Here is a 142,747-nt window from a genome sequence, read left to right as displayed (position 1 = left end):
TCAGTTCTGCCCAAGGCACCATATAAGTTTAATGCAATCCTGATACAATTACCCTTACCTTTCTTCAAAGAAATGGAAAAACCGATTACCAACTACAAATGGAGAAGGAAGAAGCCCAGAATTAGCAGAGAACTCCTCAAGAAGAAGGACACAGTGGGAGGGCTTGCTTTACCTGACTTTAGCACATATTATACAGCCACAGTTGTCAAAACCACATGGTATTGGTACAATGACAGATACTCAGGCCAATGGAAAAGAACTGAAAACTCAGAAATAAAATCACCAGCATACAAACAACTGATCTTTGATAAGGGCCCCAAAAAATATCCAACGGGAAGCAGATGCCCTCTTTAAAAAGTGGTGCTGGAAAAAATGGATATTTACCTACAGAAAAATGAAGCAAGACCTCTATCTCACTCCATGCACAAGAATAAACTCAAGGTAGAACACAGACCTTGAAGTTAAACCCCAAACTATTAGGTCCATCAATGAGGAAATTGGGACCAAATTGAGGACTTTGGCACAGGAAATACATAGGTTGTCAGAAATAGGGAAGGACACAAACACAGAGGAATCAAAAATTGACTAATGGGATATACTGAAGATAAAATACCTGTGTACATAGAAAGAATTCACCAAGAAAGTATAAGAGAGTCCATGGGCTGGGAAAACATCTTTAGCAATGACACATCAGACAAAGGCCTTATTACTAAAATCTACAATACTCTGCTAGTTTCCAAAAAGAAAAAAACTAATTGCACACTGAGGAGGTGGGCAAAGGACCTAAACAGAAGTTTCACAGGGGCAGAAATCAGAATGGCCAATAAACATATGAGGGTATGTTCCCGACCTTTAGCCATAAAAGAAATGCAAATTAAAACAACAATGAGGTACCACCTAACACCCTCAAAGATAGCACAATTAAAAAAATCAGAAAGCAACAAGTATTGGAGTGGCTGTGGGGAGACAGGAACTCCCATCCACTACTGGTGGACCTGTAAGTATGAGCCCCTACGGAAATCAATCTGGCGATACCTAAAACAGATGGACATTGAGCTACCATATGACCCAGCAATCCCCCTATTGGGCATATACCCAGAAGGGGCAAGAAACAAACCACGGCCAGACATCTGTGCTCCAGTGTTCATTGTGGCACAGTTCAGTTCACAATTGCAAGGAGTTGGAAACAACCCAAATTTCCATCAACTGACAAGTGGATTAAAAAACTGTGGTACATACATATACAATGGAGTACTACACATTGCTAAAAAGCAGTGATGAACGTATGAAGCACATCGCTGCATGGGAAGAACTGGAGGAAATCATGCTAAGCTAAGTAAGACAAGCACAAAAGGACAAGTACAACATGAGTCTGCTGAGGTAAGCTTTAAAAAAAAGCATAAAGGGCATAGGGGAAAAGCTACTGTATACAAACATTCCTGGGATGAGAACCAGGTAGTATGGCAGGGGCCAGACCAAATCCAGGGATACATTTGGTAGACAGAACTAAGAAGGAGTGGGTGGGGGGAAAGAAAAGAAAAGAAATGGGTAGTGGGGGCACAGGGAACTAACCCACCCAATGGGAGGATATTGTTTATATCTCCACAGGGAAAGAGGGACCAGACTTCAACCCAGTGCTCCAAGATGTGAATGCAACATGCCGGCGTGAGTAGGGAACCAGTGGAGAGGTCTGAGGGTCCGGCTCCAATCCCAACTACATGGACAGCTGCCCCTGCCTCCAGACAAATTTATTTCAGAGGACAGCACTGAAGCTGCAGCTCAGGGAAAGGGACATGTCTGATCAGAGCACACGGGAGCAAATGAAGGGGGAGGAAGAGAGAGTGGAGCACATCCTAGCCCATCAAGCTTTGAAGACGATGTTCTCGCTCAGAGCAGCCAATCCACAGAGAGGACCATATGGCCGGCCCCACTATGAGACACAACATCCCTCACTGACCCATAGCCCTACAGGGGAAAACACTGGAGACACAATGTGGGAACTGTGCTCAATCTGATCCCACCACACCGAGGCAAAACACTAAGGGTGTGCAACAGAACAGCAAGGGAAGAGAGCAACGAAGACCCCAGGAAATACCAAAAATAGACTTTGGGACCAGGGCTTGGGGCCGCTTCAGTCTTGACCAGAAAACACTCCTAAAAGCCAACAAACAGTTCTTGAACTAACTACAAGCTTTTCTTTCTTGTTGTGTTTTTTTGTCATTGGCTTCTTGTTGTTTTATTTTGTTGCTTGGTTTTGCTCTGTCTTGTTTTTGTGCATGTTATTATATCCACAGGTCTGTCTAAATACGATAGGCTGGATGAACATTCTGGAGGAGAAAACAATGGGACCGACAGTTCCGGGGGGACATGGAAGAGGGGAGGTGGAGAGAAAGGAAGTGGTGTTAGCAAACCCAGGGACAAGGGAATAATACGTGATCCAAATTGATGGTGAGGAAGGTGTAGGAGGCCTGGTAGGCCATGACCAAGGGTAATGTAACCGAGAGGAATTACTGAAACCCAAATGAAGACTGAGCATGATAGTGGGACAAGAGGAAAGTAAAAGGAAATAGAGGAAAGAGCTAGGAGGCAAAGGGCATATGTAGATGTCTAAATAAAGGCATGTACATATGTACATATATTTATATATGAGGATGGGGAAATAGATCTATGTGCATATATGTATAGGTTTAGTAATAAGGTAGCAGGTGGACATTGGGCCTCCACTCAAGTACTCCCTCAATGTAAGAATACTTTCTTCTATTAAACTGGCATTCTATGATGCTCACCTTCCTGACACAGCCGCTGAAGACAAAGCGGGTACATAAGCAAATGTGATGAAGAAAGCTGCTGGTGCCTGGCTATCAAAAGGTATAGCCTGGGGTCTTAAAGGCTTGAAGGTAAACAAGCAGTCATCTAGCTGGGAAGCAACAAAGCCCACATGAAAGAAGCACACCAGCCTGTGTGATCATGAGGTGTCAAAGGGATCAGGTTATCAGGCATCAAAAACAAAAAAAAAATCATATCATTGTGAATGAGGGGGAGTGCGGAGTGGGGACCCAAAGCCCATCTGTAGGCAACTGGACATCCCCTTATGGAAGGGTCACGGGGAGGAGACGAGCCATTCAGGGTGCAGGGTAGCAACGAGGAAACATACAACTTTCCTCTAGTTCTTAAATGCATCCTCCCCACCCCACCCCACCCACTATCAGGATCCCAATTCTACCTTACAAATCTGGCTAGACCAGAGGATGTACCCTGGTACAGATAGGATCTGGAAACACAGGGAATCCAGGACGGATGATCCCTTCAGGGCCAGTGGTGAGAGTGGCAATACTGGAAGGATGGAGAGAGGGTGGGGTAGAGAGGGGGAATTGATTACAAGGATCTACATATAATCTCCTCCCTGGGGGACAGACAATAGAAAAGTGGGTTAAGGGAGACATTGGACTGTGTAAGATATGACAAAATAATAATTTATAAATTAACAAGGGTTCATGAGGTAGCGGGGAGGGAGGGGGGAAAATGAGGAGCTGATGCCAGGGGCTTATGTGGAGAGCAAATGATTTGAGAATGATGAGGGCAACGAATGTACAAGTGTGCTTTACACAATTGATGTGTGTATGGATTGTGATAAGAATTGCATGTGCCCCTAATAAAATGACTTGAAAAACAAAAAGGAAAGAAAAGAACAGACACAAGGGGATAGAGGGACTACACGGTGAAGGGTAGGGAAGGAGAGGGGATTTGGGGAGTAACTGATGAAGACGGGCTGGGGAGGGAGCACTGGACAGGCTGTGATTACATAAATCATCAGAAAGGCGATTGAACCATGGGCGGGGGGGGGATACTCTAAAATTGATCCTGAGTGATTACACAATTCTCCGTGATATGACTGCATGATTGAACTATTGCATAAGACGATATGTAAATTACTTTCCAAAGAAACTTTTTTTTGGGGGGGGGGGTTAAAAAGAAGAAGATCCCGAATAGAATTGGAGAAAAACAGAGCACAGAAGTCCGATTTGTAAATGAGAGCAGCTGAAGGGTCAGAAGGAGGCTGGCGGGACCTCCAGGTTATGGCCCTAAGTCATCCTGCAGGTCTGGGACTCAGTCCCACCCTGCCTGCGGCAGAATAACCAGCCATTTGAAGAGCCAACGGGCAATCTTGACTCAAGGACAACGTTCTGAGTGTTGGGAGGGCTGGAGGCCCGGGAGCAGGAAGCACGGGAGGAAGGGGGTCCGTGCTGGCCTGCTAAGCAGAATGTGCAGCAATTGTTGAAGTAACAGTATGCTCTGTAAACCTTCCCCTAGCTCACAATGAAAAGCTCACGGATAAAAATACAGAAAGGCGCTCCTTCCTTATCTCTGTGTGCTGCTTCTCTGGGTCCTGAGGACGGGGATGGGGGCAGGTTCTGGCCCTTTCTGCCAGTGTAGCGACTCAGAGGTAAGTGCAAGTTTCTCTCCCGGGGTTTCCAGCAAGGGTCTCAAGGAAAGTTCTCATGGGTCCATCCAGAAGGAGCAGACTATCCCTGAACCAATCACTGTAGCCAGGGGTTCAGTTGGCTCCGCCCAGACCACATGGAGAAAGAAGGGCAGGACTAGGTGGGGGCAGATTTCCCCACACAAGGAGAGCACCTTGATAGAGAGGCCCACAGAGTAGCCCAAGATCTCTGTCTGGATCCATTGGGTGGTTGGTTACAAGCTAAAAGATCAACCACAACCACCTGCAAAGCCAATTGGGAGCCTGGGAACAATCCTCCAACCATTTTCCCCACCAAATGCCACCTTCCATCCACCTGGGACCTCCTACTGGCTGGTTCTAGCTGGATGCCAGAGGGCCCCGAGGGTAGGCTCTGATGCAGTCCACGCAGGTCGGCCACGGACCGGACGCAGTGTGGCCTGGCAAGACAATCAGAAGGAATCTATTGTACACACACAGCCGATGTCACAACCTACAGGAACAAGTGAGTCTGACGAGGGTTTCCAGTAGGCAGCTCACCCAGTCCACTCATTTCTTCAGGGATACATCGAGGACCTACTGGGTGCCCCCCATGGTACCAGGAGCTAGGAGGAGCATGGAACTGAACTGAGCACGGTCCCTGCCCGGGGAGAATGCTGCAGGCGCAGGTCCCTCCCACCTCCGCTGCCAGCCCGTCCCGTCACGCCTCCCACGGATCTCATCTCCTTGTCACCCACAAGAACTCCGCCGTGATTTAAGCCTTCATTAAAGTTTAACTACATTAAAGATTCCGTCACAAATCACAGCGTGATCGTGTGAGGAACCGGGGGTGCGGGGCTGCGCCAACCAGATCTGGCTGGGATTAAGGACAAGATGAATTTGAACCTCGGGTGCCGCGTGCCCCCGTGATAACACGCCCACGTCCACCCGCCGCGCATATAGATGGATGTTGGCGAGTACTTGGTGAGGGCTTCTTCTGGGCTGCAAACAAAACCCGGGCCCTCCCCAGGGCCCCCCTCCCACCACGCCAGCCTTTCATAAAATGTCTGTCTCCGAGCTCAATCGCCAATAACAAACATGATGAAGAATCTGATGCCGACGCGGATAATTGCTCTGGCTTCCTCCCGTGAATTTAAATAGCTTCCTTGAATCACGGCTTTTGACGCGATCGATAAAATTGAGCTATTGCTGTCTCAGGCCTTTTGGTAAATATACAGCGAGCGGGGCTCCGGGGTGGGGGTGGGGGGCTGACAGATGGCCATGGCCTCCGCTCTGCTGGGGGCCCGGGGGTGTCGAGGGCAGGGCTGCGGCAGGCTGGCCAACAAGCCCACACAGGAAGAGATTCTGCCTCTTGGCGGGGAGGAGTTGGGGCCCTCTGCCCTTGCTGGCGGGAAGGGCGCATGCACTGTGGGCGAGATGGAACCTGGTTGAGCAGAGAATGACTGACCCAGCAATCCCTCCTCTGGGAATTTACAGTTGTCCCTCTGCATCTGGGGACTCAACCAAGCACAGATGGAGAATATTCGGGGGAAACACATAAGCCGAGCCTCTGCCAACAGGTAAAACCATCCTTCCAAAGGTTAAGGGTGAGGGAATAGTAAGAGAGCACTTCATGCACATTCCGTCTTCCGCGTCACCCAGGAACGATTTGAAGCGTGCGGGAGGAAGTGTGCAGGTCACATGCAAATGCAAGGCCATCTTCTAGATGAGGCTTCAGCATCCGCACCCAGAGTGGTGTTCCAGATGGGGCCCTGGGACCCATCCTGGTGGCTCCTGAGGGATGGATGACAGTGTCCCTGACAGAAGTGAGACGAGGGACACAGATATGTGTCGGCGACATTCAGGTGTACAGCATTATACACAATCACTGAAAGACAGGCAGCCCAGTGTGCAGCATCAGAAGGATGGACGGACCGACGGACGTGTGGTCGCCGGGTGATTTTATGTCAACCAGACACTCCTGGCTAGGGGTGGCCTTCTCATGAGGCGGACCCTCTCTCCCTTGTCACTCTCCTGCTGGCTGGCCACCCTAAGAGCTGCCGGAACCCGGCCGTGTTTCCACTGACCTTGGATCCACCGACTTTGCACCCACCGGCCTGCAATCTCCCTGCATTTCTGCATCAGGACATGACGAGGGACTTACGGACTAGGACTGGACCTGTGGACTCCAGTTGGGCTGGGATGCTTTCGTGATAGCTGACTTCTCAATATCAAGCTGTTTCTTATACATACACTTCTGCCACCAGATTTATTTCTCTAGTCATCCCGGCCCAACACAGAAGGATACGGAACACGTGGGAGGATCCTTACACGGGCATTGTAGCCCCTCACAAGAAGGATTGAAGTCCTTCCTGGTTTGTGCTACGGCCCAGATGGACCCTGAAGCCTGATGCTGAGTGAAATCAGCCAGACTAAAAAGGACAAGCTATCTATCACCTCACCCCACTTTCAGGCGATGCCCTGCATAACAAGCGTGCAGAGACCCAGGTGTACGGGTGTCTGCTGTGGGACTGAGTTTGTCCCTATCACTAGCTGCCACTGGGTCGCCCCCCCCTTCTATCCCATCCTTGTCTAGAAGCTTCGCATCACCGTGACACACCAGCCCCCAGTGACAGACAGGTGGCCGTGGCAGGTCACGAGCAGTGGCATGGGACCCAGGTCCCCTGCGTGGGAGTCGAGGGCCCTGCCCGTCAGCCCAGCTCAGCTGTGGTGAGCCATCAAGCCAACTCTGCCTCACAGTGACCGCAGAGGGTGTCCTAAGCTCTGACCTTGATGCAACAGGGGCCCACTGGCAGAGTGGTCACACGCTGGGCTGCGATCCACAAGGTCAGCAGCTTGAAACCACCCGCTGCTCGGGGGAGGAAGCTCTTTGCTCCCATCAAGAGCTGCAGCCTCGGAACCCCCCAGGGGCAGTCCTACCCTGTCCTGCGGGGTCACTGTGAGTCGGCCCGATGGATGTGAGCTTGCTTTGGGGGGCTTGACTCTTGAGATCAGAGGGCCAGGCCCCCCTCCCTTGGGGCTGCTTCGGAGAAGCCCTTCGGAAGCAGCTCCCGCCTTCACCACGGGGGTGTGTGCGTGCATGGCAGGAAGCTGGGGTGAGGCTGCTGTGAGTCCTCATCCCCCCTCTTCCGAAAAGAAGCAGACCTCGGAGAGATGGCTGGTCCAGCTGCAGAACAGTGGCGTCCAGTGACCGTCACCATCAAGCAAGTCCCTCGCGTTGCCCGGCTTCCCAGGGCCCAGAAAAGCCACGTCCACACTCAGCGGCGGCCCAGGACATGCACAGCACGGCGTGGTGACAAGTGTGAGGTGACCCACAGGGGTTGCGGACGGAGCCTTGAGTGGGGGAAAAACAATCGTGCGGAGAGACCTGCTTGAGGAGGGTTGGTCACACACCTTCCGCTCCTAAGAGGGAAGCAGAGCCGCTCGACTAAGCCGGGTGCAGGATCAGGCAGGGGAGCAGGCCCCTGGCAGTCAGGCTGGTGACTCAGGCCTTTGGCCAGGCTCCTTGGGGCCCACGTGTGCGGCTGCGTCATCGCCCACCCCCCACTGGGGGTCTCCGCGGGCATGACCGCTATTGCAGAGGGCCTGGCCTCCTGGGTTGCCAAGGCCCAAGCGAACCAACCCCGCTCCGGCTTGTTTGCTCATCTCCCTCCTGACCACAGGACAATCACCCCATTGAGGAGCCCGCGGGGAGCCCGCCCTGGTTTCAGATTCAGCCTTGAGTTAATCCTTCTAGCGTGGGTTTCAGGGGAGGGATGTGTGTGCGCCCGCATTTCCTCCTGAAAGTCATTTTCTTCCTCCGGGTTCCTGGCTGCGCGCTTTCAGCACGTTACTCGGAGAGGCCGTTCCATGTGATGCAGGCTGACACATCCCCCCAGGGGGGGCCTCGTCGGTGGTGGCGGCTGGTTTCCAGCACCAGGATCTTTCTGGAAGGATGAGGATGGCCCCTTTCCAAGAAGCCTGTCTCCCAGGGGTGACTTGGAAAGGCTTAGCTGAGCATCTTATGAGAGGCTCTCACGTCCCCACCCATCTGTTTACTGGGGGTGGGGGGGGGGACTCCCAGACTGCCAGTAAAGGGGCTCCAGTTACAGGCTGGGAAAGAGAGCGCTTGTGCGGGGGGCGGGGGGGCAGGGTTTATTTCTTGGCTGGTGCCAGACAGGCCCAGGGTCTGCTCTTGGCCTGGTCCTTCTCAGCCTGGAGTCTAAGGTTCCCCCAGGAGGGGCAGGAATCTGGGATTCCAGTCAGCATGTGCTGTCCTCCCGCCATTCAACAACTCATGCTGAGCATGGAGCCTGTGTCACCCCCTGGGGAGTGGGTTGGCAGCAAGCAAAGAGACAGGCATGTGTCCCCAGGGTGCTGACCCCTGAGGAGAGGCTTGGAGGCTCGGTGGTCAGATTCACAGTCATTTCTGAGGTTTAGCGGTTCCTTGGGTTTTGCGTGGTTCTGGTGGGTGGGCCTGACCCTCTCCACTCACACACTCAGATGAGGGATCCCAGCCCTGACCCCCTGCAACTGAGAAAGTGGCCTGATACAGAAACAGGGGTTCTGTCCGTGTCTGGGGTCCCATTCACGACGACCAAACTCTGTCATCCCTGTTGCTGCTTATCCTTGTATTGACTTTCACTCATGCCCGCCCCCACCCCCCATGTGCAGAAGAGAGCCTCCGCCTCTGAAAGCAGATCACGGGCCTGTCTTTGGAGGGCCGCTGATAAGGTAGGTAAAATGTCAAAGCACTCCCTGCCACCAAGTTGATGTCAACCCATCGTGACCCTGCAGGACAGAGTAGAGCTGCCACCGTGGGTTTCTGGGGCTGTAAATCTCCACAGGGGCAGACAGCCTCCTCTTTCTCCTGAGGAGTGGCTGGTAGGTTTGAACCACTGACCTGGTAGTTAACCATAATCCAACGCTTACCCTATGGGGCCACCAGGGGCTCCTGTTGTAACCTCATACAGGTGAGGCTATACAGCACATGGGATGATGACATCAGATCACAGAGTGAAGGATCACTTCATAACACTGAGAATCACGACCCAGCCAAGTGGGTATATATTTAGGGAGGGGCTATGATTCAATCCAGACTATTCTACCTTTTGCCCCCCCTACCCACCCCCGGAAATTCATGTCTTTGGCATGTGTAAAACACATTGTACCCCATTACATCATCCTGAAACTCTCAGATCAACTCCAAGACCCAATCCCTCCAGGGATAAGATTCCTGTCCGGTCGGGAATCTAGACAGACGTCACGGGGCTTCCCAAGCACAAGGGGAGGGACAGGCGTGAGGACGACATGTCCACTCCACGGGGGCAGAGGGATAAGAAAACCAGGTCAAGGGAAAACTAGGCAGAGCCACAGGCAGGTCCAGATGCCACCTCCCCGGGACCCCTCCCGCCCCATCTGCCATGCTGGGCCCAGGCCGAGCAGACAGGGTGGCTGTGATCTTGAGAGACATGCCTACTCTCTCGGCACCCCCATTTCCTGGTTTTGAAAATGAGAAGGCATGTCCCCACCAGGTGGCTGTAAGGAATGACTGACTGAAAAGGGTCTCCAGTGGCCCAGGCACAACGAGGGGGCTGGGCCACATAGTCAAACTGGACAGAGGTTTGAAAACTCAAATGCCCGGGGGTCAGGCAGGCAATGGGGAGTGGGGCCACGTGCACCCAAGAGGCCTCATTCTGCTTTCAGGGCCAATTCCAGCCAGTTCTTGTTGGGGAGACGTGCTGAGAGCCTCCATCACCTCTTTGCGGAGATGGGATTCAGGGTGCTCCGTGCAGGGGCAGCCCACTCGTGGGCGGTCGCCCTTATCCTGCTGACAGGAGGTGATTGTAACAACGAAGTCGCTGGTCTTGCAGAATGCTGTCCCGTGGCCTCTGGCATCGGCTCAGTCACCAAGGCCACCTTTCCCAACCACTGGCTGTCTGTCTCTAGGAGGAGCCGCAGACCTGATGTGAACTGCCCTCACCTTAAGGGGAGGCCAAAGGATTGTTTGTTCTCCATGGAATTTCTACGCAAGGTCACCCCAACTCGTTGGGGCAGCAGGAGACGCCTGTGGGGCAGACACGCGGGTCCTTAGTCGGGGCACGAACGTCACCATTCCCTCTGTCCGACCTCCCGAGGGCCCCTCTGAGAGGCAGACACTTCACTGAGAGGAGGGGCAGTGACTACCTCCCCCTCCCCCACCCCACCCATCCCCATGACAGCCAGAGAACCCTCTAGAGCAGTGGTTCCCAGCCTTCGTCATGCCGAGACCCTTTAATGCAGGTCCTCATGTGGTGGTGACCCCCCAAACCATAAGATTTTTAAAAATCATTTTAATGGGGGTTCATACAACTCTTGTTACAATCCACACATCCATCCACTGTGTCAAGCACATTTGTTACATATGTTGCCCTCATCATTCTCAAAACATTTGCTTTCTACTTGAGCCCTTGGTATCAGCTCATTTTTCCCCTCCCTCCCTCCCTCCCTGCTCCCCCCCATAAAATTATTTTCGTTGCTACTTCATCACTGTCATTTTGTTACTGTTATGAATCAGGCAGCCCCTGTGAAAGGGTCGTTGGACCCCCAAAGGAGTCACGACCCTCAAGTTGAGAACAGCTGCTCTAGAGAGTTCTACATGGCAGGAGACCCCCCCAACCTGAAGGCTGGGGAGGGGAGGGCTCATCCATCCACTCAGCACACCCTCCTCCTCTGGAATGGGCTGAAAGTCGGGGCTGGGGGACCCCGTGGGGCCTCTCTGGGCCTGACTTCCTCCCACTCCCACCACAGCCTCTAGGCTCTGTCCCAAATGACTCTTTCCTGGAGGGGAGAAACCTGGACACACACTTGGGATTCCTCTGTGATGATGTGTTGCTTGGGGCAAGGCCTGGAACATTCCAGACGGGCGGCTGGAATGAGGTTAGTTAGCAGGCTGGGGGGGTGAGGAAAGCAGAATAATCTCAGGCGGGAGGGAGGAGGGCCAGTGGGCATGAAACCCTCCTACTGACTGTCCACTGCTCTCCGCATACCCGAGGCCGGCTCTGATCGCCCCTGACCATCCCCCACCCCCTGACAGTCTGCTGCAGCCACGGGGACGCAGAGCAGAGCTGTCCTGCACAGGGCCCCACGGCTAGGTCTGCTTAGAACAGGGGTTCTTGACCCTTTCATGCAGTTCCTCCTGTGGTGGTGACCCCCTGACCATAACATTATGCTCGTTGCTACCTCATCACTGTCATTTTGCTCCTGTTAGGAATTGGGTGAGCCCGGTAAAAGGGTTGTTTGACCCCCCCCAAAGGGGTCTCGGCCCACAGGTTGGGAACTGCCGGCTTAGAGGATGACTGCGAGGCCTATCTCTGGGGGCGCCTCTGCGTGGGGTGTATGACGCCGCTGGATGCTGAGCTCACTGCTGGCTCACACGCCCCGCACCTGGCTTCCTTCCCCGCCCGTCTCCCTGCCTCTGTCCTCCCAGTGACCTCTGGGACATCTTCCCAAACACTTGCGGCCGGCGGGCCGGACTTCTTTTTCCCGTCTGGCCAGTTCTCTGCCCTGGACAGGATGCAATCTCGACACTTTGCTTTCACCCTCTGGGTGGACAATACTGGCCTTTCCCGCCTCTGACAGGAGGGTCCCGTCCCCCCCCCCACACACACACACAGAGGTTCTGGATGGAGCAGGTTGGACTGCCCAGTTCTTACAGGCTCCTCTCCACGGAAGCCCGCCCCAAGACATCCCTGTCAGCCCCTTGGTCACCGTGGCTCTAAGTTTCGTTCCCCTCCACAAGCTCACAAGCTCCTGCCCACAGCACCCTCAGAAGTCCACACAGGGCTGGCCACGCGGTCAGTGCCTCATCAACATGCATCCAGACGTGTCACCTGGTCTGAAGAGAGGCCAGTAGGCTGCCCTCTGAGGCCACAGCGCCAGGAGGGACCTACAGACGCCTCTCCCCTCTCCCCAGCGATGGCGTTCATGCGCTCAGCCCTAATCAAATCTGGATGATTTTACTAGAAACCTTTCCATAATTTCATCAGCCTTAAAGGATTACAATAGCAACAAATTAAACCAACAGGCATGAATTCAGCTGCTCGAGAGGAAAGTGTAGCTCGATTTAGAAACGGATGTTACAGTTTATTAACCAATCCAAATTAATTTGATTTTGAACCACTGTTAAATATACATTAGGATATATCGCCCAATAGTATAGCTGCCAGGGGAGGAGAAGGGAAAGGCAGAGGCCAGTGAGTGGGACTGGGGGGCAGGGCTCAGAGCAGTGGGGTGCCAGGAGCCCTGGTGGTGTAGTGGGTTACAACCACCAGCCGCTCCACCGTTTGCAACCACCAGCCGCTCCATGGGAGAATGAGGAGGCTTTCTGCTCTGTAAAGACTGACAGTCTCAGAAGCCCACAGGGGCAGTCCTGCCTTGTCCTATAGAATCACGGTGTGTCGGAATTAGCTCCCGGCAGCAAACTTGGTTTGTGGGTTCACAGCTGGAGAAGGCGGTACCTGCCGAGACACCTGGTAGCAAGAATGACAAGCCCCCTTCCCGGTTTGCTGGGCAGCTCTTCAGAGGGGATTTCAAAGCTTGGGTTTGGGAAAGTTCAGGATATAACCAGCTTCAGGGATGGCTGGATCCAGGTGCTCAATGTCAATTTCCTCTGTCTAGACTCCACTCTGAAGCAGTCTGCCGCCCTACTGGCATGTGTTTGCTCTGCTGGCTTAGCTACTTCTTCACCACGGGTGCCCCCAACCCCCAGTTCAAGTCAGTTTCTCATTGCCCGGCCGGTGTGATGCACCCCACTGACGGGTATGATGGGCAGACACCTTCATGCGGTGAAGAACCTGGGCTGCCGAGCCTGTCAAGCTTTATGGAAGCAAGTGGTCTCATTATGCTTCCAAGGTGTGCCTGGTGGGATTCAGCCGATGCCCTCGCAGGTGACGGCCCCAGGCTACTAGGGCTCACTGGAAAAGTGAGGCTGAGTGGGAGGGACGGCCAGACATGGGAGACCACCCACAGTCCACTTACATAAGTGTCCACACAGCTAAGGCTCACACAGAACGCAGACTGGTGGTGGCCGGGGTCTCGGGGGGAGGTGGACGAGGAGGGGCTGCTAACGGCCGCAAGGTTTTCTGTTGGGAAGATGGGAATGCTGCAGAAGCACATTCTTACTTCCTCTTATGTCATGTGCATTGCACCTCAGTCAGATACAGACGGGATTGACCATCACTGTCGGTGCCGGGCATCTGGCTGCCACCCCCACAGGCATCTCCCCAGCGCTGTGAACCAGGAGGCCAGTCCTACAAAGGGCATCCCCCAGGACCCTTCAAAACCAGGCAAATCGAAACCACGGTGAGATACCGGGACACGCACTGGGATGGCTACAATCGCAGAACAAACAAACAAACAAACAAACAAGAGAAAAGACCGCAGCCTTCACAAGCAAAGACGTTACTTTGAGGGCTAAGGTGTGCCTGACCTGAGCCGCGGAATGTTCAACCGCTGTGGATGCTGATGCCGGCCAGAAATACCGACTGCACCGTGGCGGGTTGTAAGAGCGAACAAGTGTGTCCTGGATGAATGCACCCAGAACGCTCCTTGGAAGCAAGGACGCCGAGACCTTGTCTCCCGCACTTGGGACATGCCACCGGGAGGAACGGGTCCCCAGAGAAGGTGTGCAAAGAAAACGACAACCGACAGGAAGCACGGAGACAGTGGCTGCGGCAACAGGCTCACACACAGGGAAGGCGGTGAGGGAGGGAGGGTCAGTCCCAGCTAGGACGGACTCCAGGGCAGTGAACCACAATGACCAGTGTTGGCGAGGACGGGGGGGGGGGGGTGGACTGGAACCTCAAACACTGCCCACAGGGGTGTGAAATGCCACGGTCCCCGAGGCACGGCTTGGCCGTTCCTCAGGCAGAATAGAATGAGCATGTGGCCCAGAAACTCCACTCCTGAGCACGTCCCCCTCACAACTGCAAACGATGACTCAAACGGACGTGAGCACGCGGAGGTGCCCCCTAGGAGCATTACTTATGATAGCCTGTTTACACTGAATGGACAGACTGCAGGCTAGACATACAATAAGGGTCTCTGGTGACTGAGTGGTTCAGCACTCGGCCGCTCTGCAGACCGGCTTGCTGTCTGTCCGTCCGTCTGTCTGTTACTGTAAAGGTGACAGCGCTAGAAACCTTAGGGGCCAGTTCTGCTCCTTCTACCCTCCTGCAAAGGGTCACACATGAGGAGTCAGAATCAACTTAATGGCCATGGGTTTCCAGAAGGGGGTGTGGCAGCGACATCAGCTGTCAACTTGCGAAGGGGTGGAGTCCAGTCTGTCCATCAGGTCACAGCTTGAGGACCTCACTGGAGGCTCCAAGGAGATAAATAACTCACTCTGTTTCGTCTTCCTGCTGACAAGACACATGGAGCTACACTGATGGCAGCCAGAGCCCTGGAGCTGGAGGGGCCATGGGGAGACACCTGCCACCACTGAGATGCTTACAAAGCCACTGGATCCACAAGACTTCCCACCCACTGGCCTGTGATCTTCCTGCATTCGGTGTCATTGCATGTGTTACATGAGTCTGAAGAGGAATTTATAGATTGCTATAGGACTCATGGGCTAATATCGGACTTACGGACTTGATCTGGACTGGGATGTTTTCTCAGTATTCAATTGTTCTTGTCTTTAAAGCTCTTTCTTGTACACACATACATCTCCCTGGATTTGTTTTCCTAGTCTACCTGGGTAACACAGGACCCTTAAAAATGGTCAGAAAGTCAAGTTTCTTTAAACTGGCAGGTTTCTCGTTGTGGACCTTGCACTGTAGGAAGAAGGGCCGTGGGAGGGGCCGCTGACCGGAACACTGCCTGAAGGAAATGATCAGTGGCGAGGAGGCGTGAGGCCGGGCAGTGTGTCGGGTCTGACTCCTTGTCCCCAACAACGGGAATTTCTCTTTCTGCTCGGCCCCCGGGCTCTGCTTGCGGGGGACCTGAAGTCGGGGGCTGGAGGGCGAAGTCAATCTAGGACAGCCTCCCTGAGATGGTGAAGCCTGAACACAAGCCCCATCCGGTCCATCCCTGACAACACGGAGCGGCGCGCGCTGCCCTGTTGTCAGAAGCTGGTTAGCACCTTGGTGACACAGCAGCTTCCCCAGACACATGCGAGGGTCGCCTGCGGTGCCCTGGCTAGGAAAGGAGCCTAGGCAGAAGGCATGGATCCCCATGAATCTGACACTTCCCGACACAAGCCCTGGCTGAGGCTGAACTTGCCCATGTCAGGGACGAGAGACTAGGAGGAGGGAGATCTCTTGGGCGAGGGAGGGTCCAGGGCTCACAGGGACACAGAGATGAACCTCACCTCCCAGAACCTTTCTTCCTATGCCAGTCCTGGAGGCTGGCGTGAGAAGGTGGCACACAATTGCCTGCCCGCAGCTGGTAGAAGCCCTGCAGAAGCCAGTGGGAAAACCAGCCTGAGAGCTTGTGGCCAGGGCTCCTGGGGAATGCCCACCCCAGAGGCCTTCCTTCCCCTTGCTGGCCACGTCTTAAGACTTGCTGGTCAGCAGTGAGCCTCGTCTTATTAAACCACCCATCACCCCTGCCTGCCCAGGGCCCTTGCCCTCTCAGAGGCAGCCGCTGTGACCTGGGGCACAGGAGAGAGGAGACACGAGGGCTCCGTGTCCGCCCGAGTCTCAGAAATGATCGGTGGGCAGGGACACACAGCTCGGGCACCCAGAGAGTGCTCACCATGGCTTCTCAAAGGACGGTGGCAGGCCTGCAGCACAGAAATAGTGACAGCCTCTGCGTGTGACAGGGGGTGGGAGGGGAGGCGGGGGGAGGTCCTATTTGATTATTTATAGTAAATAGCAGGAGCTCTGTTGGATAAAGAGAAAACTCGTTTCTTACATAGGAGGAGGGCGGCCACCCTGGGATGGTACATATGTAGGCAGAGGCTTCCCAGTCTCCTCACTGCCTGGGGACAAGACTCCCAGTCAGAACAGAGTGGGCCATTTGACCAAGGGCTGGAGGCTGCCTTTGAGGGGGTCTGTCAGCATGGGCATGTGTGGGCAGGGCGCAGGTTGCCCTTGCCGCTGAGTAGGTGGTAACCTGTATTGATCCCCGTGTGCAGAACAGAACCATGCTCCAAAGGGTTCTCCATTGGAAGCGGATCACCAGGACTTGCTTGCCATGTGCCTGCGGATGGGTGTGAAGGGCCGAGCTCCGAGTGAGTTGTGTGCTGCAAACCACTTATGCTGTCTGTGATAGGTAGGTTTATTGTGCCCACCTGGCTAATAGGAACATGTGGGATTAACCAGATCACAGTTTGATTGGAGGGCAAAGAGATAAGAGGTTCGGCAAGGCCCATTCCCCTCGCTCCCCTCTCTTGCTCTCTGGTGATCGGACCAGTGTGTAGCTGCTTTAGCTAGTTCTCTGCCTCAACTTGTGAGCTGCACTACCTGTGGGACAGCCAAGCCATGGATTGTGGCACTAGATCTTGAGGTTCCTTCGAGACCTGCTGGTGTATACATCCACTTGAGCCCGAGGCTGGTGGATCCTGTCGTCTTGCACTGCTTGAGTTTGATATCCCGTCTGGGCCTGCCTCACTAAGCTCCTGACTGTTGGTGACCCGCCCAGCTATTTGCTGCCTGTGCCTCTGCCTGCCTTGCCTGAGGGAAGACTCAACTCTGTGCTTCCTTGACCTTGGACCCGGCAGCCCAAGTGGGTTGAAGGACTTCCAGTACATTAACTGTTCCACGGAAGTGAGTTGAACGGAGCCCTCTGTACTGCTGTGTGGACTAATCAGCTGTTACATTCCTTCTTGATGTATAAGCCTACCCCCTAACATACATCTCATCATAAGTGTCCTGGTTGTGTTTCTCTGGAGAACCCTGCCCGACACTGTCATCGTTGCTATAGTCGGAGGCCACCAAGTTGGCTGGGACTCACTGTGGCACTGTGTATAGCAGGACACCCTGCCTGGCCCGGCACCAGCCTCACCATCCCTGCCATCCTGTAGCCCATTTTTTGCAGCCATGGAGCCAGTCCCATCTCCTTAAGGGTCTCCCTCTTTTCTGCTGACTCTCTACTTAACCAGGCAGGATGTCCCAGTCTGGGGGTTGGTCCCTCCTGATAACACGTCAATAAGGTATGTGAGATCCAGTCTCGCCATCCTGGCTCCGAAGGAGCCCTCTGGCTGCATCTCTTCGAGGACAGATTTTATTCATTACCCGTTTTCCCGACAGTCCACCGCTGCTCCTTGGGAGAGAGATGAGTCAGCCTGCTTCCATAAAGATCAATCTTGGGAGCCCTACGGCACAGTTCACTCTTTCAACAAGCAGGGATGTGTCATCTGCCTATTGAATGTTGTTAATAAGCCTTCCTCCAACTCTGCTGCCACATCCTTCTTCCCTACAGTGCAGCTTCTTGGGGTAATTGCTCTGCGTACAGACAGAACACATAGGGGGTAAGGACGCATCCCTGAAGCACCTCCGTCCCAACCTTAAACCAGGCACGATTCCCTTGTTCTGTTCACACAACTGTCTCTTGGTCCACACACAGGGACATGGCTATTCTTTAAAACGGTACCCACAGTTTGTGATGGTCCACAGTCAAATGCTTTTGCACAGTCGATTAAACACAAGTACGTCCCTTGTGCGACGTACACCCTCTTCTGCATCCAGCTTGATTCTGGCCGCTCCTGCCGCGACCGTTGTGGAATAACCGTCAGCAGAGTTTTAGTCGTTGGTCATACAAATGACTCACTCACTGCCATTGAGTCCACACTGGCTCCTTGCGAGCCCCCGTGGCTTCGCCAAGACAGTAACTGTCTACAGGAGGAGAGAGCCCAGTCTTACTCCCGCAGCTCTCGATGATAGCGGTTGATAACGTCTGTACTTCGTCACGGCAGCGTTCCTTAGAACGGACCCCAGGGTGCATCTCTTCCAGTCAGTTGGAGAGGTGGCGCTCTTGCAAATTTCCTGCCGTAGGCAAATGAGTGCTTCCAGTGCTGAAACCCCTCCGTCGATATGCTGTCAATTCCAGGCGCCTTTGTTTAGTGCCAATGTCTTCGGTGGGAGTGGAACTCCTTTCAGGATCGTATTGATCATACTCTACCGCTTGCAGGGATGGAATGCTGCCGGTGGGACTCACCAAACTCACAGCCACCGAGTCTTCTCCAGCTGCCCTTTGGATTTTCGATTCGCCGTTTGTCCCATTTGCTGTAGCTGCGGTACAGCCAGAGGCTCTTCTGAGACTCGCCCTGACCTGTTCTTTCCTGGGTTTACATCGCCCTTTGCTCTCTTTCAGAGCCCTGGTGGGGTAGTGGGTATGCATTCAGCTGCTACGCACCAGCCCAGCCCTTCAAAACCACCGTGTGCTCCGAGGGAGAAAGACCAGGCTTCCTACTCCCATAGAGTGACTGTCTCGGCGCCCCCGGGGCAGGTGTAGCCTGTGACTCGTGGGTCAGAATCGACTGTGGTTCTGCTTTCTTCACGGATGGTGTTCTTGACTCGCCCCACAGCTCTTCCGGGGTCATGGAGCTTGACGAGTCGAATCTACCCTTTGGATGCCCTCAGATTTCAGGTGGGAAATCCTCAGAGCGATCTCTTGGCTCTTGTGAACACGTTTCCATCTTCTTCATCTTCAACTTGAGCTCACACAGGAGCACTGAGGGCCTGTTCCACGGCCGTCCCCACCCTGCGCGCCTGGCTGTGGCTGACTGGCCTCTCCCACATCTGATTCCGAGGCATGCCGCCTCGCCAGGTTCACACTCACACTTGACCTTTTTCGCTGCTGAAAAAAATGTGTTTGCAATCCAGAAGTTGTTGGTGACGCACATTTCCACTCGCCATCGCTAGCTTCGTTTCCACGGCCAAGGCCATGTTTCCCCACTAATCTTTCCTCGTTGTTTCCGACTTTGGCATTCCTATAACAAATAATCATCAACCTTGAGGGCATGGTTGATCCAGGTCAGAAGGAAGGTAGTGACGGGATTCTTCACTGCCATCTTCCGTGACGGGTGTGTAAACCGGAGCAGTAGCCCTGTGCCCTGGAACTCCTCGTGGGCATCCAGGAAGGGTGGGGCTGCTGAGGGCAGGGCTGTGGGTGCACTGTGGAGGAGGCCTGGCAGAGAAGCCTCAGGGAGCAAGTGTGCTCACCTGGGTGAAGAGGGCAGCCAGTGCAGAGGTCAGGATTGGCACATGGCGGCCAATGTGGGGACATCAAGGAGGCCAGTGGGACGGGCACTGGGCGGCAGATGGGTCCGTGAGGGCGGCGTGGAGATGGGGGCCAGGGCATGTGGGACTTCACGGCACAGCGGGGAGGCTGACTCTCATTCTGAGGCTTTAGAGCAGAGGTGGGACCTGCTCTGCCTTGGATCTCAGTGGCTCCCTTGGGCATCTGTGTGAGGACCAGGCTGGAAAGCAGGAGACCAGGGAGGAGGGGGTCGTAAGTGTCCAGGCCCGTGGTGACGGCGGTGGAGGGTCTCGGAGCATGGAGACGATGTCATGCCGTCAGAAGTGGCAGCTATCTTGAACAGTCAAGCCAGAGGCTGGCCCCAGGCACTGGAAGTGGTGGAGTCGGTGAGCCGAGGCTACGGTCATGGAAAGGGAATGGGCAAGAGGAGCAGGTCTGGGTTGGACTGGGGACACTGAGGTGGAGAGGGCGAAGGCTCCGGGACCCAGAGAAGGGACAGCAGCTTGCTCAAGGCTGGGCAATCCTCCTTCCTCCAGCATGCCTCATCAGGCAGGGGCTGGAACAAGTCAGCTGGAGCCGGCTTGCCGGCTCTCCTGAGCAGGCCAGCCTCCAACTGGGTCGGGCTGGGTCCGTCTGCAGGGAGGCATAAATCAGCCTGATGGAGCCAGGCCTGGAGGAGGTCTCCCAGCGGGCGGCGGGCGGCGGCGGCTCAGCCAGCAGAGTGGGCTGCGGATGAGCTCTCAACTCATTTGTCATAAGTGAGAGCACAGAAACAGGAAGTCACAGGCAGAGCTGCTGAAGGAAGCAGGGGAGGGGCCTCACAGCCTTTACAGGCAAGGCATTACCCGGTGTGCAGCTGCTGGGGGGGCTGTGAGAGAGCCTGCGCATGTGGGTCAGGATGCGTGAGTGTGTCAGTGTGAAACATAGAGGGAGGAGGGGGCACGTCTGAGTGTGTGTGTGACTGCGCCTAAGCACGCTGACATGTACATGTGAGCGAGAAATCCCGAAACTGTGTGTATGACAGTTTGCATGTGTGTGTATGCAGGCATGTGTGTTTATGACTGTGCATGTGTATGACAGTGTGTATGAATGTGTGCATGACTGTGCGTGTGTGCAATGCATGTTTGTATGTGACAGCGTGCATGTCTGTGTATGAACACTATAGGGCAGTGTGCACGTGTGTATGTGAAAGTGTGCATGTCTGTGTGAATGCATGTGTGTGACAGTGTGCATGTATGTATGGACGCATGTGTTTGTGTGACCGTGTACATGTTTGTATAATGCATGTGTGTGACAGTGCATGTGCGTGTGTGAAAGGCAGTGTGCATGTGTGTATGATGCATGTGTGTGACAGTGCATGCGTGTGTGATGCATGTTTGTATGCAACACTGTGCATGTCTGCGTGTGAATGCATGTGTGTGTGACCATGTGCGTGTGTATGGATGCATGTGTGTGTATGAGAGCGTGCATGAGAGTGTTTGCATATTGTTGTGCAGTGCCATGAAGTGGATTCTCCATAGACAACCGAGCACAACCCTCCCCGGTCCGGCACAGTCTCACAACGGTGCCAGGTCAGAGCTTCTGGTCGCAGTCACCGTGTCAGCCCATCTCCTTGAGAACCTTCCTGTTTGGGCGCTGATGCTCCACTTTACCGAGTATGATAGCCTTTCCCGGGCTGGTTCCTCCTGGTAACGCGCCCAAAGTATGTGAGACGGAGCCTCGCCGTCCTCGCCTCTAAGGAACATTCTCGCTGTGTTTCTGCCGAGACAGATTTGCTTGTTCTTTTGGCAGCCCGTAGGACTTTACATATTCTTCAGCAGGACCACAACTTAAAGGCGCTCACTCATCCCGTCTTCCTTGATTCATTCTCCAACTCTCACATCGTGAGGCAATTGAAGACACCAGGACTTGGGCCAAGCCGAGACCTCACAGTGACACCGTTGCTTTCAAGAGGCCTTGGGCAGCAGATCCGGCTCATGTCCCACGTCATCCGATTTCTTGGCCGTTCCCTCCACGAACGCAAACTGCAGATCCAGGCAAAATGAAATCCCCGACAGCTCCATTGATGGTGCTGTTGTCTATGGGCCCAGGCATAAGGATTGCGGGCTTGTTTTTTACATTGAGTTGTAATCCACATAGAAGGCTGCAGTCTTTTCTTCTCATCAGCTAAGTCCTCCTCCCCGCTCTCCGCCGCGTACAGCCGTGCAGGCAATGCGGGCGGTTTGTACGCATGCCCGGATTCTGATGCCACCGTCTTTCTCTGAGCGCAGCGTCTCCGTTTGTTGTCAGCACACACGTGCCATCCGGGTGGTGAAAGGACACAACCTCGGTGCATCTCTTTCCTGCCTTTAACCCATGCCGTGCCCCCTTCCTCTGTCTGAGCATGGACAGGGTCTCCTAAGCATAACGAAGTGCGTGGGGATTCCAAATCTTCTCAACATTCTCCATAACTTGTCATGATCCAAGCAGCCGAATGTTTTTGCATAGCCAATAAAATGCAAATGCATATCTTTCTGGTGTCCTCTGTTCTTGGCCATGGTCCCCATGATGCCCACAATGCCAGCCCTTGTCTCACATCCTCTCCTGAATCGATCTTGACTTTCTAGCAGCTCCTGCTGACTGACCCTCAGCCAAATGTCACCCACATCTGATAGGAACAACGCTGTGTGACAGTGGACCCGGCACGGAGTGCTTAAAGGCTGGGCACCCTTGGGCACGCGCTAACTTCCCTCCTTGGGCCTTGCTCGGTTTCCTCATCTGAAAAGTGGCTTCAGCACTGCTTCCCACTTCACGACAGATGGGGGAGAGAGGCAGCAGCGGGGGTGCTGCCCTGAACTATCTGCTGCCTCAACCCCTTGTGTCACCCACAGGAAGTCGGTCCCCTCTGGACTTCGGGTCAGGGACACGCAGGTGGAAGGGGCATGTGCTGTGTGCTTTCATTGCTGATCACAACTGCTCTGAGCCTGAAACAGACACACACACACACACACACCATGCCACCCTGAAACACACCTTTAACAGATGGGGGGCTGTTTGTTTCTGCAGCCAGGCTTCTCCTGACTGATGCAAAGCCAGAGAGGATGGTGCAGGAAGTCCTTCGAGCGCTGCCAGGTGCACAGTGAGCCCCTCACAGTGTCCAAGCCCGCAGAGGAGTTCTCCCTGCACCCACCTCCTGTGATGTCTCCTCCCCTCTGCTAAGCAGACAGCTATCCTGCTGGCTGTAACTCAGAGCCACCCTGGGGGGTGGGGGAGAGGGGTCACCTCCCCTCCATTCCAGCTTGTCACCAAGGGATCATCACCAAGGGTCACAGGGGAGAGGGCTGAGGGGCTGGCCAAGCTTCTCCGTGAAGGGCCACCTTCCCATTCACTGCCATCAAGTCTAACTCACAGTGACCCTCGGCACGGAGGAGAACTATCCCACAGGGGCTTCCAAGCCAGTAGCTAAAGCACTTGCTGCACCGAAACGTTTGCTATTTGAACTCACAGGCCGCCATTCTGAAGGAGAAAGGTGAGTCATCTGCTGCCCTAGCCCCACCCCAAACCACTCCGTAAAAGATTGCCAGCCTTGGAAACTGTCGGGTGGAAGTCCTGCTCCAAGGGAGTCAGAGTGGACTCAGATTCGGGAGTTAATCTTTTCAAAAAGCTAACGGGCACACCCTGTCCCCTCGGAGTGGCTGGCGGGCTCAAGTCCTTGGCTGCAGGCTAGCAGACAAGCGCTTAACCACTGCACCACCAGGGCTCAGGTCTTTAGGCTTTCCCAGTCATGTGGGTTCTGCCACAAGGTCCAACTGCCCCCTGGAACTGGAGAGCAGCTGACCAGCAATATGTAAATGAAGCCATGGCCCTGTGTGTCAATAAAACTTTAATGACCAAATGGTGGGTGGGGGTGGGGGAGTGAGGAATTTGACAAGCCATTTGCTCAGCCCTGGCAGGGGTGGTCATATACAGAAGGCTGTTGTGGGAGTGACATCATCTGGTGTCAATTTGGAACTTGAGAGGATTAAGAGTGAAGGGGCGGAGTCTAGTGTGTCAATAGGGTCAATGAGGCCTCTGTGTGAGTGTGGCCTTCTTCTGAGGATTCTGAGAACTCTGCTATTTTTCCTCCTTGGAGGTAGAAGACACTTCTCTCTCTCGGCTCACTCCCTGTGAGATGCTCTACTGACAAGACACTTGGAGCTATGCCCTGGGAGCTGGAGAAGCCACATGGACCTACCCACGTAGAGACCCCTGCCAGCACTGAGAAACTTACAATATCACTGGATCCACAAGACTTCCAACCCAATGGCCTGTGATCCTCCTGCATTCTGTTTCATTGCATGTATTTCATGAGTCTGAAGAAGGCTTTATAGATTGGTATAGGACATATGGGCTAATATTGGACTTATGGACTTGATCTGGACTGGCTGGGACGTTTTCTCAATAATCAATTGCTCTTGTATATAAAGCTCTTTCTTATTCACTTGTGAATATCTATGAATTTGTTTCTCTAGTACAGCTGTGTTAGCTGTCACAAGCCACTCTGACCCTGCCATCCCTGGGGTCCGAGGGGAGCTGTGCCATGGGGTTATCAAGGCAGTGGTCTTTGGGAAGTAGCTCTCCTTTTTCCAAGGCACCTCTGGGTGGGGTTGAACCACTAATCTTTGGATCAGCACATCCCCTGGAGTGACTCCTACCAGCTGGGGCTCCAAGGGCTTTCAGGACCTTTCTCAGGGCTAACATTGGGAACGGGCAGACCAGGAGGAAATGGGCACACTCACTGCTATGCAAACTCCATCGGCACCAACTGGACCAAATGGCCATACCTACGAGCCAGGGGTCTACAACTCACGCCCGTGGGCACTGCAGTTAAGACATAAAGGGCATTTACAGAGGTCTAAATACATGCATGTACATATGTAAATATATTTTTATATAACGATAGGGAAATAGATCTGTGTGCATACATTTCTATGTTAAGTATTAAGGTAGCAAAGAGACATTGGGCCTCTACTCCAGTACTCCCTCAACACAAGAACACTTTGTTCTGGTAACCCTGTATTCTGTGATGCTCACCTTCCTGACATGATTGCTGAAGACAACGTGGGTGCATAAGCAAATGTAGTGAAGAAAGCTGATGGTGTCCAGCTATCAAAAGAGAGAGTGGGGGGGGGGAGCATCTGGGGTGTTAAAGACTTGAAGATAAATAAGTGACCATCTAGCTGAAAAGCAACAAAGTCCACATGGAAGAAGCATATCAGCCTGTGTGATGATGAGGTGTCGAAGGGATCAGGTTTCAGGTATCAAAGATCCAGAACAAAAACTAATATCAATATGAATGAGGGGGAGTGTCGAATAGAGACCCAAAGCCCATCTGTAAACAATTGGACATCCCCTTTCAGAAAGGTCACAAGGAAGAGATGAGCCAGTGAGGGTGCAGTACAGCACCGATGAAACATGTAACTTCCCTCTAGTTCTTTAATGCTTCCCTTCCCCCCTATCATGATCCAATGCTACCTTACAAATCCGGTTAGACCAGAGCATGTACACTGGTACAGATAGGAACTGGAAACACAGGGAGTTCAGGACAGGTAAACCCCTCAGGACCAATAATAAGAGTAGCGATACCAGGAGGGAAAGGGGAAGGGGGGAAGGGGGAACCGATCACAATGATGTACATATAACCACCTGGGGGAGGGACAGATAACAGAAAAGTGGGTGAAGGGAGACAGCGGTGGTTGTAAAACATGGGGGGGGGAAGATAAATTACCAAGGGTCTATGAGGGAGGGAGGGAGGGATGGGGGTGATACCAAGGGCTCAAGTAGAAAGAAAATGTTTGGATGATGGCAACATATGTACAAATGTGCTTGAAACAATGGATGGATGGATGGATTGTGATAAGAGCTGTAGGAGCCCCCAATAAAATGATTTTAAAAAGAAAAAAAAAGACATACTGCATTGGAACTCGGCTGACCTTGAAAGGGTTAGAGAGCAAAGGAGTCTCTGAAGAATGAGGTGCCTCTGGACGCAAGCCTTGGCGTTTCCGCCACTTCCGAGGCCTGTGAAAGCGGCACAGTGAATAAGGAAGACGGGAGGAAGCTGGAGCACCCGGAGTAGGGTGTTTCCAGAGAACACCGAGAGCGCCGTGGGTGCCGTTTGCCCTGGGGGGTAGGGGGGTGGGAGGGGGAGCAGCCAGGATGTTCCTGAGAAAGCAGAACGGAGACTTCTCTCACGTCCTTGGCCTCTGTTCAGCAGGAGAGACCAATTCAGATCAACTAAACTCACCGCCACTGACTTCTAATAAAGCCCACCCACCCCACAGGGACCCTTGATGGGGTATGCGAGGCCGGCCACCTCGACGGGACAGATGGCCTCAACGTGTCCCTCAGAGCAGCTGGCGGGTTTGAACCACGAACGTCTTGGCTAGCAACCCAACGCTCACTTAACAGTGCCACCAGGGGTCCTCAGCAGAAGAGGCCGGTCCATCCCGTTTGGTAAAGCAGAGGGTCAGCCAAAAAGAGCGAGAGCGTCAGAGATGTGGGTCCACCCAGTGGCTGCCACGATGGGCCCACGGCAGTTGTCAGGATGGCACGGGCCGGGCAGCGTCCCACCCTGTGGTACAAGGGTCACTATGAGTCACAGCCATCTCAATGGCACAACCACGTCAGCAGGGAGGCTGGGGGAAGGGGTCTGAGACTGCATGGCGGGAAGGAAGAGGCCACGGGCTTGACCCAGCTTTGGTCCAAAGGCTTCCGGGTTGGGCTGCCGGCTGTGGGGTCGGTGGTCACAACCACTCGGTGCACCAAGGCAGAGAGAGGCTGTGGTCTGCTCATGTGAAGACGGTCACACGCTGACCGATGGACACGCTGCGGGCAGTACGACTCTGCCTCAGGGTCGCTGGAGTCACAACTGACCCCGTGGCATTGGTTGTAGCAAGAGGGACGCTCTCGGGGTCGCAGAACTGATCCGAGAGAGCCTGAGCCCGGCAATGTTCTAAGGGCTTGGCCTAAGCCATCAATTGACCCCACAATGCTCCGGGGGAAGAAATGGTACCGTGCCCACTTTCTGCCACTTCTGTGGTGAAGTCCGCTCCTCTGCTCCACTCTCTCCCCAGGGTGCCCCACAGCCAGGCGAGGTGCACTCTCTCTGCCCCACCCCGAGAGTCCAAGCCACAGATGCAGGCTCCTGCGGGCACCCCGCAGTCCAACAGCAGCAGAGTGGACGTCCGGCTGACTCTGGAGCCAGTGTGCTCAGCGTGGCCTGCTCCCTGCGGTTCCCCCCACCCCCGGGGTGTGTGACCCAGGCCAGAGGCAGACCAACAAGACCCCGGCAGCCCCTCCCTTCCCGGCTGCGGAGAGACCGCTGACCCAAGGGGTCATAGGCAGAAGATGTCTCTGCGCTCCACCATCTGCTGCTGCCTCTGCACTCCCGCCGAGCTTCAAACACGGCCGAAATGCTGCCGCTTGCTCAAAATGAATGAAAAAAAGGAAACGTTCACGTCAGGGATCTTTCTTGCAAGCCAGGGCAAATCAAACTGGCATGAGCAAAGAGGGACCTTGATTGGCAGGGGAGTAACTATGTTTCCAGGAATGGGGTCAGCTTCAGGCACAGCTGGATCATGGTGCTGAGGAAGGATCCCGTCAGACCTGGGTCTCCTCCCTTCTACCCCTCTGGTCAACCCGCTCCTCCAGGTTGAATTCATTCGCAGATGTCACATGGAGTTTTCTGCTGGACCCACTGGGGCCAGGACCTTCTGGGTCCCCGTGCCTGGGACTCCAGGATCCACCCAGCCTTCCCCACACTAGAGGTCCATCACCTCTTCCAGTCCCTGCCCTCCAGGGGCCTGAGAAGCAAGCCAGCCCCCGGGGTAAGGGACATACCATGGGACTCTCCGTACATCACAGGGCTGCTGAACCACTGAGAGAAACCGGGGACCGAGGCCTGGCCTGGACTGGTCTGGGTCCACCGTGAAACGCTGGTGTGAGGGACCGCACTTCTAGAACAGAAATTTCTAGAACAGGCTGAAGCAGAGACCGAAGGAGACCCTGGTTACTGGATGCTGGCGGGCAATGAGGAGCTGCTGAGCAGACAGGAGGGGTGCTGAGCACTCTGCTGGGGGTGAGAGAAGACAGACGGTGGGGGAGGCAGGCCAGGAGGATGAATAAAACCAGTGTCAGCAATCACGGCAGATCAAGGGCCAGTCTCGGTCATGGCCACCAGCCCCTAAGCCCCACTTCCTTCCACTCCGACCAGGCACAGGCTGAGTTCCCACCAGTGGGCCTGAGCTGTGGGGGTCAACAGGGAGGGGGGCCCGCCCAGCACCCCGCCTGGGGAGGCAGAGACCGGGGGCCGGGGGAGCCAACGCCCGAGTTCCTCTTTGTACCACAGGAACTGAATCAGCCTACTGGCTCTGCCAACGGTCCCCGCTGCTCCCTCCCTCAGCCGGAATGGCTTGCGTTTGAGGCCAGCTTCCCGGGCCAGGAGACTCTGGGGCAGAGGGCACACGGGATGCCTACTTCTGGAGGTGGACACCAAGACAGACGCCAAGCACATCCAGCACCTGTCTGGGAGGCTGAGGCCAGGGTGAGTGGGTGGGAGGGGACACTCACAACACACAGTGCTAGTGCAATTTAAAATGCCCCGTGGTCACATGAAAGACGGGCAAAAGGGAAAGAAAACAACACAGATAGAATTGACTTCGATGGTACATTTCTCAAACTCACTTGCACCAAAAGATCATTCTCTCACTATTTAACCAACATTAAAAGATTTGTGAGATATTGACCTTTTTAAGACTCTGACATTCACTGTGTGGCTTTTGGGGAGCCCTTGTGGTGCAGTGGTTATCTGTTGGGCTGCTTGCTAATCAGAAGGTCACTAGTTCGAAACCGCCAACTGCTCCTCAGGAGAAAGGCAGGGTTTTCTACTCCTGTAAGCAGTCTTGAAAAGCGATGGGCAGCCCTGCCTTGGCCCATAGCAGTGGTTCTCCACCTGCCTCATGCTGTGACCCTTTCAGACAGCTCCTCATGTTGTCGTGACCCCTCCAACCATAGAATTATTTTCGTTGCTACTTCATCACTGTCATTTTGCTACTGTGATGAATCATCATGTAAACATCTGATAGGCAGGATATATTTTCATTGTTATAAACTGAACATCAAGAAAGCCTATTGATGAATCACAAAAACAATATGTAATTATATGTTGTGAAATATTGATTTCTAATGACAAGGCAATGAAACTTTGTCTTGAAGCATGGTGTAGCAAGGGTAACAGTCTTCACGCCGGTCCTCGGAGGTGGGCGGCTCTGCATGTGGGCGGACCCGCCTGGAGCCAGATAAAGGAGCGGCGTCTGGATCGGAAATATGTGTTTTCCGATGGTCTTAGGCGACTCCTGTGAAAGAGTCATTTGACCTCCAAAGGGGTCACGACTCACAGCCGGAGAACCGTGAGTCAGAATTCACTGGAAGGCAGTGAGCTGAGTGCATTCGACACTGATGGTGCATCACCGTTCAGACACACCAGTGGTCAGCGGAAACCCACGAGCAGCACTTCAAGTTGGGAGAATTTTTACGTGAAAAGGTAGCTTTCCCCACCCACGCCGTCCTCCCTGAACGAATCACGTGCCCTTCGTATCTGCAGTCACACGGCTCCGTTTCTCCAACTATAAAACTTAAATCAGACGGACAATAGGAGAGTGGGTGAAGGGAGACATCAGTCAGTGTGAGACATGAAAAAATAATAACAATTGATAAATCATCAAGGGTTCATGAGGGAGGGAGCGTGGGAGAGGCAGGGGGGAAATGAGAAGCTGATACCAAGGGCTCAAGTAGAAAGAAAATGTTTTGGAATGACGATGGTAACAAATGTACAAATGTGCTTGATACGGTGGATGGATTGTGATAAGAATTGTACAAGCCTCCAATGATTTAAAAAACAATAGAAAAACTTTAAATCAATAGTAAATAAGCTTCAAACTGGGTTCCTTTGCCTCACTAGCCATGTTTCAAGTGCTTGGAAGTAGCTACACCTGGATCAATTCGCTCTTTGCTATCAAGTCAATTCCGACTCATAATGACCCTATTGGAGAGAGAAGAATTTCCCCGGTGGGTTTCCAAGACTGTAACTTGTTTCCCCCACTGCAAAGTACATTTTCCTGAATCTATCATTAGCCACGAATTTCCGTCATCACGTGAATGCTGCTTAGTGCGGTTGCCCAAACACTGACCACGGACATTCACACTCACTTCTATAATAACAAACAGGATCTATGTGATCTACCTCCGTGGAGATGTAACCCAAGGACGCCATTGAACACCTGTGAAGGCTGAGGATGTGGAGACAGGCAGCCAGGTAGGAGAGATGAATTTTTAATCACCTTTCATCCGAGCGACCGTATGTAAAAATAAATAAACCAATCACGGAGATATTACGAGTCTTCAAAGTTTTCGGGTGCAGAGACGCGTTGCAAAGGTTCCGGGAAACAAGATTTTTTTGTGTGTGTAAATAATTTTATTGGGGGCTTGTACAACTCCTATCACAATCCATACATCCACCCATTGTGTCGAGCACATTTGTACATTTGTTGCCCTCGTCATTCTCAAAACATTTACTTTCTACTTGAGCGCTTGGTATCAGCTCGTTTTCCCCCCTCCCTCTCTGCGCCCCTCCCTGGAATCAAGATGTTTTAAGAACACCTTCCACATCACAGCCGCTTGTCATTTCTGTACCATTCTGCCCCCCCCAGCTGCTTCCGTGGCCTGCAGGAGGTGCCTGGAGGAGATGAATGTTTCCCTTAACTTCTTTGATGTCCTGAACTTCCTGCGGCCCTTTGTTCCGTCTCTAACCTGCTCTTTAGGAATGTGGCTTGATCTCTTCAACCTCCTTCACCGCCTCAGTGGTTATATTCCATACCTCTCACTGGTACTTGACAGGTTCACGGTTTTTTCAAATTCAGATGAATTAGCCACTGTGAGCTCTTTGCAGTGGTTTCTGGAACACCTTGGTCCGTCCGACCTTGTGAGGATTTCACTTCTTTGGGATGCTTTTGAGACATTTGGATTTACAAACCCTGGAATGCCTTGCAATAGCTGAGCACGGACATCGTGCCATGGCCAGGGTCGATGGGCCCGGGACAGAAAGAACACTTCTCTGTGTGCATGGACCCTGCGTGGATGCCCACCGGCCCCAAGACTGCAACTCTTTACGGGAGGGGAAAGGCTCGTCTTTCTCCCCCAGTTTGGCTGATGGCTTCAAACTGCCGACAGTGCGGTTACCAGAGCGACTGGGAACCATCATACCATGGGGGTGACTAGCTCCTCGTGGCTAGTGGCTATTATTTTGGACAATGCTGTTTGGAGAGAGACTATTTTAAGACATGTAAATGAGATCACGCAGCAAGGGCTAGCATCTTCCGGCGGCATCTTCCACTCAGGGTAATTATTTGGAGCTGCATGCGTGATTGGTGCGTTTCAGCAGTTAACTCCTTGTGGTAGTTACGTGACCTAGTGTCAGTTTGAGGATTGAGCGTGTAGGGGTGGGGTCTAGCCTGTCAATCTGGAGATAGCCAATGAGGCCTCTGTGTGGGCCTGGCCTTTTCCTGATGATTCTGGGAACTCCAGTATTCCTCCTTGGAGGTGGGAGACTCTCTCTGCTCACTCCCTGTGATTCATCCCTGAGGAGAAGCCACCATGGAGCTACCCTGATACAGCCAGAGCCCCGGGAGCTGGAGAAGCCACATGGAGACCCTGCCAGCTCTAAGATGCTAACAACCCCACTGGATCCACAGGACTCCCCACTCACTGGCCGTGATCTTCCTGCAGTCGGTGTCATTGCATGTGTTTGTAAGTCTGAAGAGGACTTAATAGATTGGTTTTGGACATACGGTCTAATATCAGACTTATGGACTTGATCTGGGCTGTTTTCTCAATAGGCAATTGCTCTTGTCTATGAAGCTCTTTCCTACACATAAGAGTCTCCCTGGGTATGTTTCTCTAGTCTACCCGGACGAACACACTCCGCTTTGCTGTTCAATAGTATTCCGCTGTTGAGGGGCCTGGTGGTACAATGGTTAAGCACGTGGCTGCTGCTCGAGCATCTGCCCACGCCCCACTGGGAAAGAGCAGCGGGGCGCTATCAAGATGGGCCTCCGCCACAGTGACCCCGTGAGAAGCAGCCTCACAATCGTTCTCATCTTTGGGCCCGTGGTTGCTGCAGTCACTGTGGTCCATCCATCTTGTCAGGAGTCGTCCTCTCTTCTGCTGCCCCTCGTCCTTCTCCAGGGGCTGGTCTCTCCCGGTGACACATCCAAAGTCCATCGGTGCGTGTCTCCCCCTTCTCACTTCTAAGGAGCATGTTGGCCGTATTCTTCCAAGACAGATTGGTTCTCCTGGCCATTCGTGGTACCTCCACCATCCTTCCCAAGCACCATAATTCAAAATGCATTGATTCTTCTGTGGACTTCCTCATTAAGGGTCCGACTTTCATAGTCATGGGAGGCCGTTGAAAACACCATGGCTTGGGACAAGCACACCTTAGCCTTCAAAGTCACATCCTTGTTTTTCGACACTTTAAAGTGGCCTTGTGTGGCAATGCCACGGGAGGTTTCATTTCCTGGCTGCTGCTTCCATGAGCATGGATGGTGGATCTGAGCAAGAAAAGTCTCTGCCAACTTCAGTCTTTGCTCTATTGATCGTGATGTGGTCCGCTTCTAAGGGTTTGGGTTTTCTTTACCTTGAGCTGGGACCCATACCGAAGGCTGTCATCCGTGAGCGTCCTCAGCACGTTAGTCCAGCTCACTTGGAGCAACGTTGTGTCGCCTGCAGATAGCCGCTTGTCCATGAGTCTCCCTCCCATTGTTTGGTGCTACATGCTCTTCGTCTAGTCCAGGTTCTCATGCGACCTGTGCAGCCTACAGGTGGCACAGGTAGAGTGAAAGGACACGGCGCCGACACACATTGTTCCTGACTGCAGACCACGCTGTAGGCCCTCGTCACACCTATTCACACCAGTGCCTCGAGCCATTTACAGGTTCTGCCCGAGCACCAGGAAGTGCTCTGGAATTCCGTTTCTCCCCAAGATGATCCAGGGTTAGTGATGATCCACACAGCGGAATGCCTGCGCAGAGTCAAAAACACAGGCAAGTATCTTGATGGCGGTCTCTGCTTCCAGCCAAGGTCCATCGGACATCCACAGTGATATTCCTTGTCCCGTATCCTCTTCTGAAGCCGGCCTGAATTTCCAGAAGCTCCGACGTTCTTCACGAGCATCAGAACTCAAATGGACTACTGCAACCGTCGTTGGATGAGCTTCGGCAACACGTGATTGGCATGTGCCATTCATGATATCCTCCGGGAACTGCCGCAGTCTGGTAGGTCGCCTTTCTTTAGAATGGGCACAAGGATGGATCCCTTCCGGCACGTTGACCGGGTGGCTGTCTTCCAGATTGCTTGGCGTAGTTCACTGGGTGTCCCGTCAATTCCCAGAGCCTTCCTCCCTAACAAAGCCCTGCCCCACCCCTGCTTTGCTACTGCACTCCCTTGCTGGTACCAAAAAGCCAAACTCCCTGCCATCAAGTGGATGCCGACTCATAGAGCCCCATCGCGACAGGGCGGACCTGCGCCTGTCAGTTTCCAAGAGGCAGCACGTCACTGGAGTAGAAAGCCTCTCTTTTTCCTGAGGAGCAGAGGGTGGTTTCGAGCTGCCGACCATGGGATCACAACCCCGTGCAAGGCCACTACGTCACCGGAGTTCCTCCACTTGCTTGTTGGCAGGTTTGCTTGTTGTTCACAGTCTGGGGTTATGGAAAAGAAAGCTGTGTTTTAAGGTTTGAAAGAGACCCTGATCTCATACGACTTAAGGAGAACATCGGTTAAGTCTTAAAGGGGATACCGACACCGACTCATGCCCGCAACGAGGGAGGCCACTAGCAGGAGGTCAAACCAGTGTCTGAGGAATCAAGCCAGGACTCCGGACAGGCAACACAGGGAACTGTCACCACTGATGGGGTGTGGTGCATCGGCACATCAGTTTCAGGAGGCACGGCAGAAGCCAGGACCATGATTGGGACACGTTCCTCGTTAGCACCTACAGAACATACAACCTTCCTCTAGTTCTTTAACGCTTCCTCCCCCCACTATCATGACCCCAATCCTGCCTTATCCAGCTAGACCAGAGCCTGCACACAGGCACAGATCAGAGCTGGAAACACAGGGAATCCAGGACAGATAAACCCCTCAGGACCAATATTGAGAGTAGCAATACCAGGAGGGGAAGGGGAAGGCAGCGGGGAGAAAGGGGGAACCAATCGCAATGATCGACATATAACCCCCTCCCAGGGGGGTGAACAACAGAAAAGTTGGTAAAGGGAGACAGAGGTCGGTGTAAGACATTTTTTTTAAAGTTCATAAATCATCCAGACTTCACGAGGGAGGAAGGAAGAGAGGGGTGGGGGGAAAACAAGGGCTCAAGTAGAAAGCAAATGTTTTGAGAATGATGATGGCAACAAATGCACAAATGTGCTAGACACAGTGGATGGATGTGTGGGTTGTGATAAGAGCTGTACGAGCCCCCAGTAAAATGATTTTTAAAACAAGGAAGAAAGAAACAAGGGCTTACAAGATTGGTTCTGGGCTTCTGACCATGGTAGGTAGGGTGAAGCTGACAGAAAGTGACTCATTCAGCCTTCTGCAGTGTCCAGTGTGGTGACCTCCGCCAAGGCCACACCCCGGCAAGGCCCTAACAGAGCATGCTCCTCCCTGGGCTGGCTGGAGGGGGGTCCAGGTCCTCCAGGGAGCAAGGCACTCTGCCTGAGGGCTAATGATTGGAAAGAATTCCACGGAGGCCCCGTCTATTCGGGGACTCAGCAGGTGGATTTGGGGCTGTCGTGTCATCCAAAGCCCGCTGCAAACTGGGGTGCAGCTGCTACGAGTATCTGTGCACAGCCTGTGTGTCGCCATCAGCGTTCGTTTCTCTTGGATACATAATTAGGAGTGATGCTGCCGGGTCATGTGCCAACACGGAGATGAGCTGAAACGTCCAACCTCTTTCTGAGAGTGGCTGCACCCGTGTACATTCCCACCGGCTGTGTGTGAGAGTCCCGGTGCCTCCACGGTCCCGTCAACACCGGACGCTGTCTGTTTGCCAGCTTGAGCCGTTCTCGGCGTGCGGTGGCGGCGGCATCTCACTGCGATGTTTGGGCGAGATTGCTACGGTCCAGCGTGTTTAGGCACGCGCCCACACATTTGCTGTGTACCCACAAAGTGCTGGGTGGCAGCTATGACAAAACACAACCCAGTGGCCTCTTCTAGGGAGCACCAGTGTGATGGGCAAGGTCATATTCGTCAGCCCGACGTTGAACTACAGGGAAAAGGCATGTGGTGCCAGCCGACTGTGAGACAGGGACGCAGAGTCTGGGTTTTTTTGGAGGGGGGAGGGTGGCGGGGGGAATGATAAAGTGCCTTTGGGCTGAGCTCTACATAATGAGCTCGACAGGGAGGGAGTGGAGAAGATGCGTTGGAGGCCAGTGGATGAGTTAGGCATGCGTTGGGTGGCAAGAAACAGCTGCAAGAAAATGCAGGGGAAGGGGCTGTGTCAGGGGCCTTCAGCCCCACAACTGCATTAAATAAAAACCTACGTGCTTCTGACTTCGTGCTGGACAGCCTCGGTGAGTCAGCATGCCTGGCCGCGTCCTGTAAGGGGACTGCCGTGGCTCCTGCCAACACACCCTCACAAAACCACGAGCCGCCCAGGCAGGAAGGGCGGGCGAGACAGCAAAAGGAGCTCTCTTCTGCACTGCCTCGCGCTTCTTGGGGGCGTGATCTATTCCCAGGAGCGTTCTAACACTTCGGTGGCTCTCATGCCCACCCCAGACCACGGAGAAATAGGATTTCCTGCCCCCTGCCCCCATGATTGATGCTCAGGACAAGAAAGCTCAACCCCATTGTCACCACCCCAATCCTGACCCCAAATAACATCTAGGTCCTATTAAAATGGCAGCTGGGGAACGAGAGGAAGGTTGTTAGCTAGATAACCCCCCACCCCCCACACACACTGGGAGCCGCCTGGCAGGTGGGCTTGAAGAGGCATCCCCAGTGAATTCACCGGAGGCGTCCATGGCAGAAGCTGAGGCAAGGCCCAGAGGTCTCCCCTGGGTTCTCAAATGTCCCTAGGTTGTGATCAATCAAAGAAGTCAGACAGACGCAGCCAAGAGAGTCCAGCGGGGGCCCCAGCTCCCCTGAGAACCCCAGCCTCACCCCCACGGAGCTATCTGGAGCAGCGCCAGGAGGGGGCCTGCACTTGGCATCCGGCCCAGCCCTGTGGCCTCTGGTATTTGCTCTTTCTCTTGCAAAACGGTTTCCACTTCCCTGTGGGAAACACCTCAGCAATCCCAGGATGCAGCTCTGCACGGGAAGGTCAGCCTGCAAAGAGAACAGAGCCCTGGCCCTGCCAGGAGGCAGGCTGCGTGGGCGCGAAGGTCTGTGTCTTGCTGGTGTGCGTGTGGGGAGGGAGTGGGGCACATTCGCCATGGGCATGGAGAGAATGGGAGAGGCCTGAGCTAAGTCCCTACCAAGACGGGTTTAGTGCGTCTCTGAATCCTAAGAAAAACATTCGTGGGCTCTCTCTCTCTCTCTCTCTCTCTCTCTCTCTCTCTCTGAGACTATGAAGAAGAGAACAGGTCAGGTAATGCTAGAGAAGGCTTCATGGATCATGGAAATCAAGCCTCAGGGTTGATTCTTCAACCTAGCCAGGAGGTCAGCGCTGGTCGGCCTTCCTGACTGACTTTGGAGTGAGAGCTGGGTAGGAAGGGAGCAGCAGCTGATGGGAAGCCCAGGACACACAGTCGGGGGAAGAACAGCAGGTGCAAGGAGCCTGTGACCACGGTGGGCAGGAACCCGAGGCGGGCAGTGGGCTGGGTTTCCATGCCAGGGTTGTGGACGCAGGCTGTGTGAGCGGAGAGGTGTTAGATCGGGCGTTCTCGTCCACAAAAGATGGCTCCGTCGGGAGGGTGCCGGGAGCTGTAAGAGGCTCTCTAGCCGATGAGGCGGCAAGGCCAGGCTTCACCTGACAAGCCTTCAATGCCTGCTTTGTGGAGAAAAGATTTTCCCTGGCAGCTTGGGGGCTGGCTGAAGTCTCAGGAGCCTGTCTGCTTTGGGGATGTGTTCGTCTGGGTGGACCAGAGAGACAAATTCATAGACACTCCTGTGTGTAAGCAAGAGCTTTATAGACAAGAACAGGTGTCTCGCAGGGAGTGAGTGTGTGTCCAGCCCCAGCGAGCCATTTATCTCCTTAGTGCCCCCAAATGAGGTCATCAAACTATGACCTGATGGACAGGCTAGACCCCACCCCTCACTCTGAATCCTCATATTGACACCAGATTATGCAACTCCCACAGGGGGTGGCTCAGAGGCCGCACGTGACAAGGAGGGGAGTCTGGTTTGAAAACCGGGTTCCCAAGAGTTCAGTCGGCATGGTGTCTTCAGGACAGCGCCCACCAAACACGTGTGCAGGAAACGGGTGGGCAGCACTTGAACTCTGCTCTGTCTTGACATTGGTCACGGTGTGGGTGTTTACACCAAGGAAACTGGCGAACGCTGTACATCAGGACGCCCCACCTCGGCTCTCTGTAGTTTGTGATGGCCACTTTCACACACACACACACACACACACACACACACACACACACACACACACACACACACACACACACACACACCGCTTTTTCTCCCCCTGAAATCTTATTTTGTCATTGTCCAGGGTTCACACAGAAGGGCACTTACCAATCCAACAGTTTACAAAGTACAATTCAGCAATGACACTGCCCACTCTTGGAGTCATGCAAACCTCCCCGCCCCCATGTTCCCTTGTTAACATAAAGGCACTGCCCCTAAGCCTCCTCTCTGAGGGAGTTCTTCAAAGAGCTCGGGGCAGAAGCTCCTTGTCAGTTAAGTTAAACTGATCACTGGTTCTAAGAGGCCTTCAGGGGATATCTGGGGGCTTAAGGTTTAAAGGTTGTTGCGGGAAAGCCGTGTCAGGGGCTAGACAGAAAGGGGCTAGACAGAAAGTCTGGAGTCCAAGAAAACTTGAGATTCTGTTCTTCGTCCTCCCCCTTTGCTCCGTGACCTCTTCCATGGGATCCTCGGTCAACATGTGGAGAAACGGGAGCCAGGTACCTTCCTGTTCTTTCCGTCTTGGAGCTGAGGAGGCGGCTATCTGCCCCCACATTCCATGTCCTCCTGTTCCTGACACTCCTTCTTCGGCTTTCTGGGTGAAGAGACACGTGGCCGGGTCCTGGGTGGCCCCCTCCGAAGCACTGTGCTAACCTCAGAGTGCTCGGCAGGTAGTGCTGTTGCGTTTAAGCCTTGGGCTGTGGATCCCGAGGTCAGTGGTTCGAGCCCAGCAGCTGTCGGAGGGAGAAAAATACTGGGTGTGGACTGCTCCCATGAAGATTTACTGCCTCTGGAACCCTGTGGGGAAGTTCTACCCTGTCCTCCACAGGGCTGATCTGAGTCAGAGATCAACCTCCTCATGGCAGGGGCTGGGAGAGACATCCAGCACACAGTAGGCGCCTGGAGGGAGGGCCGTGTGGCATAGAGGACAATGCTGGTTATTTCCTTCAGCTTCGGTCCGTTCCCCTTTGCCAGGGACTGGCCTAAACGTAGCCAGGTGATCTAGTCTGGCCAGTGAGACAGGAAGGGAAGCCCGCTGGGAAGTCAGGTCCAGGAGCACACCCAGAAGCCCCCGTCTTCCTGCTTGTGTTCCGTGTGCTCCTGCTTCCGTGTGGAGGTAATGTGTGCAGAAGGGGTGTGCTTGGAGCACCGCAGCCACACGGGGAGCCTGAAGCAGAAGGACAGAGAGCCGCACAGCTCAGTCACTGAGTTGCGGAGCTTAGTGGGACAACCACACCCCCCCACCCCTGGCTTCAGCCACAGGAACTCCGTGTACTTGCAGGTCACTTTGATAAGGCCTTTCTTGCCACCGTCCTGTAAGTCCCACCAAGAGACTGCCTGGAACTGTGCTTGGGGCTTACCCGGGGCTGGGCAACTTGCTCAATGCAGCCGTGGCCCTCTTGTTGGGTGGGGCAGTGCACATACAGCGTATGGGACCCTGCCGAGGGGGTGGCCAGCCTTGCCATCCCACTAGGCTTAAGATGAGCCATCCTCGAGGTGGAAAGGGGGTCCCTCACTACCACCGAGGAGAGCAAACCGGAACAGAGTACATCCTTTGAGGTCAAGGTCTCTGTGCTTGGACCCTTCCAGACCCGGGAGGCAGAGAGAGCTGTCGCACAGAGATGGCCCACGACGAGAAGCAGCAGCAGAGAGATGGCGGCCTTAGAACCAACTCAAGGCAACTCACGGAGCAAGAGAGCTGGCACCTTCAGGGAGGAGGCTTCCTAGCAGAGTGGGGTGCCCGCTGGCCTTTGCTGGCAGAGCTTTGTAATATCCGTCAGAGAAGGCAAAGGCCAGGCTGAGGGGCCAACGACCAGAGGGAGACCTGCCTGTGGGCTGGGCGGAGAGGCTGTGACCCAGGAACTGTATCCCCAGTTGTTCCTGATCTTGACAGATCCCATCACGGTTAGCATGGCCTGTGGGTTCTGGGCGGCCGGGCCAACAAATTCCCAAACCCAGCCGAGAAGCCAAGTGCTAGGGAGGAGGTGAGAAAGTTGGAGGGAGGAGGTCTGGGTGGCCTCTGCCTCCCGGGAACCAGCTTTAGGATGTCGAGGCTGATGGCGATGGTCCTCCCTCCGTGTAAGGCTGTCCAAGGTGCCCGATCCTGCCGCCCAGCCCTGCCCCTTCCACAGGCGGGGCTCACGAAACAGCCCAGCTCCGTCCTCTTCCATCTTCCGAGCTCAGCGCTGGGCCGAGCCCCTGGACGGCCCCACCCAGCACTCTCACACCACGATTCTCCTCCCACACCCTCTCCACCACTGTGACCCAACTGCGCAAGAACCGGGGACACATTCCGAAGCCCTGAGTTAGACCAAGCGGGAGGAAATCACATCTTCCCGGTGCCTGAATCTGAGTCAGAAGCCGGGGCTGGAGCGAGGCCGGGCCCGTGGTGTGGATGCAGTCCAGAGATGACAGAGGCCGCGGTCACCGCCAGGTCAGCGGTAACTCCAGGAAGCCAAACTCCATTGGGGTTAACAGCCAAGGCCGCGGCACCAGGCAGGCCCTGCCCCTTCCAGGCCCTATACCCTTGGGGAAGTGACTTCACCTCTCGGAGCCTCACCTTCCCCATCTGTACAATGGGAACAGTGATGTCTTGGAGACTGGTGAGGCTTACGCGGGCTAATGTAGGGACACACCTGGTGTAGAGTTAGAGTTAGCTTGAGGGCGTGGGGGGAACAGATAATACCCCACTCCTAAGACACACAGAAACAAGGCTGTCTGGTAACCAACGTGCAGCCAGAGACATCTTGCAAACTCCATTCTAGATTTCTTGTCCACAAGATGTTTCTAAATAAATAAGTAAAATAGATTTAAAAATAAATATTTTTTTAAAGTTTCAGAGTGCTATCAGAAACTCTTTCCTGGCTGCCCTCATTACCCACCACCCAACACAACACACTCCCACACACACACCCCTATGTCCACCTTACATATCCCATACCCACACCTTATGCCACACGTACCCCACACTAACCACACACCTGCACATCACACAGCCCAGATACACGCCATCCCACCCACCACACACATGCACACACACACACACACACACATCAAAGAGGGCTGGCACTGGTGCCTGCAGGAGAAATAGACCAGGACAGAGGCCATGGGACCTCACACAGAAGGAGGGGACCCAGATGGCTTATCCTAGAGCAGTGGTTCTCAACCTGTGGGTCATGACCCTTTCACAGGGGTCACCCAATTCACAACAGCAGCAAAATGACAGTGATGCAGTAGCAACGGAAATAATTTTATGGTTGGGGCGTCACCACCCCATGAGGAACTGTATGAAGGGGTCAAGGCATTAGTAAGGTGGAGAACCGCTGTTCCTGAGGATCACATATCTGCGGTGAAGTCAGTCACCAGATGCAGTGGTCTGACGGAGCAAACCCCCACCAACAAGGCAGGGGCCCCCTGTGGGGGGGGGCATGGCCCTGCTCCTGTACTTTGTGCTCTCTCTAGAGGCCAGCAGATGCCCAGCTGCTGCCACAGGATAACCCTGGTGTGGCAAGTCAGCAAGACAGTGGCCGCCGGTGAGGACACAAGCCAGAGCGGGGACCTCGCCAACCCAGCTTTAAGGACCCTGCGATTACATTCTCCCATGGCCACCCAGGAGTCTTCTCACGTCAGGATCCTAACTCAGTCACATCCTTGACCCCATGTCAGGCTGCATCTTCACAGGTCTCCTGAGAGGGAGCCACGGGTATCTTTGGGGACCACTCTCCTGCCAACCACAACACTAGACCACGGAAGGCAGAGGGCAGATGTGGAGGCGGTGGATCCTGGCCAATGTCTTCAGCCCTTGGATCGGACGGTGCAGGAAGCTACAAACACGTTTCAGTTACACGATGCCCATTCTTTTTGCCTCAGCTTGCTGGACAGCTGTTATTGGCTTTGTGGGTGATTGCTTTCATTTCTGACCACCTGCAAATTTGTGGCCACACAAATTTCCAAGCCACCAGAGATTCACAGTGAGTGGCCATCAGCTCAGTGGCCTTGGGGACAGAGCTCTCATCTACCAAGCCGGTGGCCCAGGGGTCTCCAGCACAGCCAGCCCCCATCCCTTCTTGGAGCTTCCAGATCAAGTACAATGCAGAAGAAAGGCCTGGCAATCAACTTCCAAAACCCAGTTGGTGAAAACGCTGTGGATCCCTGCCTTCTGACCCATGACTGATGGCAAGGGTGGCATGGGGCCTTTTGTCCCATTACAAGTGGGGTCACCTGACCTGACAGCAGCTGGCAGCAATTACTGGCAGGTTTGTGTCTCTTCAAGGGGAGACGAGAATTCTTCACGGGGAAGAAGACCTTCTTTATTTAAAAAAAATAATAATTATATTGGGGGCTCGTACAATTCTTATCACAATCCATCCATATATCCATTGTGTCAAGAACACATGTACATATGTTGCCATCATCATTCTCAAAACATTTGCCCTCCACTTGAGCCCTTAATATCTGCTGCTCATTTCCCCCTCCCTCCCCACTCCCCCCACCCTGTGAACCCTTCATCATCCATATATTATTATTTTGTCATATATTACACTGTCTGATGTCTCCCCCTGCCCTCTTCTCTGCTGCCCCCCACCCAGGGATGAGGCTATGTGTAGATTCCTGTAATCAGTTCCCCCTTTCTACCCCACATTCTCTCCACCCTCCAGGCATCGCCACTCTCATCACTGGTTCTGGAGGAGTCATCTGTCCTGGATTCCCTTTGTTTCCAGTTGCTATCTCTACCAGTGTACATGCTGTGGTCGAGCCAGACTTGCAAGGTAGCATTGGAATCATGATGGTGGTGGGGAGGAAGCTTTCAAGAACTAGAGGAAAGTTATATGTTTCATCGTTGCTACCCTGAACCCTGACTGGTTCATCTCCCCACAACCCCTCAGCAAGGGGTGTTCGGTTGGCTACCCTTGGGCTTTGAGTCTCCACTCTGCACTCACCCACATTTTCAATGATATGATTTTATGTTCCTTGATGCAGAAGACCTTCTTTAATCCTACACCACTAACGCCTGGCCCAGTGCCTGGCACATGGGAGGAGAGGAGTCAACATCTGAAGGCTGCATAACCGTTTTCTCACTGAACAGGGAAGGGACGCCCTCTGGTGCCCTCCCTCGGCAGCCAGCGTGGGGACAGGGGGGGCCCAGGAAACCTCAGTCAGTGTTTTAGCAGCAGATTGCAGGCCCGCTGTCTGCACTGGGGGGTGGGGGTGGGGCAGCTTTCTCCAAGAGCTGCTCAGGGCGACCAGACCCAAGGCGCAGGAAGGGCGACCTTCTCCGGCAGCCAGCACTTCCAAATTAATCCCCAGTGGCAGCTGCTGCCTCTGCCGACTGATTTATCTGAGTCATTTCTAGCCGGAAGCGCCTGGCTCTGGAGCACAGTCTCAACGGACAGCCCCTGCATACAGGAGGATGCTTCTCCCCAGCCCTGTGTGAGGAGGCCTGGCCTTCAGCTGTCACTTAAATCCTTGTGGTACTTGCTCCCACAGCCCCTACAGCAAGCCCACTGCCTCAGACAGAATCAATGCCGACTCACAGCTATCCCCACCCGCCCGCCGGGGTCCCGAGGCTGTAACGGGATGGACAGCCTCAGCTTTCTCTCCTGGAGCAGCCAGTGGGTTTTGAACTGCCCGCTGGCAGGTGAGCAGCCCAATGCCTATTCAGAAATGAGCTCCAGGAGGGGCTGACATTCCTCTCCACCTGGGCACACCGGCCTGTTCTTTCCCTGCCTCCAGAGGAAGAAGGGGCTATCACAGGGCAGAGCACAGCTCGGCCAGGTCTGCGAGGGGCCCTGTGTTCGCAGCTCTGTGCATCTGAATCCAGTGAGAATGCACCCCTTGGCACTGCTGTTCCTTATGCCTGGACACTGTTCCCTGCACCTCGTCAACTCTGCTCAGGTCTGTCTTCTACCGAGGAGTGGAGGCTGAGCTGGAATTCCACTCAACATATCTATCGAGTATTCACTGGGGAGCAATAACAATTGTTCTTGGGGCCCGCTCTTGTCTGTTCCATCGTGGATCATGGGGCATCTGGTCTTACTTCGCCTTCGCCTAAGCGAGGTGCGTGCGTGTGTAAGTGCAGAAGTCAGTGAGGGTGCCACCCAGTCGCACTGCCTTGGAAACTTAACCTTTTGGAGCCTCAGTTTCTCATTTGTGAAATGGGGATAATATGGTTCCCACCTTGATAGGGACATGCCTGCCTGAACCCCCTCCTCTATATGGGGACTCAGATACAGGATCTAAGACAGGGTGGCAGGGGAGAGGGAAGGAGTCAGGTGAGGTTATAAATACAACTGCAATCATCGTCATGAGAACAGAAGTCAGCCACAGAGGCGGGACAGTGGTCCTGATGGGGATCCAGGTCCTTGTGGACCTGGAACCTGTGGAGGGTGTGGTGCTGCCACCAGGCACTCAGGCTGACAAGCTGTGTTAGTCTGGGTAAACTAGGGAAACAAATCCACAGAAATGCAAATGTATATATGAGAGTTTTATATGAAGGATAAGTGTACATTAAGAAAGCATCCCAACCCAGTGCTGCCCAAGCCCACAAGTCCAACATTAACCCATTAACCCATATGCCCGACACCAATCCACAAAGCCCCCTCCATCTCACAAAACACACACTGTGACACCGACTACAGGAGGAAAGCTGAATCAGTGAGTGTGTAAGCATCTCAGCACTGGCAGGGGTCTCCACATGGCTGCTCCAGCACCCAGGGCAGCATCAGCGTAGGTCCATGTGGTTTCTCCTCAGGGATATCTCACAGGAAGTGAGCCTTTCCAGCTGAAGCAGGGAACTGGCTATGGAAGCTGCACCCTGGTCCAACCATCACAAAAGCAAGAGACCCGAGAATAGAAAAGTGAGGCTCACCTGAGCCATTTATCTCTCCACCCTTCAATTAGCCCCCCCATGTGTTTACTGGCCAGGTTGGCACAATAAGCCTTCACTATCTCACAAGCCCACACCTGCCCTGTGGGGGAGCCGAGGTGAGTGAGTCATGGGACTGCTTGCAGATCACAGGCAAGGTGGCCAAGCCTGGAGCCCCCAGTAGAGGGAACAAGTCCCAGCCCCAAACCCACGGGGACCCTGACACCTGTCAGGACCCGGCCTGGCCAATGTTGGCTCTTCAAGCCTGGGAATACCCCGGACTTGGGCAATAGGTAGGCAGATGGGCCATTTACAGACGAAGAATCCTGAAAGGACCACGGACAGCCGGAAGAACAAACAGAAGAAGTATAGCCAGAGTGTTCGTTAGAGACCAGGATGGAGAGACTTCTCCCCTACTTTGGCCGTATTCCTCAGGAGAGATCAGTCCCTGGAGAAGGACGCCACGCTTGGAAAAGAGGAAGACCTTGAACAAGATGGGCTCAGACACAGCAACGGTGAGGACGCCCAGGACTGGGCGGTGGGTCCTCCTGTTGTGCTCAGGTCGCCAGGAGTTTGAACTCAGGACCTGAGCCACCGAACAAGAAGAGATTCAAGCTCAGAACCAGCGTCTCCGGGCCACTGCCTAAGCAGCAGAAGTAAGAAGAGGAGGTGGCTTCAAAGCCCACGAGAGCTCAGGTTATCAGCCATCTAGACTCTAGATTCTAGAGCAACCAGACTCTAGTCTTCCCACCCTGGCTGGGACTCACTCCCTTCTGATAGGACAGTGGATTGTTGCCCTGAGGGAGAGCCCAAAGACTAAGGTCAAGCCAACTCAGGGAGGACCGAGGTTGGGCTGCCCTCAACTTCAGAGTCTGCCCGTCTTGACACATGCTTGCCCCTAGTGTGGGTACACCCCTAGTGCGTCCCCCTCTTGTTTCGCATATGCCTATTGGACAATCCCTTCCTGTTACGATGTAACTAGGGGGTGGCTTGCACGCCTCGATTGAACATATATTGGCTCTCTCTGTGCGGACCTGGCTGCTGAGATCAGGGCTGTCCCAGAGGTGAGCATTCGCATGCTTTCTCTTGTCTGAGATCTCTTTTAATTTTACCCCTCAATGACACCACCACCCCTTGGACCCACTGGGTCTGGTCCCCACAGAAGGGAGGGGCGGGGGAGCCAGAAAGGAGGAATATGGACGGAGAAGAGGGGAGCATTTGAAAGTCTGCCTTGCAGTTGGCAGCCTTCAGAGTGCTGTTGCCTCCGTGACACCAGGAAACCTCTGTCCCGGGTACCTGTTAAATTCCACACAGAGACAGGGTGACCTGGGGCTCGGGGCTGACAGAAGGTGGTACAGATTGTCCTTTCTGAGCCTGCCCCTTCTAAGAAATACAAACCATTGTGACTGGTCTCCCCTTTCTCCCCCTACCTTTCCCTTACCCTCCTGGTAACACTACACTCATTATTGGTCCTGAGGGGTTTATCTGTCCTGGATTCCCTGTGTTTCCAGCTCTTATCTGTACCAGTGTACATGCTCTGGTCTAGCCGGATTTGTAAGGTAGAATTGGGGTCATGATATTGGGGAGTAGGGGTGGAGCATTGAAGGACTGGAGGAAAATGGTATGCTTCAAATTATCAAGGGTTTGGAAGGGAAGGGGAAAAGCTAGGAGCTGATACCAAGGGCTCAAGTAGAAAGAAAATCTTTTAAGAATGATGGCAACAAATGTACAAATGGGATTGACATAATGGATGGATGGATGGATTGTGATAGTTGTATGGGCCTCCAATAAAATGATTTTTAAAAAAGAACAAAAAAAGAATTCAAACCGAACCGGCCAACATGAGTCAGCCAACTCACAACACCCCTCTAGGATGGAGTGGGTTTCCCAGGCGGCCAGTGTCTGTGGGAATCGATGGTGTCATCATGGTGGGTTTGAACCGCCAATCTTGGGGTGGGCAGCCCAGCACTTAACTCATGGCACCACCGTGGCTCTCACAGGTAAGGTCTGTTAGGAAAGGTGAACAAGGAATGGCTCATCCCCACTCCTGTCATCTAACTCAGGGACTAACTCAGGCCACAGCTGTTGAGTGCAAGCTGCCTCATAGTGACTGAGAACCTGTGCAGAAGGCCACTGCCTCATCTGCCTTCCTCGGAGCGGCTGCAGGCTTAGACCCGTGGACCTCGTGGCTAGCAGTGTAGTGCTTACCAAACAGCGCCTAGAGGGCTGGTCGTGGCCAAGTCCGGCCCCCGGCCTGCACTGACGCAGCCAGTGAGCCAAGAATGCTTTCGACAGTTTTAAAGGGTTTGGGGTCACGGAAGAAAGGCTACCCATGGGCTTTGCTCTGTTCTTGGCCCAGGGCCAGCTGTGACACACAGGAAGAAGGACTGACCAGAATGTCCCCTTTCTGCTGGTGGGAGAGGCCAAGCCTCGTCTGGTCTGCAATGAGCCTCTGACGGCAGAGCCCTGCTCAGTGAGCAGAGCGAGGTTGCTGGAGGTCACCCAGAGCTCTCAGTTGCAAACTTAGTTCACAGTGAAGGCAGCATTCCAGGCGTAACCTGAGTCTGACGGTTCTTAACACTGCTACCCACGCCGAATGACACCTCCCTCCAAGAGCACGGGGTGCACTCAGTCCCTTGCAGGCAGTGGTGCTCAACAGAGCTGCTGCCCACGGCCTGCTTCCCACTGGGCACCTTCACTGCACTGACACACGGTAGGGACCGCCCAGACCCTCGAAGGGGGAATCCGCCTCTCTTAAACGCATACACACAGTAGGTGCTCAACAAAACGGTGGCGAGTGCCTGCATGGATCTCACTGGAAGCAGCTCCGTGGCTGCTTACACATCCCCACGGCGCCAAGGGCGGAGCTAGCGGCACCGGCACGGCACCACCAGGCTGCGAGGGCCCCGGTGATGCGAGCCACGCGATCTGTGGGCTCCCAGCACCTGTTCACGCTGAGCTGAGACCCTGGCGCAGTGGGACATGTGTGGGCCGCCGGCCCACCGCAGGGCCAGCAGTTTGCAGCCGCTACTCCCGTATGGAGGTCACTAAGCGTTGGCACTGACTTGGTGGCCGTGGGTGGGTTTTCATTTGGGGAGGGTCGGTGAAGTGTGCAGGAGCTTGGGGACAAAGCTTGAAATGTGGCGGGACCACTCGGACGAGACACTGAGGCTCCAAGTGAGCCCATGCGCTTGGAGAACGGGCGCCAACACTGCCCACTGCAGGGTGGACACAGGCCTTCCCTTGGTCCGAAGCACAGCGTCTGTGACGTGCAGGGCTGTGAAGCTCAATGGATGGAGGAAGAGTGGGCGGCAGGTGAATGGGGCCCTTTCCAGAGGCTGCAGCCTCAGAGGTCCAAGGGTCCTAGTCTGTCAGAGGGAGGTGAGCCATGGCCCCTTCTGCAGAGGAGGGGGGTGGTCCTGGGCCCCGAGAGGCATGGGGGTGGGAGGGCAGGCTGCAAAGGATAGGAGGAAGCTAGTGAGGCCTGACCACAGGGGGATTGGGGCGGGGGTGGGGTGGGCGAGCAGGGATGTGGTGCCCTGCAGAGGCCACGCCCCCTGACCTTGCTGGCTGCACAGGGCACATCCATTGTAAGTGTGTAATTGGGTTCCGGTGCATCCTTCCCCCACCCAGGGGTTGCAAGCAAAGGGAAATGCGGTCTGTTCTCTATTTGTCACGGCTGCCAAGAACACCACTCCTTTCCCCGCCCCCACCCCCGCCCCCGCCAGCCTGCTGGGCCACCGCTCTGGCGACCTCGGGCCTCGGTCTGGGGCTGGCTCATCCTGGGGAAGGGGGCCCTTACCTCCCCTGGAAGAAGACACCCCCAGCCCCCCGCCACAGGACAGAGGAGAGGGCTGCCCCGGCCTCACAGAAGCAGGCTGCAGGGCTTTCTCCTGTTGGTTCTAATGCCAACCGCTCGCTTAACAGCCAAGGTGACAGGTGCCCGGGTGCCCCCGTGGGTGAAGAGCTCAAAAGAAGTCAAAGATGTAAACTCCCGGGGAAGATTATCAGCCAATGGGCTGGGCTGGGAAGGCACATTCTGGGAGAGCTGAGTGGGTACAGTCAGTCAGCAGGGTGGGCTTCCTGGAGGTGGCTGGCCCATTTGAATCCTGCCTTGGCTGTGGGTTTTCCTCTCTGCGCTGGGAGACCCTGTCTTTCTGCCCCTGCATCATGGGCAAGGCCAGCCCGGCACAGGCTTGGGCTGGTTCAAGAATAAGCCCTGACTCCAGCTTTGTGGCAGGGAATCCCATCCACTCTCTGACTATTGGCCTGGTAATCAGAGCAACTCAGCCCCACAGGCTTCTCGACGGCTGACATGGCTGGGATCTGCTCCCAGGCCTTTCTTCCATGACGCCTTGCGGGAAACTACACACACACACACACACACACACACACACACACACGACCCATCACCCACCACCACCACCACCACCACCACACCAAGGGGCCGAACTATTTTCCTTCCAGAAGCTTCCTGAAGTGACTTCAGCTCTCTTCCAAACACTTCGTTCTGTCTGGGAGAAACAGAAATCAAGAATGCACCGAGGGCTGCCGTACTGACTTAGGGGTCAAAACGCTGAGGCAGCCCCTTCACCATGACAGGGAGTCCGGGTGTGTGTCAGGCACAGTTCTGGGTGCCGAGGGCACTGTGGGAGGGGGAGACCACCTCCCAGTCCTCTCTGGGGTTGGCTTGGCTCCTGTGTGTGGAGACAGGCAGGGTTCTTTGACTGTCGGGACGGATACGGAGGTCATAGGAGATGGGGCAGGACTAGGAGTCAGGGGCTCTGGAGTGCCGTGGAGGCAAAGAGGCAGCCCCTGACTGCTGGGTGGGCCCAGCAGCCTCACTGTCCCTAGTAGTTAAAACCGTGCTTCCTCACCCGGCAGGGCTCTCCCTCTGCCCCCTGTGGCCCTGGGAGTGGGACGGCCAGGTGAGTGGGCTGGAACAAGAACTCATTGCTTCCGAGAAGCAGCTTTAAACCACCCCCCTCCCTTCCGCTCCTGAAGGCATCCCATATAATGCATCCCTGAGGACCTAGAACAAGGCGACTTGAAGCAGGTCCCCAGGCCACCCCCAGGTGGGCATAAGCGCCACCCCCAGGGGACACTTGTCTTAAGCTCCTGGGAGGCATGTGTTTCCACCAGCTGGCTGAGCCTGCCCCGGCTGACTTGGCTCCAGTACAGCAAGGAGGGCCGGGCCTGGGGGAAGGCCCAGCTTGCTCAGAGCAGGCAGGGGCAGAGGCACAGAGGAGGCACAGAGGGACTGCGGGTGGCAGCGACCTTCTGGGGGGTGGGAGTGTCTTCCGTTCTGAGCAAAGTGGCCAAGCCCCTCACTGCTAACCCCTTCAATTACAGCCCATTTCAAGGTCTCCTGGTTTCTAAATGAACAGCCCTGATGGTGTTCGTTAAGGGCCCTGTCTGCTCGGGCTGCTCGCTTTATCAGGAGCCGCCAACAAGATGAATGGCCCTGTGACTTAGTGTTCCGCTGCAAAGCACCTCCCAGCGAGTGGCGGCGCAGACGCCAGGAATAAATCACCGCCAGTCCTCCAAGAGCCGGGCAGGGTGGCAGGGCTGCTCCGGAACGCCAGCAGAGCTTGGGGGGGGGGGCCTGAAACGACCAGGGGGAGGGGGGCAGGAACCTCACCCAGGACCACAGAGTTGCTGGGGAGTGGGGGTAGGGGTGTCTTTCCTCCAGGTCAGGGCTGAGCGGGTTTCTCTGTCCTGCCTCTGTCATCCCTTCTTAAGGGTGCCCGTGGCTATTAGCTGCCACCAAGCTGGCCAGGTTCACGGTGGCCCCGTGTGCAAGGGAACCAAATGCAGCTTCACCCGGCGCCATCTGGTGAAGGCCAGCACCCTGGACTGCCTTCATGCGCAGGTTTAGCCGGCCGGTATTTGGGTGGGGGTCTGCCAAACCTTTCTTCCTAGTCTGTCTCTGTCGGAAAGACCTGGGTTCTTCAAGGGCTACCACCCTGTCTGACGGTGGAAGTTTGCCTGCTGCTGCGACCCATCCTGACTGAGACCCTCAAAAGCAAGGTCGCCAGCTAACAAGCCAGACTTCAGACCCCCAGGGTGGGCGAATGGGCAGGTGTGTGAGGGTCCTTACACCTGAAGGCAGGCCACCGGCCTTGACCACGAGAGCGCCTGCTCTCCTTTCTGACATTCCAGCCACGTGGTCCTGCCCATCCCGCCCCAGGCAGCCCCCAGGGGCTCAGGAAGCTGCAGCCAGCCAGCTACCTAGAAGGAAGTGGGCCACAGGCCTGGGTCTGGGCTCATCGCCTTCCTCCTCTCCTCCCTGTGTGGTCTCTCTGGTGTCCTAACACAACTGCCTGCCTTTCTGCAGAAAACAGCAAGTCATGCAGGCCCCCAGGCCCCTTCCTCTTCCCCTGGGGGAGCCCCCCCCCACCCCGAATCCATCTGGACCCAGCAAAGACATTTCCTCCCGCCCCCACAGCACCCCCAGCAGAGCACAAGAAAGCATGGGCAGCCCCCCTGCTACAGCCTGCAGCACAAAACCCTTCCTCCGCCCTCCCCAGGCTGGCCCCAAAGAACCCCATGTTCCTCTATTTTGCAAGCTTCTCTTCCCGCGAAGCTGCTCTCTTGCGGGAGGTGGGAGGAGGCAGCTGCCGCCTGGAGTCAGGAGCGAACATCTGCACCACCAAGAGGGGGGCAATGAGCCACCCACCCCCCTTCGCCTGCCAACAGAGACCCACAGGGCCTGAGCTGCTGTGGGGGATGGGGGGGTGGGGGAGTCCCACCCACCCCACCCCCGGCAGGGAAAGCCAGGTACATGCCCTGCCCTCCCAGTCATGGTCTCAGCTCTCAGGGACCCTTTCATCTTCATCACCATGGTCACCCGGGCACTCCCTAGGGATCCATCCCTAGGGATCCTGCGCGCTGCTGTAAGGACCTGCCATGGGCTCATTAAATTCTCGGGTGGGCTGAAACGTGGGTCCCAAGTCTACTCCCCACTCTCAGACCCCCACATCCTCTGAGAGTCTTTTGTTGAGAAGTATGAGAGCCACTTCCCCTCCCCGCCGCATCTGAACTGGGCTTCCAACTGCCTGTGGCCCATGAGATGCCGCACAAGTGACAACACGCCAGGCCAGTTTTCCGTGCATGTCTCTGCTTGTTGCCTTGTCTGGGCTGGCCTGCTGGCACGGGGTCCTGTGGGACCCAGCTGACCTGGCCTGGTGGCCCTGACTAAGGCCAGCCTCCTCCAAGACATGCCAGAAAGGAGTGAAAAGACTGCCTGTCAAGCCTGGCCTGAACCGCCGATGTGTGTGGGCTTGCTGTTGCCAATTACTGATGCTGGGGTGACAATACCTGGTATTGTCTTGTCCAGAGAAGCGGTCTCCCTCCGTTCACCTGCTCATCACCCAGAGACGCACTGAACATTGACTGTCTCCAGGGAGACAAGTGTCCACGGGCCAGAGGGGAGCAAACGTGCTCCGAGCGAGTGCTTACACTGGGGGCCCTGTGCTGTGGAGAGCCTGAGGGCAGGGACCGTGGGAGGAGGCCTTGGGGAGGTCAGGAAGGAGTTGGAAGAGGAGGTGTTCTGCACCTGGGCTGTGTGTTGGGGGGAGTAGGTCCGGAAGCATCACAGGGAGGGAACAAGGCTGGTGGGCGCAGCTGTGAGGAGGCTGGGAAGGTTCTGCCGAAGTCCAGCCCCCTCTGGGGGCTGGGACTCGAGCCGAGGGCCTGGGGATTTCGGCCGAGCTCCCACTCAGAGGGCACTTGGGAAGGTCACTCCGGGCCAGCATGCTGGCACACTGAGCCAGGAGGGGCCTGGGCCAGACTGCAGTGCGGCTGGCTCATCCCTGGGAGCCGTGGGGCCAGCTGTCTCAGCTGCCCTTGCAGATGCTGCTGCCTCCCAGGCAGCGATGCAGAAAGCCAGGTTGTCCAAGGGCATGCCACTCCATCATCAGCACCACTCTGGGGACCAGGTGGCAAAGAAAGCAGGCTGCCTGCCAATCGTCCACCCTCTCCCCTCCCAATTGGCAGGCAGCCACTGGTGACAGAAGCCTCCTGGCCCAATCAGAGGCCAGGCCTCCCCCAAAGGCCAGGGTCGGTGCATCCATGCAGAGTGATAGTGCTGACCCGGGGTGCCTGTCTCAGGTAGCCTGCAGCCTCCTGCCAAGCCCATCAAAGCATCGCCACCTGGCCCCGCTCGGCCTCTTCCAGCCACTGAGGCCCACGGCCATGGCTGGCAGCTGTCTTCACGGGGGTGGGGGAGTGGCGGCAGTGAGGGTGACGAGGCTGTCGGGTGGAGGCCCCAGGATGGATGTCCTCGCTGAAAAAACAAACGCCACGTCTTCCCGCCAACATTTATTTTTGATAAATGCTGTGACTTTGCCTTGACATTTCGGGAGCAGCAGGAGACCATTACCCAGTGACAATGTTCTATTCCATTGACATTATCTCTTAATTATAATATGCAAGTAATGCTGGGGAAAGGGGGGAAAGGCCCATAAATAGCTCATTTGGAGCTCCCGCATTCTGCCCCAGTGGGGAAGGGGGGGCGTTTCATTTGGTGCTTGCAAAGGAAGGGGGACCACTGGCTACCTGGGGCCTGCGTGTGCCCTGTCCCCTCAATTACACAGCCGGGGGCGGGCAGCCGGGACTGCTCCCACCATCACCTCCACGCCCCCAGCCAGAGGCCAGCGCACCACCACCCCATGAGCAGCCTGCCAGCTCACGGCCTGCAGGGCGGGTTAATGCCGAGAGCAGAGCCATGGCACCGATTTCCCCTCTTCAGGAAATCAGTTCCGCTACGGGGGGCAGGGAGGTCACCCACAGGCAGGTGGCAGGCAATCCCATATTGTATCCCCCCCCCTGGGGCTCCCTGGGTGATCCAAACTGCTAGCATATCCACCCACTGGCTGACAGGTCGCAGGTTCAAGTCCACCTGGGAGCACCTCGGAAGAAAGGCGGAGGTGTGTTCTATTTGCAAGCGGTCAGTCCTAAAAACCCCACGGAGGCTCTGACACACAGGGGTCGCTGGAAGTTACGACTGAGTGGACAGCCACTGGCTACTGGGCCCTGGCGAGTAGAAGAAACACACGTGGACAACACAACAGATGATCAAACCACAGCGTGGGCCGTGGACTGGAAGAGGACTTCAGATGGCCACCAGGCACGCAAAGATGCTCAGCATCATTAGCTGCCGGAGAGGCCAGCAGGCTCGCAAGGACAGACCACTGTGCTCCCACTGCAACAGCTAAGAGAAGGGGAGACGGCTGGACCCCGACCCTTTGCTGCAGGGAATGCGACATGGTACGACTGCTGTGGGTGACCGTGCGGGTGGGCGTATCCCTCAGAAAACTGAAAACACACCGCCGTTTGACCCAGCAATCCCACTCTGCCTGAGGCGGCTCCCCAGAGGCTTGACCACCGAGACTCAAGAGAGATCTGCTCGCCAATGTTCAGTGCACGCCGCTGCTGTCCACAACAGCCGGGAGGTGACAGCCCCTGAGCACCCATCCCCAGGCAGAGGGATGACTGACCAGAGCTGGGCGCGGCATGCCAGGAGCAGCAGGAGACATGCAGGCTGGGGGGCCTGCTCCAGGAAGGGTGGCGCTGGGGGGAGTCAGGCAGGTACAAAAGGACAGACTATTCACCCTCTCAGATATAGAAAGGCAAGGCAAACGAGTAGAGGCGAGCTGCTAGCGGTGAGTGGGAGCAGGAGGGGCAGGGGACAAGAAGGTTAAGGGGGGGGAGAGAAAAATCTCACGTGGTGCTGCATGGGCAATTCCTGCAATGGCTATCAATAAGCTGTCCACCCAGAGAGCTGGACTGGCCAAAGGTACCTGACAGATACGTTGACAACAACAAAAGCAAACAGCCCAAGCGAGGAGCTGCCGAGGCTGCTTAGACACACACCCCAACACTCACTGGTGTGGAGGTTGGGGGTAAAGGTTTCGGAAGACGTCCGAGCCAATTGACTAACAGTGCGTGTGGTGCCTCTGTCCCACCTCTTGGTTTGCTGAGGCTGAGTGGTACCTGGGGCATCGATAGGACACCTGCCGGGGACGCTCCTGGGACAAAAGGAGAGGAGGCAGTCAGGGACAGGAGGAGGCCATGGAGCGGGTGGCCAGTCTCCTCCATGAACAACTGCCTCCACAGAGGAACTGGACGGTTGGTGCTTGACTATCGTTACCAAACATGTTCATGGAAGATCCCATAGGATAATCCTCATCAAAGGAGGTGGGGGGAGATAAAAAACAAATTGAAATTCTTATTGATGGGGAGGGAGGGGAAAAAGGAGGAGCTGATACCAAGGGCTCAAGTAGAAAGAAAATGGGGAATGATGATGGCAACACATGTACAAATGTGCTCCATACGATTGATGCATGGATTGTTATAAGAGCTGTAAGAGCCCCCAATAAAATGATTTATTAAAAAAAAATCTCATGGCTGGAATATCCCTCCTCATAAGCAACCCCCAAATTTGAACTATAAAAAGTTTGAAGTTTCTTTGTCCCGGATCGAGCAGTTTTCCAGGTGCTAGCCTACTCTCCGTCCAGCTGTTTAATAACGGCCTTAATTAATTTAAAAATAATAATTAATTCAAATTAATAAATAACAGAGTTAAGACTCAAAAGAAAAAGAAAATTCACACTACCCCCCACCCGACTTCGGGGAGCTGCAAAAGTGGGACTCGCCCCTGAAACTACTGCCCTGACATCACCTATCAACCTAAGTCAAAAATATCTGACGCTGAAGTCTTCTGAGAACGAAAGTCCTTTAGCGTAACCAGTAAACAAACATCTGTAAACAACCATCTGCCTCTAGCACCACGCTCCTTTAAAGAGCTACCTCTGGGAAGGAGCTGACCACGGGGCGGGGGGGGGGGGGGGGGGGTGTGGCTCTGGAGAGCAGGCGGGACCCTAGAGGGCACTGGGTTTGCGTCTGTGAGGGAGGAGCCACTCAGAAACAGCGGGCGAGCCTGCTTGTGTAACTCGCACGATGTCACCCACGGCAGGCTGCTGGATGGGTGTCTGTCTCCAGATGACAAGGGAGAGACAGTCAAAGAGCCTCTTCCCAAGGTCCCAGCACGGGGTTCTGGAGGGCGCTGCAGGAACCGGCACACAGAGGCTTTGGGCATGTTTTAGGGAAGAACCAGAAAGGCGGGCTCTTCCATGACTGACCTTTGCGGAAACGTGACACTTGGGGGGCAAGTGCTTGTGCAGTTTCGGAAACTCCTGCTCCCAAGAAAACCCAACCCCAACCCGAGGTTCCCAGTTGGGGGCGTTGGGGCCCCAATGGGGAAGGGAGGGTTTCTCCCATTAGCAAGTGGTGATTAGGCCTGGGCTGCAGCATGCCCACCACCAGCCGCTCTGCAGAAAGACGGGGCGCCTCGGACACCTCCAGGACAGTTCAGCCCCACCCTGCCAGGTCACCAGAAGTTGAACCTGCCCCATGGCAGTGGCTTTACCAGGGTTTTCCTACTGGCACTTGGTGGGCAGAGGCTAGGCCTGCTGCTGCTTCGTGGCTGAGCACAGGACAGGACCCCAAAGAGTCGCCCTTTCTCCACGGGCTGAGGCTGTTGATGGGGAATGGGGGGGGGCACTCTGGGGGCCAGGCAGATGCTCCAGGCTTTGATGTGGTTGAGAGGAGGCTAGAAGCACCACACAGCTGTCCAACTGTGATGAAACACACACGTGTGTGGCCTAAACACAAGCAACGTCCCCGTGGACCAACGGGATCTCCAGATTGGCAGGAAGGGGGCAGACGGTTGTGTGAGAACCCACCCGTCTCTCTGTGGGCTGTCATGCCCACCCAGGGCTGAGGAGGGGGGAAATCTTCCCAGCGGCCCTGAAGTGCTCACCTCTCTGCTTCCCCATACAGCAAGAAAGTCCTGGGCCTGGAAGTGCAGCGGCAGGGGGATCGGGCTGCCTTTGGACCCTGCTCCACTGCCCTGTCTAGGCCCTGGTTTCCAGGTCTGTGACTCCTGGGTCTCCAAGCTCCAGGGTTGCTGAAAGGGCCGGCTGATGGCCATGTGCATCAGGCAGGCACTGGAATCCAGGCCCCTGGGCTCTGGAGACTATCAGATGGGCGCTGTGGCCAAAGACGCATCCGTGTCCGGCAGAAGGGCCAGCCACTCCTCACAGCCCTGCTGCCCTACAGACGGGCCCTCCCTTTCCTCTCTCCCTGCTCCCGGTGGTCGCTCGGCACCCTCAGCATGCCCCGGCCTGGAGCTCCAGCCTCTGCCTCTGTCTCCATAGAGGTATGGGCAGATTGGATGAGGACTTTCACCGCTCCGGTGCGACCTCCTGAGTGCTTCACTGAGGACAGTTAGAGCAGTGGTTCTCAGCCTGCCCCACGCCGAGACCCTTTCACACAGCTCCTCATGTGGTGGGGACCCCCAACCACAACATTATTTATGCTGCTACTTCATCACTGTCATTTTGCTACTGTGATGAATCGGGCGACCCTGTGAAAGGGTCGGTCAACCCCCCCAAAGGGGTCACTACCCACAGGTTGAGAACGGCTGGTATAGAGGCTGTGTTTCTAAACAAGAGATCATACTCACTGTAGTGTGTGTAAGGGTTCTGGAGGACTTTCTGGGGGACACAGCAGTATCCACTGATCCACTGGGGGTGGGGCGGGGGGGAGCCTTTCTTTGGAAGTCACCCATATCTGTTAGCTGGGGGCCTGTTTCTACCATCCCGGCTCCCCCTGTGCCACTGGCCCTCCTGCCTCCCTTGTACAGGGGCCCGTGATGACACCGGACCCACTGCACCGTCAAGGTCTTCTCGTCCAGCACCTGAGCCAGTGCCACTGGGGTGCCTGTGGAGGTCGCTGCTCAGCTGATGGCAGCCACCACCGTCATCAAGACTGGGGCTCCCCACGCTCTGCCTGGGCCCCACCATGTCTCAGGACCCACGAGACTGCTCCCGAGCGGTGGCCACGTGGCCAGAGGGTTTTCCAGTCTGGGGCTTTCAGAGGGGCCCGTGTACTCTGAGGGCTGTGTCCCTGAGCGGCCAGGGCTCTCCGAGGTGTCCATTCAAAGGTCAGCCCAGGCTCACCAGCTAAGCTGCCCCAGGCTGCCCTAGCATTTAGTACTCTCCGCTGGCCTGTGTGGGGACAGGGAGGACGGTGTGCAGGGAGGGACCCGAGCTGCTACGCAAGACGTGGAGGTGCCGACTAAGATAAGAGACACCATGGCTTTTTAAACACCCCTTTCCCTTGAGTCAAATCTGACTGTCTCTATCCATGGCTTCCAAGAACACACAATCGAAACAGTCAGCCACGTTTCTCCCTCGTGGACCGTTTGAACTGCTGCCCTTTCACTTGGCGGCCAAGCGCTTTAGCCTCTGAGCCACTGGGGTTCTTTGATTGTTTTTAAATAACAGCCACTGATATGCAACCCCAGCCCCACCCCGGCATGAAAGGCTGCCTGGGCAAAGAAAACGCACCTGCAGGCCCCTAGCTTTCTCCTCTGCGTGGCCCATGGCCAGCTGCTTCCCAGGGGTGGTGCCACACAAGCCTGCACGGGCCGAGGTCACTGGCCACAGGTACCACACGGCTGCTCTCTGCCAGCTGGCCGCCGGGGTAAGGAAGGGTAATTGGGCCACAGGTGGATGCCCCCAGACCAGGGTGGGCCCATGTCGATTTCACAGCACCACCCATACCAGCTGACCGACCACCTGGCTACTTACTGGCTCCGTCCCGCTGGGCCTCAGTCACCTCACCTGGGAAATGGGAATAAGGATCAAGCCCACTTCTACACAGGAAGGAGAGGAGGGGGAGGAGGAGATGCGGGGGAGGAGGAAGGTTGGCTGGGGGCGGCTGGGGCTCCCCAGAAAAGCGCCTACAGCAGCACTATGGGCTTGGCGGCCCTTCTTTCTCTCGCTCCCCGGCCTGTCACAAGGCCACAGTAGGGACACACTCAGGATGCGATGCCCAAACAGGGCTGGGCTTGATTCCCAGCGGGCTTTGCTACCTGGCTGCGTAGCCTTCAGCAGACGCTCGGCCTCTTTGGGCCTCCTTTCTTCCCTGTCCCATGCGGTCAGTTAACTCCTCCACACGGACGTGTGCAGGCACTTCAGAATTCTAGGGTTGCTCTCTCACCCCGGGCTGAATGCGAAACTGCACACCTGGCAAGAAAGACCTGTTGTTCCCCAGGTGTGTATTGACTTCCTCCTCCCCATTTCCAAGGGGCTCCTTTCGATAGGGTCCCCGGGCAGAATGGACCTGCTCGCTGCCCAGCACCCAGATTCCAGACGGGGCTCCTGGGTGGCTGGGGCACTCTCAGTCCATGGGGCTGGCAGTGTACCTCTTAAAGGACTGAGCGGGTGCGACTTTGGGGGGACAAAGCACCAGCTGCCCCCAGTTCGTGTGCTCTCCAACCAGGCTTATGGGCAGGGGGCTGACCCTGCTCTGCTGAGCCCAGTGTCGTTGCCCCAGGGCTGCAGAAAAGTGGTCCTGCCTCTGCTGATCACACCCGGCCCTCCACTCCTGGACTCACAGGGGCTGGAAAGCCCATGCTGTGTCCGACAACGGCACCCGCTGGTGGCACACGGTACTGCAGCCTAGCTTGATAGGTACCATCGCGTGGGCCCTGCTAGCACAGTGGACCAGCCCACACACCGGGTTTCCAAAGCTCTAAACTTTACAAAAGTGAATTGCCTCCTTTCCTCCCACAGAGGAGCAGGAGGGTTCAAACCAGTGGCCTTTGGGCCAGCAGCCCAGTGCTTAACCGAGTGAGCCACTCAGCTTCTTTTAGCTTGTCCAGATGGTTCTGACCCACGCTGCCCCTGCACACGGGAATGAAACCGGCCTTGTCCTGCGTCGGCTCACAGTCGTTACACCTGAGACCACAGGTGCAGCCACTGGGCCGGGCCCTCTACTGCACGGGCCCTCAATCCCGCTCTCTGAGCACCCTGAGGCACAGACGGAACCGGAATTCCTGTGATCCGACTGAGGTGGGCGCGGGCACAGAGGAGGCACTCCCACACGCAGCGCCCACTTCTAAAACTTGCTGCTGCTGCCGCCGCCGCCACCTCAGCACCAAGGCTGACTGACGTCTGTCCCGGTGTAGGCCAGGAGACCAACGTCTCATCTGGGAATTTCCACCCCGTGGGGATGGAAAGGATTCTTGTGGCTTGGAACAGATGGAAGGACATCAGGGGCCAGACAAACTGCCCCAGGCCTGGTCACTGGTGTAATGGGTTCCACACCACCACGGCTTCCCCTCCTTCTGCATAGATGCTTCCCCGGGGGCGGGGGACGGGTGGACAGGGGGAGGGGACGGGACTGGGAGTTCCATTTCAGAGTGCCCGTCGTGGAGGGAGCTGAGGTGAAGGAGCGCACTCCATGCCCAAGGTCGCTCCGCCATCTGCTCCTGGGAGCCGAAGACAAATAGCCTGGGCCCAGGACTGCTAGGCGCGGCTACGCTGGACACGGCCAAGGCTCTACGGCAGATGGGACAGGAAACCAGGAAACAATCCTCATGCCAGGCTCTAGAGACCGGCACGCTGAGTTTCAACTGAGTGTTCCTCTGACGAACGGAAGGTCTGTGGACAGCCCGTGCCCAGCAAGTCTGTCAGCTCCCTTCTGCCAACAGGCTGAGGTCACCCCGTGTCTCTGGGCTCTGGCTGGCCATTCTCCCCGTACTGCAAACGGTCTCCTGGCCCCGGAGCACACTTCACACCGGGAGTACTCATGGAGCTGCTCTCTGTGCTGGGGCCCCAGGATGGGAAGTAGCTCTGTGATGGGGCCTGCTGACCATGCTCAGCAGTCCAGCCTGTGGGGTCATCTGCTCGAGTCCCGTGCTCAGGACGGACACCTTGAACCTGTCTCCCAGGACCAGAGGACTCTGCCAAAGCTCCCGCTGCTTCTGCCTCCCACTTTGTGCTGTGGGCATAGGGGAACCAGGCACTGTTAACAGCCATAGAAGCTCTGATTCACCTCCTTGCTGGCCCGTTCTCGGCCTCCCTGAACAAGCCTGCACATGTCACTGCTGGGTGCCCTTCTGGAGCAAGGTGCTAGGCTGCTCATGACACACCAGGCAGTGGAGCCTCTGCCCAGGGGACCCCGGGTGTGGGCTCCCCCTGCCCCTCCTCAGTGCCTAGCCCTCTCTCTCCACGCCACCCCCTGTGTGCTCCTGGCAGTGATGCCCCGAGGGTGGGCTCCCCAGGCTTGGTCTCGGGAGGCTTTCCCTGCTGCCTGCAGCGGTGAGTGGTGACTGGCCGGGCAGGGAGGACTCATCAATGGTGCATGCCTGTGCCCTGGGCCAGGCTATCAAGGTGGCAAACCAGACGCAGACACTTACCCACCTTAAGTCCTTGGACTCTATTATGTCACGTGTCTGTGCCTCAGTTTCCTGGTCAGTAAATATTGGGGTTACCATGAGGATAAACTCAGGCTCACAGGTTCAAACAGGGGGGCACACGGTAAACACTAACAATGCCCCCCCCCAGGGATATTTCCGATGAGGGAGCCGAGGCCTCGGGGCCCAGCACTGCCTGCCTGGCAGTGGCCAGCACCTCCATGCTCCTGTGTACTGGGCATCTGCTATTAACCAGCACTGGACCCATCCCTGGGGCCCTGAGCTCCACAGAGAACTAGGAAGTAGCCTTTGGGACTAATCGGTGGGAGAGGTTGCCTGTCCCAACCAGGAGCCCCCCTGCCCTGCCCAGTCCCCTTACCAGATCCTGCTTCCAGACACTGAGAATGGACGTCCTGACAAACCCCCTGACTGAGCCCAAGTCTGCTGCTGGGCGTTTGTGGGTGTGGAAACGGCTCTCTTGTTAAATGCAGTCTGGGCAGCGCTGGCTCCTCGGCTGTATTTATTTTCCTTTTAGTCCAGCTGACAACCGAAGAAGTCCACGCACGCCCCAAGTCCCTCTGGTCACCCGTGACTCTGGGGTGGCACCAGGCCGTTCCGCCCGGCTCCTGGTGGGGTGGTGGTTACACGCTGGGCTGCTCACCGCAAGGTCAGGTTCGAGACCACAAGTCACTACTGGGGAGAAAGAGGAGGCTGTCCACTCGGCTTCAGAACTGGCCAGATGGCAGAGTTTAGTTGCCGCCAGCTGCCTGCAGCGGCGAGCCCACAGTGCCCCCTGGTGGCCTGCCAGCAGAACGCAGCGGGGTCTCCCACCAGCCTCCCACATATGACCATCCAACAATTCTTTATCTGCACACACCCCAATCCCCCAGATAGAGCCCCAACTCCTGGATACCTCCCCCTCCCCCACACCCAGCAGAAATAAAGATGAGATCAGATCTCATCCACTTGGCCCCTGGGGGCGAGGCACTTACTTCCTCCTGGCCCCCGGTTTATGGCACTGGGCACCCCACCCCCACTCATCTCTGTTCTGTGCACAGCACCCTCAGCGCTCTGCACATGTAGCTCCCCATCTGGAAAGGCTTTCTTTTGTAACTTTAGATGAAACTTCTGGAAGCACTCTCCTATCGAGGTAGCCTCTCTTGAAAGTCACATGTCATTTCAGTCTGCTCTCTCTCCTGGCCTGTCTCTCTGTGGCTACTCTCACGGATTCTGGTCTCTCCCCGGTCACCACGCTGGAGTGTGCAGGCCTGAGGGCAGGGACCTCTCTCGCCCGGCCACTGTCCCCTTTCTGAAGCAACAATGTGGCTGTGCGCAGGGTCCCCATCCGCCTTCTTTCACTGCTGCCGTGTCCCCCACTCCCTGGGCCCCATTTGGGTGTGGAAACCCCAACACTTGGGTTTTGCATGTGGGACAGCATGGATATTGGGGGGACCAAAAGGTGGGACTTTATGAATCAAATTGTATCTCCCCCCCAAACAAAATACAGTGTCTAAAATCCTACCTGGTGTCAGGTGATAATCCCATTTAGGAAGGGCTTATCTCTGGCACGTGAGTGAGGCAGGCCATGTCCCGAGTCTACCTCTTTGGGGCTATAAAAGGAGCAACTTCAGCATGCAGAGGTGGGGGGCCGGGAGGGGCCAGGCCACTGCAGAGATCACCAGGGAGCCAAGGAACACACAGGGCTGAAAGGAGACAGGGTGCTTGCCTGGCAAAGAGAGAAACTTCCAGCCTCCCATCTGGGAGACCATCCACTTCTGTTTGCTAAGGCCGCCCACTGTGGTACTTCTGTTACAGCAGCGCTAGATCACTAAGACTGACGACCAGCTTACTCAGGTGGAGTTTGTAGTTGATACTGCAGCATCCCCCACGCAGTCGGGCCTGACTGATTCTATCCTCGGCCCTCCCCCCATTCCACCTGGTAGCCCTTCCCCCTGGGGAAGCCACCCAGGACATCTCCCCACACATCTGCAGTCTGATGCAGTGTGGGCTCCAAACACCACTGGTAGGGTGGATGATGGATGGATGGACGGACAGTACCACTTCAGACCCTGACAGGTGCTCAGCAGACAACAAGTGTGTTAGTCTGGGTACATTAGAGACACAAATCCACAGAAACTCATATGTATAAGAGAGAGTTTTACATAAAGGGTAAGTGCACATCAAGAAAACATCCCAAACCAGTGCTGCCCAAGCCCACAAGTCCAACATTAACCCATATGTCCGACACCGATCCACAAAGTCCTCCTTCATCTCACAAAACACAAACAATGACGCCGACTGCAGGAGGAAAGCCGAATCAGTGAGTGTGTTAGCATCTCAGTGTTGGCAGGAGTCTCCACACGGCTGCTCCAGCACCCAGGAATGCATCAGGGTAGGTCCACGTGGCTTTTCCTTGCCAACTAAAGCAGGAAACTGGCTAAGGCAGCTGCACCCTGGTCCGACCATCACAAAGCAAGAGACCCAAGAACTAGAAAGGCGAGGCTCACCAAGTCACTTATCTCTCAGCCCTTCAATTAACCCATGTGTTTATCAGCCAGGTTGGCACAATCAACATGAACTATTTCAACAAGTGTGGGTGTCAGGGAGGGCTCAGGCCCTTAGGGGGCGTCATCATCTGTGATCTCTGTGGAAGTCCCAGCTCCTCTTTCTTCCTCACCCTCACAGGAAATCGCGGGGTCCAGGAACCTGCACTTCATGTCAAGTGTGACACGTGGGTTTACTGTGCCAACCTGGCCAACAGGAACGTGTGGGATCAATCAGGAGGGCAAAGAGATAAATGGCTCGGCAAGACCTGCCCCTCTTACTCTTCCTTTCTGGTGATCGGGTCAGTGTGTAGCTGCTTTAGCAGATTCTCTGCCTCAATCTGTGAGCTACATGACCGGTGGGACAGCCAACCTGTGGTTGTGTGGCTAGAGTTTGAGGTTCCTTCGAGACCTGCTTCGCCACGCTGCTGGTATGCACATCCTTGAGCTTGAGACCGGTGGATCCTGTCGTCTTGCATTGCTTGGGTTCCAGATCCCATCTGGGCTGCTTTGATAAGCTCCTGAGCTTGACTGTTGGTGACCTGCCCTGCTGTCTGCTGCCTGTCTTTGGACTCTGCCTGTATCATTGCCCCAGGGAAGACTCAGCTGTCTGCTTCCTTGACCTTCGACCTGGCAGCCCTCCTGAGTTGAAGGACTTCCAGTACATTAACTGTTCCACGGAAGTGAGTTGAACTGAGCCCTCAAAGTGTCAGGGGCCCCTTTGAAAGTCTGACACCGAAGGAAGCATTTCACAGAAAAAGAGAGATAGCCTTTTCGGGACCGGGGTCCGGTGCGGAGTGCCCCTCGTCCCGGGAAACGGGGCACGGCCAGAAAGGCGGCCGCCCCCTCGCCCATCACGCACCGCACATTCGTGGGGAGGCTGGTGCTAAACCATTCGTAGACGACCTGCTTCTGGGTCGGGGTTTCGTACGTAGCAGAGCAGCTCCCTCGCTGCGATCTATTGAAAGTCAGCCCTCGACACAAGGGTTTGTCATTAAAAAAAGAAAAAGAGAGAGAGCTTCTCGGGGTGGCAGCTTCCTGAAGCCAGGATGCTAACTTCCCCAATTGACAACTGAGTCACTAGACACAGGAGGGGTGAACCCCCAAACACAAACCTACTGCTGTTGAGTTGATTCTGGCCCACAAGCACCATCTTTCTCCCAAGGAGCATCTGGGAATTGGGGAGGGGGTGTTGAACCACTGATCTTGAGGTTAGCGGCTCAAGACCTACCCCATGCAAACCAGGCCCTCTTCTTTGAACCCAGCCCACCGTCATGAAAGGGAGCGTACTGGTTACGCGCTGAGCTGCAGTCCACAAAGACCAGGCGCTTTTCCTGCTTCCGTAACCATTTCTAGTGTGGACACTCACAGGGGCAGTTCTACCAGGTCCTGTGGGGGCACTGTAAGTGGCATCGCTGGATGGCGGTGAATTTGATTTGGTTTCTATTGCCAGGAAATCAATTCACTCATAGCAACCCCGCACAGGGTCTCTATGGCTACACATCTCTACAGGAGCGGACAGCCTCTTGCTTCTTCAAGGAGCCGCCCCTGGGTTTGAACCTGCACGCCTGATCCCAGGTCTCTTTAAGTCCCACAATTGCGTGCACAGCTCGCCCCCCGGTGGCCACAACAGGAACTGTCGCGTGCGCTTAGGAGGGGAGGGATTTTCCAGGGGCTGGCAGAGTGTGGAGAATGGTCTGCCTGGGTCACATGGCCCCATCCGCGAGCACGTGCAGGGGGGCCACCAAGCCTGCTGAGGTCCCTCTGACTCGTCCCTCCCCCGGGGGTCAGAATGTTCCTATCTTCGTAGATGTTCCTTTGAAGATTGTTCCAATCTTTCCACAAATGTGGAAAACCGGCCCGACTACCTTCCATCAGACTCTCTCAGCATATACACCACTGCCCACGGGGGGCTGTTTGCACCTAGTAAGGCCCCTATATAGACTTTCCAAAGCTAGAAAATCTTGTGGGTTTGAAAAAAAATCACTTTACTGGGGCTCTTACTACTCATAACATTCCATTCATCAATTGTATCAAGCACATTTGTACATATGCTGCCATCATTTTCCAAACATTTAGTTTCTATTTGAGCCCTTGGTATCAGCTCCTCTTGGCTCCTTCCCTCTCCTCCCTCCCCCTGCCCCCATGACCCCTTGATAAATTATAGATTATTATTGTTTTCATATCTTACACCCACAGTTGTCTCCCTTCACACGTGTTTGTTGTTCATCCCCCTTGGGGGGGGGAGCAGATTATGAGTCAATCATTGCGATCGGTTCTCCCTTCCTTCCCTCCTCCCCTCCTCTTCCCCCTACCTTCCTAGGACCGCTACTCCCGTTTCTGTTCCTGAGGGCTTTATCTGACGTGATTCCATGTGTCACAAGCTCTTATCTATAGCAGTGCACATGCTCTGGTCTAGCCAGAACTGAAAGGCAAGACTGGGGTCATGATAGCGGGGGTGGGGTGCTGGTGGTGGTGGAGGTGGTGGTGGTGGTGGAGGTGGTGGAGGTGGTGGTGGTGGTGGAGGTGATGGTGGTGGTGGTGGTGGTGATGGAGGTGATGGTGGTGGTGGAGGTGGTGGAGGTGGTGGTGGTGGTGGAGGTGGTGGTGGTGGTGGAGGTGGTGGAGGTGGTGGTGGTGGTGAGGAAGCCTCAAAGAACCAGAGGAATGTTGTGTGTTTCATTAGTGCTATATGCACCCTGGCTGACTCATCCTTTTCTTGTGACCCTGCTGTGAGGGGAATGTTCTATTGTCCACAGATGGGTTTGGGGTCTCTGCTCCCACCCCTCTCATTCTCAACAATCTGTTGTTTGGGGTCTTCTGGTGCCTGCTGATCCTGTCACCTGATCCTGTCAACACCTCATGACCCCATAGCCTGGTGTGCTTCTTCCAATATGGGCTTGTTCTCTGCTGGATGGCCGCTTGTTGAACTTCAAGCTTTTAAGACCCCAGATGCTATATCTTTTGATAGCTGGGTACCATTAGCTTTCTTTACCACTTGCTTGGGCCCCGATTTTGTCTTCAGCAATCGTGTCAGGAGGGTGAGCATCACAGAATTCCAGGTTGTTAAAACAAAGTGTTCTTGCGTTGCTTAAGCAGAGACCCCAAATCCGTCCGCTTTTTCAATGTATTGTCAAGTGAATATATGTACATAGGCCAATACCTCTATTTCTGTGAATTAATATATTTACATAAGTGCATACCTCTATCCATTTTATACCTCTAGCCACTGCTTTGGTCCCTAGATCTTTCCTCTCTTTGCCCAACCATTATGCTCACCCTTTTGTGTCTTAGTAATTCCTCTCAGCTAGATTGCTGTTGATTCGGCATCACCAGGGTCTCTAGGTCCTGCTCATTGTTGATTTAATTCTCTAGTTGTTCCCCCGTCTGTGGCGTTGTTTCTCACCACTCCTTTCCCGCAACTCCTCCTCCCCCCAGGTCTCTCCGGAACCATCGGTCCCGTTGCTTTCTCCTCCGACTTGCTTCCCATGCCTAGCTTATATAGGCAGGCGCAAAGCTAGACATTTTTATGAGAGCGGACAGCCTCAACTTCTACCCAAGGGGCAAGTTGGTGGGTTTGAATCACCCACCTTGTGGTTAGCAGTCCAACACAAGAGGCTCCCGGGGTTGCCACGTGGAGGGCAAGTTCACCTCCCACCTCTGCTGCGTTCTGAAGCGCCCACGGACAAAGACGGCAAGTGCCCATGGTGCGGCTGTGACTCGGGCAGCCCAAAGGTCTCATTCAAACCCACTGACATGCTTCACACCAGCCAGCGTGAAAACAACCCACATGCCCATCAACTGACGAACGAAAAAACAAACAAACACGAAATCCGCTGCCATCAAATCTATTCCAAATCACGTGGGAGTCCAAGCACAGGGCTACCAGCCCCTGTGGATGCAGACCGCCCGTCTTTCTCCCTCCCGGCGGCTGGGGGGTACAAAGAAGCACCGGTTAGCTTTTCAGCTGGTAGCCGAGGGCCTTGCCACTGTGCCCCCAAGCACTAGCAGCAGTGACTAGAGAGAAGGTTAGAGAACACTGGGTCTGGCTTTTCAAGGGGAACAGGCACTGGGGGCTTTAGGGGAACCCCATTTCAGAACCCTGACTCAGGCAGGGACATTGGTCTTGGGGCTCCCCCTAGAGCAGGCCCGAGACAAAGGGGCCATGTCCCCAGCTCTTCTAGAGACCCTTCACCCACTCCACAGGCAGCCAAGCCCTCCCTGGCCTGCCGGCACCCCCCAGAGGGGCTGTCCCAAACACTGGTTTCGAGAACGCATCGACAGATTGGGTAACAGATCCTTCTCCCAAGTTGGACGGTTGCCACTTCACTGCTACCAATCTGAGGAGAGGCCCACTGGACGTGTCAGCTGAGAAGCACTTAACAGATCACCGCGTGATTTTTGTCTGTCACACAGACAGTGGTCACAGAATGGAGGCCCCTGCACCTGCGCCAGGGCACCCCTCCCACTCCCGGCTGTTTCTCCATGCCTGCATGGCTCTGTACCAAAGGCAAAGAGTCGAGGGTAACACAACCTCACAACAGGCAGATCTTGGAGAGACCACAGCCTCGGGCTCAGCCTGCCGCAATCAGACAAATCTGGACCCCCAAAAGGGAAGCCACAGGCATCAGTGAGCTCCCTCCATGTCCCTTTTTCAAACAACTCAACTCCTTTAGAAGGAAAAGTCCCAGGGGGCCGATGGGTATGCAAAGCCAACAGAGGGCTCTTTGGCTGCCGCAGGGCGAGCCAGATGGCACAATGCTGAGGACAGTTGGGTAGTTCCTCCTGAAGTTAAGCCTGTAGTTACCATCTGACTCAGCAATCCTGCCTCTAGGTACGCCCCCAGGAGAAATGAAACCCATGTTCACAAAAGCCCGCACACACCTTCAGAGCACCATTTCTCATGCCTAGCCAAAGTGGAAATAATCCCGGTCAAGTGAACCAAACCCACGGCTACCCAGCCATGCCAAACTCGTGACTGCCCAGCAGGGCAGCACAGGACTGTCCCCAAGGGCGTCAAAGGATGTAAACCTCCACGGAAGTCAACGGTCCCAGCTTTGGCTCGAATGGCCAACTTTTCTGATCGCAGCTGAGCACATGACCACCGTGTCACCAGGAGTGCTACGCCGACAGGTGCCTGAGACAAAATGTGAGATGTCCTCACGTGGCTGGGAGAAGGAATGAAGTCAAGGTAACGCTAGGCATCTCCAAGACACGAAGAGAGAAAGAAACCAGAGCCAAGCGGCACTGTGATTCCATTCACAGAACACTGTAGAGAGGCAAAACGGCAGACCACGGTGAACCAGAGAGTATGACGTGCCAAGGACCGAACCAGGGCTGACTAGAGCCTGGGGGGCAGGGTGGGGGTGTGAGGAAATCTGGGGGATGGAGGACTTGTTCTGGGTCCTAATGGTGGTGATGGTTGCTTGAATCTGTACATGAGCTCACACATGACTGTGCCTGCGTGCGTGCGTGCACACACACATACACACACACATTTTACGCTGCCAATGAAAACATACAAGGGGGCTTCAAAAAGTTCATGGACAGATGGGATTAAAGAGATAATGTATCTTCCTACAAACTTTGTGAAGCTCTGCCCCACCTGTGTGTTCGTGTGGGTGTGCATACACGCATGCACACCTATGAAGGGACTTCAGAAAAGTTAGTGGGAAACAGAAAAGATAGTGGCAACTTTCGAAGCCCTGTCGGGAGTTAATGATACACGCAACAATGTGATGCCTCTCACCACAAATGTGATTTTTTAAAACCATGCTGCATTTGTTCTCATCAATCAGGTACTCACTGAGCAGTAATCCTGACCAGGAAACGCCAACCCTCTAGTCACAATAAAAGATAAGAATGAGCCATGCGGCTTGCCGAGGCGTCGCTTCTTGTGTGGTGTTTTGCTTCACTGAATCTTGGGGCAGCTTCTCAAGTCTTTAGCAAACTGGGCGTCTTTGCGAACCCTCCCAGAGCATCCCTCGACCAAGCCTCCCGGTGCCCTTTCTCCAAGGGCACGTCTCTGAGCCTCACTTTGGTTATTACGTAATGACATCCCGTAACCCATTTTAAGGAAAGGAGAAAGAAAAGGGGGGAAAGGACCTTGCGATGGTGGGCAGCACAGACGTCGGGGGCATTTAAGCCAGTGGAGAAGCTGGTGCTTTAAATCGCCAACCTTGGCAATCATCAGGGTCCTGCATCCGTGGAGACCGCTTAAATCTCGACGTTTTCGCAGACGTCACCGCGGCGTGCACACGTCCTCGCCTTACAAACCCCGCGGGCGCCAGCGGTGGCCTACCGGCGCGCTTAGGCCGTCACATTGCTCTTACGTCATCAGGGCGCCTCGCGCGTCTTCACGGCGTTTCCTGCGTCATCACACCGTCTGACGTGATCACGGCGCCTCTGACGTCATGACGGCACGTGGAACAGGCGCGTTTTGGCCTCCCGTGAGCTTCCCGGCTTGCGCTGTTTTGCATCAACTCCCCAGAGGCCAAGAAGTACGTGTCGTGGGCGGTGAGCCGGCTCAGGCTGCCCACTGGTTCCGCCCAAGGGCTCTCGGGGGCCCACATGACAGAGTGGGGGTGCGGGGGGGGGGGGTTGGGGCGGCACGCGGCCGCATTAGCCATTGGGACCCTTTACTCCATTCAGCTTTACATTAACAGTTGTTTCTCGTGACCTCTTGGGCATTTGCTTCAACCTTAAAGTTCCATCATTCCACCTTCTGATTTGAACAGAAAACATCCTTTGGGGGCCAAAGTGTTGGGCTGGCTCTGTGGTTAAGTGGTGCTGTCAGCAGCCAGTGGTGAATGGGACACATACACACCACCCCCATCCCCCAGTGTCCTTCTTCCATGCCCTGTGGGCTAAGCGTGACCTGCTGACCACACAAAGTGGGTGGTGCCGGTCCCCCAGCTGGCTGCGAATGTGACTCCGGTAAAGATTCCGTCTGGGAAACCAGGCTAAGGAGTAACTAAGCGGTCTGTTGTACAGGGGAATCAACTAGACAGCAGTGGGTTTGGTTTCGGGTGGAGGTCATCTCCCTTAGAGAAGTTCACCCTGGGAAGCCTGGGGCACAGACAGTTGGGTCACGACCATATCCCAGTCCCTGGGGGCAGTGCACACATGGCAGGGAGATAGGGACGCCAACCAAAGCCATGTCAGCCAGAGGGGAATATTGGAAGCAACTTAGGAGTTCAATAGGGGTGGTGTGAAAAACCAGCTCAGGCCTATCCCTTGGAATACCATGCAGCCATGAACAAAGGAAAGGAGGAATTCAATGTGCATAAACAGGGTACAATGCCCAAGACAACTGGGGATGAAAATTTGCAGAATGATGAATCACCCACAGCAATAACTGATGGTGAAAAGGCACTCTGCCAACTTCACCCAGTGCACAATTCATGCCCGAAGTCCTGGACTCCCCACAAGGCCACTCTAAGGGGTCAAGGCTCTTGATTTTGGAAGTGAGGGAGAGGAAGCTCAGCTAAGCACGTGACTTGGCAAACCCAGGCCATCTGACTCAAATCTCTTCTCTCTTCTGCCAATTGTGGAACAAGAAATAGCTCTGGGCAATATTGTGTGTACCTGGACCAGATGCAGATGTGTCTCCAAGTGCATGCTTAAAAGGTCAAAGTGGCAGTGCCCAGAGACTGAGCAGTGGTCACCAAGGACGTGGGCCCTCCTTTTTTGAAACCAGGACTACAACCATCCAGCATTTACGAAACAAAAGCTTAAGTGTACACAGAGTATACAATTTACAACGAAAGAACTGCCAGGCTAGCAACCCGGCCTGGTGGGAGACGCTCTGGCCAGTCATTAGATCAGAGTTACCGACAGAAAAAGAAAAAAGGAAGCCAGACCTCCCTAGGGAAGCCCGCCACCGCCTACCCCACCCAGCAAAAGGCTATCAAACGTTGGCTTTTTAAAAGATTTATTACTTCAATCATGAATTATTTTAAAAAGACATTAAAATTCATTTCTTCTTCCAGTAGAAACGGGACTGAGGGTTGCCCCAGATGAGAAGCACCAGGCGAAGGGGTCTCCCATCTCTGCCCTGGCACACAAAGCCAAGGGACCCCATCGAGAGGCACCTTGGGACAGCCTGCTGCCACGGCAGCCAGGGTGTGGTTGGCTCAGTGTCCAGGATGCAGTCAGTTTCAACTGTTGGTAAAAGGCCACAGACACCCAAAAATGGCGCCTGAGCCAGTGGAGAGAGATGGAAACTCCAGCGCTGTCCGGTCAGGAGGCGGCCCCCGTCTGGAGCTCAGGTTTCCTGAGGCCCAGACGCAGGCACTTCGCCCAGGTGGGTCTGGTCCCGGCCTGGGTAATGAGCCAAGGCCGCCTGCCAGCCCGTCCTTGGCACAGGAAGTCTGCACTGCCCGCCCCCGGGTGTGAAGCCCCTGCGCACCTGGGGAGGGGTAGTGTGTCACAGGCAGTGAGGACCCAGCAGTGAAATGGGGACTCAAGGCTCAACCAAGGGGGGATCAGTGCCCACAGCAGGGGCACAGAGGCCTCTCGGCCAGTTGAGAGAAGGTTCGGGGACAGCGCTGTGACTGAGTCCCCTCCGCCGTGGCTCCATCCCTGAGTGTGCGTGCCCACACCGGTGTGTTGCGTTGTGTACGCATGCTGATGTGCAGGTGCCCACCTGCATATAGAAATGGCGGGGAGGGGGAGGCGGGAGAGGGAGGCCCAGCGACTTAGGTTTTGTAGCCGGTGGGCTGTCCGCTGTGTGAATCTTGAAGAAGTGGGGAGCTGGGGAGCTGGGCTGGCTGAGCAGCCAGGCTGGGCTGGCTCTTGGCATCTTCCGGGCCCTGTGGAGAGAGGGAGTGCTGGACCTCGGGACAGACCCACATACCCAGTCCACCCTAGTCGCTGCATCCTCACTCCCCCGGAGGAGTAGAAACCTCTCCCTGCCCTCCCCATTAGGAGAACCCATTTGTCAAGCTCAGGAGATCTCAGGAAAGGCTTGGGGGGAGGGACCTCCAGACTCCTCAAAGACACATTTGGAAAGGGCTGCTTCTGCAGATGGGGAAACTTGAGGCCCGCAGAGACTTGCCCAATCCAGGCAAGAGACAGGCAGAACAGGAGTCTGGAGCTTGTGGGCTATGCTGTCGACAGCAAAATGGGGACAGCAGAATTGCTGGCTGATGGGAGAACGTGTTAAAAAAACAGCCGCGGGTGCTGTTGCGCCTAGCACGTCAGCTTGAATGGGTAGATGGCTGCAAAGCGTGACTCACGGAGGCAAAATTATAACAACTCTCTGTCGTTCATGGACACACCTATATACAGATCTAGATGAGAGAGAGCGAAAGAAAGACACATACACACACACACACACACACACACACACACCCCACCCCCAAGTTCCTGGGATGGCTCCTGAGGGAGCAGGGGGCTGGTGAAGGGCAGAAGGGAAAGGGTGAGACTCATCAGACAGGTTAACAACTAACCAGGCTTTCAGACACGCCACACAGCTTCCTGCAAACGGCACAGACACATGCTAATTCTCTGTGCGTGCCATGCTGCTGTATCAGCGCACACAGGTGCTGTACGAGGGGCGCGTGTGGGCGGGCGAGGGAAAAACGCCATGATTTTGTGGGCTCCGGGAGGAGGCAGGTATAACCAATCTAACTCTACGTTTTTCAGTGTTCGCCAAGTAAACTGTAAAGCTAACACACCGCGTCCCTGTCCCGAAAGGGAGGAGACCCCTTGCCCCAGTGGCTGCGGTGGGAACCCTTCCACCACCCCCCCCCCCCACGAAGAAGCTGCAGTTAATAGCTCTGTAGTGGGCCTGCTTCTCTCAGACGGCAGGAACGCAACCCCCCCCAGCTCTGGGCCTCCCCACACATCCTGCCACACCAAGGCAGGGCAGGGCCCACGTCTCCGTGAGGAAATCTCCCAGCCAAGGGAGAGGCCTGTGGAAGATTCCAGGTGTCTCTGTGCACCAACCATGGAACAAGCTCTCCTCCCCTTTCCAGTATGTGTGTGTTGGGGGGCGTGAGGGAGGCCCAGGGAGAAGGAAGGGAGGGCTGAAAACCAGCACCGTCTGTTCCGTATGCCCTCTCCCGAGAGGGGCCGGCCTTCTGACTACAAACCCCCTTTGGAAGTCCTTCTGGGGCCTTTCCTCAGTCCAGGCAGCCCCTCTGGTCCTGACCCCTTCTAGGCCACCCCCTGGTGCAGGGCAAGGTGTGGAGCTCTACCAGGGACCAAGCCTAAGACTGCTGCACTGGGGGATGGGGGAGTTCTGGACCTGGCCCCCAGGGCACTGCCTTCCCCAAACACAGATGGCTGGGGCTGGGCATGGGGGTCGGGGCAAAGAAAAACCTTCCCTCCCCACTTAAGAAGTCTGTTGGCTTGGGAGGTTAGAGGGAAGGGGCAGAAAGAGCGGGGCAGGTATGTCACAACCACCACTTCTGCCTGGGCTAAAAGCCGCACTGTTCCCCCCGCCCCAGTCTGCCCTGCTTCACCCCATGCCTACACTCTGACAGGGCAGGAGCAGGGGGCTTGTGGGGTGACGAGGTATTCTGAGGAGACAGGAAGGAAAGGGAGACACCCCTCCCGTCTCATGTTGGGGCCAGGTCCCCATCAGTGCCCAGCCACAATAGAGCAGGGCCCTGCCCCTCCTGCCTCAAGTCTCCCCAAAGTGTGGCTGGCTAGGTGGTGGCTGCCCCTGAGGCCCTACGGACACAGACAGGCAAACACACCTCCACCCACCACTATTTGATTTCCGTCCCACCCTGGCAGTGGAAGCAAACTGGCAGCAGTCAACTGGCCCCAAAGAGCAGGGGATGTTGCCTCACTCTGAAGCCTCCCAAGAAAAATGCCTCCCGCCCAAGGCAGGCCCGCCCACAGAAGTTCACAGGGGTGAGGTGGGGGGTGTGTGTGACACATTTTTCTGAAACCACAAAATAACAGCTATTACCAGAGGCCCAGCCTGGCCCCATATTGTAGGACCCGTGGCTCTACCTGTCAGCTCCCCTGGGAGGATGCCACCCTAGATGCAGCAACTCCTGAGACCTCAGACCACAAGAAACACGAAGAGGAACTGGGAGCACCCCCGGGCCCCTTTCTCTTCCTACTCAGGAAGGGCTGGCGGATAAAACCAGGTGCCATTCTCATTGCAGGCAGCCAAGGGGTCGCTTTGAGGGTATCAGTAAGTCCCACGGGACATTGAGAACACATGTACCCTTCAGACACTGCATGGGATATGTAGGTATATAAAAATTATATAAAACATATATTTATTGTAGGAGACCCCCCCCCTCAAAAAAGATCGCCCTTGCTGGCACTACTGTTGTGGGGGCTGTGGGGTCAGTTCCACAGTCCCAATGTACAGTAGGCTAGCATCCAAGAGAATGCAACAGTAGGCCGAGCCTGCCTCAGTCATGGCGGTTTGAGCCCCTGGAGGCAGCCTGTGTGTCTGTCCCTCTTGCTGAGTGTCTCTCTGTCGATGACGCTTTGATCCCACTGTTCTGCCTCCTGGGGAGATGCATAGTGCTCGGGGTCTTAAGGGCAGTCACCGAGACCTGATAAGTGGCCTGAATCTTCCTGGAGCAGCACAGGAAGGAGTCCCAGGTATCGGGAAATGGACTTCACGTCTACATGGTCGCCCTAAACTATGACCTCTCTGCCGTGAGATTGGAAGCGATGGACGGTGCCCGGCTACCATCCCTGGGCAATCCGACCAAGAACCCGGTAGATGCATCCTGGTCAAAAGAAGGAATATCGGGGGACAGAACTCCAAACTCAGGTGGAAACAAGACGTAGGAGATCCCCAAGGGCAGGGACCACACACAGTATTCACACAGAGAGCCAGCACTCTCCCACAAAGTCCTCGTTGCACCGAACAATAATGCAGCTCAACTCACAAGGCGAACATCTGCCTCCTACAAAGACTTGCCCATGTGCATCCACCCTGGCATCTCCAGCGCATTGAGAGTGTTATGGGGTGGAGGGAGGCTCCAGGAATGGCGACAGAACAGGGCGAGTGGAGACAGGGAGGAAGGTGACAGCAGGTGACATACGTGACCAAGGTCAATGAGTGGTTTGTGGAAAATTGTAGATCGATGTGTGTCTGGTTGTATATATTGCCACCAACAGTGAATTTAAAAAGATTATTTGTTTACTAAACATTCTAATTTAAGTGATCTTTTTGGTGGGTTGTTTTTTTCTTTCTTTTTTCTGGTTCCCCCTGCCCCATGCACCCCCCCTCAAATCGGACCACCTTACCCTCAGGCCGAATCTCAGGTACCCAGTTGGCGCTCAGTCCATGTCTACATTCCTTTGTCGAGCATCTCCTGACTGGGACCACTGACTCTCAAAAGGGGGTCCCTAAGCCGTAGTCCACATTAAGAGACTGACCCATTAAAAGAGAGATTCCTGGCCAACCCCCTCCCATAATCCTATTCTGGGACTTCTCGAGGTCTACCTAGGGCTCCACCTTCTTGGCACACTTCCCCAAGCACCTGGTCTACCTCTCCAGCCCTGCTTTGCCAGTACCCGCTGCTGGCGAGTCCATGCTGACCCAGACGAGAGCTGCCCCGTGGGGTTTCCGAGGTCCCCGTCTTCACGGAAGCAGACTGCCATCTCTCTCCCATAGGGTGGCTACGGAGTTTGAACCCACGGTCTGTCGGTTACGAGCCTGACCCGCAACACCACCGAGGCCCCTTCGCCTTTCTAATGGCAGCCATGAGTCTCAAACCCACCGCCCTGGAGTGGATTCCGACTCACAGGGACCTCAAAGGGCAGAGTAGAGCTGCTCCTTAGGCCCCCTTGAGACCCGGAAAGCCTCCTCTTTCCGAGGCCCGGTGATCTGCTTCCAGAAGGCCGCAGCCTTGAAAACAACCCTCCCGGGGCAGTTCTCCCCACTTGGTCCTCTAGGCGCCCTCTGAGCGGGAACCCCCTTGACAGTAGGCAGGAGGTTTGTTTTGGTGGGTAGAATGGAAGTCTTCATGGCTATGTAAGTAAAGAGTTCTACTAGTGACCATCTTGGAACTAAGTAGAACCCACTGCCATGAAGTCGATTTTGACTCCTGTGGACCCTATACAGAGTTTCTGAGACTGAATCTTTAGGACAGGGGCCCTCAAACTTTTAAAACGGGGCCAGTACATTGTCCCTCAGACCCATTGGAGGGCCAGACTATAGTTTAAAAAAAAAAACTATGAATGAATTCCTGTGCACACTGCACATATCTTATTTTGAAGTAAAAAAACCAAACGGGGCAAAAACACCCGGCGGGCCGGATGAATGTCCTCCGTGGGCCACATGTGGCCCACGGGCCTTGGTTGGGGACGCCTGCTATAGGGGAACAGACAGGCTCATTTTCCTCCCTCAGGCCAGCCAGTCAGTTTGAACCTTTAACCTTGCCGTGAGCAGCACAATGCCTTAACCCACGGTGTAACCTTTCTTTCTAATACAACCTTGACCTACAGAGCAAGTGTCCCCCGTTCCATCTCCCACCAGCTCTGTAAAGGGTGGTTTCTTGGGAAGAAAGAGACACATCACTGTGTTCTTTGGCTGGGGCCACTGCAGGAACAGCAGAGACTGCGTGGGGCCCCGGGTGTGGCAGGGAGTTAGGGTTCTACCCACTAGGGGAGGGGGCGCGCCGTTACCTGGTACCCACCTACAGCCTGGCTTCTTGCAGGGCTGTCCCCTTGGGAGGTGCGGTCATCAGGGACTCCGAGTAGGCCTGAGTGGCCTCCTGCTCCTTCGAGCCCTTTTTACTACTACTCCAAAATAAATAGCACTTCTCCTAGAAGATAACCAAGCTAATTTACAGTTGACATTGAAGCCACGCCGGGCAGCTTTCCTGATGCACTTCAGTTTTCAAAGGGCAAAGGGGGTGGATTTCAGGACCCCAACAACCGACTGGAAATGGGTGGAGGCTGGCTAGGAGTTCAGGCCTGGGCACCTGTGAACATGAGCGGCAGGGCAGGCCAGGGAGGCGACCAGCTGGGCCACAGGGGGCTGCCTGTTTGAGATGAACCCAAAACAGAGATAGCGTGGATGGAATCGGTGTGGTTTTTATTTCTTTTTTAAGGAATGACCTCACCAGACTCAAAAACTCTCTGATTGAGTCAGTTCTAACTCGTAGCACCCCTAAGACAGAGTTCAGACTCCCCTGGGGGTGTCCTCAGGCTGTCAAGAGTGGGAACGCCTGTCTGGAGGTGCGGCTGGTGGCTTCAAACTGCCCAACCTATCACTCACTATGCCACCAGGGAAACGTACTCAACCAGAGGAGAAATTAAAATGACCTGATGTGGGAGTTGATACATGTGTGGGTGTTTTGTTTGTTTTAAATCAGGATTTGAAAAATAAAATGAAGAGCTAACTCTGATGAGCCAAAGAAGCTAAGCCTCACCGACTGCCAATGAGTTATTTCTGACATTTAGCAACCCTGTAGCTCGTGAGATCTACTCAGAGTAACCTCATGGAACTTTCCCAAGCTCACCAGCCCCACCCTGCTCCATCTGGGGTCGGGGGTTTGCTCCACACAGGGATGCCCACTCGGGCAGATGGACTGACCAGCACGGGGCTCAAATCTAGAGGCAGCGATGTAACCAGAGCCAGGATTGGCTGGGCCCTGGTAGCCTCATCTGGAAACGTCTTCCCCAGGGGATGGTAGGTTGGGCAGGGAAGTCAGGTTTGGGGTAAGAGTCTAGAAAGGTTTGTGATTACCGTACCTCAGCAAGCAAGCAAGCCCAGCCAGCAGGCCAGCCAGTGCGCCAGCTCCCTCCAGAAAGGGGACAGAGAAGAAAAGGCTTGAAGATGGTTCAAAGACAAGCGGATGCTGAGGCCACCCTTGGAAGGCCTTGCTGCAGTTCTGGGTGCCCAGGGCTGGGGGTGGGAGGCTACAGGGGCTTTCTGAGCCTGACATTTGACACTGGCCACCGCATCCCTAACACAGTGGCCCCCTGATCACAGCCCTTATTATCTGCTTAAAAGTCTGTGTGTGCCCACTGGTGCCTGGACCTCATGTCCCGGTCATTTCTATCATGCCTGCATTTTGCACAGTGCCTCGCCAAAATAAAAATTCCCCATCAGGGGAGCATTTTCTCCAAGACTGGGGGGCTCCAAATCAAGAAGGGGAACTGGCCGCCTCCCCACCTCCTTCCAGCTCTGGAGGGTGGTTGTCCCCCCAGACTCGGTCCTTAGCACTCTTAGCCAGCTTCGCCCTCTCCCCTACCCCCCTGTTGCCTAGGTCTCCCGGCTCCACCCTGCCCAGTCCTGGACAGTTCTCCACACAGCCACTCCTCTGCAGAAACGTTTGGGTCTCTCCTGGAAACTGTCCCAAGCTTCAAATCCTGGAGTACCAGACCTGGTGGACCCTGTCCATCCTCCTCAAAGACTCCACCCCCTAGCTCAGTGGTTCTCAACCTGTGGATCGTGAGCCCTTTGGGGGTCGAAGGACCCTTTCACAGGGATCGCCCGATTCATCACAGTAGCAAAATGACAGGGATGAAGTAGCAACGAAAATAATGTTATGGTTGGGGGGTCACCACCACATGAGGAACTGTATGAAAGGGTCGTGGCATGAGGAAGGTTGAGAACCACTGCCCTAGCACTCTCTCTCATCTTCCAGGGTGCCGTAACACAGCAGCACCGCCTCAGGGCCTTTGCACTGGCCGTACCTATGGCCTGCATCACTCTTTCCATGGCGTCTCCTCTCTGAGCTTAAACCTGACCTCTTATGAGTAGCCCTTCCCAACGCTCCCGCCTGCGCCCACCCCTCTGCGGGCACTGTGCTGCCCGGTGAGCTTGCTACAGCCCCAGGTGGCTATTGAGACCTTGGGACCGGGCCGGTCAGGATGAAGACATGGTACAGGGGTAAAACACAAACCGGATTTCAAAACCATTCTAACCAAACTTGCAAAAGTACTTTATGCATGTTTGCTGTTATTGTGGGTTTTTTTTATATCCATCCGCCCTGCAACGAATGGGTAATATCTGGGATCCAGTTGGGTAAAATGAGCTATGTGATTACAATTAATGTCACTCATCTCTCAAAACGGACAACCGAACGTTTGGCTAGGGCCGAGTACCGTGTTTGTGGGCAACGCTCGCTCTGGCCCGTCCTGGCCTTGAACCTGTGCTGTGTAGGCAATGATCCTTACTCGCTACTTGCTCTCTGCTCGTCGGTCTCCCCACTAGCGGCCAGGCTAGCCTGCCCTTCCCCACCCCAGCAGGTTCTGGCCCTCCGTGGGCACAGAGACCAGGGCCAGCCCAGGGCAGGCAGAGAGGAAAGGTTGAGCAGGATGCCAGAGACTCCCCAAAGGGGCGCTAGAGAGAAGGCGTGGCAGCCCGGAAAGCGGGTCCAGCCCCCCGCCCCGCCCCGGTCGGCCAGCGAAGGCCCACCTACCTGGCTCCGGAGCTGGTAGAGCACGGGGACGAGCAGCAGCGCGCAGCCCAGCGCCAGGAGCACGTACTGGCCGTAGTGCAGCACCATGGGCAGCAGCACCAGCTGCATGTAGAAGGTGTGCAGGGGCTCGCCCTCCATTGCGCCACTCTGGAGGGGGAGGCAGGAGGACCGACTTGTGGGGATGGGGCCACGGCCCCGGGCCCCGCCCTCACACTGGCCCCATCTCTAGGGCACCGGCAGCTGCCAGTGATGGAGGCGGCCGCGCCTCTCCCTCGGGCACACGCGAAGACTACATTCCCCACAATCCCTTGCAGTTGGGCAGGACCACTGGTCTGTAGCTCTGGCCAACGGGATACAGGCAGTGATGCTAGGCCTTCCACATCTGGCCCATCAAGCCCTCCCATGAATGCGGATGGAGGCGGGGGTGGGAGTGGGGGTGGTCTGAGCGTACACTGGGGGGTGGGCCGAGGGCAGGGTCTGGACCTCCTCCTCACCAGCCCACAGGCTAGCACTAAGGGGATTTGGGGAGGCTGGCCTTTGGCCTGCCAAAGCTGTGGTGGTGGTGGAGTGGCTATTTGTTAGGCTGCAAACCACAAAGTGAGCAGTTCGAAATCGCCTACTGCTCTGAGAGAGCAAGAGGAGGCTCTCCACTCCTATACAGAGTTATAATCTCGAACACCTACAGGGGCAGTTCTAACCAGACTTATAGGGTCAGATGACTTTGGTTTGGTTTGAGACCCTTAACTCATTGACTTAAAATGAGCTAGGCCAGGAAACCGGAAAAGAGAAGTTCAAGTGAAAAGCTGACACCTTGAAAGCCTGCTCACCCCCTCACCTTCACCGTCCAAATAACCTTCTGTACCCTAGACCGGCAGCTTCCCCGGTTCCCGTCTGTCCCAAACGCAGTAATCCTTCCAACTCAGGGGGGCAAATGACAAAGTGCCGGAGCCTCACAGTCCCACTGCCTCCTCCCCAGGTTTCCCACAGGCCAGGTGGTCCCCAGAGGAGGGACTGGGGCGTGCCTTACCTCTTCAAACCACACCAGGGGCATGACCACGGGATTGATGCTCCCTGTTTGTCTGGAAATGAGAGAGACCACACACATGGGCAGTGAGATGCCATGTCACACCGAGTTATGCGACGTACGGCTGTGGGCATGGTGGGGTCCCCTCTGGGATCAGGAGGGATCGGATGCTGCAACTGTTTCATGGGGGAGAGCAGCCCAGGCGGCAGAGCTGGCTGACCGCTGGGCTGCCAAGGCCAAGGCCCGCATGGGAAAGGCGAGGCGGCCGTGGGCTCAGAGTCTCAGAAACCCCATGGAGCCGTGTTGCTCTGTCCTGCAGCGTGGCTGTGGGTCAGGATGGGCTCCTCCCTGGCAGAGGGTTCAGTGTGGGGACTCGATGGGTGAGGGTACAGGAACCACACGCAGCTGCAGTGTTGGTAGCAGACACCTGGGGCAGACACACACCTTGGCAGCAGAGACTGCCCATCTACCTCCATCCTTTCTTCCGCCTAAATGGAAGAGCCAGTTCTCTGCAGGGTCTGTGCCAGCCAGCCACAGACCACCCCTAGCCCCCTTGAGCGAGGAGCAGGAGCTTGGGAAGGCTGTGTGAGCAACGTGGGCAAACCACATCTTTGCCTCATCCTCCCCCCCCCACCACCTGCCTTCCTTTCCTAGGTTAGCTGCCTGGCTGCAGTGGCATCCGAGTTGGCAGACCAGGCGCCGAATGAAGCGCCTGAGTCAGAGTCCAGGCTATAAGCCCCCCAGCTCCGAGTCGTGCTGCTTCATGGCCATGGAAAACCTAGAGTGTTCCCCATAGCAGGTTCACACACAGAACAAAAAGCTCCGAGTGGGAGGGAGAGAACAGAGCTTGGCAAAGCGGGATCCTCGCCAGCTGGGGGGGCGGCCTGTCTACAAAGCTGGGAAGACACATTCCTTCAACCCAAGCAGCGTCCCAGGGGAAGGTGTGGTGTTGTTTTCTCATGGAATGATCTCAGACATGCCAACAAGTGCACAGGCAGCCAGAACTAACAAGCTGTCCTGGTAGATATGTCATGAGAATGCTCCTTGGGAGCAAGGATGGCAGGATGGGGGTGGCGTGGGGGAGTGTCTCACGTACTTTGGAGGGACAAGTGCCAGGAGCAGGATATCGTGCTTGGTGAAATAGAGGGTCGGTTAAAAAAAAAAAAAAAGACCCTCAACAAGATGGGTTGGCACATTGGGCGCAACCATGGGCTCAACTAGCCACGGGCTGTGGAGGATGTGCAGGACCGGGCACTGTTTCCATCGGGTGCACATGGGACTGCTAGGAGCCCAAACAAGTACAGTCACTGATAGAACAAACCAGGGTACCTCCAGCAGAAGCCTGTCCAAATGTGATGTCATGACAGGTCCCCGGAGAAGGGGTGAGACATTCAGAACCCGAGTGCCGTGTGGGTGGACGGGAATGGGAGCTGGGAAAAAACCTGGAAGTTCTTGGAAAGTTAGACATGGAGTGACCATACGACCAGCAATTCCACTCCTAAGCACATGCACCGGAGAAATGGAAACAGGTATTCCAACAAAAACACGTGGGGGGATGTTCCCGGAAGCACCATTCACAATAGCCCGATGGTGGGGACAGCTCAAGGGTCTGTCACCTGGTGACTGGATAGACAGAACATGGTCCATCAAGACAATGGATGGAATTCAGCCAGGTCCTCATCACCTGCTACTACAGTAAATGCCCACAGCAGGCAATTCCACGGAGACAGGAAGGAGACCGATGGTTGTCAGGAACTGAGGGGTGGAGAGTATTGTGGATTGAGTGGTGTCCCAACAAAATGTGGATCCACTTGACTAGCTCATGGTCCTCAGCATTCGGTAATTATCCTCTGCTTGGGGAGCTGACACAATTATCTTCCTTTACTTGCGTGATCTGAACTGATCGTCCTACCTGTTATAAATCCTCTCTCTTATGACGGGAGTGAGGCAGGATTGCAGGCAGTTGTGCAAAGGAGGCAGGATGCCATGCACAGGATGGGGCTGTAGCCTGAGACCATCTCTTTTGCGATAGGAAAGAGATGAACCAGGGAGCAGAGGTGGAGAGGCCTGGCTACTACCAAGAAAGGAGAGCGGAGAGTGGAGGAGTCCTTTGGAGATGGGGTCCCTGTGCTGAGAACCTCCTGGACCCAGAGAAGATTGATGCCAAGATACCTGGAGATCTCCAGGGGATGCCAGGCCCACCGGTGACAGAGACCGTCCCCCAGGGCTGACAAAGAGAAAGCCCTGCCGTAGAGCTGGCACCCCGAATTTGGACGTCCAGCCCCCTGATCTAAGAAAGAACAACTTCTGTTAGTGAATGCTGACCAGGTGTGGCAGTTCTGTCACAGTTGTGCTTGAGAACACAACAGGGGTGACTGAAGCTTGGTACAGGGATTCAGTTGGGGGCGATGAAACTGTTGGGGGACCAGATAGTGATGATGTGACACCACCTGGTCACCGTGTGCTAGATGACACTGAATTTTATGGTATGCCACTTATCTCTCAATAAAGGTGGGCTTCTAAAAAAAGGTTTTTATCGGAGCATTAAGAGTGAAAAGTCAGACCGGCACGCTGTTTGGTAAGCTTCCACGTTCAACATTTGCTTTTGCCAGGCTTTCGTTTTTGTCACTCTGTTGGACGGGGGGGGGGACCAGCTTGAGGTGAAAATGTCGGCTCGTTTTGAGGAGAAAAAAATGTCAAGACAGAAAAGGGGGTTTCGGGGAAGGGCTCCGAGCTAAGATGCCCAGTGGTGGGGGCGCTGGGCTGGGTCCACGGTCCATGTTCTCCGGCCCATCTCCCTCCGCCCTGCCCTCACTCCTGGGGTTGGGATAGGATCTTGACCGTGAGAAGCCCCACATCCCTGAACTCTAACGAGCACCCCAGCCCCAATGCCCAGGTGCCACTCACCCGATGCCCTTGACTGCCTTCATGAAGAGGCTCAGCTGCAGCTTCACCGAGCAGTTCATGGGGATCCCAGTCACCTGTGGCAGCACATGCAAGGAGGGGACTGCCGTCAGATTCCTACCACCCCTTCAAGGCAAGGCTGGCACCCTGTGCCCAGACTGTGCGCACACAGCGTGGTTGACACTGGACACTGAACGCAGAGGAGGATGCGCACTGGAACGCAACTGCCTCTGCTGTCGTCTCCCCCAGCTTAAGGAGTGGAAAATAGTGCTCCTGGCGGGCATCCGTCCATGCTCAGGACTAATGCCCCCCGGGCAGCTCATGGCTCCCACAGTGCCCACATCCCCAACTGAAACCCAGGAGGCTGCTTCCTCTGTCTGCTGGCCTGGACAGGAGCCTGCTGGTGGCAGACAGATGTCCCTGCCTCCTGGGGCTCTGGCTGACCTTCAGCCTTTTGGGATCAACGGAGACCAGGGCACTGAACTGTCTCCAGGCATTGTAGGAGGGGAGTATGTTCCAGAGTAGGGGGGGGAGGGGAAATTCTCCAGAAGCCAGCAGAGAGAGAGGCAGTAACATAAAGAGGCTCAAAGGGCAGAAGGTGGGGGGTGGGGCAGTCAGGGCAAGGGGTCTGGTCAGAGCTAAGAAAGCCTGGGCAAGAATAGTGTCTGAGGTCTCCAAGGGCTGTCTTCACACAAGCAGCCACATCTAAGGGAGGAAGAGTCCACTAAGTCCACATGGAGGAAATGCACCAGCTTGCGTCATCCAACGAGGGCAAGTGCAAAAGTCAAATATGAAGAACGGGAAAGCATCGGAGTTTAAATCGTGAACACCCAATTTGTGGAAGGCTGCGGGGGGCAGTGGGAGCCCCAAACCCCATCTGCAGAGTGTCTAGTCAGATTAAGCCACTGGCAGATCCCCTCTAGCCACAGGCAAGGGTCTGGAACAGCCTTACTATCAACCATACAAGGAGGTACCCTCCCCCAAATAGAATTGCACTGGGCAGAGTGGATCTTTCTTAGTGCACGTTTTTCCCACTAGGTGAGCATCGAGCAACCGGCTCTGAGTGGGTGCACCCAGTGGTGTCGCCTTGGAAGCCTCTCTCTGGTCACAGTGAATTTTTTCGTCAAAGCAGTTTCACGCAAACCTCGTTTATTGTGACGGCCAAATCAAGAGACCAGAGTGCAGCTGTGAAATTTTGTTTCCCGCTGGGAAAAAATGCCGCAGAAACTGTTGTGATGTTGCACACAGCTTACAAGGACAGCACTATGGGAAAAACTCAAGTGTGCGTTTGGTTTTCTCATTTCAAAAAGGTGAAATGTCAATTGACAACAAACCTTAATCTGGGCGTCCATCAACTTCCCGATCAGATGAAAATGTCCACTCGTAGTGCATTTGGAGTTTGTTCCACCAGGTCAGATTGTTAATCAAGCTTTCTCGTTAGAGGTTCTGAAAACACTGTGTAACAGTGTGCAACAAGAGGCCTGATTTGTGGCAGACAATGCACCTGCTCATGCAGCCATCACAGTGAGCCGTGTTTTGGTAAAAGAAACTGCATGCCTCTCTTGCCCCACACACCTGACTCACCGGACCTCACTCCCCGTGCAACTTCTTAATGTTTCCTCCAATGAAGAGGGGGCATAAAAGGACAGCAATTTGAGGATGTAGAAGAGGTGAAGAAAAAACAAGGGAGGTGCTGTCAGCCATCCAAACAGATGAGTTTGAAAAATGTTTCCAAGAATCGGATCACAGATTTGACAAAGGTATTAAGTAATATGGAGAGTGCTTTGAAGGTGATATGGTTGTTCCGTAAAAAAATGTAAATGCAGAGCTTTGAAAAAACATCCTGGTTTTGGGGGGGAGGTACCCCCTTGTTTATCACTGTAATCCTGATTAGGCTGGATAAAACTTCATACCTGGCCCATCGGCTGCCTTCTGGGCCCAACCTCAATGTGCTCTAGGTGCAAGGATCTCTTGCTAGTTCCTGGCTTTTAAAATATTGATGGATGTCTTTTCTTTCCTACTCATTGTGGTATTTTTATCTTCATATTACAATTTGTTTTATCCTGACCACTTCATTTCTTTTTGGTTCTTTATTGCTTCCATTGGGTTTACCAGTTTATGAAGCGCAGAAGGAGTGGATGTATAAAGATAGTACCTGGTGCAAGGGTTGGTAGGGGCACACCAGGGTGAAACAGTAAGGGCGTGCTACAGAGCAGCAAGGGGAGCAAAGCAATGAAGTCCCGGGGAATACCAAAATTAGACTTTAGGGCCAGGGTGCGGCACCCCATCAGTCTCGACTGGAAAACACTCCTAAGGGTTAATAAATAGACCTAGAATGATTTACAGGTTTTTTGTTTAGTTTTTATTGTTGCTGTTTTGTAGTTTTGTTTTCTTTTGCGCTCTCTTGTTTTTGTGCTTATTATTGTCTCTGCATGTCTATCTAGATAAGATGGGCGGGATAAACAGTCCGAAGGAGAAAACAACGAGATCGATGGTTCTAGGGGGACATGGGAGTAGACGTTAACAAACCCAGGGACAAGGGAACAACAAGTGATCTAAAATGGATGGTGAGGAGGGCATGGGATGCCTGGTATGGCTTGATCAAGGGCAATGTAACCCAGAGGAATTACTGAAACCCGACTGAAGGCTGAACATGATAGTGCAACAAGAGGAAAGTAAAAAGAAAGTAAAAAGGAGGCAAAGGGCATTTATAGAGGTCTAAATACAGGTATGTAATATATATATATATAAAATGAGGGAAATAGCTTTATGTATATATATTTATATGTTAAGTATTAAGGTGGCAGAAGGACATTAGGCCTCAACTCATGTACTCCCTCAAGGCAAGAACACTTTGTTCTAATAACCTGGCATTCAGTGATGCTCTCCTTCCCAACATGATCGCTGAAGACAAATGTGTGCATAAGCAAATGTGGTGAAGAAAGCTGATGGTTCCTGGCTATCAAAAGATATAGCATCTGGGGTCTTAAAGGCTTGAAGACAAACAAGTGGCCATCTAGCTGAGAAGCAACAAAGCCCACATGGAAGAAGCACACCAGCTTGGGTGATCACGAGGTGTCGATGGAATCAGGTATCAGGCATCAAAGACCCAGAACAAAAACTCATATCAATGTGAATGAGGGGGAGCATGGAGTGAAGACCGAAAGCCCATTTGTAGACAAGTGGACATCCCCTTACAGAAGGGTCACAAGGAAGAGATGAGCCAGTCAGGGTGCGGTGTAGCAACGATGAAACATACAACATTCCTCTAGTTCTTTAATGCTCCCCCCCCCCACTATCATGACCCCAATTCTACCTTACAAATCTGGCTAGACTAGAGCATGTACATGGGTGCAGATAAGAGCTGGAAACACAGGGAGTTCAGGACAGATAAACCCCTCAGGACCAATACTGAGAATAGCGATACCAGGAGGGTAAGGGGAAGGTGGGGGGAGAAAGGGGAAACCGATCACAATGATCTACATATAACCCCTTCCTGGGGGGTGGACAACAGAAAAGTGGGTGAAGGGAGACATCGTCAGTGTAAGACATGAAAAAAAATTTGTAAATGATCAAGGGTTCATGAGGGAGGGAGGGGGGGGGGAATGAGGAGCTGATACCAAGGGCTCAAGTAGAAAGACAATGTTTTGAAAATGATGATGGCAGCAAATGTGCTTGCCATAATGGTTGGATATATGGATTGTGATAAGAGCTGTGTGAGGCCCCAATACACTGAGTTAAAAAAAAAAAAAAGGATTGGTAGGGCATGTGTGGTGGGCAGCGGGGGAGATGGGAAAGTGGGGGGAATTTCAGGAGTCAACAGTGAAGGCAGGAGGGGAGGGCGCACGAGAACTGACAGTGATACACAGCTCATTTTAAAGGTCGTTTAGTCATGGGGAAAATAAGTGTTCAGAAATTGATTGTGGTAATGATTGTATAATTCTTTTTTTTTCTTTAAAAAATCATTTCATTGGGGGCTCATACAACTCTAATCACAATATAGACATCCATCCATTGTGTCAGTATTTACATCTTAAAGGACACTTTATTCACACCCCTCTCTTCTTGTTCTTTTGTTTTTTTAACTTTTATTGGGGGCTCTTGAATCTCCTGTCACAATCCATATATTCCTCCAGTGTGTCAAGCACATTTGCACATATGCTGCCATCATCATTTTCAAATCATTCTCTTCCCATTTGAGCCCTGCTATTAGCTCCCCATTTCTTCCCCTTCCCTCTTGAACCCTTGATAAGTTATGGATTATTATTTTCATATCTTACATCGTCCTCCGTCACTCCTCACCCACTTTCCCGCCCTGGGAGGGGAGTATAGTTTGATCTGGGTGATTGTATAATTCTTCCTGACAAGATTGAACGATTGAATTGCATGATGTGGATCATGTGCCAATACAACTGAAAAATAAATAAAGAGGAACGTCTGGGAGGACAGAGAGACCGTGTCGGGCTTGGAGACAAGCGTGTGGGCGCCCAGGATCCCGACTGGGACGCAGAGAGGCACAGCCCAGCTGATCCCTGGTCCAGACAGGAAGCAGGGGACTGACTAGAGTCCTGTCCAGGGGCTCGGACCCTCCCAGTCCCTGCGTGGCAATAAACCTTCACACAGGACAAATTCCTGGAGCCAGATTTATCTCGGAGTCGCCCGGGCACTGATCAACACCTGAAGGATCTTTCTGGCTTTGGGGCACATCAAGCTAATTGGCAGGAGACAGGGCACGCTGATAATGCCTAATTGATTTACTGTCTTATGGCCCTGGTATAAGCCTCAAACAGAGATAAAGGAAGTCCTGAACTCTGGAGCCAGGGTAAAGTAGGGACCTTTGATGGTTCCAGGGTCTAGAAGCTACCTGGCCAAACCAGAGCTGTGTCTAGGAGTGAGGTTCTCCCCTTAGCCCCCCACCCTCAGCACCCAGCCTCACGTTGCCCACCCACAGGGCAGCTCACCGGGTGGATGTCCAGGAACAAGGAGTGTTCTTTTTTATCTGGGTGCAGGCCGAGCACCGCATCTGCCAAGACCGGGTCTGCGTTGTAGAAGTGGGGATGCGAGAGAAACAGGGGTGCACCTGGAAGGAGAGGGGCGAGGTGGGCTGTCAGACGGAGAGGGAGGTGGGTCCCAGACAGGGAAACAGCTGCCTGCTGAGCAACCCCCCCCCATGGGGCACCCACAGCCTAGCCAGGCCATGGCAGCTCCTTTGCTCTCCCTGGCAGCTCCTACCCAGCGGGCGACACGGTGGGACGTGCTGCTGCAGGAGGACGGCGAGCAGCAGTCCGGGATGTGGGACAGGACGGGACCAAGAGAGGGCTCCAGGCAGAGGTGTTCTGGGTGTCAAGTCCATAGACGCAGAGGTCAGGGGGGCGAGGAAAAGGCTCAGAGTTGCAGGCAGTGAGAAGGGGCATGAGGGGAAAGACTAGAACTAGGAGTAAGGGGGGGCCTGAACAGGTAGTTGAGGCACCTGGAGCACCGCGTCTGAAAGCACAGCACCGACCAGAGAAGCTCAGGGGAGAGCATCTGTGGGCAGGTTCGGGGCACACATGCCTGCCTGCCTGGCCCCTTCTAGCCCAGCAACGGATCTGTAGGATGGATACCCGCCCCTCTCCATCAACCGGCCATGCCAGGCAAGCCCCCCCCTCACCCCTGCAGCCTTGGACATGGGGATCCGTTCACAGAGAGCTAGCAGGGAAACAGTTGTCCTCAGAAACTCTGAAGGTCCATGATGGTCAGGCAGTGGCGGCAGGACACTGAGCAGCGAATGTTGGGGGACAGGGGGGTTATGACTGTCGGTGGGAGCGGCGAGTCCTTCTAGGTGATGAGAACGTTCCAGAACCACAGAAGAGGTGGAGGCTGCACAGCCTGTGGGTGCCGTGAGCAGCACCGGAAATGGTTCATCTTACATGAGGTAAGTTTCACGACCATCTTTTTACAAAAGGAACTATTACCGGAGACACCCCTTCACCTTTGCATGGAAACTGGTCCCTGACGTCACCCTCTAGTCCAGTGGTTCTCAACCTTCCTAATGCCGCGACCCTTTCATACACTTCCTCATGTGGTGGTGACCCCCCAACCATAACATTATTTTCGTTGCTACTTCATCAGTCATTGTGCTACTGTTATGAATCGGGCAACCCCTGTGAAAGGGTTGTTCAACCCCCAAAGGGGTCGCGACCCACAGATTGAGAACCACTGCTGTAGTCAAATGGCAGACTGGCTCAATCAGTCCTACCACCGGTGAGTACCGTGCTCCTTTAGAAAAGCCTCAACGACGGCTTTGAACAAGGGGGCAGGGAGACTAGAGGAAGGGAGACGGAGGAAGCAGAAGAGAAATCCTGAGAGGGTTCACCCTGCGTGAAGGCGCTCACGGAGCGTGTGCAGAAATGGTCCAATGGGAACCTGAACCTCTGTGTAAACCTTCACCAGGGGGAACTCATCCAGTAAAATCCTCATGAATCGAGAGAGAGAGAGAGAGAGAGAGAGAGAGAGAGAGAGAGAGAGAGAGAGAGAGACTCATTCTGTGCCCTCCCATCACCAGCCGGGCGGGTGGCAGGTTCTCATGCAGACCATAGACAGCACCCATTCTCCTCTGGCTGGGTTTCCTGCTGTCGGGAGCAGCACCAAGCGGGGCTGCAAAGAGGAAGCTTTACTGTGTCTGACTCGGTTTCTCTCGGCATCGTTGGGCCCCCAGCACCCTAATATTCCTCAAATATCGCTTACTTCTGCCCCACGTCGATTCCTGCTCACAGCGACCTTGGGGGACAGAGTAGAGCTACCCCGTGGGGTTTCCAGGGCTGCCATCTTTATGGGAGTGGCTGCCACGGCTTTCTCCCTAGGAGAGGCCCGTGGGTTAGAGCTGCTGGCCTGGACACACCCACTATGCCCTTGGGGCTACTGATGCACAGGCACTGTCCGTCCGTCACACGGCATGTTTCTTCAGATCAATTCTCAGTGTCGCCACAGGGGTCTTAAACACGCACGGGCAGCCAGCTAGGGGGCAAGGATTGGCCTCTCCCGTCAGGCCAACATGGACAGTGCCAGCAGCCAGGCAGAAAAGAGAGAGATTACAAACTGAAGAACAATTAGTCCACGGCACCACGTGAGCGTCCACCTCAGTGTCCCGGAGACCAGAAGACGGAGATGGTGCCCAGCCACTACTACCCACCGTTCTGTAAAGGATCACCGCAGAAGGTTCTGGAAAGGGCAGAGGATGGGAAATGGGGAACACTGTCAGAGACCAGGCTTCAGGGTCAGATGGAGACCTGCGAACCCTGGAGATGTGGCCCTTGGTCATCATCATCTAGGTCTAGAACGGAACGGACAGCCCCTCCCGGGGGGGGCTCCATTTTTTCGGTCAATGAACAGGCATATCCGTAAGAGGAACAGTGAGGGACGAACACTGGACAGTGACCAGCCATTGGAGGTCAAGGGAGTGGCCTCTGCCCAGGGACAAAGTTCAGAGGTGAGAGGTGAGAAGGAGGAATTGAGGAGGGAAACTCAGGAAGACAGGGTGGGGGTGGGACGGAGGAGAAGGAATGAGATGACGGAGGAAGATGTTGACTGTGGAGCCGACGAGTCTACCGACTCGGGGAGCCATCACCCAGCTTGCAATTCAAAAGGGAAACGTATGCCATGAGCCTCTTGGTGGGTGCTTCACGTCAGCAGCTCTTGGTTTAAAAGGGAGCTTTATATGCGCTGGGCCCCCCGGTGGGGCCAGCAGGCTGGGCTGCTCACCACATGGTGGATGGCTTGAGTCCACCCACAGGAGACTCCAAGAAAGGCCTGGTGATCTGCTTTGGAAAGAGCAGCCCCGGCCTTCACCACTGGATGGCGCAGGCCTGGGCAGCAGATGCTGGGGGTCCTTGTAAGTTAGAACGATCTGGACCCCAACAGCCGTAGTTGCCCGGTGCCTGCCTGCCCAGGGCCCCGGCCCTGAGACCCTCTCTGCTCTCTTGAAGCCAGGAAGTTGGTACAGGTGCTGGAAAGACGCTTAGCTTCTGTTAGCACCCACGGAGAGTTTCTCCCGGCAATGGTCAGGATGGAGCGGCCAGAAACGGCACTTCTCCCAGCATCCCCTGGGGCCCACATTCTGGGAAAAGCCCAGGTCCCCATCTCCCTCCACTGCCCCTGTGAAAGGATATGACCAGGGCAAGTGCGGGGACCCTGTTGTCATAGGGGATGAGATGCTGGAGACCAGCAGAGAGGGAGGCGGCACCACACCAAGCTCTTGATGCACAGCCCGGCAGAAGAAGCAGTGGGGGCATTGGCCAACACAGTCCTTTTGGGGGCATTACTTCTGCTCGGCAGTATCTAATCACAGCCAGGGGCTCACAGGCATCAGGCGTAGGCAGAACCGCCCTGGCAATCAGCAGTAATTAATTTATAGCTTTATGACCCAGCACACGCAGATGATTGCCAGGGATCATCACCAACAGTGGTTAAGAGGCTGTTGGACAAGTCTGAGGTTTGTCTGGTCCAACTGCTTTCAAAACCGGAGAGGAAAAGCCACTGGCAACTTCTTATCTTCAGATGCAATGTCACAGAGCCACCCAAGAGACGCCTGCCATTCCGCCCCTAGGCAGACCCAAGAGTGGAAAGCAGGGGCCCTGAAGGACACCCCCATGTCCCCCACAGCACAATTCCCAACAGCCTAAAGGTGCCAAGAATACAAGTGTCCGCCAAGTGAAGGGAGGGAGACACGGACGATGGTCTACCCACAGAGGAATAGTACGCAGCCAGGAAGAGAGGAAGGAGCCCTCTGCAGCTACGTGCTTGGCTAAGTGAAGCCCTGCCAACCAAAAGGCTGGTGGTTCAAACCTGCCAGCCACCCCACAAGAAGAGGAAGAAGGGTCCGCTTCTGGAACGACAGGCAGACGCTGGGGACCTACGGAGCAGGTCTCCTCTACCCCAGAGGGTCCTTGGGCACCCGAATTGACTCATGGCAGGGGGATGCTCTCCACCACGAGTTGAACCTTGAAAACACGAGCTAAGTCAGAGGAGACAATGGACAGATGCATAGACACCACTGACATGAAAAAGCCAGACTGGTCCCCGCAGAGAGGCCCCAGGCGGTGAACCAGAGGCTGGGGGTTGGAGAGAATGCACAGCTCCTGCAGGGCAGTGGGGAGACTCTCCTAGGAACACAGAGAAGCCTGGAATCTGTACACAAGGAAGAAAGCAAACCAAACCACACCAGGGACGTCACAGACAGAGAGAAGCCAAGAAAAGAAGGAGGAAATGGACGCTCCCTCCTGGCCCGGGGCCTCACGCCAGGGTCCACCATCAGGACTCCCGTGTTACGTGGTCCTTCCCTCCCACCCGGCAGGAGGCAGGCAGGCATTGGCCCTGCTTGCGAAGCCCGAGCCGCCGCACTGGTCAAGAAAGATGGTGCTGATCATGTGCACTCTCCGCCCTGCGCTGAAACACAATGGTCCCGGAGGGAGCCCCGCACTGCGGTGGGAATCCTTTCTGCCTCGGGAACACGGCAAGGGGAGGCCATGGAAAGGAAATCCTTTGCAGGAAACTAGGTCCAGAATGCCTCGTAAGCTTGAGCCTGTGGAATCTTCTGTGGTGGTCTGGACCTCAGCCACTGACAGTATTCCTCATTTTCAAGTGCTAATAAAAGACTATCTCGTCCTGCCCCACGGGGGAAAAACACACGGCCCCTTCCTGCGGGACTCAGGTCCAGAAGAGACTCGGAAGCCTGGAGCTGCTCCGCTCGCCTGCCTGATGGCAAAACCAGACCAAGTCGGGATATGGCGAAGCTTCCACGTCACTTCTGAGCTCTGGATCCAAGTACCAGGGGCCTTGCCTCCTGCCGTCACTCACGGAGCTGCGAGCCACCAGGCCAGTGGTTTGGACCCACCAGCTGCTCTGGGGGAGAAATGTGACATTGCCTGTTCTTGGAAAAGAGTTACAGTCTCAGAAGCCCTGACCCCCACATCCGGGGTGATTCTAATCTGCCCTCCTCCGGGCTCGCCGTGAGTCAGAGCAGACTCAATGGTGGGGGGTTAACCTGTCTTCTGGGATGGCAGCAAGGGTGTCTAGCTGAGCAGGGTGCCCATGAAGGGGCCACGGGGGGGTGGTCAGGGGGTTCTTAGCCGGGCTGCTAGCCGCAGGCCAACGTTTCAAACCCACCAGCCAATGGGAAGGAAAAAGACAAAGCTTCCTGCACCCATAGAGAGCCCCCAGCTCTGGAACCCACGGGGGCAGTTCTGCTCTGTGATGTGAGTCAGAATCCACTCAACGCCAGTGAGCTCGTTGGGTTCCGTGTGTTGGCTTGAGGCGCCCGCGTGTGATCGAAACAAGGAGGAGAGTGCACTTTAAGGTCACCTCATTCGGCCTCGTCCTGTTTCAGTTACCACCCGAGGCTAGTGGGGATCATGTCGGACATGGTGGGGAGGGGGTTGCAGGGCGGCTGCAAGGCGCCTCACCTGGGAGGCGATGAGGGTCAGAGGTGGGCTGGACCGTGAGCAGGTGTGGGCCACCGAAGAATAAGACGGTCTCGGGCCTATTCTGGAGGCAGGGCTCCAAGTCCCGGGTAGGTGACCCCACCAAGACTCCAAAGGGAACGGCGGCAGTGGGCACATCTCGGGGCCTGGCCCAACCAAAACCCACTGAAGAGTTCACCCACCAGGCTGGAAGAGGACAGACCACCCACTGTGCTTCCCATGGGGAGAAAGACTCTCTCCCCAAGCACACAGCCGGGTGTGGTGTGGGGAGCAGGAGAGGTTGCCCCCCGCAGTGCCCCTGGTTCGAGCCCTGGAACTGCATGTTGCCCCCAGGACCAGGGGCGTGAAGGATGAGGTGCCTGAAGATAGGAGAGTACTCAGGTGGGCCCGCAGCAACCAGCTGGGCTCTTGCTCTCGCTTTCTGCTTTGGCTTTTACACAGCAGCAACTTGTCTCCTCGCAGCTTTGGAAGCTGCGTCCTATCGGACGCCATCGGGTCAGCTCTGACTCATAGTTCCCCTGTGGGGTGCAACAGAGGGAAACGCTGCCCGGTCCTGCACCGTCCCCACTGTGGTTCCACTGGAACCCACAGCCGCTGCCACCAGAGCCTTGGCCGCTGCTCTCTGCAAAGTCAGCGGTTTGAAGCCACCAGGCACTCAGCGGAACAGCAGGGCACTCCCCTCCTCGAGAGATGACAGTCCTGGAAATTCACAGGGGGCGGCGGTCCCCCTCAGTGGCAGCGCGTGGGGTCTCTGTGGGCGCAGCAGCAGTGTCAATTCAATTCCCAGAGGGTCTTCCTGCCCCATCTGCAAATGAGTCTTGCTCCGGGCCACGGGACCCATCTTCCGGCACCATCTCTGACGGGGCTCCACTGTTTGTCTCATCCTTCCTCGGCGCCTGTTCTCGGTCTGCAAGCCCTTCCGACGGAAACCTGTGCGACTTGCATGAGACCGTGCTGGTCTTGGAGAAACGCCCCTGCAGCGCCACAACCCGACAGGCAGCGCCTTTGGAAGCCAGAAGTCCCAAATCATCCCACCATCCGGCCTCACCCCCTCCGGAGTTTGCAGGGGAGACTGGCATGACTGGCTCAGAGTGGCCACGTGGGGCTCTGGAAAGGGGGGATGGAGAGGTGGACCTGCTGCTGCTCCTGCAGCTGCCCTCTTGGCCACAGAGGGACGGGCCCACAGTACGGGGCTCCGCAGGACAGCTAACCCATGAGGCGAAAGGGCCACCTTCCACCAAAAAACAAAGTGATGGTGACAGTGGGCGGGGAGGGGCCAGAAGCCCAGGTGCGTAGGAGCAGGGAGCCCAGGGGAGAAAAGGGGAGGGTGGGGCTGATGTGCTGGGGGTGGGTGGGCTGTGACGTCAGTGTCACAGAGCAAGCTGGGTGGAATGTGCTTTGTAAACTTCACCCGAATCTCAATAAATGGCAAAGTGAGAGAGGTGGAGACAGGAGGCAGAGATGGGGTAAAGGGGCCACAACCCAAGGAGCAGGGGGTTTCTCAGAGGGTCTTCAGAGGACCTCAGCCCCACCGTCTGTCACCTCGGTGTCAACCCGGCAGGATCACCAGGGGCATCCAGAAGTGTAAGGTGGGCCCTTTAGGTTATGTGCGGCCACCGTGTGGTGACTTGTCACAGTGCCTGCACACACCAGGCATCCTCTGTCTCCACTCATTTTACCGCTGACCCCCTAGGCTCCATCCCAAGGGGATTACCAAGAGTTCAGAGAGCAGAGGTCCAGGCGGACCAGGCAGGGCCATACCAAATCGGCAGGAGCTGACATTCTGGATCCCGGAGTTCAGGCACGGGCAGAAGCCCTCGTTGGGCGGGTAGACAGTCCCGTTGGCAAATAACGTAGGGGGGGCCACGAAGCGGTAGGTGGGGATGCCTTCAAAGACATTCTCCTCCTTGAAGATCAGCTTCATGGACCTGTGGTGAGGGGCGGGGGGCAGAAGAGGTGTGATCCTGGGGCAGGTGGCTGAAACTTCGTCCTGCTCATCAACACAGCCACCATTCACCCACCTGAACCACCACCCGCCATGTACCTCTCCCCACCTACCTCTGCCCTCACCCCTACCAGTCACCTGGCCGCACCAGCCAGGTCCCTAAAACAAGGTGCCGTCAGCCTGACCCACAGCCCAGACCTGCAGCTGCTCCTGAGTGATCCAATGGGAAGCTCCCCTGTTCTCACTCCAGACCCTGCCTGCTCGCGACCCGCCTTCCACACCCCGCAGGCCTCCTGGCTGTCCCTCACTTGCTGTGGCGTCCCCACTGTGCCACAGGGCTCATAACCAACAGGTGCACGCACATGCACACACACACACAGAGCAGACACATGTCCTGTCCTGATACCCTCCTGTTGCTGACACATGCCTCCCCGTAGGACATCAGCTCCCACAGAATAGGGAGTTCCCCCTTCCTGTCCCTGCGGTGCCCCCTCCCACACCAAGAGGCTTGGCTTGAAGCTTGAAAGCCGCGGAGCCAAGTTCTTCTTGGCTAATTCTCAGATGAAGAGCTTCTCCGGAGTGAGCTGAAGGGGACTGGGGACACAGCGCCCCCACCCCCAGAAGTGATGAAAGGCAGGGACCATTGGCAGGGAGCCCCAAGCAGTCCCGAGTACTGTAAGGCTTGAGAGCTGGGGGAGACTGAGGCTGCAGGATGGCGGGTATAACCAGGGAGCACCTCTCGATTCATTATACAGTTCCCTGTTGCCCCCGCCCTAGCACCCCCAAATAACTGCCTGCAGCCACCTGGGGGCCTTGCAAACGCATCCATGGCACCACCCCTGAGAACCCAAGATGGCATTAGAGGGGACAGCAGATAGCCGTGAACAAGGAGCCCTTGTCAGTCACATGAGCCGACACAGGGCAGGGTGGGAGAAGACGGCAGAACCACACGCAGAAGCAAGCGAGACCAGGCTGACTGGCCGGACAGGCTGATGGGAGCGCTGAGACTATGGCCCTTGGACAGACACCCTCCAGGCCTGGAGCAGAACTCGGCCCGCCCCGCCACCCCGTGCATCCGTTTCCAGCCAAATGATGAGACAGGTTTGGGGGAGGGTAGGCAGCAACACTGGGCACACACGCCTTAGGCTAATCAGGCCTTTGAGAGCCAAAGGGTGGCACTGACCTGAGGTGGAAGGTCAGAGTGTTGGGAAAGAGGCGGCTCGGAGACGGCAAACACAGGAAGCGCACGTGCGGGACACAAAATGCGCCCTCACTGCTGAGTGGATGGCAGGTGGGCGGTCGGCTCCCCACCTACCGCTTCGCCTGCATAACAGTAGTACCGGCAAAGGCAAGAAGAGGCCCCGTGGGGTGAGCAGTGAGAGCCTCACCAGCTGCTGGCTGGATGAGTAAGGCCAGTGGTTCAAATCTACCCTTTAACGCTACGAGGGAAAAACAGACCTGGTGCTCCACTTTTGTGAAAATTACAACCATGACAAGGCTGGATATAGAGATGCCCCTCACCACCCTGCAGGGGGAAAAATAACAGAGAGGTGGGTGAAGGGAGACAACAGACAGTGTAAGACTCGAAATAACAACAATTATATATCGTTGATCAAGGGTTCATGAGAGTGGGAGGGTGGGGGGGTAGGAGAGAAGCCGATACCAAGGGCTCAAGTAGAAAGAAATTGTTTTGGAAATGTTGATGGCAACATATGTATACCTCTGCCTAATCCTATTGAATGGCTTGTCATAAGATTTGTAAGCGCCTGCCCCCACCCCAATAAAGCGGTTAATTAAAAATAAATAAATAAAAATAAAATAGAAAAGTTAAAAAAAATTATAACCCAGAAAGCCCTATGGGAGCTCTGTCCCATCTGTCTCCTGGTCACCGTGACAGGTCAGGATCCATGCATTGGGCCCCAACAGTGACATCAACTTTTTAAGATCAATTTGTGCTGCTCAGGAGCCTCCAGCCAAGCGCCGTGGAAACCAGCCTCTGCCCTGCCGCCTCGATGTGTGGCATCAGGGCAGGGAGTTTCCAAGGACTGGTTTTAGGGCAGGAGCCCCATTTTCTCCAGTGGGATGTCGTCCCCATAGGCACTGAGATATAGTCACTCACCACGGACTCCCAGCCGTCCTTCCTCCCACCCTGCAGTCTAACTCTGAACTCTGCCTGTGGCTATCACCCCATCTTGGAGGGAGCTAAGAGGAACAGGATGTAATTGGGATTAAGTCTGTAATTTAGTAGAGGGTGTAAATCGAGTCACACCCTTTGCCTCCTTTGGTGCGTCGTCTGCAGAAGGGCAGAAGGCACACCTCAAAGCCAGGCCTCTGAGTAGAAGAGCTAACTCGAACACGCAGAGAAATCACATGACCATCGGAAGAGCAAGTTCAACATCTGTCTGCAGTGGCAGAGGCAGCCGCACGGGGACTCTGCTCCAGCAGGTCTCTTCATCTGGCCCGATACCACGGGTCCACGAGAGACCAACAGGAGGGCTTCCTAGTCAACGGAGGCAGAGGCCAAGAGACCACGTGGCTGGAATGGCTGAGAACCAGAGAGACGTAGCTGTTGGCTGAGCAGGGGTGTTACTGTGGACTAATGCCTTACTGCGTACTGATGCTCCCTTCATCCAATAAAATAATACAGAACAAAACTCAAGGCGACTGAGCCACTGCTGACTCACAGCACCCCTGTCGGGTTTCCCAGACGGTGACTGTAGATGGGAGTCAAAAGCCCAGCCTTCCTCTCAAGGAGCTGCTGGTGGTTTCGAACTGCCGACCACGTGGACCACCGCCCAACGCGTAACCACTACACCAGGGGTCCTCAACTCCCCTGAGGACCCCCTTAACATGAGTATTTCCTTTGAGTTCTGGGTGGCCCTGCTGTACATCCTCCAAGCCGGCCCAGAAGTCGGGTGCAATGGGAGGAAGGGTCGGTGGGTGAGCTGAGTCAAGATCATGGAATGAGTGCACACCAGGCCCCTACCCCGTGGCAACAGGGAAGCCAGAGGAGGTCAGAGAGGGCCGCCCTGCCGTCTACTGCCAACAGCAACTGCTGGACGGTTATGCCTACACCAGCAGCCCCGTCCATCGAAGAGCCTCAGGCTGTTTAGAAAGCAGATGCCCGGTGCACAAGAGGCCAGTCTGCTCCTGGCTGGGGGGGTTACCGGCAGGCGTCGGGGCTGTAGAACTCCAGCGAGGACTCGGGTGTCATGAACGGGGCCCACATCTGTCCAGAAGTCCCGTTAATCATGTTGCACTGGTCAGAATGCCAGTAGTCGACCTGGGGAGAAGTATTGGAGCACGGCAGGTCAGGAGCGCCATACATGGCCCCCCAAAATGCTCTCGGGAGTTCCTCCCTCACCTACGACCCTGGTGTGGGCACTGCCTTCTCGTTCCCAACACTGTCCTCCAACAGTTCCCAGCGCCTGGCACGGCGGCTGACATCAGCTGTGCAGCCAGGCAGATGGAGGCCAAATCCCCCGCCGCTCCCTACACCCTGCCTGACGCTGTGGGAACTGTTACCCCATCTGTACAATGGGCGTGCCCCCACGGCTCTAGACTGCTGGAAGGAGCACTCCCCATGGGACAGGGTAGATCACCGGGATTCATGGAATCAGCTATGGGAAGCGACCATGGTGACGGAGGAGTCCCTGCGGAGAGAGACCCGGATGGAACAGAACAGAGGGATCCGTGTTGGGCTGCTAATCACAAGGTTCCCGGTTCGAACCCACCAGCTGCTCTGAGGGAGAGAGGTGAGGGCATCTCATAGCCACCCCATAGGATAGAGTAGGAGCACCCCATTAGTTTTCCCAGGCTTTAATCTTTACGGGACCGGACTGCCTCATCTTTTCCTTAAGAAGCAGTTGATGGGTTTGAACCTCGGGCCTCAGGCTCACCCCACAGCATCATCATGGCTCCTGAAAAACCCAGCTGCCGCGCATGAAGTTGATCCTGACGACTCAGAAGGAGCCCGGAAGACAGAGAAGAACTGCCCCCATCAGGTTTGTAACCTTCACGGGAGCCTCGTCCTTCTTCCTGGGGAGCAGCCGGTGGGTTAGAACTGCCCGCTTTGGCAGGGAGCAGCGTGTGCTCAAGGGTGGAGGCTGAGAGTAGGCTTATTCCGGCTGCGTTCTGGCCCTCCAGTCGGGGGCACGCTGTCCAGGCCCGCAGGTCCCTGCAGTGAGGATCCTGACGCAGGGTCAGGAGGTGGGGCAACTGCCCTCATCTCATCCCCTCTTCCACACGGTGGAAGTGGATAAAAACGGGCAGGAAGAGCATCCCCCCAACCAGGCACAGGGGTTTCCTGTGGTGGGCGTGTGGGCCGTGGGGAGACAGCGCCGTGTCCATCACCCATGCTAATCTTGTCCTGTGAGTGTCTTCCTGGGTTTCCAGCAGAAAGCTGTGAAACCCCTTCTATCCGTTCAGAACCACAGGAAGAAAGGAACTCAGTCCCTAGCACGCACGGGGACTTCGGTACATGCGTAGCTGCTGCCCAGCATGGACCCCAAAGTCGGAACTGAGGGGCCCTCAGAACCTAGAGCTTAAATATGAAAAACAATCCCAAATTGTGTGCTGTGTGGATTAAATGCCAATTTTTGTTTTGTTTTTTTTTAATCCCAAACTGAACCAGCTATCGTGGGCTCCCTCTCATGCCCGGTGCCCAACGCCCTGCAAAATGCAATGTGCCCCAGTACGCATAAAAAGCCAAGGTCAGTGCGAAGGTTGAGATAGCTTCTCTCTTACCAGATCAGTCTATCTGCATGTGGGCGTACCCGCCTGGAGACAGAGGAGCCGTGTCTCGATTCCTAAGACCATCGAAAATAAGTGGGGTTTTTTTTCCCCATGGTCTTAGGCCACCCCTGTGAAAGGGTCAGTCCACCCCCAAAGGGTTCGTGACCCACAGGTTGAGAACCGCTGCCCTATAGCAATAGAAAGCTTCATCTTTTTCCCTCGGAGCTGGCTGGTGGTTTCAAATTGCTGACCTTTCAGTTCGCAGCCCAACTGGGAACCAGAACACCACCAGGGCTCCTGGCTTTGTTCCTAACAGGGTGGTTTTCAAGACAGATAGCATCTAATGTATGCTGAAGGAATCCGATCCGGCAGTACATCCAGCAAGGAGCCCTGGCGGCGGCGTGCACAGTGAGGGGCTCAGTGGGGCAGGCAGCTAACTAGGTCAGCTGTTGGACACCACCAGCCACTCTGCAGGAAGAAAAGAGGCGGTTTTCTACTCCCGCCAGGAATTATAGCGTTGATACCAAGGGCCCAAGCCAAGTAGAAAGTAAGTGTTTAGAAAAGAATGACAGCTACATATGTACAAGTTGCTTGATATGATTGATGGATGGATGGATTGTTATGAGCCCCAATAAAATGATCTTTAAGAATGACAGTTTCGGACACGCACAGGGCGGTTTTTCCCTGTCCCGTAGGGTCTCGATGGGTTGACATTGACTCGCTGGCCGTGAGTTTGGTTTGGAGTTTTGGGTTAATACACTGGGAGGTTAGGATGGTTCCGATATATGATTCAAAGCAATAGATGAATATGTGATATGATCTATCGGGTATATGATACAAAGCTCTGTTTGTAGGGAAACAGACAATTTACCAATGGGTCCATTATTATTATTGTCTTACTATGTAATATCAGTTTGTAATTGTCTAAAGTCCTCTGACTGTGAAAGGGGGCGCTCACTTTCAGAACAGATGACCAGGACTTTTCCTCCCCCCCAACCCCCCCCCACATACACATTTTCTCTAGGGACATCCACACCTCCAACCTTGCAGACAGCGGGTGGGGAGGAAAAATGCAGGCCTCCCCTCCAAGAGAGCCTCCTTCCCTTGGGGGTCCCTGCTGCGGCCCGCTGAGTTTTCAGGGAGAACCTGTGTGAGGAGTGGTCAGTGCCCGGGGGCCCGCCCGGCCCGGCTCACCTTGCTGAGCCCTTTCCACTTGTCCACCAGGTGGATCCTGCTGAAGTCTTTGACGCCTGTGAACACGGTGAAGAGACCCGAGTTCGTGTTGTTGAGCTGCGGACAGCGGCAGAGACAGCATGGTGAAGGCCTCGGGCCGGGGGCCAAGGGTCCCTGGATGTCCTCCCGACTGCCCACGCACCCACCCACTCACCCCACTAGGACTGCAGGGACCTGGTTGTCTTGCCTGTGGCAGCACCCCAACATCTGGGCTCTGTAGGAGTGCCCAGGTGGACAGTGAGACCATCCTCCCAACACAGCCCAACCTAAACGGAGACTTGGCCATGGGAACCTGGCAGCCCGCTGACCCCGAGGCAGCCTCCGATGTGGAAGGCAGGCAGGGCCGAGCAGCAGAGGGCTCTTAGGTGCTGCTGTTTGCGGCTGCCATCCGGTAGATTCTGACTCAGAATGACCTTGTGTGTGCCTGAGAACTGAGCTCCAGTGGTGTGTAAGGCTGCGACCTTCCAGAAACTCGTGGCCGAGGTTGTCTTCCAAGGAACCTCCCAGTGGCCTCGAACCTCCATCTGCAGCTATCGGTTCAGTGCTTGCTCATTTGCAACATCCCAAGGCCCCCAGGGCCGTGGGGTCAGCCCTGATGTGCAGTGACGTATGTCCAAGAGCAGAGACACATGCCCTGGGGTTTCTGAGAATGTCAATCGCATCCCCTCTGTCTCCTGCAAGAGTGCCTGGTGGTTTCAGATCCCTGGCTTTGAGTTTAACGGCCCAGTGCTTCACCAGCTGGGCCGCCGGGCTTCCTTAAAAGGACAGCCCACCTCTGAGCTGTCATTCTGGGGATTCTGGTCCACACAGCCCAGCCCAGCTGCCACAAACAGTGAGGCAAACGCCTGGCTGCTCATCAAAAGGTTGGGGGCAGGGGGTGGGGGTGTTCCTGTTTACCCCCAGGTGCCTCAGAAGAAAGGGGTGGCAACCCCGTCCTCCCTAAAACCTCTTTAAGTTTACAGAACACACCCACATAGGGCGCCACTGGGCGTCGGCATCCACGGCAGGGTAGTCAGAGCTCAGGAGTGCTGTTCACAGAACCACAGCACTTTGCCCCATTGGGCTGGTCTACTCACACACCCAGAGCCTGGCGTCCTGGTCAAGAACGACCACTGTTGCGCCCCACAACACCCCAACAGCGGGTCAGCAGAGCTGAGAGAGAGGGGCCCGTGGGTGGAGGAACAGAGACTCTGTGCACAGCTGCAGGTGGTGGAACAGAACAAGGTCCGGGACCAGACCCTACAGGTAGCATAACACGCCCCTGGGGTTAATCTCTGAATTGTGACCTGAACACGCACCCCCAGTTTCCAGATGAAATGCCTTCCCTGCTCCGGACCACCATCTCCACCAGGAACCCTTCATCCCTGAGACCCCTTGGATGGCCATGCTGAGCCTCATCTGGTGCCCGGGCCAGTCCTCTCCCCAGTCCCATGCCTGTGTCCGTCGCCCCCCAGGTTGGCAGATGCTGCTCAGTGGCTCCCCTTCATGTGGCTGGCACCTGGGGCACCCTTGCACATACCTCTGCCTACAGAGTCCTAAAGGCCCATGGCTGACCATGCCAGGCACTGGGCGGGGCCAGGGAGGTGCCTGCCCAGTCTCCACTTCCCTAGTCTAGAAATAGCCTCTGGTTTTCTAAGCCAAGCACCTGTATCAAGCAGCACTGGCACCCACGCCCAGGCCTCGGCTCCCGGCTCCGTCTTGCTTCGGCCCCTGGATCTCCACCAGAGCCAGTCGGTACCCACCGGGGTCCTGGAGCCCCCGCACTCACCTCAGAGAACAGTCCGAACTTGCCCTTGAAGGGGAAGGCGTTTGGGAAGTACTGGTTGATGAAGTTTATGAAGGGGTCGTCGTAGCCCCATAGCAACTCCCCGACCGTGCGGTTCACGAAAGCGCGCTGGCCCAGGGTGCTGAAGGTCAGGGACAAGAACACCTTCAGGCTCATGGGCTTGTTCTCCATCATCGAGGACGCGGTCTGCAGGGGAAGGAGGAGTCAGGGATCAGCAGACAGCTACCCCAGGTGCTGTGGGTGGGTGGGCATCCTGTCCTGGGGAGCCTTGCTTTGGGAGGTGGGAAAGGAAAAGCCGAGGGCACAGGCTGGGGCTTCCGGGCCACACCCAGGCCGGCCCACCTAAGGCCCTTGGGGCACCCGAGACAGGGCAGCCTCACCAGGACCAAGATGTTGGGCATGACGATGTAGTCGCTCTCTGAGCCGTGGGACTTGTCTGGCTGGAACTGGAAGCTGCGGTACTCCAGGAAGGACACTGTGTCATTGTCATTGAAGGTGATGTTGGTCTTGTATCTGAACTCCCTGTGGAGGGAAAGCGGCGGCTGGGCTGGTGGGCTCCAGGGCCAATGTCAGGTGTCCCCTTGATTGCTGCAGGCACCTCCAACCCAACACAGCCAAGGTGGGGCTCGGCTAACTCCCCGAACCTGCCCCCCAGCTGCTCGTCCAACACTTATTCGACCGCTTCTGGTGCTACCCCCAACTCCACACCACGACCTTCTCCTGGGCTCAGAGCCCTTCCAGAGTACACGCCCTCCCTCCACCTTCCACCACCCAACCCAGCTCCCAGCTCAAACCCCTCCCTGCATCTTTGCAGGCACTGTCACACGGAGGGTAGAGCACGCAGCCCAGAGCCTGTCTGCAGCAAGCACAAACTTCTCCTGGCGTGAACGCTGTTCCCCTAAAACAGTGGTTCTCAAGCTCCCTAATGCCGTGACCCTTCAATACAGTTCCTCATGGGGTGGTGATGCCCCAACCACAAAATTATTTTCGTTGCTACTTCATCACTGTCATCCTGCTGCTGTGATGACTTGGGTGACCCGTGGAAAGGGTCGTTCGACCCCCCCCAAAGGGGTCACGACCCACAGGCTGAGAACCGCTGCCCTAAACACAATGCTAACCCCTGGTTCCTGTGGACGGGACCTAGTTCAGGAACAGAGTCTCTGTTGGTGCCACGAGAGAAGCTGAGGTCGTCAGAAAACCAAAGCCAAAGCCACGGCCATCAAGTCCATTCCAAATCTGAGCCACGCTGCCGGGCAGAGCAGAGCTGCCCCTGCGAGCGTCCCACCCTCTAACTCTCCTTTGTTGGATCATAATCCGTATCTCGTGCAACTCCATAGTCAAATCATATCAAGAAGGGTTGTACAACATTCCTCTGGTTCTTGAATGCTTCCCCTCCCCACCCCCGCCCCCCTGCACTATCATGGCTCCAGCTCTTACAAACCCGGCTAGACAGCAGCATGTGCACTGGTACAGAGAAGAACTCTCAGCACACAGAATCCAGGACAGATGAAGCCCTCGGGAATAGTCACGGGAGTGTGGATACCATGAGGGCAGGGAAGAGGTGGGGGAGAAAAGGGAACTGATTGCAATGATCGACATATAACTGTCCCCTCCCCGCCCACCCCCAATGATGAACAACAGAAACATGGGTGCAGGGAGACAGCGGACGGTCTAAGATATGAAAATATTAATAGTTTATAATTTATCAAGGGTTCGCGACGGTGGGATGGTAAAGGAGGGAGGGAGGGGGGAAAAAGGAGCTGATACCAACGGCTCAAGTAGAAAGCAAATGATGAGGGCAACAAGTGTTCAAATGTGCTTGACTCGATGGATGGATGTGATAAGAGTTATACGAGGCCCCAATAAAATGATTAAATTTTTAAAAGGGTTGTACAATCAGCACCACAATCAATTGTAGAACATTTTCTTCTCTCGCATGCGCATTGTTGTTAGCTCTCCGTTTCCCCCCAACTTCCCCTGCCGTGTCCCTAAGAAACCACTGATCGGGTTACTGTCTCCATAGATTTACCTATCCCGGATTTTATACACTCAGCAACGTACAAAACCAAAGAAACAGACAAAGCTAACAACAATGGCAAAACAGGAAAACCTCAATCCAAAAGAAAGCAGAAAACACTGAAAACCAGCACAACTTTAAAATGGGCCAAAGGGGAGAGGGACCAAGAGAGTGCTAAACTGTAACCTGCTTTTCCAGTGCGTTCGGCACGTTGGGAAGGGTAGTCACAGCCCTGGTCTAAGTGCAGAGGGGGCCCAGGGCGGCTTAATATAGGTCTTTCCGGTCCACTTATTTATTTAACTGATACAACTTTGTTACATCTTAACTGTATCTACTGTCACAGCCTCTACAGTATTCTCTGATTAGCAAGGCTGTTCACATCCCTCACTACAGTCAGAGGGGACTCAACAGAGGCTGAATTGATGGGTGGGCCCTGCTCATGAAATTTACAGGATTAGAAAGCCTCATCTCAGTGGCTGGTGGCCACTCCACCGCCAGGCTCCTTTTCCAAGCCATAGTGACCGTGATGTAGCCTGGGCCCTCATCTCTTTAAGGGAACACTCCCTGATGGCACGGTGGTTTGTGTCTCAGCTGCTAATCCAGAGGTCAGCGGTTTGAGCCCACCCACGGCTCCCATGGAGAAAGATGAGGTGGTCAACTCCCATAAAAGTTGACAGTCTCTGAACAGAGCTCTGAACAGAGCTCTTGTTTCCCGCGTCCATGATGCTGGTGCGGAAGCCCCAGGAAATGGAGACGCAGGCTGTGCCTCAGTGTTTCTGTCTGTGCAATGGGAGCAGTCTGCTTGGAGGGTGAAATGCAGGAGCCCTCTGAACCCCAGCAGACACGGTGACAGGTGGCCCATCCCACACCTGCCACCATCCCTGTGTGACCTGGGACATGATACCCCCATCCCCCCGGTAAACTGAGCATGACAGTGGGAGGTGATTGTGAGAACCCCAAGAGACAGAGCACACCATAATGAGGCAGCTCTATGCAGGGCACGCTCCCGCCATGTCCCAGGCACAGTGTCTGAGTCACTAGGGCTTAGCTCGAGTGAGGGTAAGGGTCCTATCAGCCATGAAGTGGCTGCTGTGTGAGGATCCCCCTTCCCGTGTTGGCCCACCCTGTGCTAGACTGGTGGGCTTCCTGTGAGAACCCACCAGTGTCTTTGTAGCCCCTGTAGCTGAAGACCACCGGGCAAGCTGGGGGCTCTGCACTCGGGCCACCGGCTCAGTCTGCTCCTGCAGGCCCCCAGACCCCTTGGGAGGGGCTGCACCCCTTGCCACCCTCACCCCCTGCCCTTTCTACCCCAATCACGCCTGCCCCCCTGCTGCTCCACAAACACTGCGGCCATCTCCAACCTCAGGGCCTCTGCATGTGCTGTTCCTGCTGCCTGGACACCATTCCCCATGGCCACCTCGCTCTGTGTTCCCACACCACCCTTCCACCTTCTGCGGACACACGCGAGCACACACACGAGGGCACACTCACCTGCTGGGGTCGTTCATCCTAACACTCAGCACTCCCTGCCTACACCCTGTCACCCGTTTATTTCCATAGCGGTTCCCTGAGGCTGCCTTACATGCCATCTCTGGGAAGCAGTGACCACTGACTTCTTGTTCCCTGGTGTGCGCCCACTGCCCAGGGCTGAGACTGGCACACCGTCTGTGCTCACCAAGCATGTGGGCTCAATGAAGGCTCAGACCCAGTAAGGGCTCAGGCTTGGGGAGGAGGTCCCTGTTTGCCTGGGGAGCAACACACACACACACACACACACACACACACACACACACACACACACACACACACACACACACACACACACACACACACACACACACACACACACACACACACACACACACACACACACACACACACACACACACACACACACACACACACACACACACCCCTCCCCTCAGAACCACATCCCCGTGGACTGAATGCCCAAACCCACTGCTTCTACCTCCTGTGCCTGGCCGGCCTAGGGGTCACACTGTTTCTGAACAAACAAAATCCCACCTGGGATTCCAGGCCCTGGTCTCAGCCGGCCTCACCTGCACACAAGCTCACCTGTACACGTAGGGTCCGCGCTCCCACACCTGGGGCTTCTCGCCCTTCAGGACCTCGCTGGGGTTGGCCACGTGGAAGAAGTAGATGGACATGTAGAAGGGGACGGGGATCTCCTTCCACATGTTGAAGGACAGGCTGCTGGGGTCGATGCGCACATTCTGTGGGGTGAGACCAGCCGGTCAGTGGGCTGCACGTGAGGTCTGCCTCTCGCCCCCCGCCCAGAGTGCCCCCTCCAGGGTGGGACTGAGGGAACAGGACAGGGAAGAGAAGGCCAGCTCATGTCACTGTGAGGCGGACATTCATGCTGTTATTGTTTTTAAATGCTTGTTAATGCTGACAGATACCACTAATCAGGGGGCTGTGGCCAATGAGGCGTCTCACCTCTCGCCATCTCCTACCCCCACCACCCAACTAAAGGAAGCAGCTGCCAGGCAGCTGCAGCTCACAGCACTGGGAGGAATTCGGCTCCTCATTCATTCACTCACTCACCCACCCACTCATTGATGCATCCATTCCATCACTCGTTCACTTAAACAGCCATCACTCACTCATTCATTCACCCACTCACTCTCTCATTGATGCATTCATTACATCATTCAGACATCCATCACTCACTCAATCACTCATTCACACTCATTCATTCACTCCCTCATTGAAGCATTCTTTCCATCACTCATTCACTTGAATATCCATCCTTCACTCACACAGTCACTAATTCACTCATCCATTTAAACATTCATTACTCATTCATGCACACACTCACTATTCTTTTTCTCACTCACTCACTCACTCACGAATTCCATCGTTACTCACTCACTCACGTGAACACTCCCTCCCTCCTCAGCCAACATGCTGAGCACTACTGGCTGCCAGACCCCACTCAGAGGAGGAGGACAGATGTCACACACTGTGGGGACAGCTGTGCCCTGTGCCTGTGACTGAGGCAGGGAGGGAAAGGACCATGGTCAATGTTACGTGAGGTGGGCAGGGGGCGATATGTAAGAACATAAATTACAAAGGGCGAGAGATGTGTAGGATCTGCAGAGGACAGTTCTCATGGCAGGGACAGCCAGCCCATGGAAAGGCCCTGGGGCAGGCAGGGGCTGCAGGAAGCTTCTCAGGGCAGAACAGGTGAGATCAGAGCAGGAGATTCGAGCACAGCCCTTTCTCACGGAGCAACGGAGGCATTAGAAACAGGCATTTGAGTGAAAGCTCCCAATACAGAAAGCTCGGCGACAACTCTGTTTTCTTAAAAAAAAGTTCAGTGCCCACTCAGACCACGTCCCCGTCACTCGCCTCTGGGAAGGGGGCTTCCTCCGGCCCCTTGGCAGTGCCAAAGGGTTTTGTAATACTTGCCCAAGCAGGATGGAGGCTGGGCCAAATGGCTGAGGACCAGAGAGAGACCCAACTGCGGATTCGCAGAGGTTTTCTGACCGGGAGCACTGTACCCTGAGTCATTCCTGGTCCTAAACTGTAAGCTGCCCCTTCCCTCACAAACCCCACAAGGAGTGAGTGGAGTCTGTGAGTAGTCATGGCAACTGATGACAGAACCGGCAGGGAAGTAGAGGGCTAGGGGAGGGGGTGGTAAAAGGTCGCAGGCATCCGGCCTCTGCTGACAGTGGTTCTCCCCCTTGAGAAGTTACACCATGTTCACATCACTCCAGCCCAGCTGTGTCTTGCTCAGGGGCACAGAGGCACCCCTTCCTAATCTGGCCCACCTGCATCACCAGTGCCCCCATGTCCACCCCCACCCCCTGGCTCCCAGTCCATCAGATAACTGCACGAAGGCTGGTGACACAAAGTGAGGCTTGCACGCTCCTGCTCCCCCATTAACATCGCCTTCCAGGTCAAGGGTTACCTTCCCTCACCCACCCACCGATGCCCTCACACAGGCGGGGGCCCAGGATGAGCTTGACCTTGGGCACTGCCCTCCCACACTGGGCCATGAGGAATAGTGTCCGGTCTCTAAGCCTCAGCTTCCCGACCTGCAGCAACAGCTGTGTCCAAATGGACCAATGTGACCTTGGAACAAAGATAACCCACCAGTAGGCAAATATGCAGAGTGACTGGGGATGGCTCTTGGTGCCTTGCAGAGGACCCACGGACTAGCACACCTGATCTTCCCTGCATACTGGCTTGTCCCACCCTCTGCAGAAGGAGGTACTTCTATTTCGCAGATGAGGAAACCAAGGCACGGAATGTCCCTGTAAACTGCTGGGAGCCACATGTGGGCACTTGAACCCAGAAGAGGAGCCTCGAACCATGGTTGGTACTCTGAACCATGAACTCTCCTGCTGGCTGGCAGGGTACAGTGACCACCCCTTCCCTCGCAACTGTCCCTTCCTGGGTCACAAGGTGGGTGATGAGCCCCCGGGCAGAACAAGGGACCATTTGTCTTTACTCCCATGGCACCTACACTGAGGGAGGGACTTGGGCATAAACCGAGGCTCTGTGAGGTGGCGTGTATCATCACCCAGCCGAGCTGACACCGGGAATGAGACCTTTAGGCTCCACAGAGCTGGGCCCCCAGAAGTCAGGGTGCACCCGGAGGCTGCCAAGAGACCACCGAGAGAAGGCACTCATCCCCCTCCACCAGCTCCACAGGGGTCTAGGGGACTAGGGGACGGGGCCCCACTCTGCTGGTGGAAACATCATGTCAAAGCCCAGCGTCCTTCCACAAGGCGTGGAGGTCCGGTGTCCTGGCCCAGTCCACAAAGACTACGCAGCACATCCTACAGGAGGGTGGCGAGCAGGGACAGGGGTCGTGAAAGCTAGCACGATGGGTCTCTGCTGCCAAGGAGGAAGAGTGAAGACCGTGGAACATTCCAGGGCACCAGCGGCTCTGTGGTCCTGGGCAAGAAGGGAGGGAACCCTTATAAAAAGACCAGACTTGCTGGTCTGACAGAGACAGTGGAAGCTTAGCCACTGGCAGGCAAACAGCAGGTGTGCTTTCGCCATGCTCCCTCGGAACATGCAATGATGTTCTATGACCACAGCAGCACCAGTCACCTCAAAAGTAAGCTGGGGATGTAGACAGAGGGGACGCAGGCAGGGGCCGGAGTGGAGATTGAATGGAAAGGGGACACTGGGGAGGAAGTGAGAAGAGCAGTCACATGGAGGAACCTGCAACCAATGTCACAAGGCCAGACGTGCATCCGGTTGTTGATACGTTGTATCAACACGTGTATCAATCACTGACTGGGAAACAGAAAGGCTCCGTGGACTTTCACCCAACCCATAATAACCAACCCAAAAAAAACAGTGTCCCGTGCACACGGTGGCTAAAGGCCACGTGGGCCATCCACACTCCAGACGGCACCCAGCCACTACCAGCTGCCACCCGGGCGCACACTCAGGGCAGGACGCCAACTGAAAGGCCCTGATTAGGAAGGACAAAGTGCAGGGGACCCCCCCACCCCGATGAAATGGCTTCTGTGAAACATCCGGGGGACAAACACGGAGCAACCGGAGTTATCGGTGGTTGTCGGGGCTCAGAGACAGGGACAGGGTGGCGCCAGTGACGTCTGTTAGGACGGTGGACGCAGTGTGTCCCTTGCTGCTATACAGACTGACACGGGGTCGCCGTGACTCGTAACCGAGGCTTGTCAGCTCCCAGTGCTCTGAGAAGTGCCACGGACCCTTCCGCAGTCCGTGGAGTAGGCAGCGGTGTGACGTGGCCCGAATGAGCAGTGTGGGAGCACCAGCGGGGAATGAGCCTGGGCTGTTGTCGGGTGGCCACGCGCGGGCGGCCTTGCTGACTCAGGGCGCTCAGTGCGGCCGGCGTGCTGCAGCCGGTGTGGCTGCGCCACGGGGCTGCTCCCTCCTGCCAAGTGGCGGCGATGCCTCCTTTTTAATAGTTTTCTGCCTTCTTTTCGAGCAAGGTTTCTATCTGCTTTACTTTGTCATTCTTGCTAGGGCTTCTTGTCCCTCGGGGGCTTGGTGGGGGAGGTTGGGGAGAGATAGGGGGCTAATCAGGAGGAGGACAAGATTGAAGAAAACGTTCTAAAACTGAGTGTGGTGATGACTGTGCAACTCTTCCTGACCCAACTGAACTACTGAATTGTATGACATGTGACATATATGCCAGCAATAATGTTGGGGGTGGGGGAATATGGTGAGAATGGCAGCTTCGATTTCTACCTTCCGCCGTCACGACCATGTTAAAATAAAGCCACCTTCCCCTCTGCTATAGTTTATATTGTGCCAGCCTGGCCAATAAACACAAGTAGGATTAACTGAAGGGCAGAGGGATAAATGGCTCGGTGAGCCTCACCTTGGTTGTTCTGTGCCTCAGTTTAAAGGGGTACACTACCTGTGGGATACCTAGCCTGTGGACTGTGTCGCTGTAAGTTGAGGTCCCTTTAAGCCCACACGATTGGAATGTTCATCTCTGGATCTGGGGACCGACAGTTGATGACAGTTGGGGACCTGCCTTGCTGTTTGCTGCCTGGGTATATATAGCCCAGCTCTCTCTACAGAAGGGGACTGGCAACTGGCAGCTCTTAAAAACTTGAAGGACTGCTAGTGTCTCATTGCTTTATAATTTAACTGTCAATTTCTTGTATTATCTATCTGTATATTATTTAACGGTTTATTTCTTGAATTATATATCTATCTTTATAAATATATTTATATATAATTACTAGCAATCTGGTTTGTCTCTCTAGAGAACCCAGTCCAATACACCCTCCAACGGCTGGCGCATCCCCACAAAGGCAGCGGGCGCAATGGAAGCCTTGGGAGCCCCGGGGCACTGTCTTCACCTACCATGCCCACATCTGGCTGTCCCCGAGGATTCCCCCCAACATCCAGTCAGTATTCACCCTCCCACGGGGACTCTTTAAAGACCCAGCTGTGTTCCTTCCATCTGAGAGGCCACCTGGCTGGGCCTCACTTTCATCATCTGCAGAATGGGTGTAATGACAGCCCCCAGCTCACCAGGCTGTTGTGAGGTTTCAATGAGTCTGTGGAGGTAAAGCTCTAGGCCGGGGGAGGGGTGGGGATGGGGGTGGGGGCGGGAAGGTCAGCCACGCAGTCATCTGGCATGGCCTCGCCCCACTCCCCCACCCTAGGTGGGAGGCAGACTTTGCCCGGGTTTGGATCCCAGGAGAGGTTTCCCTCAGGCTCACCAGGCCGCAGGCAGCTGGACCAGGCAGCTGATTAGATAACAGGCCCAGGCAGGCAGGGCTCCTGGCCTTGTGCTACACAGAGCTGATGCTGCCCACGCTCTCCAAGGTCAAAGACTGAGGCCCCAGAACTCAGAGACTGTGGGTGAGGGGCCAGGGAGGCCTTGGCGGACACTACTCCCCCTCCCCGGTCCCCAGAGCAGTCGGGAGGTCTACCTGAAGGAGGGGCTCTGGACGCTGGGGACTGAAGACAAAAAACGGACCAGAGTTGGGGAGAGTTTCATTGTACCTGGACCAGTGGGAGCGGCAGTCCAGAAATGAAGCATTGGAGAATCCACCATACAAGACCTCTCTAGTGCGCTCAAGAGAGCAGAGGGGTGCTTTGAGGACTAAGGTGAGCCTGGCCCGAGCCAGGGTGTTTACAGTTACCCAGAGGTACATGCGAGCTGGCCAAGGATTAAGAAACAACAGGTGCCTTTGGTTAAGAAGACCGACTACACCAGGGTCCGCCAAGGACAGACAAACCTGTCCTGGAAGGAATGCAGCCAGGACCTGGGTCTTAGAAGCCAAAACGGTGAGACTGCCTCACACGCTTTGGCCATGTTGTTGTCGGAAGGGACCGGTCCCTGGAAAAGGGCTCATGCTTGGTAAAACAGACAGTTGATGACGAAGAGTAGGGCCCTCGGTGAGATAGGCCTGACTGGCACAGCGGACTCAGATAGGGCAGCGAGCGGCCGCCGTGAACCAGCACCCACCCGAGGACTCCGAGCACAGTCCTGGAAACAGAGGTGACTTTGCCAGGGAAGACGGATGGGCAGGGCCTTCTCGGCTGAGGGCCTCGTCCACTTAAAATGCCCAGGGCTCTTACCTGATGGACCGACTGTCCATCAGGAACAGAGGGGTGGCTGGACACCTCTTCTTGGTATGGCCGAGACATCAGTTGTGTGCTATGGGGGTTAAGTGCCAATAATTCAGTTAAAAAATAAAGTTAAAAAAAAAGACCCATGTACTTTGCAATGATGCTACGTGAGAAAGATCCGTGGAGCACACAGACCAATGGCTACCTAGGGAACATCACTCAGCCACGAGTGAACTCCCACACACCCTCCCACCCCTGCCCCCCCCACAAACCCTCCCACCAGGTCCCTCCTCCAGGAATGCCCCCTCCACAGATGAGCCTGCCCGCACCTGCTCCCTCGTTGCACAATCAGTGGTCAGAGAGATGCTAGGAATCTGAAGTCAATGTGCACATGTCAGGGTCCCTGCCCCTGAGACTTCTGAGGGGGCAGGGAACGGGGAGAACCTCACCCGACATCTATGCCGCATGGCGAGGGTAACCCAGACCTGGCAGTGAATTCTCTACATGCCCGTTTCACGGGTGGCACACGCCGAGGCTCGGAGGCCCAGAGTGGCTTCAGCATGCATCCACATTAGGCCTGAGTCCCCACATCTCACTCAGAGACCCTCCCACTGCTCCAGGAGCACTGGGGAGGCTCCACAAACGGAACCCTGGCTGGCCTGGGCCTCGGATGACCCAACTCTGCTTGCAGGGATGACAGGAAACAGGTCAGGCAACCATGCCACCAGCCTCTTGGGCCAGGCCCAGCACCCAGGGAAGGACAGTCATGCCCACTCGGGACCTGGTGCAGTCACACCATGCAGCCTGGACCCGGGGCTCCAGAAGCATCCTCAGTCCTGCAGGAGGGAGTCAGGTGGGCCAACCTGGGATATTGTCTCAACCCCACGAAACTTAGAAGGGCCAGGGCTTCACAGGACAGAAACACACGCTGCTAAGCCAATGGAGAGTCTCTACAGCAGCAGGGTGGAGAAGGCCTGGCCCAAGCATGGGCACATATCACCAATGCCAGCTAACATCACAGGCCTCGCCAGAGAGAAGCTGTCCCAGCCCTCACATTCAAACCAAACTCACTGCCAGTGAGTCGATGCCGAAGCACCATGACCCTCCAGACAGGGTAGAACTGCCTCTGTTGATGGGAGTAGAAAGCCTCATCTTTCTCCCTCGAAGCAGCTGGTGGTTTCAAACCGACAACCTTGCAGTTAGCAGCTCAATGCATAACCACCGTGTCGCCAAGACTCCATGCCATCATGTTAGGGGTGAGTTAATTAAAAGTCTGACCAAATACGGCCTGCTAATTTTTAAGGTGATCATTTGGTATGGCCTGCGAAGAGTGTTACAAATATCCAACTGTCCCTTGGCAGGAAAAACGGTTCCCTACGCTTGCTCTAAACTTGGGCCAGGGCCAGTCCAACTCCATTTCCCAAGGGGAACAACCTAACAGACAACAGATTGAAGTCCCCAAAGATTTCAGTTTACTTGGATCCACAATTTAATGGTGCCTCCTTGTGGGTGTGGCTTTCTCATAAGGAGGGTCCTGGGACCTCCCCACAGCCCCTCTGCCTTCACCTTCCTGCTGGCTGACCCTGAGGGTGGCCAAAGCCTTGTGCTGTGGCCATGGCCATTGGATCCACGGGACTTTGCACTAACTGCCCTGTCATCTTCCTGCACTCTGCATCATTGCATGTGGCTGCGTGAGTCCGAAGAGGGACTTATGGACCAGTATCGGACTTTTGGACTTGATCTAGCCTGGGCTGGGATATTTGCCTGATATCCGATGGCTCCTGGAGATAAAGTTCTTTCCTGCACATATCTGAGTACCGCTGAATTCATTTCTCTATTCCACCCAGCCTCACACAGCACCCACGGAAGCAGCAGGCAAGACATCATCAAATGACACATTGAGCAGATCTGCTACAGTGACCTCTTCAGAGCATCCCAAAACTCAGATGTCACTTTAAGGACCCCAGTACCCCTGGCCTGAGCCAGGGCATTTTCAATCCCCTCATACACACATGATGGGGTTCTGGTGGCGTAATGGTTGTGCATCAGGTTGGCAAATTGCAAGGTCAGCCCTTCAAAACCACCAGCAGGCTGCTTGGGAGAAAGCCGAGGCTTTCTGCTTCCATAAAGGCCGACAGTCCCAGACACTCAAAGGGGTAGTCGATCCTGCCCTGCAGGGTGGCCGGGAGTCAGACTGGACTGGGGGGCAGTGAGCTCCACACATGTGAGAGCTGGCCTATGAATACAGGAGGCCGCAGAATCGGTACCTTTGAGGGACAATGCCCATGGGTGGTCAGAACAAGGAAGAAACCCGTCTCGGTGATTCTATCGATGGGCACCAGGGGGGTCGGAATGGAGACCCAACTTGCTGGCTCCTGGCCCTACCGACCACCTGTCTACAAGTCTTACGCCCCAAACTTCACTTCTTCATGAAACCGCTCAGCACCCCAGGATCTGTTCACATGTCCCTGCAGCCAGCCCCGGGCCACCATGGCACGTCTGGCCTAGAAGAGGAGCATAGCCACTGACTCCTCAACATATGCCCTTGCCCCCTGCTGTCAGCTCCCCAGAATCTTGAGTCTGATACCTCATGGGGGGCGGGGGGGTAGGGGGTATATCCAAATCCGAGCAAGGGCTCCGTGCGTGGTCTTGCACAACCTGGCTTCCTAGGATCACTTCCACATGCCCTCCCTTATCGCCCTCCCCTTCTTCATCAAAGCCACACCGGCCTTACTGCTCCCAGACTGGACCCCAGTCCTTGGCATTGGGCATGGGCTCCTCTTGGAGCCCTCTCTCCCTGAACCCCCAGTGCTCTGTTCCCTCCGCAGCTTTAACAGAGCGTCACAGTGTGCCAGGCAGGCCCTGACTGAGGCCCCGGAACCACACCAGGGAACAGGGTGGCCATCAAGGCCAGCCCTTCTGCGAGGCCGGCCGCCTCACAGCCTGTCATCCCTCACGGTGGTCCTCCTGCATTTCTTCAGCTCCCCGGGGAGCTTCAGGTCAGCTTTGGACTGCGAGCCACATGCCCGCGATTCAAACGCACCAGCCACTCTGGGAGAAAGAGGAGGCTGCTCCTTGCAAGCATCTCTGGGCGTCAGAATCGACTCGCCGTGGTGGGCTTTTCCTGTCGGTCACCATGGGTCTCTGGGGGTTTCATCTATTTGTTCACAAGTCCTGCAGCCCTGGTCACTGTCACAGGAAGCCAGGCAGGTTGGAGAAGCAGGACCTAGGGAATGCCGGTCTTCTAGGTCACACCCTCCTCCTCCCTCCCAGGCCATTGTGGCCCACTCCCTGGGGCTTCTATTTATAGCCTGACCACTCAGAACAGAGCCTGATGGCAGGGGTCCTGTCTGCAGCCAGACAGTGCCTTTCAAGTGGCTCCAGGTAGTCCGGTCCTTTGTTTTACAGCAGGAGGCCAGAGGGGAGTGGACAGGGCTCTGCCCTAATGAAGGTTCTGGCTCTGAGAACCTGGGGGTCCACCTCCAGGTCCCATCTCCTGGGGGCAGCATCAGAACCGGGTGGATCAAGAGCAGGTGAAAACCACCCACATGCCCTTCCCTAGATGGGCTGGTGAGCCACGAGTAATACCCACAGGAGGCCGTGCCTGATGCCGACCTTCCTCAGAGAGCCCCCGGGGCGGGGCCGGGCCAATCAAGCTGGCAGGCGAGGAAGCCCAGTGTCCTGGTTTCCCTCTCAGGTCTGAGTCGTGTCATCTCCTGTCTTCTACGAAGTGCTGTAGGGTGACGGAAACCCCCAACTGTTGTCTGCAAAGTGTGCCGCAGCAATGGAAACCTCCAACCAGCCAGTGACATGAGCTGGTGAGGAACGGAAACCTTGGAAACACCGTCAGAATGACAACAGGGGCCAAGTGAGCACAGGCTGTAGGGAGCACACAGGACTTGCTCGACACGGGGCGGCCACCAACCTCCCATTTGTGAAAACCCAACGAAACCCCCAAAGAGGCACAGTATCTTTGGGGTGTGGCAGGGCCCAGGCCTCTAACAGGAGGTGTGTCTGCATCCCGCGGGTGCTCAGGGAAGCACCTCTCTGACCCGGACCGTGGCCCAGTGAACCTCAGGATCAGTAGCCTGGCTGGAAGAAGCCGCACTGAGGGGCAGGTGCTGGGCAGGCCCGTTTCTGCACAATATATCCAGAAGAGGCAATTGTCTAGAACCAGCAAGTAGATCAGGGGTTACCAGGGAGAGGCCAGGCCCGGGAGCGGTACATGTGCCACGTGGATAGGACCGCTGTCTGGGCGATGAACAGATTCCAGGAACCGTGAGGAGGCTTTCACAATCCGGCGGACGAAACAAACATCGCTGAACGGCATGCCTGAAAACAGCGCCAAGCAGCATGGTCTCCTAGATATTCGTTTTTAACAACCCCCCCCCCCTACCAAATCCCTCAATGCCATCCTCACAGCACCCCGAGAGAGCCTGGGGTGGGGGGCCAGGGAACGACCCTGGCGAGTTTCTGAGACTGTAACTCTTTACGGGAGCAGAAAGCCCCCACCCCACTCTCATCAGCGTCTTTCTCCCAAGGACTATCTGATGGTTTCAAACTGCTGACCTTGCAGTGAGCAGCCCAATGCGTAACTACTACCAGAGAGAGAGAGAGAGAGAGAGAGAGAGAGAGAGAGAGAGAGACAGACAGACAGACAGACAGACAAACACACTAAAGCCAGCAGCCTACCACCAATAGAATGAGGAGAGCGAAAGCAGCCAGAGGCCAGAGTAGCTCCGGCGCTAGGGTGGGGGGGGGGGAAGGAAGAGGGGGAGAGGGGAGTGTAGAGCTCCTGAGAAGCACCCTTGCTACACCAAAGCAGAGAACAGATTTGCTGGGTGGAGCCTGTGCGCCAACTTTTGGGCAAGACTCCCTCTACCTCCCCCAAAGGGACCCAGTAGCAAGAGGCTGGGGGCCCAGGTTCCTGGGTGGGGGGTCTGTTGTTGGGAGCTGTTGATTCATTTTCCCTTATAGGACAGAGGAGGGCTGCCCCCTTTAGGCCTTCCAAGACCGTCCATGTTCTAAAGAAGCGGACTGTAGGTTTGAACCGGCAGCCTTGTGGGCTGCAGACAGAGGTGTTGTGCTATACAGTACCAAACAGCAAAAGCCAGGCCTGCGTAGGGAGGAAATCTGTCAGGTAAGGAAAACGCAAGGATTTCCTGCTCCAGGGTGCGTCACAACAGAGGGAGAATGAGAAACAGTGGTTCCCCAAACTTGGGGGATCGGGAACACCAGGCAGCTCCGGGCCCTCACAGGTCTCTCTGTGCCATGGTGACCCCCGGGGATGGCAGGGAACTTCCCCACGGGGTTTCTGAAGCAGACTGCCTCATCTTTCTCCCGAAGAGCAGCTGGTGGGTTCAAACCATTGTCCTCTCGGTCACCAATCCAGCACCTAGCCCATGGCCCCACCAGGCCTCCTCTGGCCTACTGCAGCACACATGAGATAGAGGGGGGGGGGGCAGAGCACCCAGCAGGGGCTTTGGGAGGTGAAGGGGACGGGCACTCCTGCTTCACACCCTTGCCCTATCCGAGGGCCCCCCAGGCCAGCCTGGAGAAACTTCCTCTCTTCCCTGCACACAAGGAGGCTTTGTGTGAAGGTCTGTGGGGAGAGAGCATGACGTGGTATTAATCCAAAGTGAGGGCGCCCTGCCAAACACGGCTGCTGGGTCAATGTCTCCAACGCCCCAGCTCAGCGTGACAAAAAGCTGGGGGCCGGGCCTGGAAAAGGGGGAGGCGGGAGGAGGCGGCCAGGCGCAGCACGTGACACCGGGCTTGAAAAATAGAGCGAGGACCGTGGGAGCCCGCTGGCGTGAATCTCTCAAACAAACACGCAGAGTGGGCCTGTGGCTACCTTCCGGGCAGGCAGGAGGGCCGAGGAAGGAGCATCCTGCTGGGGGGGGCGGGGGGCTGTGTTTCTGTGAAGGGTGATGAAGGTCTGAGGACAGAACGAGGTGAGATGGCAGGCATAGGTGGGCCTGGGAGGTGCGGTGTGTGGGGTTCACAGATTTTTGGGGGTTTCCAGGACATAGGAAAGGGATGTGGGCACTCCATTGTTGTCTGTGAGATATCCGATAGTTGTGTGATGGACGGGAAAATGCATGAGACACAGGGGCCTCCCAGGGAGCAGAGCGTCGGAAAAGTGGGGCTGAGAGATTGGCCAGGCATGGGGTGGCCACAGACTGGCCGCTGGTTCAAACAGCAAAGGAAAAAAGCTAAGCTTACACAGAAAAGCAAGATACACCCGTGTTTTGTATTATGTCTAACCACCACAATACACTTTTGCGTTTCTACATGATAAATATACACAATTCCCTTTTTTGGTTTGCTTTAAAAAAGAGAGAGAGAGAAAAACTGTCTTGTTGGGGTGTAGTCCACAGGCCAGGTGACTGGACAGTCATGTCAAACAGAACTGTACGATCATCACCACCCTTTTCATTCTGTACCCCCTTGCGACTAGCTCCGCGTTTTATTCCCTCCCCCCCACCTCCCCCGGCACACCCCCGAGAAGCCCTTCATCCAGTGACAGTCTCTATAGCTTCACCCATCCTGGGTTTTCTGTACTGAAAAACATGCAAAACACAAAGAAACAGAAAAACAAATAGCAATCGCAAAATAAAGCAGGAAAACCTCAGCGGGAAAGGAAACGGGGAGTATCTAACACCAGAGCAACTTTAAGAGGGGCCCAAGGACAAGTTGTTACATTTTAACCTCTCTCCCTCCCTCCAAACCATCCACGTCCCAAAGCAGTCTGTCTGCCTGACAGTCAGGCTGGTCGCCGCCCTGTCAGAGGGGGTTCACAGGAGGCACAGTCCGTTGGCCTTCCCCTCCACTTTTTAAAAACACAGATACAACTTTTGAAGCGCCCGAAGGGTGTTGTGCTTTTTGAACCAATGGTTGGCTCGTTTGTTTGGTGCTTTTCTGTCCGTGAAATCCAGGAGCAGTAAATCTACAGAGACGGTAACCGGGGAATGGTTCCTGGGGAGCGCAGCAGGGGAGGCTGGGAGGAAACGGGGAGCCAATAGCGAGGAGGACAAGAAGGAACTAGATGTGCCAACACTGAGCATGATGATGATGGGACAACTCTTCTTGATGCCATTGAACTACTGAACTCTATGAGATGTGAACAATATGCTCCCCAACCTGCTAAAATCATTAATAATAATACAGCCTTAGCAACCCCCAGGAGGCAGTTCGACTGTCCTGCAGGGTTGCTATGGGTCGGAATTGATTCATGGGCACTGAGTCTGAGCCTTGGGCTTGAAGGGGTGGAACAAATAGCTGCAGCATGGCCCCTTCTCCTGCCTGCCTGTGGTCTGTGCTTGTGGGCATGCAATGTCCTGAGGTCTGGACGTCCGCTGACTCAGCAGCAAGAGGGAGGATGAGCAGAGGACAGGAAACAATGATGGCAAGCTAGCAGGGCAGGCGGCTCCTTCTGGCTATTGGATGCCCCCAGCCCATCCGGGGATTACAGTTACTATTCCTGCCAGGCTTTCCCCAGAAAAACGTAAAACTTTCTCCAAAGGGAAACGTGGGGTAGAGAACTTCCTGGGCGCAGGTACAGGCACACCTTGGCCTCTTTGTAAGTCTCCATCAGTTAAGAGCTCCCACAGAGCCATCTGCCCTCCTGGTCTAATTTCATAAGAAGGGAGGAGAATCTAGATCAACAGCTCAAGGCTGATTCCTGTGGGGCGGGCGCAGGTAGGTGTACCTCCTCTCTCCAGCTTTTCTGCCTGTTCTGACATCAGCTGCTCCTCCTCCCAGGATGCCCGGTGGTTCTGCTGGGGTCGATAATCCACTGCCACGGCCACCCCAAACTCAAAGGCCATCCCCAGGGCTGCCGGGTGTCTGACTCAAACTCACGGCCATCAAGCAGATTCCTGCTCAGAGTCAACCCAGAGGGCAGCGTAGGACTGCCCCGTGGGTTTCAGAGACTGCCTGCTTATGGGAACAGTAAGCCTCATCTTTCTCCCTCGGAGGCACTGGTGGTTTCAAACCGCTCACCTTGCAGTTAGCAGTTCAACACATAACCCACAAGCCACCAGGGCTCCTTCAGAGGGAAGTCAACAAAAAACCAAACTCACCGCCATCCAGTTGATTCTGGCTCAGAGCGACCTTGCAGGACAGGGTAGAACTGCCCCTGTGGGTTTCAGGCACTGCCACCCTTTACAGGAGAAGAAGGCCTCGCCTTTCTCCTACGGAGTTGCTGGTGGGTTCAAAGGGACAGCAAATACCCCCTGTGGCTAGCAAACACCCCCCTCCCCCCACAGCTCCTTTATGAGGGAAGTTGCTCACTCACTCACTGCCATTGGGTCGGCGCTGACTCACAAAAGGCCCTACAGGCCAAGGTGGAACTACCTCTGTGTGTTCCTGAGACTCTACTCTTTATGGAAGGAGCATGCCCATTTTTCTCCAGTGGAGCAGCTGGTGATATGGGGCTGGTGGTTTTGAACTGCTGGCCTTGCAGTTAGCAGCCTAATGTGTAGCCCACAATTCCACCACGGCTACTTGATGAAGGAAGGAGCAAGTTACAATTCAGGATCAGGCATGACTCAGGATACAATTCTTCTCAGGCGTACCCTAGCAAAGTTCTTGAGCTCCACTGGGAAGTGCCCAGAGGCACCCCCTCCACCACGACGTCTTGGCCTGATGCTCGGCGCTCCCATTCTGTCAGCTGGGAAGTCCACCGTGCTGTCCACTGCTGCCCTCCTGGTTCTGCGGCAGCTGCTCAGTCTCCTGCTGACTCCAGTGCTACATGTAGCTCTCTGTCTCCTGGATCTAAGATGTCTGAGCACAAGGGTCCCGGGTCCAAAGGACAAGTTTTATTCCCAGCTCTTCTTTCTTTCCAGAGCAGAGGTTCCTGCTCCTCGCTAAGGGTCTATACACCAGCCTCCAAGCTAGGGGTCTATACACCAGTCGCCCAATCCCCACGGTGGGCTACAAACACCTTATTTGCATGGCCCCACCCAATCATCTGATAAGTGTCACAAGACCAGGGTGAGAATGGCCACTCATAAAGAAGTCACCTGTCCGTCACAGGAGGATTCCGAACGACGATTGATAGAAGGAGGAGAGCAAGACTGGGAATGCGCCCAGGATGGCCCCATGTGGTAACAGGATACCAAGATAACCCTTACATAGGTACTCATCCCTAACTATTGTTGTTAACATGGTAGATCCAGGTCATGGTTATCACAGTAACAGCAGAAACACTGCCTGGCCCTACAACATTCCCACAATCATTAACAAGTCCGGAGCCCATTGTTGCAGCCTCTGGGTCAATTCACCTTCTCACCAGTATCCCTCTTTCTCGATGGCTTTCTACTTAACCCAACAGAATCCCCTTCTCCAGGGGCTGCTCACTCTTGAGCACATGTTCGAAGTGCGAGAGACCAAGTCCCACCATCCCCGCTTGTAAGGGGCATTCTGCCTGTACGTCTTCCAAGATGAATGTGTTTGTTCTTCCAACATAATTAACAGCTCGAGCTCTGCTTACGCCCATGTGCCGCCACCTTCACAACTTCCCAGGCAGCAGAGACGTCCAACCCCATTTCACAAATGGGGAAATAAGTCCCAGAGAGGTTGAATAAACCTGCCCCAAGGTGCACAGCTGGACACTGCCAGAGGCAAGATTCCAGCTGGGGCTGCATGCTTCAAAGCTAAGCACTGTGGTGTACCCTAGCTCCTGGATGGCAAGATCCTGCGGGGGGGGGGGGGGGGGCCGAGAGAGAGACTGCCCCAGGGACTTGAAAGTTCAGGTCAGCCTCTCACCCAGGTGGCAGGTGCTCATGTAAGCAGCAGGGCACCCTCCCAGCCCCAAAGGGGAACACCTGGAAACTCCTGGGACACTTGTCCCAGCAGATGCCTCCTCACACACCTGAGGTGAGACTGCACCCCCTCACTGTCCCCAAGTGAAGAAAAGACCATCGGTGTTTGGTCGGGGAACTTGCTCAGATTTGTGCTGCGAAATATTGCAAAATATACCTTCTGTCCACAGCTCAGGATCCGCCTCTCCGTCTCCTCATCCTGACAGACTCAGGCGAAGGCCTGCTGGACCCTCCAGCCCCGACCCTGCACAGCACACAGCGCAGCCCTGGACACCTCTTTCCAGCCCTGCTGCTGGGACAAGGGTGGACAGAGCTGGCACAATATCCCGGGCACCATGAATGTCTCCTGCATCTACCCCGGCCCCGACCAATCCTCCCCTTCCCCCCAAGAGAAATACAGATGGAACTGAGTGATCTACAAGCTTCTATCTGCCATCAGCTTCTATCTACAAGCACCTTCAATGGTAAAACAACAAAAATAAAAACAAATTAACTGAGCAGCTGTCACCTGCTCCCTCGAGCGGTCTTGGCTGTGTGTCCAAGCCAGACAAAATAATCTCTCATATGCAACAGTCCAACAAGATAATCTCTAACAGCATGAGAGGTCATAAGGGCAGGGAGGGCGGGGGAAGGGAGGGACAAGGAGGGGAGGGCAGAGGGCGGGTAGGAAAAGACAAAAGGAACCAAGTACTGCACACACCAGGCGTTTCCTGGGATACTGTTTGGAGTGACAGGCTGTGCAGCCACACACAGTGCTTTTCTGTGTACGTGTTATACAACACAAAAGGGAAAAATAGTAACATCTTAAATGAATAGAATGAAGGGGTTTGGGGGGTTGTTTTTTTTGAGAGAGCAGTTGTTTGTTTGTTTTTTAAAGAGAGAAAGGAAATGGGTTTAAACACCCCTCCAGATTCCTTACCCACCAGATGGGGAATCAATGGAGGGAATGTAAAGTTGTAACTGGCTTGCGTTCTTGGTGCCACGGGCTGCTAGTTTCAGAGAGGGAGGGGTGCGGGCGGGAGTGCTAGCACAGGGATGAAGGTGGGAAGGCTCTTGGTGGGCATGGGGCTCAGCCCTGTTTGACTGCGGTAGCCCACTTCTCTGTTTGCCTATGGGGAGCCAGCCCCACCTAAGCAGTTTGGGCAGAGTTGAGCCTCCAGATCCAAGTCTAAGGAGTGGGAGCCATCTGATTCTGCAGCTATAGTGATTGGTTCAGGGTGCTCGGAGGTGGGGGGGTGTCCCAAGCCCAGGCAATCAGAGCCAAGGATGGGTTCCCCACAGGGAGCATCTTTCTACTGACTCTAGAGTGGGCTCCACCGGAGGGGGCGGAGCCATAGAAGGCATGGTCATGGGACACCCTCCCCCCACCCGGCCTTTCTTTCTTTTCCAAGTGGGCACAGCTAGGTGTTTTAGCACGAACTGAGTACCTCGCCAGGACAGCCTGGTCTTGGGCCCCAACTCGAGCTTCATCCAGGCGCGCTCCTAACAGCACAGCCCTATGGCCAGCCTTGGTGGCACAGCGGTTAAAGCACTCGTGGGCACACAAGGCTGACAGCCGTTCCGACACCCTGGGAGGCTCCCTGGAACAGTTCTCCGTCCTTGCCGGTGGCTGCGCGTCCGAATCCACTCCACCGAGGGCAGTAGTGCGTTTGCGGCACAGCCCTCGGAGCCCGGCACTTCCGTCATCAGACCCATTTGGGGAAGTCAAGGCAACTCCAGGTTGTATAACGGACCCATCACACAGGCAGGACGTGCGTGGGAGAGCCGCTGTTTTGATCTGACTCCAAAGTGAAAGATCTTTAAGACCCTGGGCTGGGGGGGGGTGGGGTAGGCCGATTGCAGTGGTCGGTGTGTGCCCGCTCCCCACCTGCCAATGGGGATGGGCGTTAGGGGAGTGGGGGGTGGGGGGACAGCGGTTGGGGTGAGATATGAGGGTGATGATGGTTTGTAGCTTGTGTAGGGGTCCACGGGGGTCTTGTGCCAGGGGCTCAGGTGGGGGGTTGGAGGAGGAGGATGGCAACATGTGCACACGTGTGCTTGATGCAGTCGACATGTGGATTGTTGGCAGGGGTGTGTGTGAGAGCCCCCAATAAAAGGATCTCTCATAAATAAATAAATAATTGGCTGGAAAATGATGCTGTAAACAGTAAGAATGTGAACAGAAAATCTATTCCAGCTTGGAAAATAAATAAAGGTCGTCCACTGGGCACCTCTCTCCGCCCCAATCCCAGACCTTACCCAAGCCGGGTCTCTGACCTGCACGAAGGTACCCAAGAATGGGAGATACCTGTAAATAAGGCAGACGGGGCCCCTGTCCTTGTGGCAACACAGGGAATAGCCATTTCTGACGGAGGGAAGGGCTACGGAAGGGAAGGCGGGTAGTTAGGACACAGGTGCGGAGAGGAGGTGGGTGTCGAAACATGGCTTTTTCAAGAGGTGACATTTGGGAAGAGAGGTGAGCCAGGAGCCAGGCAGCGGGTGGCAGGTGCAAAGATCTGCAGGTACAGGAAAGAATCTGGCATGAAGGAGAGGTAGGGTGGCCGTGAGGCCGATGCAGGTGGGTGTGCTGGGAAGCACATGGGGGCCGCTGGTGGAGCCAGGCCTGCCGACCTAGGGGCAGACACTGGGAGCTTCTCTTGAGGATGTGAGATCAGTCGGTCCACACTTTGAAGGAGAACTCTGGCCCCGGCACAGGCAGCCCGCCCCACAGCAGGCCGCCTCCGCCTCTGCCCCAAGGCCCCAACCTGCTGCTTCTCATGAATGTCCACCAGCCCCACGCACATAGAACCACCTTTGTCTGTTAAGCATCCTTTCAGTAAATATTTAAGAACCTATAATTCTATGTCAGGGAATCACTCCAGGAACCCAGGACACAGCAGCCAAGAGACAAAGGTCCCTGCCCTGGATTACTGGGTTTCCCCCATGGGAGAAACAGAGGATGACCGTGAGACGTAGGTCCACACAGCAACAGGTGCTCAGGTGCTCACTACAGTTTATGCCACCCAAAGGCCCACCGGTGGGTGAATGGATGTGGTCTGAACACTCAATGGAATATTACTCGGCTATGAAAAGGGATGGGGTTTTGATCGACGCTCCAACAAGGAGGAACTCCGGAACTACGATGTTGAGCGAAAGCAACCAGTCACACAAGCCCCAAAGGGCATGGTTCCAGTTCTATGAAAGATCTAGAATCGGCAAATTCATAAAGAGCGAGAGGAATGACAGCCAGGACCGGGGAGTGAGGAGCAACGCATGGGAGGTCACCTTTCTGAGCTGACAAAGGGATGGTGGTGATGGCTGCATAGCTTTGTGAATATGCTGAAAACCAGGAAACTCCCTGAGATGACGGCCCTTCCAGTCAGGGGCCCCGGTGGCACAATGGGGCTACTAACCGCAAGGTCAGCAGTTCAAAACCTTCAGCTGCTGCGAGGGAAGACTGAGCTTTCGACTCCCATGAAGAGTTAGTGTCTCGGAAACTCCTGGGGCAGTTCTAGCCTCTCCTCGGCAGTGACTTTGCTCTGGTTTGAATGACTTGCTTGGTCACCCTCCGGGTCTGGGACCAAACTGACCCCCTGAGCTCAACCTTCAGCCACTCCACAGACGGGTCTCCAACGGGACCAGCAGCACCAGGGAGGTACACACACCTGAGCTTAACCAGGCGTCTGGATCTAAGAGGCAGCAGCGACCCAGCAACAAGGTCCAGAAGCTCAGGGGAGAGAAGGAGGAGGTGGGGTGGCAATGTCACCTTATGGGGACTGCCGTGGACGAGACGAGACAAAACGTGGAAGGACTGTGGGAGGGAAAACGGATCAGCTGCTCTGCCAGCCTTCTCCCAATTCACAACATACCATGAAAACCAACGTCGACGGAAACATCGAGCGGGGCGCCGGCAAAGGAGGGTCCAGAGAGTGCGAAGGGAAAATGGAATATGAAGTGTATTAGTTTGGGTACTTTAGAGAAATAATTCCACAGAAACTCATGTATAAGAGAGAGTTTTATGTAAAGGTTAAGTGCGCATCAAGAAAACATCCCAAACCAGTGCTGCCCAAGCCCACAAGTCCAACATTAACCCATATGTCCGACACCAATCCACAAAGTCCTCCTCCATCTCACAAAACACACACTATGACGCCAAGTGCAGGAGGAAAGTCGAGTCAGTGAACATGTAAGCATCTCAGTGCTAGCAGGGGTCTCTACATGGCTACTCCAGCCCCCAGGGCTGCATCAGGGTAGGTTCATGTGGCTTCTCCTCAGGGATGTCTTGCAGGAAGTAAGCCTTTCCAGCTGAAGCAGGGAATTAGCTAAGGCAGCTGCACCCTGGTCCAACCATCAGAAAGCAAGAGACCAGAGAACTAGAAAGGCGAGGCTTACCTGAGCCATTTATCCCTACATTCTTCAATTAACCCCACATGTGTTTCTCAGCTAGGTTGGTTCAATAAACTAACTCAGGAAGGAAATCCCAGAAAGGCTGTTGCTAAGAAACCAGCAGTCCACGTGGTACCCAGTGAGGTCACACCAGTGGTTCTCAATCTGTAGGTCCCAACCCCTTTGGGGGTTGAATGACCCTTTCACAGGGCTCCCCGATTCATAATAGTAGCAAAATGACAGTGATGAAGTAACAAAGAAAATAATGTTATGGTTGGGGATCACCACAACACTAGGAACTGTATGAAAAGGTCTTGGTGTGAGGAAGATTGAGAACTGCTGGGTTACAAGGTCTCTTCAAGGATGAATGGTGAGGGGGCGGGGTGGGAGGATTGTCATGTTAAGAAGGGTGGGCCCCTTGGAGCAGATGAGCAGGGCCCTTTAGGGGTGAGAAGGGCTCACCTCAGAGGTATGGAAGCAAGGAGAGTTCAGGTGGGCACGAGGGCCAGGGGAGGGCCGGCCTCACGGAACCCCGAGGGGCAGAGCTGTGGGCAGGAGAGGCCCTGCTAAGACTGCAGGGCTCTCAAGGCCTTCTCTTTGGAGGCTGTGAGTGGGCGGAGAGGCTGGGCAGTGGGTGTGCCAGGCACTGGCTGGGTCCTGGACACTGTATTCTGAAGTCGGGGCCCAGCAGGGGATGAAGAAGCCAAGGAGAAGCTGGGGTAACACCAGGAGTTTGGGCCTGGGCTTGGCGTGGACAAGAGTGGCCCTGAGTGGAGATGGGGTGTTTGGGGAGGAGCATCAAAGCGGGGCACTGAGGTGTCCACTGGGTCATCAGCGGCTGCAGGCCAGAGGTCAGTGGAGGGGTGTGTTCAGTGCAGAGATGGCTCTGGAATGCACTGGGACTCACTCACCAGGCAGGAGGGGCAAAGTGGGGTCCCAGCCTCGCCATGCAGTTGTGAACCCCAGGCCACTGGCCAGCCAGGCAAGAGGAAAAGGCGTCTCCAGGGCCCGGGAGGAACTACTCCAAATGTCAGGAAGTGAACAAGGCCAGGCCACGCCTGGTCCTTCCCCGGCCCGGTGCAAGGCCACCAGTGGACGGAGGAAGCCCAGCAGGTAGAGGGAGGGCACCGGAAACAAGAAAACGCAGATGTTCGACCCCACCCGGCCATGGGATACTGAATAGTCCTGTGACCTCAAGTCTCACCCCAGGGGCTGTGGCCAACATCACCTCCACTCTGCCCCTACCCCTACACACACACACACACACCACAAAGACATCCCCCAGCCCCTGAAGTTCCCCAAAGAGAACCTTTTCCGCCGTTTGTTTTCTTTTTGCATTTTAACTCCAAGGGAAACAGGAAGGGTGAGAAGGTACCTAGGAGGGGTGAGCTCTCCCTGTCTCGTTCCGCCTCTGTCTTGAGTGGCCAGGCCAGGGCGCTGAACTCTCTGCAGTCATGTCTGTGCTGCTGAATCCCAGAGGCCCCTGGACCAGAAGGCTTGGGCAAAATGCTGCCTTGTTGAATTGTCTCCTTAGAACACTGGGGACTGGAACACCCTGGGGCTGGAGGGCACCCACTGTGGCTGCACCGACTCTGGAACACCCTGACGGCCCCCAGCCTTGTGACCGGGGGGTCTCACTACCCCAAGCTCTTCTCTCTTGGAGCCCACGGCCACTTAAAGAGCCACTGTGGACATTCGTGCCAGGTCCCCGTGTCTGAGAAGGAAATTTACTCTTCACATCCTCCACGCCACACGGCCCTGGGCCCTGGAGCTCAGCTGATCCAGGGTGGGTCCCAGCCTTCTGGGAAGGAATGGAACAGCTCAGGGAATCGCCCTGGGCCTCGGACACGTCTTCTGGCTGCCAGGCCTCGGAGGAGCCAGCCAGTAATGGGGACACAAGAACCCTCACACAAGCTTGCTCTCTCTCTCTCTCTCTCTCTCTCTCACACACACACACACACACACACACGCACACGCACACACACACACACACGCATGGGCACACGCAGGCACACCCGTGATTCCACCAGCAGGTCAGCCACGAGTGAACAGAGAGACAGAAATACACAAGACTCAGGGAAACTAAAAATAGACATTGTGTCCAGCTGTCACCAAGCGTTAAGTGGACATTCTCAGGAGAAGGACTAGGAAGTGGGAGGGCAGGAAAGAGGAAGAGGAAGGAGAAGAGGGGGAGTCCTCGCACCCCCAAGACTCTGGCCTGGGGCTTTCTCAAGGACAGGTGGAGCCCAGCCCTGGGGAGGGGTCACAAGCCACCCCCCCAAGAAGAGGCTACCTCTCCTGACTTAAGAAATGCCCATGGAGCTACCGAAGGCCCCCAGGAAGAGGGGCACAGGATGAACCTCCCTGGGACAGCAATTTCTCGGGGTGGCTATAGGGGGAAGTCTGCATCCAGAAGCCATGATGTGAGAGGCCTGGTGTTCCAAACATCAGATACCGACTCATAAGAGACCCTACAGGACAGAGCAGAACTGCCTCTGGGTTTCCTATGGGCGCAGACAGCCTCATCTTTCTCCCTCTGAGTGGCTGGTGGATTTGAACTGCTGATCTTGTAACCCACTGTGCAGCCAGGACTCTGTAACTTCAGATATCAAACAGCCGCGGAGTCAATTCTGACTCACAGAGTAGATCTGTCCCTGTGGGTTTCCCAGACTGTAATTCTATACAGGAATGGAAAGCCTCTCTATCCCCAGGCTGACCCTGCTCCAGAGACCAAGAGGCTCAGTTCAGGGCTCCCAGGGAGAGAGTGAAACCACCCCAAGGCACTGAGTGCAGCCTACCGTCCAAGTGGGGACACCCAGGAGACGGTCAGAAGGAAAGGCCCTGGGGTCCTGTCACTGCCACGCTCACTACAGATGTAAAGCAAACCACACTCACTTTCAGCAAGTTGATGCTGACTCATAGTGAGTCTCTGGGACAGGGCAGGGCTGCCCCTGTGGGTTTCCCAGACTGTCACTCCCCTCGAGATGGGGTCAGACAGCCTCATTTTCCTCCCTCCGTGTGGCTGGTGGATTTGAACTGCTGACCTTGTAAACCCACTGTGCAGCCAGGACTCTGTCCCATCAGATACCAAACAGCCTCAGAGTCCATTCTCATCTGTCACCCTCTTGAAGCCAAGTTATACACTTTTCCATTTTTCAGAGTATGAAATTCAGGACCAAAGACCTGAGAGAGACGGCAAGCAGAGTAAGGGGCTCTTGAGGGGAGGTGGGGTAGAAGAGAGACGGTGCCAAGAGTCCATGTGGATAAAGAATGTTTGGAAACGGATGGTGGTAGCTATCATACAATTCGACTCGGTGTGATCGAACTTTGGAAGGATGTGACATCTGTGTTGAATCCCCACTAAGCATCATGAGACGGGAACAAGGAAACCTGTATCACAGGCTCCCCAGGACTAACAAGTCCACCTTCACAAAGGTGCCCCAGGCAGTGTTGGAGTACTGGGTAAGCAGGGCTTGTACATGCCTCACCATCCCAACAGTTTCACATTTCCCCACCACATCAGAGCTTCTGATTCTAGGCTGCCGACAGAATCAACGTCCCCTCAAATATGGAGGGCCCCGTCAGCCAGGTAAGCCCGGGCTCCTGTGTGCTTGCTTCTCTTTAGTCATCAGGTTCACAGGGCGTGTGTCCACTGTGATAAAGCCCCCCAATGTGACACTGCTTACCAGTTATAATGAACCCCAGGTGAACTTGTTCACGACAGATTCATCAGCAAGCACACAGAAGCCTGTGTTTACCCTACTTGTTGGGTCATCTGTCTTTGTCTCCACAGCCAGGCCAAGGAGATCACATTTGGTCTCAACAGCCCGTCCCGTCCTACCTGGAAGGGGAAAGGAGGTGAAAATCTCAAACCAAATTAACTGCCATTGATGGGGGCTCATGGCAACCTTAAAGGACAGGGTAGAACTGCCCCGTGGGGTTCTGAGACTGTCAATCTTGCCTGGATTAGAAGCCCTGTCTTTCTCCGGCCAGACAAAGGCAGCTTGTTTAGGCTTGCCTTTTTTTCACGCAACCTCACTTGGTGGCCTCAGACCACAGGTTGCCATCGCCACACAGGTTCTTGTGGTCTGAGGGAAGGCTTATGGTGCAAATTCGTCATGTTTTCAAGGTGAGGTGGTCCTATGCATCTTCTCATGGCTGATTTGTGTGTCTGTGGTGAAAACACAAAGCAAAAACCTGTCTCTTCGGCATTTTTGACACGCGGGGCGGGGGGGGGGGGAGGGTAGGGCGCTTCCAAAATGCAAGGAAGAGTGGAAGAGACCATGGAATTTTCCCACAAACTTTTTGAGGCTCCTTGACCCAATTCAGTAACATTGAGGGCCTTCGTTAGGCGACACAAGCAAGCGACAGCGTTCGTCACTAATTATCAAGCCCATACAGAAGGCATGAAGACACTCCCTTTGCTTAAAACAAAACAAAACAGAACAGAACGTTGCCTCCTCTGACCAGCCTCCAGCCTCTCCCCTCACTTTCCGGAGTGACCACTTGTGCTATTCCTGGGTAGCTCAGTGGTGAAGTGCTCCACTTGGCTGACCAAAAGATCAGTGGTTTGGACCCACTGGCCCCGCTAAGACGTGGCAGTCAGCTCAGTGGGGAATGTGTGCAGCAGGTCCCATTCTGCCCTGCAGTGGGGCAGTGAGTCAGGATTGACTAAAAAAAAAACAGCAGTTTGGGGTTAATATTAACCCAGTGAAAATAAGAAAACACTGCTCTGTGGGTCTGGCTTTTGTTTGTTTTTTAACAGAGGCACAAAGTGAAGTTGCACCACTGCCTTGTCAGTTAATCCCGCAATTGTGTGTCAGATCCAGGCTGGAACGTGCACGGGTGCAGTTCAAAGTTTGTGGGGGAATTCCATGTGTCCACACATGTGGTGGGGTGCCCTCCTCTGTCTTGTATTTCCTCCTAATGTTTCTCCGAGAATCCTTCACACTGGACTCCCTTCTTCCCTGCTCTTGAGAGGAGCTCAATGACGTGGGGCTGTGCTTGGCAAGGTCGGCGGTTTGAAACCACCAGCTGCTCCTAGGGATAAAGACCAGGTTTTCTACTCCCACGAGCAGCTGCAGTCTTGGAAACTCACATGGGCAGTTCTACCCTGTCTGGGAGGGATCACTGTGAGTCGGCATTTGCAAATGGCAGTGGTTTGGTGTGTCTGCTTTCCCCTTGTTGCTGGGCACCGAAGTCTGTGCCCACTTTTCCTCACCAGTCAGGCCATGAACATCTTGAGGCTCCTTTTCCCCACAATGGTGAGCTTTCTCTTGGGCGACGTGATGGTCAATTTTATGTAGCACCTTGGGCAGGCTTTGGTGTCCACTTGTTTGGCCCAATTCCAGTCTCAATACCTTTATGAATTAGCTGATGGATGTGTAAATACAGTCAGCGTGCTGCCATCGAGTCGATTCCGACCCACAGCGACCCTGCAGGACAAAGTAGAACTGGCCCCTGTGGGTTTCTGAGGCTATAAATCTTGACAGAAATAGGAAGGCTCACTTTTGTCCCTTTGGGGAGGTTGGTGGTTTCAAACTGCTGACCTAGGGGTTAACATACTGTGGCAGTTACATAATCTGTCAACTTCAGTGAAGGGGTGGAGTCTAGCCTGTCAATCAGTTCATAGCCAAGGAAGCCTCTCCTGAGGATTCTAGTAACTCCTGTCTTCTTCCTGGAGGCGGGACACACTCTCTCTGCTACTCATTCCTGTTGACATGGAGCTACGGTGATGGAACCTGAGCCCTGGAGGAGGAGGAAGAGCCACGTGGAGACCCACACCAGTGCTGAGATGCTTCCACCACCATTGGATCCACAAGACTTTCCATCCACTGGCCTGGGATCTTCCTGTATTCGGCGTCATTGTATGTGGTGTGTGAGTCTGAAGAGGAATTTATTGATTGGTATAGAACATATGGGCTAATCTTGGGCTTATGGACTTGATCTGGACTGGACTGTTTTCTTAATATACAATTACTCTTTGATATAAAGCTCTCTCTTACACACCTGAGTGTCTCTGGGTTTGTTTCTCCACCCAACCAGGACTGACACACATACCAATATGTGTTGCACGGGTGAGCCACTAGGACTAGTCAAGGTGACCTTGGGTACAATAGAAGGAGACTGCTGCCCAGTCCTCTACCTTCCTCCCAGCTGCCAGCCTGTTTGAGCCCACCACTGTGGCTGTTGTGCCAATCCATTCTTTGGGGTCTCTGCCACCCTCTACTACACCAAACACAATGTCCTCCCCTCCTCCAAGGACTGGCCTTACTGGTGACAGGCCCAGAGCAAGCGAGCGGGAGGAGGTTCTGTTGGGACCCATCGAATGGTTCTCATTGGCTAGCTTTTGGAAGTGGATCCCAGGGCATTCCTTCCTCCACTGTCTCAGTCTGGGAGTTCCCTTACCTCCGTGTCCATCTCGACTGACCTTTGCTGGTATTTGAGATAGCTGTGACATAGCTCTCTGCATGACTGTATGTATGACAGGCTGCCGCTGGCATAGTCCCCTGGGATTAAGGCAGCTGGACTTAAGTAAAGCAGCTCAGCCACCACCACATGGGTGGGCCTCGCATGCCAAAAATGCAAAAAACTAAAAGAAGCTTTTTCCCTAGGGTCTATTCTCTCTCCAGTTACTAAAATGACTACAGAAGAGATTTTAACAGAACTCCCTCCTCCTTCCCTCTTCTCTCCTGAACTTCCCACTTTGGGGTACAAGACTGCAGAGACTTCAACCAACAGATTGGCCTTAAGAACTGGGGGGTTGCCAGCCTGCCAGCCCCTCCCTACAATCACATGATGAGCTAATGCCTTCAAAGATGTTCCCGGTTCTGTTCCTCTACAACCTTGACTCAACGGGAAGATTGGTCGAGACTCCTCTCCAGCGGGGCCTGAACCTGATCTAGAGGTTCTGTCTCTCAAGCAGAAAGCCCCCCAAGGAGGGTTCCCCCTGCCCATCCCTGAGATAAGAACAGCAGAAGCGCTTCCAAAGACTCAACGGGTCCCCTAGGCTTTTGTCTTTCTTATTGGGGTGCAGTTCACAGGCACCCCAGGCGCCTGTTCACAGGGCACGATGGAGCAACACCCTGGGTTTCTAGGATGTGTTGAGGGCTGTGCAGCCACCACAGACCACCCGTTCAAACGACAAGGGGCGTCAGAGATTGCGTGGGGAAACAGAATGCAAACATCATGGAATCTCCCCACTAACGACATTCGGATCCCCGCTCCTACTTCCTTCACTCAAACAGAAACACTGTGACGTCCAAAGTTTGACGTGGGGCGTCTGTGCGCTCTACAGCCAGGACCACCGGTGGGTGAGTCTATGGGTGCCCTTTCTCCAACTGCCCGTGCTCGCTGCGGGCCCCTGTCCTGCTTTGGTCATCCTCACAGCGAGTTCCAGGCTACAGGCGGCTGTCAGCTTGACCTTCCTGTTCCCTGGGGAACCCAAGAAGGCATGTGACTCGCTGGACTGAGGCGGCCTGGTCTCAAACCTGCAATCTTCCGGAGGTTTGTGCGTAGCCTCAGGGCTGGGCAACCGCCCCCACCGTCCATTTCAAAACAATGCCATCCCCTCAAATGGCGACATGGACTGTCCACCTGAAAATTGTTTTGGGGGAAGTGCTGATTATATACGTACACATGCGAGGGGGTACCCCCCAAAAAATGGAATTTTCAAAGCTATGTTATTTGTTTGTTTTTTGTTTTTCAAAACAACCTATCACCTTCAAAGCACTCTTCATGACACTTAATATATCTGTTAAATCTGCTGTTCCATTCTTGGAAACATTTTTCAAATTCATCTGTTTAGATGGCTGACAACACCTCCCTCAGTTTTTTTTCTTCACCTCTTCTATGTCGTCAAATCGCTGTTCTTTCATGTCCCTCTGAGGTCTCGGAAACAGGAAGAAGTCGCAGCGACCAAGGTCAGGTGAGGCAGGTAGGGTCAGGTAAGTCAGGTGCAGTGGGGCAAGAGAGGCATGCTGTTTTTTGCCAAAAAATGGTGCACTAAGATGGCTGTGTGAACAGGTGCATTGTCATGGTGGCAAAACCAGTGCCACAAATCAGGCTTTTTTGTTGCACACTGTTAGACAATCTTTCCAGAACCTCTAAATAGAAAGCTTAATGAACAGTCTGGCCTGGTGGAACGAACTCCAAATTCATTAGCCCCCCTCACATCAAAAAAGCAAATGAGCATCGGGTTTTGGGGTGCCCCCTCATATATATATGAATATATGTTGTTGTGAGGTGCCACTGAGTCTATCTCAACCCATTGAGACCCGTGCACAACAGAAGGAAACACTGCCCGGTCCTGCCCCATCCTCACACCTGTTCCTATGCTTGGGCCCCTTGTTGCAGCCGCTGTCAATCCATCAACTTGAGAGCCTGTCTAGATCTCTCAACACTTCAACACTGATCTTCAGGTGGACAATTCCGTATCCCTGAGGTATATAGAGAGACAGACATATACGTAATTTTTAAACACCGTTTCCTTCAACCCCTTATCATCCCATTATAGCCCCTGGCAACTGCTGATTGTGTCTACAGGTTTCCCTAGCTGGGAGGTTTCCTAGGGACGGAATCAGACATGCGGTCTAGTGAGGCTGGCGTCTGGCACGCAGCTCGCCTTCGGAGCTCAAGGCCCATTCATGGGGCGGCAGGTGTCCATGCTTCATCCCTTTTAAAGGCTGAACGCTGTTGCCCTGTTTGGACAGGCTGGCTGATGGCCACTGGGTTGTTTTCCGTCATGTGTACGCATCCGTATTCATGTGGGTCCCCATTTATCTGGGCGGCGGTGGCATACCTTAGAGCAGAACTGCTGGGTAAGACGGGTTAGCTTCTCGCAGAGCGGCCACGTCGTTTCCACAGTGTACATGCCCACCAGCTGCGGTGGAGGGCTCTCCAGTGGCTCCACTTCCTCACCAACACTTGTTACTGTGTCCTTTTCCATCTCGTCATCCAGGGTGTCGATCGGTACCCTACTGGGGCTTTTCCCGGTGCTCAGGTGCCCCCTCTGCCTCCTCCTTGGAGAATCTCAGACCCTTCATCCCTTATAAGTCTAGACGCTCTGTCTTTCCCTATGGAGCTGCACCAGCTCTTCTTTCAAGGCAGGCCTCACAGATATGATATTGCTAGGCCGAGTGTCTGGTTTCCCGGTGCACACACGCGCACACACACACACACAGATGCTGACCATCAGCCTTCGTCTATCAAGTGTGCAAAAGGCGCGGTCTTATGAGAACGGCCAAAACGGGTCACAGAGACGCTAAGGGGGCACGAGTGTGTGAGGTAACGGGTAACGGCACCCATATCCCTGCTGGAGGCAGGGCGGTCCAGACCTTCCTTTTAAGAAGAAAGGAAAGAAGCGCAGTCCCTGCGGTGCGCAGCACAGTGACGCTCAGCCAGGTGAGGCGTGCCTGGCTGAATTGTGGACGCAAGTCCCTGCCAGGTATGTGGTCTGCAGGTTCTCCTCCATCCTATTGGCATTTTTGTTCAGATCATTTTACTGGGGGCTCTCACAGCTCTTACAACAATCCATACACCCATCGTGTCCAGCATATTTGTACAGAGGATGCCACCCTTCTTTTCTCAACCTTTACATTCTATTTGCACCCTTGGTATCAGCTCCTCTTTTCACCCCCCTCCCTCCCTCGTGACCCCTTGATAAATTACAAATCATTATTAATTTCCTATCTTACACTGACCGCTGTCTCATTTTTTTTAAGCCCCACCTTCCCCCAGCTGACGTGCCCTGGCCCTAGCCCAAGACCAGAGGAAAGAGGTTAGGGAAAGGGATGGACCTGAAGTGGGAGCCCTCCCCATCCCCACCCCCCACCCCCTGCCTCCGTGGAGGTCAGGCAAAAGGTTGACCAGGCAGCCCGTGCTAAGAGTGACCAGGAGCAAAACCTCTGAGCGGGTTCTGACTCCCAGCGCCCCCACCTGTGTCAAGGTAGAACTGTCAAGAGGGTTTCCACAGGTAGACTGCCAGGACTATCTCCCAAGGGGCTTTTCGGATGAACGTGAACCTTCAACTATCAGGGGGTGGCTCAACTCGCTGTGAGCACCACACCCCCCAAGGTGCTGGTAGTGGGCAGTGGAGGGGCCGGTAAGAGCTAGTAGCCTAGGTCTAGACCCAGCACTCTACTCTGAGAGCAGAGCCTCCAGGTCGAAGGGGAAATCAAGGGCAAAGCCACACAGGAACACTAGGAAAGGAAGGGGAGCCCTAGGTTCAGGATTCCTGCCCTATGGCTGCCACAAGCTAGGTCCACCTCAGGCAGGTCCCCAACCTCTGCTCTTTCTCCGTATTCATGGGCATGAAAAACACCACCCCTCGGCCTATTTCTCACGACTGCTGTCAGATTCAACCCAAGTTAACCCAGGACATTTCAGGCACCATGTCATCTCATCGGCTTTGTACCACATGACCTCTGCAGGTGGCGGGGCAGGCCTGACCCCTGGGTGCGAGCTGACAGAAGAGCCCCAGCACACAAGAGGGGGAATCGCCGGCCAGCCTGGAAGCTGAGTTTCTCTAGGAGAAACCTATCACGTCCAAACCCCAAAGACTAACCGTCAGCGATCAGCAATTGCTAGTGAGGGAAATCAAGTCCTCTCACACGCTGGTGGTGGACGTACAAATGGGAGGGTCTTTCGAGGGGCCATGTGGCGAGACCTGCTCAAATTTGGTCCTCTTGCCTCAACAATCAACGTCCATGCCAGCAGCCGCCCAGACTTCAAAGGCTGCGCTGCACTGGGCCAATCGGCCGCAACAGACTTCTTTGATGTTGCAAAAGGCAAAGATGCCACGCCGATGACGGAGGTGCCCCTGACCCAAAGCCAAGGCCTTTCCACTCCCCTCCCATGCCTGGGAAAGCCGGGCACGAAGGGGAGAGAGGAGAATGCATGGGTGCTGTGCAGGGACACGGAATGTGCCAGGGGCTGCAGGGAGCATGTAGCCCTCGGCCTCAGAAGAAACGCAACCAGGATGCTCCTTCGATACATCTCCCGGGTGGGGAGACTCTGGCTAGTTCACGGAGACTATATCCTCAGGACAGAACAACGGCTAGAAAAATAAGAGGGCCACGGGGAACAAAAGCGGGGGAGCCTCCATAAGATAACATGGCGTGACACAACAGGCCCAACAACAGACTGGACCGTATCAACCATCATCCAGATGGGCAGCTTTTCATGCTGTAATACCTAAGATTGCTTGAGGCCGGAAGGACATCAGTGGTGGCCTCGGGCTTGGGGACTAGGGGTTAGCGAGCCGGGGGTGATGACTAATGGGTATGGGGTATTCCTTTTGGAGTGATCAAAATCTTCTAAAACTGCTGTGTGTGGAGGTGGTGGCACAACTCTGTGAATATAGATATATATGTATTTACATATATATTTACATATGTAACTATGCATGTTATTTTAACTTAACAAGTTCTTCTTAATGTTCGAAACAGACTTAGAGAGTGAAACATCTACCTAACCTTAATTTTATCCCTATAGGTACAGGTCTCATACAAGTATTGTTCAGATTTTTATCTGAGCCACAAATTCAGGGATTCTTAGAAGTAAGAAAGTAATGGTCTCTACTTAACCAGACTAAAAATATAAGCTACATTTTAAGAGTTAGCAGGCCAACACGTAGCCACTACTCCACCAGGGCTCCTACCTATAAGCTATATTTTTAAAACTCGATCAGTGCTTTGTAACTGTGGTGGATAATACGCACACCTGGTTTAAGTAGTAACTATGTACTTTAAATTAGTGAATTCTGTGATACTACGTGATTTATATCTCAATAGAGCTGAGAATATCTTTTGATCTAGAGATTCTGCTTCTAAAAAGCTATCCTATTGAAATATTCACACATGCACACAGAGAGACATGTATCAAGATAGTCACTCACTGTGGTTTGTGACAGAAAAAAAACCCCGTTAAATAAATCATAATACAGCCACTCCCTGAAATATGGTAATAAAAGTTCCCAACACACATATATGCTACATATCTGTGTGCATATCTATACATATATGCCATATTAATATGTTCTCATGTGGAAATTTTTCAAACTCTATCACAGGACCGAGAAGCAAATATTAGCATGATATTAACACTTTAGCATCAGTCAGTCTTTATTTTTTAATAGGGGACCCAGGACACAACTATGCCGTCAAGTTCCCCACATCTGGGGAACCCGCAGGGGTCAGGACCCCAGAAGCCACGCATAAGCCTTAGGAGAAGCACTTTGGTGACTCTGGTGCCCCTCTGCCAGGTGAGTGCACTACTCAGTTTATGTAGCCATCTAGAGTTAGGTGTATACACGTGTGTTCATGGAATACGGGGAAAGATCCACAACTGGATACGCCGACATTGGTAAGCGCCGAGGAAGGGAATAAATGAGGTAACTTTCTTGTTGTTGAATTTTGGTAAACACCAGTATCCGTACTTTTTTATATAGCTGCTTTTTTAATTAAAAAAAAACTCACTTAAAAAAAATGAAAGCACAAGGCTGCCCATTCAAGTTGCCCGTGGACACGTGCAGCCAAAGAAAACACAGGCAGGCGTCCCTCCCTCCCAGTGTCCCACCCGGCTCCGTGCTCCCAAAAAGGCCTTTCTCTTCCACGGGAAGGTGCTGGGCCCCAGACCCAGCATCCTCTGGGGCAAGAACCAAGGGTGTCAGGAGGCTTGTGCTCAACTTCCCACCCAGAGATCCCTGCTCCAGGACAACCTGGATGTGGCTTCCCTTTTTAGAAGTAGCATCCCTCATCTGATCCTCAGCCTTATAAACAAAACACCCCGAAAATAAGCCCTGGAATGACTGGGCTGGTGAGATTCTTCATCTAGGAGTGGCCCCACTCGCCCCCACACCCCCGAAGCAAGAGACAAGCGGCATTTTGCACAGGGTCACGGAGTACCTCCTCACCACCCCCAGAGGCAGCCTCGCATTGGGGTGAGAGGCTTGCTGTCTGCACTCCCTGTGCACCCAGTTTCATGGGCACCACCACATGGACGGGATTGGTGGGAGATGAATCCTGCAGTGACAGCTATGGGAAGGGTGGCAGAGAAACACCCAGTAAGGTCTGTGGCAGAGAAGACGGGGGTTCTGTAGCTCCCACACGATTCTGTAGCCATCTCTAGATGGAAAATAAAAAATTTTTTAAGAACTACTCAAGAGGAACTCGGGGCACCCAGGGGCTGCCTGGCAATCGGATTCCAGGGCTGACAGGATTTCAAAAATCAAAGCCAAGGTGACCCCCACAACAGCTCCCCAGAGACCTGGGAGAAGCCCCACGTTGGGCAGTCCTTCCAGGTGGCTGAGAGCAGCAGGATGTGTGCCCACGGAAGCTCCTTCACTTGCTCACTCCTCAAGTCCAGCCCCTCCGCCCCCGTGGTGCCAGTCCCTGGGTTGAGCTCAGTGAGGAAGCCCAGAAACTCATTCCACAGGGGCCTAGAGGGGAAAGAAGTCAGCCAGGGACACTGGGTCCAGTCCAGGTCTCTACGATAGAATCTGGGGCCCTGGTGAGCCTCAGTTTCCCTTCCAAGAGACGCCAGGGACTGGCAGGTGGCCTGGTGGCTCCAAAGGCTTTTGGCCGCCGGGTTTGGTTTTGTTTTGCGTCTAATCTCCTGCCCTAAGGTAACTCCAGCACCGTGCGAGGGGCCGCCCAGCTACAGGGCAGAGTGCGGGGCTGAAGGCCAGTCGTCCGCCAGGCGGTAAGGGCAGTGGGGTGGACGGCAACAGGAGCCCCACGGGAAGCCGAGGTGCGGGCGGCTGGAACCCACGTCCAGGGGGCCGGGGGTGGAGGAGAAAAGCGGTTTATCGCGCCAGGCGGCATCACGGCATCACGGGAGAGCGGGTGACAGGGCCAGTTCTGCCAGCAGGGCGCTGTGCTGAGCGCCCAACTTCCCGCGCGGACTGCCACCCTCGCACGTGTTTGTGGGTGGGTGGGGGTTTCCATTTCAGCGCTCCTACTACCCGCCAGAGCCCCCCTGTCCCGGGCCAGACCCGCGGGCGGCTTAGCCACAGGCCCAGACAGCCGGGCTGGGCTGAGGGGTCAGGACCCCCGCCCCCGCTCGGGTCCCCGTGGCCGCACGCACCTTGAGGATCTGCTCCTTCATGAGCGACGGCACCACCAGGATCATGACGGCGCCCAGCACGGCGCACAGCAGCCCGAAGACACCCAGCCCCGTGGCCGCCCAGCGCGCCCTGGCGCGGCTGCCCATGTCTGCGCGCCCGGCGCCAAGCGAACGGACCGACGGGTGCGGGGCCTGAGGGCGCGGGCAGCGGCGCTCGGAGGAGCAGACCTGCAGGTGGCCGGCGACTTTATGCGCTCGGGCCCCGCGGCCGCGCCGCCTCAGGCGGCCACCAGAATTCGGGCGGGAGGCGAGCCCCGGGGCGGGGCTGGGGGCGGGGCTAGAGGCGGGGCGCGAATCGGACGGGCGCGGGGGCGGGGAGAGGGCGGAGCGCGGATCGGATGGTGTGAGGGGCGGGGCTATGGGCGGGGCTCGTCGACAGGGCACGCCCCCATCCTGCCTGGCGTCCACCTCCCCGCTCAGTTCCGCGCTGGGGTCCGGGCGGGGCCTGCCTCCCTCTGCCCCGTCCTACTCAGTGATGACCGCCCTCCAGCTCCCGCCTCACGACTCCTCCCGCTTGCCAGCCTCTCTGACGAGGACGAGATTGTGTCCTCCTCACCTTTCTGACATTTTCGAGCGTTCCACCTCACTCCGGAAAGCCTTCACCTTGAAGATGGTCCACCACTGCGCCCAACCCTCTGTGGCTTCAGCTAGCTCCCCGTGGAAACACGTGCACACATGCACGCAAAATATACACACACCACGCACACATCTACATAAATCCACACACAGAGAAGCATACACATTACACAGCGCACACGATACACACATGCAAGCATGTGCACTCATGTATACACAATGCACATACTATGCACACACGCACACAATATACCTACACCCGTGCACACAATACTCACATGCACATACGTGTGCACGCAACACACATATACACACAATATCAACTCACCTCACTGTCATGAGTGGATGCTGACGAACAGTGACCCTGTAGGACCCGGTAAAACTACCCCTG

General features: G+C 55.0%; 1 protein-coding gene across 2 annotated transcripts; it reads right to left on the bottom strand.

The window, feature by feature from the left end:
* Window positions 1-70,887: 70,887 nt before the first annotated feature.
* On the bottom strand, window positions 70,888-142,005 carry SCARB1 (scavenger receptor class B member 1). Of its 2 annotated transcripts, XM_075534441.1 has the most exons (13): window positions 141,742-142,005; window positions 107,480-107,637; window positions 103,767-103,908; window positions 103,369-103,572; window positions 101,562-101,657; window positions 98,801-98,916; window positions 95,450-95,616; window positions 88,193-88,311; window positions 83,235-83,308; window positions 80,331-80,382; window positions 79,304-79,450; window positions 76,568-76,696; window positions 71,634-71,755 (listed from the first exon to the last, which is right to left on the bottom strand). In XM_075534441.1, exons 1-12 carry the CDS (start codon window positions 141,865-141,867, stop codon window positions 76,568-76,570), a joined length of 1,530 nt encoding a protein of 509 aa, XP_075390556.1. In that variant the 5' UTR covers window positions 141,868-142,005; the 3' UTR covers window positions 71,634-71,755. The 2 variants fall into 2 exon arrangements, with proteins under 2 accessions (XP_075390557.1, XP_075390556.1); XM_075534442.1 differs by lacking the exon at window positions 76,568-76,696 and having other exon boundaries at window positions 70,888-71,755.
* Window positions 142,006-142,747: the final 742 nt, after the last annotated feature.

Source organism: Tenrec ecaudatus, chromosome 16 (genome assembly GCF_050624435.1).
Source record: "Tenrec ecaudatus isolate mTenEca1 chromosome 16, mTenEca1.hap1, whole genome shotgun sequence".
NCBI lineage: Eukaryota > Metazoa > Chordata > Mammalia > Afrosoricida > Tenrecidae > Tenrec > Tenrec ecaudatus.
The sequence above is the reverse complement of the archived record's forward strand: the minus strand, read 5'-3'. Positions and strand labels throughout refer to the sequence as shown.

Bases quoted from the DNA above. Each gene is read 5' to 3' on its own strand.
- SCARB1 (XM_075534441.1), bottom strand. From the start codon at position 141,867: ATGGGCAGCCGCGCCAGGGCGCGCTGGGCGGCCACGGGGCTGGGTGTC. The intron at 80,383-83,234 runs GTGAGTGGCACC...TCTCATTTCCAG, and splicing joins AAGGCAGTCAAGGGCATCGG to ACAAACAGGGAGCATCAATC. The intron at 76,697-79,303 runs GTAGGTGGGCCT...GTTATCTTCTAG, and splicing joins TCTACCAGCTCCGGAGCCAG to GAGAAGTGCTATTTATTTTG.